The following is a 144,179-nucleotide window of genomic DNA, read 5'->3' as shown; positions in this document are numbered from 1 at the left end:
ATACAAATTTCTCAAGAGACAGATCAGGTGGTCTGGTATTCCCATCTCTTTCAGAATTTTCCACAGTTTATTGTGATCCACACAGTCAAAGGCTTTGGCATAGTCAATAATGCAGAAATAGATGTTTTTCTGGAACTCTCTTGCTTTTTCTATGATCCAGTGGATGTTGGCAATTTGATCTCTGGTTCCTCTGCCTTTTTTAAAACCAGTTTGAACATCAGGAAGTTCATGGTTCACATATTGCTGAAGCCTGGCTTGGAGAATTTTGAGCATTACTTTACTAGCGTGTGAGATGAGTGCAATTGTGCGGTAGTTTGAGCATTCTTCGGCATTGCTTTTCTTTGGGATTGGAATGAAAACTGACTTTTCCAGTCCTTTGGCCACTGCTGAGTTTTCCAAATTTGCTGGCATATTGAGTGTAGCACTTTCACAGCATCATCTTTCAGGATTTGGAATAGCTCAACTGGAATTCCATCACCTCCACTAGCTTTGTTCGTAGTGATGCTTTCTAAGGCCCACTTGACTTCACATTCCAGGATGTCTGGCTCTAGGTCAGTGATCACACCATCGTGATTATCTGGGTCATGAAGATCTTTTTTGTACAGTTTTTCTGTGTATTCTTGCCATCTCTTCTTAATATCTTCTGCTTCTGTTAGGTCCATATCATTTCTGTCCTTTATCGAGCTCATCTTTGCATGAAATGTTCCTTTGGTATCTCTGATTTTCTTGAAGAGATCCCTAGTCTTTCCCATTTTGTTGTTTTCCTCTATTTCTTTGCATTGATCGCTGAAGAAGGCTTTCTTATCTCTTTTTGCTATTCTTTGGAACTCTGCATCAGATGTTTATATCTTTCCTTTTCTCCTTTGCTTTTCGCTTCTCTTCTTTTCACAGCTATTTGTAAGGCCTCCCCAGACAGCCATTTAGTCAGCCTTTTACCAATATTACAGTTCTGGTAACATTTCTATCTTGCTAAAACATCTTCAACTAGGTGCTTTCAAGTCCTGATCCTGACTTTCATAGCCCTCTTCAAAATGATGGTGTTTATTTCTTTCATGTATCATCAATGCCCTATTAAGCTTCCCAGAAAAACGTTCATTGAATTCAGCCAGTATGACTTGAGAGTAAGATGGACATTTGAATGGACTTTCACCAAATGCAAATTTTTTTCCAAAAAATAGGCGGAGTAGACTATTAGCCTTTTAGGTTTTCTGTAGTAATGTTCCCATCTGCTTACAATGTTTAATTCACTAACTCGAGGGGAATCAGAACTGTTTTTTTTTAACCTGCTCCTGACCTATTGTACTCTCATGGGGAAGTCTGCCTTTTGTTGTTTGCTTGCCTATAAAATAGTAATCAAAATGTTTAATCCCTGAATATCAACAGATGAATTATATTCATTGTAGATAACCTGACTTCAAGTCCTCTTTGGCTTAATTACACACAGTAGTAGAAGCTGTCATTAGCTGGAACTAAATACTGACTCCTCTCTGCTTTTACTCTTTCTCCAAGCAATTTGCTGCCCTGCAAGAGCACTTTTAGGTAAAAAACACAATATTTTCACATTCCTGGAAATTTCTGGACAATTATTTCTTAGCTACTTCTGAGCTGATAAAATTTTATTAATCTGAGGAGGCAATGCTAGTTGTCTGTAGCTTGGAGTAAAGAACAAAAATGACAGGAATAGAGAAGGAAACATTGACCTTTTCTCATCTTCTGTATCAATCTTTAAAAAAAAATAGAAATGTCTTGCTATTTAATGATGTGACTGTCAAATAGCAGGTATTTAACTGAATTTAGCTTGAATTGGTATTATGCCTCCTATGTATCTGTGACCTTTGGGTATATTACTTATTCTCTCTTAGCTTCTGTCAAGTGTAAAATGGGCATTAAATATGATGCACATAGAACATGCATCAAACATATGGATAAAGACTTGTAATATAAAGAGAGGCAAAACGCTAGCAGTATAAATCACAGTCCCTAACTGTAGCATGTTAGAAATGTCAAATCTTGGGTCCCACTCCACTTGTACTGAATTGGGAACCCTGTGGATAGAGCTCAGATATCTGTGTGTTTTAACTAGACCTTCAGGTAATCCTTAAGCCTGCTGCTTTCAGAGAACCAATTAGGCAAAGTATGAATCAATGAAAAACCGTAGGCTACAATTATGTGAAGCAGCAGAGAATGATTATATCTTCTATGGTTGTGGAAAATTTGAGATAACCAGTACTTTTGAGCTGGTAATTTATCGTGAATATGAGAAGCAATTCAAAATAGATAGGTAAGCTTAGTTTGGAAAAATTAGGAGATTTGCCCTGGAGAACAAGTTGAGAATGGGACTTATGTCACCATGTCATACTTAGGGAACTAGAAGTTGTTTAGGACAGGAGAGACAGGGAATTTATTCAGTTAAAAAATTTCTGTGTTTCCAAACTGCAACATAAAATTATTTAAAATATCAAGTCAGATTTTTGTTTCACCATAAAATTTCTAGCAGCTGATGGCTTAGTACTGGAACCACATCATCAAGAGAGAATTGTCAAATTGGTTTATTTCTCTCCTCCAGTTCTTGTTTCATTGTAAGAAAGATTTGGAATGACAGACTAATTATAACTCAGGTAGGATTTCTTGGCTCTCCTCTTGTGGTAGCAAGGATTTGAAACAACAGACTGGTTACAGATCAGTTACAATTCAAGCAGACAGATTTTTCTTTAAACAGACTGCAGATAGTACACTTTTGAGACATGGGAGCAGACCAACTCCAAAGAAGGGGCCATTATTCCTCCCTTTTTATACTTCCCATTTCCTCCTCTTGGTTCTGCTCTGTGCAAAATAGGGCTTATACCCCCAATCAGGAAATGGAATGCAATCAGGGAAGGGGGCATGTCTGGGCACATACAAAATAGGGTTGTTACATATTCATCTAGGCAGGCATGGACTGAGTTTTGATTGATGGCTGTAAATTATATAACAGACTCTATTGCACATGTCTTTCCCATAATTCAGTCTGCTATAACAAGCTGTGTGTATGTATAGAGTATTTATGAACCCTTAACAGCCTCCTGGCTGCCTAAGGTTACTTGAGGACACAGCTGTGCATAAGGGTGCATGTGCAGGAGTTGGAGAAGCCCTTATGGTTTGTTTGTATCCACTGTGTGCAGACGGCACATGTGCAGGAGTTGGAAAAGCCTCTGTGATTATTGTGGCATATCTGTGGGCTCTCTTGGGTGTCTCTGGGGTGAGATTTTGAGGTCAACTTGCATCATTTTCAGCAAGGCCATCCCTCCTTGCTCATGCCTAACTTCCTACCTAATAGAATAATAGAAACCTTGGGGTGAGGTGAGGGAATCTCTGTTCTCAAGGTTTTAGGATTCTTAAATCCCTAAATGAAGTGAGATCAAGGAAAAGATGAAGTTGAATGTCCATCACTTACAACAGGTGTAAATTCTTTAAAACGTAATCTAGTTCTCTCAGTCACTTAAACATTTGTAAATGTTAAATATTTATAAGTGTTCCAAACTGTGTGGATTGGAGCTGACCTACTTTTGAGGTATTCCTTTCTTGAATGAATTATTGGAAGGTCAGAAGAAGAAAAAAAGAAACCACAAACAAGCACCACGGGCAAATGAAAGAATGTTTTTCAGTGGAGTGCTCCGCTTGACTTCACCCAGCAAATTCATGATTGCCTCGAGGCAAAGAACTGCCTCTGCACTCCTGACCCTCAGCTCTGTGCTCTGCCTTGCCATTCCCCCACCCCCTTGGCTAGGCAAATGCGATCCTATTAACATTTGCATGTTTTATTCTGACTTTGAGGCATGAATTTTGTTGGTTGAATTGTCAACTTGTATGGCATGTTAGGACAGAACGGTTCCGGAACTGTTCTAAATTGTTCAGCAGCCTTCTGGGCTGTTATGTTAACAACATCACTGTCTAAGGTAAGGAATCCTGTGTGTTTGTGTGTGTGTTTAATATGTTTCTCTTCTTCCTTTTGCCTTTAGTAAGTATCTATTACTAAGTTTAACATCATGGGTAGGGGAGTCACTAAGCTTTGGACTTAATGTCTCAAAGGTCAACATCAAAATACAGTTCTTGAACTGTACCAAGGAATTTATTTTTTCTGCCACATCATTCATTTGCTAAAAAATCCCATTTATCTGTTAATTTTTATTGCTCTATTATTATAACTGTTCTTAATCCTACTTAAGAGGACTATATTACATGTATTATATATATATTGTGTGAGTCTTCCAGATTTTCCTCATTTTACATGCCAGAAACCTGATTTTGTTCTCTTTCTTTCTTTCTTTTTTTTAAGCAAACTTCCCTACATCCTCAGGTACTTTACACCTCCACGCGTTAAGCACAGCTCCTCTTGCTCTTGATCACACCAGCTCCACAGACTCACAGCTTGTGGAGAACAATCTGCCCACATCCTATGTGCCACCGAGTCTCAAAGCAAACGTGGCATATCCTAAATCCCTAAGATGATTTCCAATCCACTACTTGATTTCTTTAAAAACTTTTTTTTACATTTAATTCATATCTTTATTGAAGTGATACGTGGATATATACTAAAAATGTAAAAATTTCTGCATAGCTTACTAGAGAAATCTAGTCTCCAAAGTGCCAAGCCTCATCTCCTGCCCTAGAGGCAACACTTTCAGTTCTTAGCTATTTCTTTTAGAATTTGCTCCCAGATTTTTAAATAACTTGTGTGTATATATACATATGTATATGTACATAGATGTATTACTTCCATCATAGTTTGGCCCCAGGTAAATAGCAGGGAGGGAACACAGCTCCAACCATAAACAGAAAATTGGATTAAAGATTTACTGAGCATGGCCCCACCCATCAGAACAAGACCCAGTTTCCCCCTCAGTCAGTCTCTCCCGTCAGGAAGCTTCCATAAGCCTCTTATCCTTCTCCATCAAAGGGCAGACAGACTGAAAACCACAATCACAGAAAACTAACCAATCTGATCACATGGACCACAGCCTTGTCTAACTCAATGAAACTATGAGCCATGCTGTGTAGGGCCACCAAGATGGACAGGTCATGGTGGAGAGTTCTGACAAAATGTAGTTCACAGGAGAAGGGAATGGCAAACCGCTTCAGTATTCTTGCCTTGAGAACCTCATGAACAGTAGGAAAGGCAAAAAGATAGGACACTGAAAGATGAACTCCCCAGGTCGGTAGGTGCCCAATATGCTGCTGGAGATCAGTGAAGAACAATTTCAGAAAGAATGAAGAGACAGAGCCAAAGCAAAAACAACACCCAGTTGTGGATGTGACTGGTGATAGATGCAAATTACAATGCTGTAAAGAGCAGTATTGCATAGGCACCTGGAATGTTAGGTCCATGAATGAAGGCAAATTGCTGCTGCTGCTGCTGGTGCTAAGTCACTTCAGTCATGTCCGACTCTGTGCGACCCCATAGAGGGCAGCCCACCAGGGTCCCCCGTCCCTGGGATTCTCCAGGCAAGAACACTGGAGTGGGTTGCCATTTCCTTCTCCAATGCATGAAAGTGAAAAGTGAAAGTGAAGTCGCTCAGTCGTGTCCGACTCTTAGCGACCCCATGGACTGCAGCCTACCAGGCTCCTCCATTCATGGGATTTTCCAGGCAAGAGTACTGGAGTGGGGTGCCATTTTGGAAGTGATCAAATAGGAGATGGCAAGGGTGAACATTGACATTTTAGAAATCAGAGAACTAAAATGGACTGGAATGTGTGAATTTAACTCAGATGACCATTATATCTACCATCGTGGGCAAGAATCCCTTAGAAGACTTGGAGTAGCCATCATAGTCAACAAAAGAGTCCTAAATGCAGTACTTTGATTCAGTCTCAAAAATTACAGAATGATCTCTGTTTGGTTCCAAGACAAACCATTCAGTACCACAATAATCCAAGTCTATGCCCTGACCAGTAATGCTGAAGAAGCTGAAGTTGAATGGTTCTATGAAGACCTACAAGACCTTGTAGAATGAAGACCCAAAAAAGATGTCCTTTTCATTATAGGGAACTGGAATGCAAAAGTAGGAAGGCAAGAAATACCTGGAGTGACAGGCAAACTTGGCCTTGGAGTACAGAATGAAACAGGGCAAACACTAATGGAGTTTTGCCAAAGGAACTCACTGGTCATAGCAAACACCCTCTTCCAACAACACAAGAGAAGGCTCTAGACACGGACATCACCAGATGGTCAATACCAAAATCAGATTGATTATATTCTTTGAAACCAAAGATAGAGAAGCTCTATACAGTCAGGAAAAAAGAAGACCAGGAGCTGACTGTGGCTCAGATCATGAACTCCTTATTGCCAAATTCAGACATAAATTGAAGAAAGTATGGAAAATACTAGACCATTCAGGTATGACCTAAATCGAATCCCTTATGATTATATAGCAGAAGTGAGAAATAGATTCAAGGGATTAGATCTGATAGACACAATGCCTGACAACTATGAACGGAGGTTCATGACATTGTACAGGAGATAGGGATCAAGATGATCCCCAAGAAAGAGAAATGCAAAAAAGAAAAATGGCTGTCTGAGGAGGCCTATACAAATAGCTGTGAAAAGAAGAGAAGTGAAAAGCAAAGGAGAAAAGGAAAGATATACCCATTTGAATGCAGAGTTCCAAAGAATGAGAGATAAGAAAGCCTTCCTCAGTGATCAGTGCAAAGAAATAGAGGAAAACAATAGAATGGGAAAGACTAGAGATCTCGTCAAGAAAATGAGAGATACTAAGGGACCATTTCATGCAAGGATGGGCTCAACAAAGGACAGAAATATTATCGACCTAACAGATGTAGAAGATATTTAGAAGAGGCGGCAAGAATACACAGAAGAACTATACGAAAAAGATCTTCATGACCCAGATAATCACAATGGTGTGATCACTCACCTAGAGCCAGACATCCTGGAATGCGAAGTCACATGGGCCTTGGGAAGCATCACTATGAGCAAAGCTAGTGGAGGTGATGGAATTCCAGTTGAGCTACTTCAAGTTGTATAAGATGATGCTGTAAAAGTGCTGCACTTAATATGCCAGCAAATCTGGAAAACTCAGCAGTGGCCAAAGGACTGGAAAGGGTCAGTTCTCATTCCAATCCCAAAGAAAGGCAATGCCAAAGAATCTTCAAACTACTGCACAATTGCACTCATCTCACATGCTAGCAAAGTAAATCTCAAAATTCTCCAAGTCAGGCTTCAACAGTGCCTGAACCATGAAATTTCAGGTGTTCAAACTGGATTTGGAAAAAAGCAGAGGAACCAGAGGTCAAATTGCCAACATCTGTTGGATTATCAAAAAAGCAAAAAGAGTTGCAGAAAATCAACTACTTCTGCTTTACTGACTATGCCAAAGCCTTTGACTGTGTGATCACAATAAACTGTGGAAAATTCTGAAAGAGATGGGTATACCACACCACCTTTTCTGCCTCTTGAGAAATCTGTATGCAGGTCAGGAAGCAACAGTTAGAACTGGACATGGAACAACAGACTGGTTTTAAATAGGAAAAGGAGTATGTCAAGGCTGTATATTGTCACCCTGCTTATTATACTTATATGCAGAGTACATCATGAGAAATGCTTGGCTGGATGAAGGACAAGCTCAAATCAAGATTTCCAGGAGAAATATCAGTAACTTCAGATATGCAGATGACACCATTCTTATGGCTGAAGGCAAAGAATAACTGAAGAGCCTCTCAATGAAAGTGAAAGAGGAGAGTGAAAAAGTTGGCTTAAATCTCAACATTCAGAAAACTAAGATCATGGCATCTGGTCCCATCACTTCATGGCAAATAGATGGGGAAACAGTAGAAACAGTGACAGACTTTATTTTGGGGGGCTCCAAAATCACTGCAGATGGTGATTGCAGCCATGAAATTAAAAGACACTTGCTCCCTGGAAGAAAAATTATGACCAACCTAGACAGCATATTAAAAAGCAAAGACATATTTCCAACAAAGGTCTATCTAGTCAAGGCTATAGTTTTTGCAGTAGTCATGTATGGATGTGAGAGTTGGACTATACAGAAAGCTGTGAGCCAAAGAATTGGTGCTTTTGAACTGTGGTGTTGGAGAAGACTTCTGAGAGTTCCTTGGTCTCCTAGGAGATTCAACCAGTCCATCCTAAAGGAGATCAGTCTTGGGTGTTCATTGGAAGGACTGATGCTGAAGCTGAAACTCCAGTACTTTCACTACCTGATGTTAAGAGCTGACTCATTTGAAAAGACCCTGATGCTGGGAAAGATTGAAGATGGGAGAAGAAGGGAACGACAGAGGATGAGATGGTTGGATTGCATCACTGATTCAATGGACATGAATTTCAGTAAACTCTGGGATTTGGTGATGGACAGTGAGACGTGGCATGCTGCAATCCTTGGGGTTGCAAAGAGTCAGAAAAGACTGGGTGACTGAACTGAGCTGAGGTACTTGCTATTAACTTCTTCCCAGGAAGAATCTTTATTACTCACATATGCCCATCTCCCTACTTATACTGTCTCCCTTCAAGATTTAGTATTTATATTACTGATTATTACTCACAGCTGAGTATGTGATATACTACACTTGTGTGTGTGTGTGTGTGTGTGTTTATGATACCTCTTCACTGGAAAATTAAATATTAGTTAATGATTCATTTTCTCTCTCACCTCACCCTCTTAGTTTTCTCTGTAACCATCACTACTTAATCCCTAAACTCCCTGTCAGAAGTGGACATATTTTACTTGTTTCTGGTCAATGCACTTTTTTTATTCTCTGTAGCTGTTGTTAAAAATTCTCGCTGTTGTCTAAAATTGTCTCCCTGCATGTTTTATAGAAGCTTCCCAGGTAAAGAATCTGCTTGCCAATTCCGGAGACTTAAGAGGTGCCAATTTGATCCCTGCATCAGGAAGTTATCATGGAATAGGAAATGGCAGCCCACTCCAGTATTCTTGTCTGGGAAATTCCATTGACAAAGGAGCCTGGTGGGCTACTGTCCATGGGGGTGCTGCAAAGAGTTGGACGCGACTGAATGTGGACACTGGAGAAGGAAATGGCAACCCACTCCAGTGTTCTTGCCTGGAGAATCCCAGGGACGGGGGAGCCTGGTGGGCTGCCGTCTATGGGGTTGCACAGAGTCGGACACGACTGAAGCGACTTAGCAGTAGCAGAATGTGGACACACGGTACTTATGGTTATAACCTTCTCTCTCTAGAGATGACTCTCACATTACCATATACAGAAAATCAAGGTGATCAGCAAAGGAACTAATATAGTCTGTTATCATCCTCACCACATTCTCTCTAGTCCAAGTAGGCAAGCTTGTTCATATCTGGTTCATTATAATTTTACCTCATGTGCACCAGATTGCGTTCTTCAGCACATTAGTAAACTGCATATCCAAATAACTTCACACTCATTTTTATTTCATTTTATTTGAAACTCTTTATTTCATTTGCAGCTGTCCTCATCATTCTGTGCTTCACTATTACAGTAGTCTCCTATGTGGTCTGTTTATCTCTGGCCTTATGTCGCTCCAGTCATCCTCACTCTGCCACCATGATGATTTCCTAGAACATTTTTGGTCATGTGATTTCCTTATTTAAAATCCTTTGGAAGTTCCCCAATGTGCATACTCCAATGCATTCCCCTTAGGATGTTCTGCAGAACCAACTATGCTAAGGCCTCTTCCTGACCCTCCAAACTCCTCTTTTTAAAATTAGCAACCAATTTTTTTAAAACTTGAAATATTTATATATAGTGAAATGCACAGTCATTAAGTACCATTCAATGTATTTTGATTAAATATGTATGCCCATGGTACACAGTTTTTAAACTTAAACTCCTAAAATAGTGAACTGCTTATATGTGCAGCTCTTCAGTACTTCTGCACATGTGTATGCTTTTTCTCCTTTGTGTTAAAACACTTCTCTTGTCACCTGTCAGAAGACACTTGGACAAAGAACCTGATGGGAAATGTATCTGGTATTTTTTATTGTTGTTCTTATACGTTATACAAAACTGTCATGACACACATAAAGCCTTATTGCCTTACTAATCACATCTCTCAGTTCCCTACCAGACTGTATGCCTTACAAGATGGAGTCCATGTTAAATCTTTTCTATGAATATTCAATCCTTGGTATCAAAAAGGCATTTAATAAATATTTGAATAAAGTTTCAAATAAACACCTGATTTTTAATAGTGTAGTTCAGGTGAATGGAGCAATGGTTAAGGGCAGAAAGTGGAGAATAAATGACCCTAGGTATAAGTAGAGACTAGACTACATATTACTTTTGGGATTTGGGGCTTCCCTGGTTGCTCAGTGGTAAAGAATCTGCTTGACAATGCAGGAGATATGAGTTCAATTCCTGGTCCAGGAAGACCCCCCTGGAGAAGGAAATGTCAACCCACTCCAGTATTCTTGCCTGGAGAATCCTGCAGACAGAGGATCCTGGTGGGCTACAGTCCACAGGGTCACAAAGAGTTGGACATGACTTAGTGACTGAATAAAAACTACAAATAATGTATTTTAAATATGCCTCAGCATCTTAAAATTAGGGTCATTTCATTGTGTTTATTTCATGGGTTGTTATAAAGTTAAATTTTTGAATCCTTTAAAATGCTTGGAAAACTTTCTAGTACCCAGTCAACACTTCACATCATTGCTACTGTTAATTTATGTTAATATAATGTTACACTGAAGATATTTAGAATTCTAGCTAATCTAAGGAAGTCAAGTTATCAGAGCTCATAGCAGCCATTTAATTTGATCAGCTCAGTATCTCTTTCATTGTTTCTCTTATAGAAGATAATAGAAATATTGAAATATTAAAACTTATACCACTGGAATGAGAACTCTGGACTCTTAGAATCAAAGTTTATATATGGTATAGCAACATTTCCTCTTTATTATTGTTTTTAAGGGTTTTTTTGTTGTTGTTTAGTTGTTAGGTCTTGTCTGACTTTCTGTGACCCTGTGGACTGTACCCTGCTAGGCTCCTCTGTCCACGGGATTTCCCAGGCAAGAATACTGGAGTGGGTTGCCATTTCCTTCTCCATTTATGGTTATTACAACTATCTAATACATAAAAATTAGTACAACAAATCAAAAAACCCATACTGTCAGTACTGGAAATCACAAGAAAACATGCTATCATGTATGGCAGAATGATTAAGCAAATCCAGCCATCTAGAGCATTGCAGATACATAGACAACTGATCCATTTTGGAAAAATGAGAAGGCTAGGTGGTTGAAAAAGTGAAACAAGGAGAGTCCATGGTTCAAAACAGGTCGGATTGATTTAGAATGACTTCCAAAAGGAGATGCTGATTGAATGGGCAACTCTTTTATCATCCAGGGTTGATTGTATTTTGTCTTTAAAAATGGTTCTTTTAAAAGCCTCCACAATCTAAATGAAAAAAATCTAATGAGTTGGCAACCCATTTAAATGGAAAGTTGTTAATCAAAATTTTTTTCTGCTTCACACATGGAATTTTGCACCAAAGTGTCTTATGTCTGTTCAACTGAAAAAAACTAAGATGGATATTGCTGTTATATTTTTCTGAATCTTCAGATTCTAAAGTTCTGTAGCTTTATTTCTGCCATCTGGTGGTTGAAAGTGTTGACGTTCTTGCAGTCTATGTAACTATTAATTCTTTATATATACATATGAATATACATTGCCTCCCACAGAGTAACGTGTCATAACTGAAACTGGCATACATTTCAGTGTACTGAACGTGGAAAGAATGGAATATATTTTCCTTTTCTGAATTCTTCAAAATTTATGACATACTTGTAAAATTATTTACACACAAATGTTTTACTCTGTTGAATCCTATAAGTGGCATTGTTTTGGGATGAAGAGCATTCTTTTAGCATGCTCTAAAGTATTTTTCATATCTTTGTTCCATCAGTACATTTTTAGAATGTCCAGGGATTTTTGGTGGCTATAGAATATATTATTAATTTGGTAAATGTCTGCAATAATGAGCAAGTAAAACTGAATGCAAATTGTAAAAGCAAAGTGTAGTTATCAGTGGAGTTGAAGACAAATAGCCATTAGATTGCAGAAATGAAGGAACAAATGCTCACAAATGAAAGTCTAATTTATAGTATGCCTTCCTAATCATGGGGCTTCCCAAATGGAGCTAGTGGTAAAGAACCTGCCTGCCAATGCAGGAGACAAAAAAGACATGGGTTTGATCCCTGGGTTGGGAAGATCCCCTGGAGGAGGACATGGCAACCCGCTTCAGTATTCTTGCCTGGAGAATCCCATGAACAGAGGAGCTTGGTGGGCTATAGTCCGTAGGGTTGCACACAGTCAGACGTGACTGAAGCGATTTAGCACACCTAATCATGCAAAGAATGTAATGTAGCAGGAATTGAGTGTAGCGAAGAAGTGGGGGTGGGAAAGATACAACATTGCTGTTGTTTCAGAGAAAATGAATATGAGATATCCCAGGCTATGTAGTTAAATAGACCCTTCTCCCTAGACTCAGGGTTACACTTAGTTTACATCCTTAAAGACCTTGACTCTGGGTTCGGGACTATTCTTAAAACATGACTAATTATCTTACCATTACTGTCCTGTGCCTATGAAAGAGGACCTTCAACACTGTGGGAAGCTCTTCCTCTTTGAATGGAGTTCATCCTATGTGGCTTCTCTGTTTAAGTCTTTACAGCTGTGTGGTTAAGAGGACTGGTTCAGCATAGATAAGAATGTTTCAGTATTAACTGATTTTATTTGCTGTCCTTTTTGAAGTCTGAGTTTGTTTGTTTTTTTGATGGACTAAGGATGTAGAATTACAAACTGTTGGATTCCATGGCTGCTGCTGCTGCTGCTGCTAAGTCGATTCAGTTGTGTCCGACTCTGTGCGACCCCACAGACGGCAGCCCACCAGGCTCCCCCATCCCTGGGATTCTCCAGGCAAGAACACTGGAGTGGGTTGCCATTTCCTTCTCCAGTGCATGAAAGTGAAAACTGAAAGTGAAGTCACTCAGTCGTGTCCGACTCTTAGCGACCTCATGGACTGTAGCCTACCAGGCTCCTCCATCCATGGGATTTTCCAGGCAAGAGTACTGGAGTGGGGTGCCATTGCCTTCTCCAAACTATTGGATTCCATGTCTAGTTTTGTTAGTTGATTTCACTGAAAGATTTTAGTGATTCATTAGATTCACCTGAAAATTAGGATGATGACAATGTATACCTTACTTACACCAAAACTTTTTTTGGTGATCAATACTGTCCATGAGAGAATTCATAAAAATATACCACTATAAAACTGTAGCATTATTATGTTACATTTCTCCCATTCGATTTGCTTCCTTCTATCCATGGTTCTAGCCAGCTCAAAAAAAAAAAAGAGAGAGAAGGAAATAATATCTAACAGAAAGAAAATATTGCTTGAGAGAGAGCAAGTTTTTTTGGTTTTGTTTTGTTTACAGAGATTCAGTTTATGGCGTAGCATAAATATATTAGCAGCAGAATGTGATTTCAGTTATGAATGAGGTCCTCCTAAAAAGCTATCACCATGTACTACTGCCAGAATTAACTTGACAATTTTCAATTAAAGATGCATTTCTTTTAGATCTTGATGACACCTCTTCCACAAGTCCCTACCAAAAAGAAAACACTTGACAGGGCTCCATCATTATCAGTCATCAAACGAATCTTGCCTGAAACAGAGCAGAAGTTCACTGGCAAGAGGCCAAGCCGTGTGTGCGGGGAGAATGAGGAGGGACACCCGCTCCTCCACATTCACCTTTAGCTTCCTATGAACTTTTGTGTGATTAAAAAAAAAAAAAATGTGGCTTCACTAAACCACAATTAAAATAAACATTCACCAAGGATATAAATATTCAAGTTTGTTTTCCTTCAGTGTTTTTAGGTTTCCTCTAGGCCTGCGTTTAATTTTGAAACATCTTCTTGAATTTGTACTGTGTGTAGTTATTGCTGTGGTAACTTTACAAATACAAATATCTCTAGCACATGCGATGCATTTAAGAACATTTCTGTGGCTCACCTTGATGTGGTGGTGATAGCTCAGGGAATTTTCCATTCCCATTTAAGAAATCAGGGTGGTTTTGTTCTTTCTAAAATTAATCCCCACCAGATATATTTTCTTCAAAACCGCAAAAATGATGTTTAGAATGGTGACAGGTTGTGATCACAATTTTCTCTGTGCCAGGGATGAATTTATAAAAATTCCATTCTTGCAAGATGGCCAATCATCATTTTATATTCCTTTCTCAATATATTTTTGAGAACTATGTCTATAAAATAAAAAAGAATAAAACAACTACTTTTAAACAATACTCTCTGTAGTAACATTTTCCTTTAGAGCTTGAAATTAAAATGGTATGAGACATTTTAATAATGCTCCTTAATTAAATGCCTACAGAACATCTATTCTTCTGTTCATTCATTGTTAGCACCCAGCACAAGCACTGGCTTAATGCTAAGTATACAAAGATGATAAAGTGCTAAGTCCTTGGATGATTCACTCAAAATGAATCCTGCCTTTAAGGACCTCAAATATTGCAGAGGAGTATGAAAGAAGAGAGTTTATGTGGCATGAAAAGAACAATATGACAGATATTTGAAATGCAAGGTGCAATCAGGGAGAACGACAAACTCTTCTTGATAATAAGAATGAAGAAAGGCTGTACAGAATAGGTCCAAAAAAGGAGCTGAATCTTCAGTGATGACAGTAGACCTTTTATTAAATACTATGATTGGAGAAGGCAATGGCACCCCACTCCCGTACTCTTGCCTGGAAAATCCCATGGACGGAGGAGCCTGGTAGGCTGTAGTCCATGGGGTCGCTAAGAGTCGGACACGACTGAGCGACTTCAGTTTCACTTTTCTCTTTCATGCATTGGAGAAGGAAATGGCAACCCACTCCAGTATTCTTGCCTGGAGAATCCCAGGGACGGCGGAGCCTGGTGGGCTGCCGTCTATGGGGTCGCACGGTCAGACACGACTGAAGCAACTTAGCATAGCATAGCATAGCATGATGAGATGTGACTAAGAAATAGCATTCTGGATAAAGGGGCTGATATACGTAAGAACTATATATGACATAAACTAATATTTAAATGATAGATTACAAAAGAATAAAAATTGACTAACATGACATTGTATGTCTAATGGCCCACTTAGATTTCTTTCTTCCCTCACTGGAATAATAGCTAAGAAAATCATCAAACATTTTGACTATGTAGTTGGAATCAATATTTTAAAACATCAGTAAATTATAACTGGGACATGCATATGCAAGAATGTGATTGAATGCTATGGAAACATGGGGAACTGAGAATCTTCTCTCATCAAGCTATATCACTATAAAATTTGATTTTTCTTGTATGAGAACATGTGAATGCTTTAGTGTTTCAAAATGTTTAGGAGTATTTTTTTAGAATTTTATTTAGATGAATATGGAGAATATGATCAATAAAGATTTTCCAAGTTGTACTATCAAATAGTTATACACCTTATTTCGTAAAGAAGAATGAACAATGTGTGTACTTGGACTGAAGTCAGTGAATTTTATTAAAAAAAGAATTAGTTATCATACTAAAATACTAAGTGCAGTGCTCATCTGCTCAGTCATGTCGAACTCTTTGCAACTGCATGGAAGGTAGCCTGCCAAGCTCCTTTGTCCATGGATTTTCTAGGCAGCAACACTGGAATGGGTTGCCATTTCCTACTCCAGGGGATCTTCCAGACCCAGGGATCAAACCTATGTCTCTTGTGCTTCCTGCATTGGCAGGGGGATCCTTTACCACTGAGGCACCTAGGAAGCTCCAAGTACTAAAGCCAAGCTAAATACTCAATAGTGGAATTGCTAAATCAATTAAGGTAAGTTCATTAGTTGCAGTATATTAATATTTAAACCTTTCAATTGAGACAATGCTGAGAACATGTTTCATAATATATAAAAATAAACAAATTTATCATTATTATGTAGAATAGTCATTTATGGTTTTTGAAAAAAGACATTTTTCTTAAAGATTCTGTAATACCTTTATAATCTGTCCTAGTTTTAAAATATTATTAAATGACTGACTTTAATAGTTTTGGGGAAAATTCTCAGCATTAAAGAGGAAGTATAATAATGATATCATTCTGAAACTTGTAAAATATATGTATAAATATATAAATAATATCTATTACAGACACTACATCACAAAAGAAAGAGCCTGAAATAGCATTTTTGTAAAGCTGGGATTTAGCAGACAACCTGGCTTTAGGGATACTCTTAGCTACTAGCCAGGCTTCCCAGATAGTGCTAATGGTAAAGAACCCACATGCCAGTGCAGGAGACATGAGAGATGTGGGTTTGATCCCTGGATTGGGAAGATCCCCTGGAAGAGGGCATGGCAACCCATGCCAGTAATCTTGCCTGGAGAATCCCATGGGCAGAGGAGCCTGGAGGGCTACAGTCCATAGTTCGCAAAGAGCTGGATGCGACTGTAGTGACTTAGCACACACCCACTACCAACACTACCTTCCTGGCAAGTCAAGCTCAGTTGGTAAAGAATCTGCCTGCAGTGCAGGAGACCCAGGGTCAATCTCTGGGTTGGGAAGATTGCCTGGAGAAGGAAATGGTAAACCACTCCCGTATTCTTGCCTGGAAAATCCCATGGACAGAGAGCGGGTGGCCTACAGGCCATGGTATAGCAAGATGGCACCCCACTCCAGTACTTCTGCCTGGAAAATCCAATGGACGGAGGAGCCTGGTAGGCTGCAGTCCATGGGGTCGCTCAGAGTCGGACAGGACTGAGTGGCTTCACTTTCACTTTCCTGCATTGGAAAAGGAAATGGCAACCACTCCAGTGTTCTTGCCTGGAGAATCCCAGGGACAGTCGAGCCTGGTGGGCTGCCATTTATGGGGTCGCACAGAGTCGGACACGACTGAAGCGACTTAGCAGCAGCAGCAGACACAACTGAGTGACTAAACCACCACCAATCTCTTGATATGCAGTTAAGATCTTAGCTTTTCTTCCTGCTTCATATATTGGCTGAAAAATTTTTATAATTTATGTGTACTATCATAATATAATTTTTGATTAAAAATATGGCAAGTTGGTACTGAATTTATCAAATGGAAAAATATGACAGTTTCTCTCTATCTTTTATCAGTTACTCTTGAAATAAGCATGAGCATTGATTACTAGTCAAGTTAACAGAGAAAGGAAGAAAAGAGACATCTCATTCATTCTGATGGCTCAAAAATGTAGCCATTTTATTTCCCTTAGTTGCCTAGTGAATCACACAGTTTGTACTTTCAGTATACATTTTCTATATAAGACATGCCCATTGCTCTTGTTAGCACTGTCAAGACTGGCATCATTTTCTAATAAAGAGGGCTTAGTGACAAAAGCAATTAAATTTGGATTTGGCTGCAAAGTTAGATGAAGTATAATCAAGCAATGATTGAGAATGATAAAACTAGGACATAAATTACCTTCTAAAGTCTTCTTTCAGTTCAGTCGCTCAGTTGCGTCCAACTCTTTGTGACCCCAAAACTACAGTGCACCAGGCCTCCCTGTCCATAACGAACTCCTGGAGTTCACCCAAACCCATGTCCATTCAGTCAGTGATGCCATCCAGCCATCTCATCCTCTGTGGTCCCCTTCTCCTCCTGCCCTCAATCTTTCCCAGCATCAGGGTCTTTTCCAATGAGTCAGCTCTTTGCATCAGGTGGCCAGAGTATTGGAGTTTCACCTTCAACATCAATCCTTCCAAAGAACACCCAGGACTGATCTCCTTTAGGATGGACTGGTTGGATGTCCTTGCAGTCCAAGGGACTCTCAAGAGTCTTCTCCAGCACCACAGTTCAAAGCCATCAATTCTTCGGTGCTCAGCTTTCTTTATAGTCCAAATCTCATATCCATACATGACCAATGCAAAAACCATAGCCTTGACTAGATGGACCTTTGTTGGCAAAGTAATGTCTCTGCTTTTTAATATGCTGTCTTCTGCTGCTAAGTCCTTTCAGTCGTGTCCGACTCTGTGGGACCCCACAGATGGCAGCCCACCAGGCTCCCCGGTCCCTGGGATTCTCCAGGCAAGAACACTGGAGTGGGTTGCCATGTCCTTCTCCAATGCATGAAAGTGAAAAGTGAAAGTGAAGTCGCTCAGTCATGTCTGACTCTTATCGACCCCATGGACTGCAGCTTACCAGGCTCCTCCGTCCATGGGATTTTCCAGGCAAGAGTACTGGAGTGGGGTGACATTGTCTTCTCCAAATACGCTGTCTAGGTTGGTCATAACTTTTCTTCCAAGGAGTAAGCGTCTTTTTTACAGATAAGTAAATGAAAACTAAGGCTTATATGAAACAACTTTTCCAGCTGATCAGTAGCAAAATTAAGACTAGATTCCATTCATATTTAATAACTTCCATGTCAATATTCTTTATACTCTCTAACACTGCCTCTGATCAGTCTACGTTTTTCATATTTGCTTGAAAATATTTTATTAATAATTTATTTTAAGTCTTCTAATGAAGACATTACAAATGTAAATGCAAATGCACTCATTGCATTAAAAAGGAGTCCTAATGAACCTGTTCTAGTTTGGATCACTTTGATGGAGTATAATGTTTTAACAATCTCTACTGTAAACTGATATGCCAAGTGAATTACAAATTTCCTCTGATATAAACATATGTGATTTAACAAGCTCAGATGATAGAATATTTAAAACTATATTCATGGATCTTTAGACATTAATTTATGTATATTAACCAGAGACATTGAATGGAGATATGTTTAATGGGATTTTAAATTAAAAATATGGACTAGACATTTGTAGTTTTTTAAAAAATCATATATTTCTCGGTAACTTGAGTAATCTATGATGCTTTTGTAATTTGTCCCAATCTGTTTGTAAATTTTTAAATTATATTCAATCAAAAATCAATATGTAATCAATAAAAATTATTGAGGCATTTATACTTCTTTCCTTTTATTGAATACATTTGGTATATAATGTATAAATTTAAAGTGTATGATGTATACCCTGTCACCTTATTTGACTTGAAATATGTTTTGTCTGATCTAAGCGTGGCTCTGCCTGCTTTCTTTTGGTTTCTATTTGCTTGGAATATTGTCTTCCATCCTTTTACATGAGCCTGTATGTTTCTTTAGAGATGAGATGAGTTTCTGGTAGGTAGCAAGTGGTTTATTCTTTTTTTATTCATCCAGCCACTCTGTAACTTTTGATTAATGAGTTCAATCCATTTTCACTTAGGGTGATTATTGATATATAGGGATTTACTACTGCTATTTTATCTTCTGCCTTCTGGTTATTTTTTTCTCCCCATTGTTTTTTTTTCCTCCTCTTTCTGTCTACCTTTATAAGTTGGTGGTTTTCCATGGTGATTTGCTCAGCTTCCCTTTCTTTATACTTGTTGTCTCTATTCTAAATTTTTTTGCTTTGTGGTTACAATGAGTTTTACATAAAACATTTCATAGGTAAAACAGTCCTGTTTGTGCTGATAGCAATTCATTTTCACTCACCTATAAAAAGCAAAAGTTTTATCCTTTTGCTCTTCTCCTTTTGTATTAAGGTCATCAATTATCTTTCTATGCTGTGATTTCATTACTAAGTTGTAGTGAAAAGCGAAAGTTAGTCACTCAGTCAAGTCTGACGCTTTGTGATCCCATGAACTGCAGCCTGCCAGGCTTCTCAGTCCATGGAATTCTCCAGGCAAGGGTATTGAAGTGGGTTGCCAATTCCTTCTTCAGGGGATCTTCCCGACCCAGGGGTTGAACTCAGGTCTTCTGTATTGCAGGCAGATTTTTTACCGTTTGAGCCACCAGGTATAACTATGGTTAATTTTAGTGCTCTTCTCCTTTAATCTTTATGCTATAATTAAGTGTTTAATATACTATTGTAAAAAGAGTCAGTTTTCTAATTCTATTTATCACCTTAAAAATTTATGTACTTTTGTCTTTTCATTTCAGCCTGAAGAGTTCCTTTCAATATTTCTTGGGAGGCAGGTCTAGAGGTGGTGAACTCTCTCAGCTTTTGTTTCTTTAGAAAAGCCTTTATTTCTTTTTTATATCAGAAGGATAACTTTGATGAGTAGAGTCTTCTTGGCTTTCAATATTTTGAATGTCCTTCTACTCTCTTGACCTATAAAGTTTCTGCTGAAAAATCCTTACCTGATGGGGGTTCCTTTGTAGGATTTTGTCTTTTTTCTCTGGTTGCCTTTATATTTCTTTATCTTTGACTTCTGACGCATTTAATATAATGTGTCTTGGAGAAGTTCTTTTTCTGTTCAGATAATGAGGTGCTCTATTAGCTTCATGGACTTATATATCTAGTTCTTCAGCAGGTTTGGGAAGTTCTCAGCTATATTTCTTTAAATACGCTTTCTCCTCGCTTCCCCTTCTGTTACACTGATTAATCTTGCCTTTCCTCTTGTAGGGTTTCTTCACTTTTAAAATATCTTAGTTCTTAGTTCTCTCTACTCTTGAGTCATCTCTCTCCACTTGAGTCATCTCTATATTCCTATCCTCAAGCTCACTTATTCTCACTTCCATCTGATCTTGCTCTGCATGTTTTTGAAAGCATTCTTCATCTCCTTTATTGAGTTCTCCAGCTCCAGAATTTACCTGGTTCTGTTTTAAAATTTCAATGTCTGAGGTAGAGCACTCCTTCTGCTTGTTAATTTTATTCCTGAAATTATGATATTGCCTTTCTGGGTTTTCTTGTAACACATTAAATTTCTTTATAGTTATTTTGAATTCTTTATCAGGTAGATTGCACTATTCCATGTCTTTGGGTTCTGCTGCTGAAAAACGGTCATTTTCTTTTTGTGATACTGTATTATGGTGATTTTTCATAGTGTTTGATGCAAAACTGTGTTGCCACGTTTGAAGTAGTGAACATCGTATTTAGGTAAGTCTTTGATTCCAATAATCCAACAGATTAGTGATTAGGAGCCTTCCTTTTTTGTCCCAGAAGGTGGCACCATAGCACAAGATTTTTGTTTCTCTTCTCAACAGGGACAGGCTGCTAAGCTGGGGAGCTAGTGCATGTAAACAAACAAACAAACAAAAACTTGGCAGAGGGGAAAAAAAGAAGAAAAGGCTGGCAATAGAGCGGTGAAGGAGATGTGTGGTTAGTATTTGAGGCTCTGGGTGTGCCATGGCCTGGTAGAGGAATCCTTGAATTGGGGGGCAACAGAGGTTTGTGGGTGGTTCTTTTAACAGAATCCAGGGACAGTCAGCAGGAAATGCCTTCCTTAGATCTTTGTCTGTCATCTTCCCTTCCCTTTCCTTTCCAAGTCGCTGAGTCACTGCCATTCTCTCCACACCCACAAAGCCTTTCCAGCTGTAGCATTAGGTCAGCACCCACTCACCTCCTTCACTCATGCCAGAAGTCTTGTACAGGATCCCTGCTGGACCCACCATGACTCCCCTCATTCACAGTGACCCCAGATGTCCAATTCATCCACATTCAATGCACATGGATGTATTGCTCAGTTGCTCCCCTGCCCCTCCACCCCCCTTATGGATAGCTGGTTAGTTATAAATCAAAGAAGTGAGAAAAAAAGAACAACTCACACCACCACGCTGCTGACATCACTCTGTCCCAATACTTAAAACCATTTACTTCTCATCCTCAATATCGTTTTAAGTATACACAGTGATAAGAATCTTGGAGCTGTTCTTACACTCTCAATACAGATGAACTAATTATGTCAAAGACAGTTCCCTAAAAGTAACTTTGGAAAGAGGGTCAATAAAGCAATTCAGGAATCTATCAGAATCCTTAATGGTCTGACATAATCCGAGGACACATTTTTGAGCATCTATAGGAATACCACATATCCACTGGGGATACTCTTTAAATACTGTTTTGCTCAACTGAGCAAATATTTAATATTGAAAATGTATTAAATAGTGGTATATTTTATTTTTTCTCTCCAACTAGTACTTAGGGTGCAGCTGTTTTCTCTAGTTGCCAGGTAAGAGCAGCCATAGGTTGCTGCAAAAAATTTTGAAGAATTGACTTCTTAGGGAAATTAAATCTCTAACAAGGGTGAATTTCTACACAAAAGTTACTCCATCTCTACTAAAATGTGAGCCAAGTAGAGGAGAGAGGTGGAGATAAAGAATTGATGGCTATTGATTTGTAGGTACTATTAGAGCTGAATTTGATACAATTATTCAAAGAAAACATGGAATGGACCCAAAATGTAACAGGTGAAGGGTACTTAGAAGAGGCCAGAAGTCATTTGGCAACATGAATACCAGAAGGAAATCATTCCTTGGTAGCCATGAGTGAAAAGTATTTCAAGGATGGATTGGCCTAAAAAAAAAAAAAAAAAAAAAAACAGAGGATTAAACAGAAGGTTAGCTATTATCATGATATTGTTATTATCATGAGACACACTGGGCTGGAAGAAGCACAAGCTGGAATCAAGATTGCTGGGAGAAATATCAATAACCTCAGATATGCAGATGACACCACCCTTATGGCAGAAAGTGAAGAGGAACTAAAAAGCCTCTTGATGAAAGAGGAGAGTGAAAAAGTCGGCTTAAAGCTCAACATTCAGAAAACTAAGATCATGGCATCTGGTCCCATCACTTCATGGGGAAACAGTGCCAGACTTTACTTTTTTGGGCTCTAAAATCACTGTATATGGTGATTGCAGCCATGAAATTCAAAGACGCTTACTCCTTGGAAGGAAAGTTATGACCAACCTAGATAGCATATTGAAAAGCAGAGACATTACTTTGCCAATAAAGGTCCATCTAGTCAAGGCTATGGTTTCTCCAGTGGTCATGTATGGATGTGAGAGTTGGACCGTGAAGAAGGCTGAGCGCCGAAGAATTGATGCTTTTGAACTGTGGTGTTGGAGAAGACTCTTGAGAGTCCCTTGGACTGCAAGGAGATCCAACCAGTCCATTCTAAAGGAGATCAGTCCTGGGTGTTCTTTGAAAGGACTGATGCTAAAGCTGGAACTCCAATACTTTGGCCACCTCATGCGAAGAGTTGACTCATTGGAAAAGACTCTGACGCTGGGAGGGATTGGGGGCAAGAGGAGAAGGGGACGACAGAGGATGAGATGGCTGGATGGCATCACCGACTCGATGGATGTGAGTTTGAGTGAACTCACGGAGTTGGTGATGGACAGGGAGGCCTGGCGTGCTGCAATCCATGGGGTCTCAAAGAGTCGGACACAACTTAGCGACTGAACTGAACCGAACTAGCTATTATTTAGGCAATTGGGATGCTGTTATTAATCTTGTCTTTGGCAGACAAGGACAGATTGCCATGCATTTAATACTATATGGGAAATTTCCTAGTCTTCAAAGAAGTTCAAGAGAAAGATAGGAAATTGTTTGATGGAGACTTAGGACCTAAGAGCAGAAAATACTTTTTGTCTTAAAAAGTGAGTTGTATTCAGGTATCTTCTCCAAAAGGCAGAGAAGATACTTAGAACAAGCCCTGGGGAAGTGGAATAGGATCAATCAAGATCACAAATGAAAGAGCTAACCTTGGAAGATAGAAGGCACTTCTCCCATTAAAGTTTGAAGGGGGGAGGGGAAGGGATGGCTAGATATAAAAAGTATGAGAGCAGAGGGAAAGTTTTTTTTGAAGGATTATCTTGTCAAATTAACTATTAGATGAAGGTATTTGGAGTAAGGATTAAAGATTTGCAGATAGTACTCAAAACGGTGAATAAATGCTTTCACAAAAAAAAGGGGGGGAGGAGTTGGGGTAAGTTAGAGTTAAAAAATAGGATTCTGGACAGATTGTGGCTTCATTCAAAAGAAAAGTATTTGTTTTTAATAATGCCTAGCTGCATCTGATTCTCCCTAGGCAGCCTAAGATTTGGACTGGAGAAAAGAGATGGTTAGATTGCTCCAGAGATGGGATAATCAGGATATTGTGAAAAGACAGAAAGACTGAGGAATTATTATTAAACTAGAGAAAGAAGTCTTTGGGACAATTTGAATGAAACTGCAAGTACTGGGATCTCAAAGTAAAGATTAAGTCAGGATGTTTTCTGGTGTAGGTTTACCTCTGTCAAAATTTACATCAGTTCTTAGTCAAATGATTTGATCTCAAAAACTTCAACTCTAAATATTTGTTTTCTGTTCATAGACCAAAGAGAATGGAAAAATACCAAGTTCAAAATGACATCAATAGTTCAAAACTTTTGCTAGTCTATATAAATGGTTGATGTAGAGTAATGATTACAAAGGAATTCCATTACATAGATATTCACAACAGGGATGCAAAGCTTGATGAAATTAAAGTGAAACTTTATTAAAAAGTACAGAGTCTAAATCCTACTTCCCCCTACCCCAAATACAAAAGCTAAAGTTAGTCTTGGTTCAAAATACAAAATGGTACTTGAATTTTATTTTTCCATAGTAGATAATTCTTTGGGAGAGGAAGAGAAATGTAAGATAAAATTATCTTTAAAATATTCAACTTTCTTCAGTCTTGAATGTAGCCAAAATCCAGCTGGAAATATTACTTTCTAGTCTCAGCCATTCATTTATGCTCACAGTTCAATGCTATTTATAAATTAATTGCACCAAGTAGGTTCGTTATTATCTATCTTTTGTTGAGTGAGGAAAAAAATCCCTTACTTCTTAATTATTTCACATTCTCATGAAATGTCTTATGCCATCATCATAAATTACAAATAGAAAAATAGTATCCATTTTTCTTTTTTCTCCTTCAAAAACTAACATTTCAGGGTTTTGATTTGTGACCTATGTTACTGTTGTGAGGACTAATGTTCATTCTTGAGTAAAGGCAGAATAAATGTTGGGTTTTAAAATATGCATCTGTATTAATTTAATCCTAAATATGCACATGAAGTCTTCTAAATCAAAGATAAAGGTTATCATTATTCGCATAAAAATAATGATGTCTATGGCCATACCACCCTGAACATGCCTGATCTCATCTGATTTCTGAAGCTAAGCAGGGTTGGGCCTGTTTACTATGTGGATGGAAACATAATGATTGTGTGATCCTCCACACTCTAATTTTTTTTCATGGACAATGAGAGAAAAGTTAGATATAATGTCTTATAAATGCAGATTATAAAATTTGAGTCATAGAGAAACAGAGAAAAATGTATTTTCTCTGTTTATATATAGGACAAAGGGGCAACTGCCTCCTCCTACCCTCTCAAAAGGGGAAAAAATTTTTTTTGCTTCTTGGAGATGGATGAAAAGGATTCTGTATTCTCACTGTAGTCTTTTGGAATGTAAATACATCTCTCCAAAGGCCAGATAAGATCCAGTGTCCCTGGATTTTATGACTAAAGATGTCTCCAAGGTTCTAGGACTCATTTTCCCTTGAAATGTAAATATGTACCCCGAGAATTAGATCAGTATCTCTGGCGTTCTCTCAGTTTCTGTAGTTTTCAACCAACTTCCCAAGTCTTACTTTTAGTTAGCTATCCCGTTTTAGCAAAATTCACTCAAAAGGCCCCAGCTCTTTAGAAACTCAAACATATTTTCTTTTTCCACACACTAGATAAACTGTTTCTTGGAAAAAGTCACAAAAAGATATTGGGAATCATCAGTGGAGCAAGGGGGGAAATTCACTAATGGGCAGTGTACAGACTGAATACAGATGTCAGTATTCAGTTAGTGGGGATGGAGGGCCACATAACTACCTGATGTGTGATAAGCTTGGATTCTCACCTCAGCAGAGTTGGGGACAGACCATAGCCCAAAGTCCCGACATGAAAGTGGTCAGAATCTGTCATAATCTCATAAGCTGATTCATAGTACAGAAGCAGATTTTAAGAAAATGTACAAAGTTGAAATATTACCAAAAAACAAAGAAGAGAGATGGTACAAGAAGTTGGTTCATTCTGTTACAAAATGTCTAACATACTTAGACGTGGGTCATTATTGAGTCACTCAGCCCTTGTGGACCTTTTCATATTGAAGACGCATGACTCTCTTCAGTACTATAGCAGAAATTTTTCTTGAATTATTTCTTTGGAAATTTCTTTCCTTCCGTATTTGCCATTCCCACTTTTTAAAATTTTCACTAATTTGTTACTAGTCTTGTTGCATTTGTCTTTTGCTGCTGCTTGTATTTCATCTATTCTTTTTGCTTTCTTATTCTATGTGATGAAAGATTTTCTTTACAATTTCTCCTGTCTTTAAAAAAAGCTTACAAATATATATGTAAGGTACAAAAGCTCATATTATTCTATTTGTCATAGATTTTTATTTGAATTTTATGAATGTAATGTATTCACACATATATGAGGATATTATGGAATACTTAAACTTCTTATTATTTTTAAATAATGTTTAAGTTTCCTCCAAAATAAATATTTCTCCTTTTCCTCTCTGCCTTTTCTTTGATAACAAAGTATATATATTTTTAAATGTCATATGACCCTTGGTCGTTTGCCGTATTTGACAAAGAGAAGTGTGATTGGGAGCTCTGGAAAGTCGTTGAGGATTACTAACAACTTGTTTGGAGTGAATGGTACAGAGCCAGGAGTTCTGATGGTGTATCTGCTGCTGCTGCTAAGTCGCTTCAGTCGTGTCCGACTCTGTGTGACCCCATAGACGGCAGCCCACCAGGCTCCTCTGTCCGTGGGATTCTCCAGGCAAGAACACTGGAATGGGTTGCCATTTCCTCCTCCAATGCATGAAAGTGAAAAGTCAGAGTGAAGTCGCTCAGTCATGTCCAACTCCTAGCGACCCCATGGACTGCAACCCACCAGGCTCCTCCGTTCATGGGATTTTCCAGGCAAGAATACTGAAGGGGTAGGCATTCTCTTCTCCAGGGGATCTTCCCGACCCAGGGATTGAACTCAGGTCTCCTGCATTGCAGGCAGGTTTTTTACTGTCTGAGCCACTAGGGAAGCCCCATTACTGGAGGATAGGGGCTTCCTCACAGACTCCAGTTAAATTTGTGATGCTCTAGCCCTCACTCTTTGTTTGTTTGTTTGTTTTCATTTTCTGCTCTTTGGGATCCAAATTTCACTCTCCAATTGCAGCTCCCACATAGAGTGTTTTAGGTGGAGGTTCCCTCCTCTGCTTCAACGGCTAACACCTTTTCCTGTTTTCTCTCCTCTCTGTCTTTGTAAGCTCATCTGCTGAATCCACCTTTCCTGTCATTAATAGTGCTATGTTTGTGTACCATGTTTATTCCTTTTCTATTATACTGTGTATTGTTTACAAGTTCTGGATGGAAATACATGCACTTTGTCTCACATTAGGTACTAGAGTCAATGTCTAGTCTCTGTAGCTAAACAGATGGATTCTATGAGGTTCTTTGTGAGAGAGTTCAGTGAGGAGGGAGCGGAAATAAGAAAAAGGGAAAATGCATGTCATCGTAGCCTGAAAACAAATTTTGTCTGTTTCTGAAGAAACAAGCAGCGATAACAATGACAAAACCAAACAAGCAGTAAATGGGATGGAACCAAATATAAAATTACTGATTTTAGTTAACAGTATAATCTTACCGATCATGTCTGTCCCTTGGAAAGCAGTTTCTTTGGGTTTCACAGTTGGGTTTCTGTGATTAGCTGATTTACTTGCTTGTTTGGTATACCAACAATTCTTTGGATATATAAGCCACAAGTGTTTTTCTTGATAATTTTATTAGATCAGGAAGAATGAAGCACAGTAAGCAGAACTAGGTTTATTCAACATTTTAAAGGACCTACTTTTAAGTGCCTTGAAGAAATAATTGGATTAGGATGGTGCTCATATATGGCCTCAGGAAAAAATCTGATCATTACTGGCTTAAAGGCACAGTAGATGGTATATTGAGGCATTCTGAGTGCCAACAGCAAATGATTTAATCCATGGTAAATGAGTACATACTTGAATTTATGATTGGAATTACAAAATAACAAAATTTGAAGTAGAAAGTACTTCACAACTATATTTCAAACTCATTGAAATGATATAATTAAAACAAAGTAGAAATAATTATCTAATTGCTCATATTAAATAGAATGATGTACTTTGGAAACTAATATTTTGGACTCCATATAAAAGGTTTATATATAAAAATCATATAGTTTTAAAATCATAATAATTGTTATGAAAAACAATTATGAGAAAGTTCAGTGAATGTTAAAATAACAAGTATGCATGTAATTTTAAAATTCATAGTTCTCAAAAACTTACCATGAATAATAGCCCTGCCATGGTCCCCACCATTCAGTATCATTTTCCTGGGGCAACTAATGAGATGATACAGGTGAAGCTAAAATAAAAAATTTAATCTTAAAACACATACACATATTCTTAAAATATAATTCACATACCACAGAGTTCACTAATTTAAACTGTATAATTTAGGAGTTGTAGTTTATTCTCAAATCTATCACAAAATGAAACCATCACAATTATCTAATTCTGGGACATTTTCATCACCCACCCCACTGAATCCCAAACCCATTAAGCAGTTACCTCCCTCTCCCACCAGCCCCTGGCAGCTGCTACTATACTTTCAATTTACCTGTTCTAGACCTTTCAGATACACAGAAGCATGCAATATGTAACCTTTTGTGTCTGGCTTCTTTAGCTTAGAATGTTTTCAAGGTTCATCCATGTTGTGACCTGTATCAGTACTTCATTCTCTTTTAGAGCCACATAACATTCCACAGTATGACTATACCATACTTTGTTTACTTGTTCAACAGTTGATGGAATTCAGGTTGTTTCTACTTTTTGGCTATTATGAATAATGCTGCTATGAATAGTTATGTTCAAGTTTCTGTGTGGGAAAATATTTTCAGTTCTCTTGGGAATGGAATAACTGGGTCATAGGGAAATCCATGTTTAACTTTTTAAAGAATCACCAAAGTCCTTTTCACAATGACTGTACCATATTGCATTCCTGTCAGCAGTGTACGTGAGTCGTTATTTCTCCACATCATTGCTAATGCGTGGCATTTTCTGTTTTGATTTTAGTCATATTGGTGGGTTTAAAGTGGAATTTTATAATTTTGCTTTGTGTATCTATAATGACAATATTTTTTTTGTACATGCTTATTGGCTATTTCTAGATCTTCTTTAAAGCAATAGATATTCAATTAATTTGCTTATTTAGAAAATTATTTGTCCTGTTGTTGGGTTATAAGAAATTTATGTATACTATATACTAGGCCCACATTGTATATATGATATATAGGTATTTTCTTTCATTTTGTGGCTTTTGGTTTTACTTAATAGTTTCTTTTGATTCATAAAAGTTTTGAAATTCATTTTATTTTATTTTTTGGTCATTTGTGCTGTAGGTGTCATTTTAAGAAACTATTGCCTAAGCTAAATTCACAAAGATTTCATATCTATGTTTTCTTCTAAGAGTTTAGAATGTGTAAGAAGCATTCTTGTATTTAGATTGTTGATCCTTTTTGAGTTAATATTTTACATGTGATGTGTCAGAGGTATATCACTTTATTCTTTTGGCTATATCATTGTCCTCACACCATTTGTTAAAAAGATTATTTTTTCTCATTTAATTTTTTTGTCCTCATTGTCAGAAATTGAGTCTATAATAATTTTGGAGTCATTGATAAAAGGTTCTAGACTCTAGTGTAAAGCTTCAGAAATCCCACATCACTTTTATATTCTTTAATATTTAGTTATCTTTCACCTTCCAGAAACTTCTAAAATCTATATTAACATTAAATGTTTAGAAATTTTACCATCAATGCTTTGGTGCAAGAAATTTTATACTCCTTATGGTAGGCCTTTATTCTGACATTCAAGCATGTGGTAGTTTTATCTGCAAATCTTTGACTCTCATCTAAGAGAGAGGTGGGGTCTGTGTCTCCTCTAGTTGAATCTGGACTCGATTTAGTCACTTGTTTATAACCAATGGATGGATTGGAAATGATGCTGTGTGACCTTCCAAGAATGTGTTGCAAAAGGTGATGCGTCTTCTGTACTGCATGCTGAAGCACTCAGACTGGCCAGCTTGAGCCGCTCCATAGGAAATCCAAGTACCATGTAACTTCTGTTCTGTGTGGGAGGCAGACCACATGGAGAGGCCAGACATAGTTCATATGGACTCAGCTGAAGTCCCAGCTGAGGTCTCGGCTGTAAGCCACACTAGTCACCGGATATATCCATGAAAATGGCTCCAAATGATTTCAGGACCCCCTCATTCAATCACCACAAGCTGTCAAATGTTCCCCAGGTGAGGGTCTAGAAACTGTGGAACAGAGAGAAGACATTCTCACAGCTTCCTGTCCAAATTTATAATCTTTAAAGCCATAAACATGATTAAATGATAATTTAAAGTAGTTAAATTCTAGGGTATCTTGTTGGCAATAGTAACCAAAACACAAGCCTTTCACTTCTGGAGAATAAAAGTTTCTTGCCTTTCTTCTCTCCTTCTGAAACTAATTTTGGTTGGATGTTGCCCCACCTAAAATGACGATCTAATTTTCTTACCATTCCCCCCGCCCATAATACGTTGCTTTGTCTTTTCTTTTTGGTGGCGTCTATTCTTTCCTCTGTGTGTGTGTGTGTGTGTAGGGGGAATATTTTCCTTACACTTTCCAAACTTTTGTTGAATTTTAAAAGTATCTGCTATTCTGTCATTAATTTGCAAAAACCTTTTATTCCTGTTCTCTGCTGCCTATTTACTATATCCTGTGTTTTTCTTTTTTTTTTTTTTTGCATTCATATACTATTTTACATTCCTACTTTGAGAATACTAATTATGGAGCTTTATTTTTATTTTATTTATTTTTTTTAATTTAAATTTATTTATTTTAATTAGAGGCTAATTACTTTACAATATTGTATTGGTTTTGCCACACATCAACATGAATCCACCATGGGTGTACACGTGTTCCCAATCCTGAACCCCCTCCCCACTTCCCTCCCCATACTATCCCTCTGGATCATCCCAGTGCACCAGCCCCAAGCATCCTGTATCCTGCATCAAACCTGGACTGGTGATTCGTTTCTTATATGATATTATACATGTTTCAATGCCATTCTCCCAAATCATCCCCTCCCCCACTCTCTCACAGAGTCCAAAAGACTGTTCTATACATCTGTGTTTCTTTTGCTATCTCGCATACAGGGTTATCATTACCATTTTTCTAAATTCCATATATATGTGTTAGTATACTGTATTGGTGTTTTTCTTTCTGGCTTACTTCACTCTGTATAATAGGCTCCAGTTTCATCCACCCCATTAGAACTAATTCAAATATATTCTTTTTAATGGCTGCATAATACTCCATTGTGTATATGTACCACAGCTTTCTTATCCATTCATCTGCTGATGGACATCTAGGTTGCTTCCATGTCCTGGCTATTATAAACAGTGCTGTGATGAATATTGGGGTACACGTGTCTCTTTCAATTCTGGTTTCCTCGGTGTGTATGCCCAGCAGTGGGATTGCTGGGTCGTATGGCAGTTCTATTTCCAGTTTTTTAAGGAATCTCCACATTGTTCTCCATAGTGGCTGTACTAGTTTGCATTCCCACCAACAGTGTAGTACAGGTTAGTAGAAGGAAAGAAATCTTAAAAATTAGGGCATAAATAAATGCAAAAGAAACAAAGGAGACCATAGCAAAAATCAACAAAGCCCAAAGCTGGTTCTTTAAAAGGATAAATAAAATTGACAAACCATTAGCCAGACTCATCAAGAAACAAAGGGAGAAAAATCAAATCAATAAAATTAGAAATGAACATGGAGAGATCATAACAGACAACACACAAAGGATCATAAGAGACTACTATCAGCAACTGTATGCCAATAAAATGGACAATGTGGAAGAAATGGACAAATTCTTAGAAAAGTACAACTTTCCAAAACTGAACCAGGAAGAAATAGAAAATCTTAACAGACCCATCACAAGCACGGAAATTGAAACTATAATCAGAAATCTTCCAGCAAACAAAAGCCCAGGTCCAGATGGCTTCACAGCTGAATTCTACCAAAAATTTAGAGAAGAGCTAACACCTATCCTACTCAAACTCTTCCAGAAAATTGCAGAGGAAGGTAAACTTCCAAACTCATTCTATGAGGCCACCATCACCCTAATACCAAAACCTGACAAAGATGCCACAAAAAAAAGAAAACTACAGGCCAATATCACTGATGAACATAGATGCAAAAATCCTTAACAAAATTCTAGCAATCAGAATCCAGCAACACATTAAAAAGATCATACACCACGACGAAGTGGGCTTTATCCCAGGGATGCAAGCATTCTTCAACATCTGCAAATCAATCTATGTAATATACCACTTTAACAAATTAAAAAATAAAAGCCATATGATTATCTCAATAGATGCAGAAAAAGCCTTTGACAAAATTCAACATCCATTTATGATAAAAACTCTCCAGAAAGCAGGAATAGAAGGAACATACCTCAACATAATAAAAGCTATATATGACAAACCCACAGCAAACATTATCCTCAATGGTAAAAAATAGAAAGCACTTCCCCTAAAGTCAGGAACAAGACAAGGGTGCCCACTTCCACCACTACTATTCAACATAGTTTTGGAAGTTTTGGAGCTTTAAAATTCTCTCTGGGTTCTTCAGTTCCTTTTCTTCACTTGTTTCAGTTCAGTTCAGTTCAGTCGCTCAGTCATGTCCGACTCTTTGCAACCCCATGAATCACAGCACGCCAGGCCTCCCTGTCCATCACCAACTCCTGGAGTTCACTCAAACTCATGTCTGTCGAGTCGGTGATGCCATCCAGCCATCTCATCCTCTGTCCTCCCCTTCTCCTCCTGCCCCCAATCCCTCCCCGCATCAGAGTCTTTTCCAATGAGTCAACTCTTCTCATGAGGTGGCCAAAGTATTGGAGTTTCAGCTTTAGCATCAGTTTGATCCTTTTTTTCATGTGTGTTGAAAGTAGTCTTCAAATTCCTGGTGATCCTTAGCCATCTATTTATATTTAGTGAATCTGAAGCTACATTTGCGTTATTAATGTTTGCTGACTTCTGGACTTATTAGATAATGTTGCTATTCAGGTACTATCTAATCCTAATATTCATATATTATGTTTTTCTGGGGCCATCTCATTTTCCTAGAGAAGAAGCTATGATCCCCTGCCTGTAGAAGAGGTTCAGGAAGTATCTACTTTGCTGGAGCCCTAAGAGTTTCACCATTCAATTAGTTCTCCTAATTTTAAGCTCTTACCTCCTGCTACTCCCCTATTTCTCCTACATTAGTATAGAAAATGTCTGATTCACTTTCTCTGAACAATGAAACTTTAAACTCGTTTAGGGTCATTGAAGGCAGGTAGTCATTTGAGGACCAGATTTGGAGGCTAACTACATTAATATGAACTTTCAATAAATCCCTTTGTATCTATCCATATTTTTCACATTACCTTTTTTCAATATTTTACACTCCTAAGCTCTGTGAAAAAATTATACTTTTCACCAGGACATTTCTCTAAAAGTGCCTGGTTTTATCTTTCTCTACTCTAAAATGTCAGTTTCTGACTCAAGTGCATGCTTTCAGTCTTCCAAAATGGGTTGAATTTCTCTCTGCTTCCTTTTCTTTCCTCTTTGTGATTGTTGTGTTTATAAACACACACACACAAATATTTTATGTTTTTACACTTATTTTACTAGAGTTTGGGAATAAATTGTTTTAGCCATGTTTTGTTGCTGTTGTTCAGTCGCTAAGTTATGTCCAACTCTGCGACCACATAGACTGCAGCATGCAGGCTTCCCTGTCCTTCAGTGTACTTCACTATCTCCCTGAGTTTGCTTAAACTTGGATTCATTGAGTCAGTGATGCAATCTAACCATCTCATCCTCCTCTTCTCTTGCCTTCAATCTTTCCCAGTATCAGGATATTTTCTAATGAGTCAGCTCTTTGCGTCAGGTGGCCAAGGTATTGGAGCTTCAGCATCAGTCCTTCCAATGAACATTCAGGGTTGATTTCCTTTAGGATTGACTGGTCTGATCTCCTTGCTATCCAAGGGACTCTCAAGAGTCTTCTCCAGCACCACAATTCAAAAGCATAAGTTCTTTGACACTCAGCCTTTCTTTCTGTGATTGCTGTGTTTATACATACATACACACACACACACACACACACACACACACACACACACAACTCTCACATCCGTGCATGACTACTGGAAAAACATAGCTTTGACTAGAAGGACCTTTGTCGACAAAGTGATGTCTCTGCTTTTATAATACACTGTGTAGGTTTGTCATAGCTTTCCTTCCAAGAAGCAAGAGTCTTCTAATTTCATGGCTGCAGTCACCATCAGCAGTGATTTTGGAGCCCCCAAAAATAAAATATGTCACTGCTCCTATTTTTCCTCTCCTATTTGCCATTAAGTGATGAGACCAGATGCTATGATCTTAGTTTTTTGAATGTTGATTTTAAGCCAGGTTTTTCACTCTCCTCTTTTACCTGCATCAAGAGGTTCTTTAGTTTCTTTTTGCTTTCTGCCATTAGGGTGGTGTCACCTGCATATCTGAGGTTATTGATATTTCTTCTGGCAATCTTGATTCCAGCCTGTGTTTCATCCAGCCCAGCATTTCGCATGATGTACTCCGCATGTAAGTTAAATCAACTGGATGACAGTGTACAGCCTTGTCTTACTCCTTTCCCAATTTTGAACTAGTTAGTTGTTCCATGTAATGTTCTGTTGCTTCTTGACTTGCATACAGATTTCTCAGGAGACAGGCAAGGTGGTCTGGTATTCCTATCTCTTTCAGAATTTTCCACAGTTTATTGTGATCCAGACAGTCAAAGGCTTTAGTGTAGTCAATGAAGCAGATGTTTTTCTGGAATTCCCTGGCTTTCTCTATGATCCAATGGATGTTGGCAACTTGATCTCTGGTTCCTTTGCCTTTTCTAAACCCAGTTTATAGATCTGGAAGTTCTCGATTCACATACTGTTGAATCCTAGCTTAAAGAATTTTGAGCATAACCTTACTAGCATGCAAAATGAGCAGAGCTGTACAGTAGTTTGTACATTTTTTGGCATTCCCTTCTTTGGGATTGAAATGAAAACTGAACTTTTCCATTCCCATCCATTTTCGTTCACTGATTCCTAAGATGTCAGTGTTCACTCTTGTCATCTCCTGCTTGACCACGTTCAATTTACCTTAATTTATGGACCTAACATTCCAGGCTTCTATGCAATATCATTCTTTACAGCATTGGACTTTACAGCACTGGTCTTTACACCATTGGACTCTACAGCATTGGACTTTAACCACCAGACACATCCACAACTAAGTGTCATTTCTGCTTTGGCCCAGCTGCTTCATTCTTTCTGGAGCTATTAGTAATTGCCCCTCTCTCTTTCCCAGTAGCATATTGGACATTTTCAGGCCTGAGGGGCTCATCTCCCAGCATCATATCTTTCTGCCTTTTTATATTGTTCATGGGGTTCTTGCAGCAAGAATGCTGAAGTGCTTTTCCATTCCCTCCTCCAGTGGACCACATTTTGCCAGAACTCTTCACTATGACCCGTCCATCTTGGATGGCCCTGCACAGCATGGCTCATAGCTTCATTGAGTTACACAAGTTCCTTTGCCAGGACAAGGCTGTGACCCATAAAGGGGTTATGTTTAAAACCATAAAATTTAAAGAAAATAAATTATTTTTAGAACATATGTAACAGTAATAATGATTGTTTATTTTTCTGGGCTACAAAATCACTGCAGATGGTGATTGCAGCCATGAAATTAAAAGACGCTTACTCCTTGGAAGGAAAGTTATGATCTACCTAGACAGCATATTGAAAACCAGAGACATTACTTTGTCAACAAAGGTCTGTCTAGTCAAGGCTATGGTTTTTCCAGTGGTCATGTATGGATATGAGAGTTGGACTATAAAGAAAGCTGAGCGCCAAAGAATTGATGCTTTTGAACTGTGTTGTTGAAGACTCTTGAGAGTCCCTTGGACTGCAAGGAGATCCAACCAGTCCATCCTAAAGGAGATCAGTCCTGGGTGTTCATTGGAAGGACTGATGTTGAAGCTGAAATTCCAATATTTTGGCCACCTGATGTGAAGAGCTGATTCATTTGGAAAGACCCTGATGCTGGGAAAGATTGAGGGCAGGAGAAGGGGATGACAGAGGATGAGATGGTTGGATGGCGTCACCAACTTGATGGACATGAGTTTGAACTCCAGGAGTTGGTGATGGACAGGGAGGCCTGACGTGCTGCAGTTCATGGGGTTGGGAAGAGTCGGACACGACTGAGTGAGTGAACTGAACTGATAGTAATATAAATATGCTATACTTGATATAATGGAACTTCTGTGATATCCAGAACTGTCCTGTACTATATATGAGTGCTTTTATTTTTCTTTGCACCATATTCTTTGGAAAAGTAGAGACATATGTACATTATATCACATTTCATGTTTCAAATCACATTGTATTTCAGAATATGTGGAAGTAGGTTTTAATTTTTTTTTTTTTTCTTTTTAGAGAGGTTGGAATCTAGGAGTTGGTAAAGGAAGAACTGGGTAATCCTTTCAGTCACAATGCTTTGGGCCTGACTAGTAAATTAATTACAATATTTTCTGTCTGTAGCACACTTGGGTAATTTATTTAAATCTACTCTCAGAGCTGACTTCCCAAGAGGATGCAAGTCAATTATGGTTCCAGCTCTTCCTGTCTCATTAGCTATTTGAATAATAATGCATTTGAATGACGGCCCAGGAGAATAGAAATAGGAACTGCTTGTCTTAGTCCCAAATGAGCTGCTTAGTCAGATAATCCTAAGTGTCCATTATTAGTTCAAGCTGTGCCTTATGACTGATTCTGGAATGTTCTACTCACTTCCAGAAAAACTTGTGGGATGTATAGTTTTATTCACTTTTTAATATAGAAAGATTCAATTGTGCTAGACATCTGTAACTAGGCAAATTATTTTTCGCATCTCTAAAATTGCTTCTAAATCAAGAGATCCAAGTTTTGGCATCAGATTTGCTTATTTTTCACTTATAAAAAATGTTTAGCATTGTGTTCTGAAAGAGTTGAGTTGTTAAGATTTTTTAAATGACTGTTTCATTGTAACCAAAAATGACACCCAGTGCAAAGTTACTATTTTACCTTCATGGTCAGTCATCCTTTACATAGAATGGAGGCAAGATGCAGACCAATCTATAAAATTCCACAAATCATTATAACTTTGGTCATTAGTTAAATAAGTTGTTTAAGAGCAATTCTTTTATGAATTATTTTCCAAATTCTTAAAAAAATAAGGGCAAAGTATTATACAGTATGATTGAATTAAGAATATGTAAAGGAAAAACATAAGTCATGCAATATAACAATGAGCAGCAGTCCCAGAAAAAAAAAGATTGTTGTTTTATAAGCTTTATTTTTAAATGTCTGTTATATGTGACACTAATAAAATCAATTAGCCTTTAAGTTAATGTTTAATAACACCCTAGAGACACTCAGATAAAAGGTCAAAACCCAGCACTGTTTCTCAGACTTGAAGGAAAATGTATTTGCTACGTGATTAGTGCTTCATTTCGATATACATTACACTGATCTGGAGTGTCATTCCTTACTTGCAGTAACAGCACATCTCTCATCCAGTAAAATACTGATCCTCACTATTTGGAACATTAACCTTTTTCTTAAAAACAGAATTTACAGGTAACGTGATCAGGATAGCTCGCTAATTCTATCTAAATTTTGTATTATTATTAAATCCTTCCTAATGTATACTAATACAAAATCTTCCCTTACATAGAAAATAATATTAGAAAGGCCTGGATTTCCCAAAAGGATTTCTGCTTGCTTTTTGTCCACAGAGTTCATGCATGTTTTATATATGTTATGTACATTTTCTTACACAGTATCTCATATTGACTATGTATTAGATTTTATGACTTGATAAATTACTCCATGAGTGTGAAATGACTACATTACAGATGAAGCAACTGTTTATATTGGCTTCTGTGTTGATATGAGAGGAATACTGTATAAGTAATTACCTGTAATGATCAACATTGATCAGCAAAGGAATAAGGAATTTAACATGGGTTTTCACATATTCAGTGACCAAATGAGAACTTAACTTCAATTAACACATCTCATCTTAGACATAAAGATCCCAGGTAAAATGGAGATAAGGTTACTTTATAAAAGGATTAGCATCATCCTTCTATGATGAAATACATTTTACTCACCTTCCTGGTTGCCTGTCCTTGGGAATAGTGTTGGGTTTGCCAAACAGTTCATTTAGGTTTTACTGTGACATCTTATGGAAAAACCCAAATGAATGTTTTGGCCAACCCACTATTTATAAGCAGATTGTACTTACTACAATTACTAAAAATGAAGAAACTTTCCTTATAAATCTTTTAAGTAGATCCCCAATAGTAAACATCCCAGCATAACAGATAGCCCTCCTCCTCCAATCTGTTCCTTTCATAGTTTGAAAACAAAGATCTTTGTCTATGAAATTGGATGTTTTCTCATGTTAATTTAAGGATATAACTATTTTCATAAATAAAGTTTCCATATGTATTATTCCTAGACTTCTGCTCACTTGAGCACTCTGAAAGTGTGATGTATAGTCTTCCAAATATGATGACAAATCTTCTCAATTGGACTGGACAGTTGCTATGAACTATACCTGAAAAATTCTTATGCTAAAGCCCTAACACTGAGTATGACTATATTAAAGACTCAGTCTTTAGGACATAATTAAGGTTAAATGAGCTCATAAGAGGAACTTCTCCAGTGGCTCAGCAGTAAAGGATCCACCTGCAATGTTGGAGACTGAGGTTTGATCCCTGGGTGGGGAAGATCCCCTGGAGGAGGGCATGGTAACCCACTCCAGTATTCTTGCCTGGAAAATCCCAGAGACAGAGGAGCCTGGCAGGCTACAGTCCATAAGGTTGCAACGAGTCAGACATGACTGAAGCAACTGAGCACTCACGCTGAGGTCATAAGAGTGGGGCCCTTATCCAATAGGACAGTGGCCTTAGAAGGTGGCTCTCTGCAAACCAGAAAGACCTCTCTCATCAGAAGCTGAACACCTTGATCTTGGCTTTCCAGCCTCTCTGTGAGAAAGTAAGTGTCTGTTTTAACTACACAATCCGTATTTTGTTTAGGTAGCCTAAGCTGACTAATACAACAGTTTACAATTAATGAGCTGATAGGAGGTCTGCTGGCATGTTGAACAAACTGCACCACACATTTTAAAAGAAACTGATTACTTATGGATTTAATTGGACAATAGTCTCAGACAAAAATCAAAACTTTTTCTTGGAATTATAGAACCAAAAAATCTTCTATAATGTCATGGCTATATTTAATAAAGGCTGTAAAATACTACACTTACTATATGTTTGTCTACAGGAATCTTGTAGTACTTGTAACAGTGGTTACAAATCCTTAAGTTTGACTATATATAATAATACTAAAGAGATCTTCTGTTTATTGAGCATTTATTATGTTACAAGAGATGTAGTTATATTACATCATTTAAACTTCACAGTATAGGGTAGATACTGTTACTTTTCCCATTTCACAGATGATGAAATTGACCACAGGCATGTAAATAATGAGAACACAGGGGTTTCATTGGATGGTGTTAATGCTTCATTAAACCATGGTACCCAGTGCTGCACTTTCACCACACACACACACACACTTGCCATATGGGATATGTGTCTATGGGACAAGGCACCCCTGAAAAATGCTGGCTGTATCATGCCACTTTTCTTTCTCTTTTTGTAGATGTTTTTTAGAAAAATTTTCTTTCATCAACACACTTCTTCAGAGAAAAAAAGAGTTTACCAAGATAAGAGCTTTTCCATTTATAATCACTTTTCAGTCTTGTATCCTTGAGCTTACTCAGAATTAGTTTGATTGAGCTCTTGTCATCTCTTGGAAAAGGCTAAACATTTTTTACATGTTGAATCCATCTAATGTATTCCTGACAGTATCCATAATTTCAGTTTTGAAAGTACCTTATTCTTATCTTTGCTGCTGCTGCTGCTAAGTCTCTTCAGTCATGTCCAACTCTGTGCGACCCCATAGATGGCAGCCCACTAGGCTCCTCTGTCCCTGGGATTATCCAGGCAATAATACTGGAGTGGGTTGCCATTTCCTTCTCCAATGCATGAAAATGAAAAGTGAAAGTGAAATCGCTCAGTTGTGCCCGACTCTTAGCGACCCCATGGACTGTAGCCTACCAGGCTCCTCCGTCCATGGGATTTTCCAAGCAAGAGTACTGGAGTGGGTTGCCATTGACCTTCTCCGATTCTTATCCCTACATATAAAGAAAAAAAAAAAAAAAATGTGCCCGCCCTATCTCAAAAACAACAAAAAAACAGGGAGAGATCCATCTGCCTCTCCCTACTTCAAGAAATATACAGAATGAATCATATATTTTTTAACCTCAGCTTCTCTTTCTCCATTGATCCAGGCCCAAAGAAAGTTTCTGAAAACTGATGGAAGCCACCAAAAGGCACACCAATGATGTATACAAATGTTTATTGGGATAATTTCCTATCTATCCAGCTTTCCCTAGACCATCAAAATGAAGGGATGGAAATGGCTCATGTGCTTAGAAAATTTCCCCATGGACCTGACAAAAAGGAAGGAGGGTCAACTTGTTAATAATATAGTAGCAAGAAGCCAAGGCTGAAATGGTAGCACCTTCCTGTGCTTCTTGCCATAAATGTCTAATGTCTACTGGGAGGACCAATACCACCGAGTCCTTTTGTAGCCAGATATCAGTTTCTTCAGCAAAACAGGCTGTTACATTTCTCAAAGTTTAATATTTAGGTGTGTCACAAAACTGGCATTAAACAAATAAAAGCTTGTCATGTAACAAAACAGATGTATGACGTCTGATAATAAAACATCTACATCAAGGGAATGACTTTTCCTGTGAGAAATAACCTGTGATAGTTAAGGCTGGTTATGATAAGGACTTGGGGAAAGCATTCCTTGAGAGGATAGGAAATCCATTTAGAGACTTAGAGCAGTAGCTGTGTGGACAGGTGAGTCAGAGGAGGCTCCCAATTTCCTTACTTGCAGTGTGTATTTTATCCATTTACCTAACCCGTGGCCATAATCATTGTCACTATCAGAAAAAAATTTATTCAAAAAAACTTGAAGAAAAATTAAATATGGAAAATCAAACTAAATTAACAAATGGAAAGCAGATAGTACCAAGTGACTAAAACTGAAATAGGTACAAATAATAAAAGTACTTAAAGAAGCAATAGGGCTTCCCTGATGGTTCAGATAGAAAAGACTCTGCCTGCAGTGTGGGAGACCTGGGTTTGATCCCTGGGTTGGAAAGATCTCCTGAAAAGGGAATGGCAATCCACTCCAGTATTCTTGCCTGGAGAATTCCATGGACAGAGGAGTCTGGCAGGATACAGCCCATGGGGTCACAAAGAATCAGACATGACTGAGCAGCTAACACACAAAGAAATAATATGTGCTTTAAAAATAAAAGAAATGAAATCAGAAAAATTAATTTGTAAAGATAGAGATACATTAATGCAGTATAAATAATGTTGGAAGATAAACATTTATCCCGTATAAAAACGTACATGAAACATCACATAAAATGTTATAAACATACAAATATTTTGGATTGTAGAGTGAGAGTAAAAAGACCTAAAGATATTGAGTGTAGTTTACAATACAGAAATTAGGACAATGAAGACAGTCAAGAAAAACATGGACTATAAGTCCATGGAATTCTCCAGGCCAGAATACTGGAGTGGGTAGCCCTTCCCTTCTCTAGGGGATCTTCCCAACCCAGGGATTGAACACAGGTCTCCTGCATTGCAGGCAGATTCTTTACCAGCTGAGCCACAAGGGAAGCCCAAGAATACTAGAATAGGTAGCCTATCCTTTCTCCAGGGGATTTTTGCGACCCAGGGATCAAACCAGGGGATCCTGCATTGCAGGCAGATTCTTTATCAACTGAGCTACAAGAGAAGCCCTAACAATGATTAGACAATGAGATAATAAAATTTAAAAGTTGTACAAAAACATCATAAATCAAGACAATGACTAAAAAGATATCAAGATATTGACCTAATTCCAGCAAAGCATGAAGCTTTGCCAATGTTCTGATATGAATGGCATGAGTTTAATATGGCAGTCAAAAGTTATTCATAGCAGAAATTAATAAGCCTATGTTAAAAGAAACTAGCCTACACCTATCACAATACATTTACAAGTCTGTATTTTAGAGATGAGCATTTTGGACTACACAGAAGACACTTTATGAACTTTTCTGCTAGGTGAAAGGAAAACATTTCCATTTTATTATAAAAACTGAAGTACATATGTATGATTATTCATGTCAAGATAGGCTGTTAGGTTGGGCATGTTTCTTTGTGAATCTGCTTTGGAATCCAAGGATAATATTTAAGAAACAAAATAATGAACTCTGAGTCAGACAGATGAGTGATTTTAAGAGATGGCCTTTTAAAGTCTGTTTGGTATTGATACTGATGTGATACTCTTCTTCATGAAGAATAAATAGACTTGCTTGGTAATTTTTGAATCCCGTATTTAGCCTTCCTTTTGTTTGTAGTTCACTAGTAAAGGATGATGTGGAAAAGTATCCTGAGGCGGTGTGTAATCAGGCTGTGAGTCCTAGTGTTGGAGAAGACTCTTGAGAGTCCCTTGGACTGCAAGGAGATCCAACCAGTCCATTCTAAAGGAGATCAGCCCTGGGTGTTCTTTGGAAAGAATGATGCTAAAGCTGAAACTCCAGTACTTTGGCCACCTCATGCGAAGAGTTGACTCATTGGAAAAGACTCTGATGCTGGGAGGGATTGGGGGCAGGAAGAAAAGGGGACGACAGAGGATGAGATGGCTGGATGGCATCACCGACTCGATGGACGTGAGTCTGAGTAAACTCCGGGAGATGGTGATGGACAGGGAGGCCTGGCGTGCTGTGGTTCATGGGGTCGCAAAGAGTCGGACACGACTGAGCGACTGAACTGAACTGAACTTAGTCCTAGTGATGCCTACATGAGATTGTCCATACAAAATAGAGTTGAAACCAGAGGAGAGACAGGAAAGGGAATAGTGGGTTGAGGCACATGGGAAGCAGCTCTGGGCTCTTATGAAGGGCAACGGATGAGAAGATGCCTGAAAGATGAGATACGTAGATCTGGGTAGTGTCATTGGGAAACTTTAATATTGTCCTAAGAAGTAAAAAGATTGTGGATTAAGATACGTATTTTACACCTTACGTGTCCCCTCAAAGACAAGCCCCTTAGACATCCGTGAGGACAGAGTTTGGCTTTGGGTTCCTCCCTGTCTGTTCTCCCTTGTCTCAGGCTAGCTGGGGGCATACTCTCCCTGCTCTTGGCTCAGCATCTTTGTACTATCCAACACCTCCTGAGCACCAAGAACCCATGTACAACCACCTTCTTAGCTCCCTTTAAAGTACTCTGTACTGAACCTTTTAGCTGCATTCAGATTGGCAATCTTATGTTGAATCTGATGGCAGCTGAATCTGAAAAGAAAGCAATTAGATTATACTAATTGTTACCCAAAGTATGAATAGCTGATAACCCCACACCCACTTCTAAATCCTTTGAGAAGAATTTACATTTTAAAATAAGACACTTTAACCCTAATAAATATTCAGTTGATGATAATTCAGTCACCATGAGAAAGTGAAAAAGGAAGGAAATGGGACTGTGAGAAGCTTTGGGCAGGAGGAGCATATTTAATGACTTCTATAAGTCTCACGATATAATTTGGAATTTGGGCATAAAGTGCATGACCATTGTGAAACACTGGTATTTGCTAATTAGTGCCTGATCACGTTTTCTGTCATTGTTTTCACTTTTGCATATATTAATTCATATAGTGTTTTAGGCACAAGATTTATCTTGGTTATTTCCTTGATGAAATTTCTGGTGTTTGTTGGCAGCACACATTTATAAGCATAATCCTTGTCATGCTCCAGTTTCTTTCCAGGCCATGATAATTGAATTTCTGTTCATTAGAGTAGTGAATTTTTATTTTTGGTAGAACACGTTCTGTTTTGTTGAAAAGATACTATAAACAGAGGCAAAGTGACCTCTGTAGATAAAGCAATGACAAAAAATTAACAGAGCTGTCAGTGTAGTCAGAAAGAGGTTTGCTTATATATCTTCACTTAACTAAAGGTTAGACATACAGGTATCTAATACACATATTTATCCATCGACTTTTCCGTAAACTTGAACATCTCCCACTAAGCTATGAAGAAACTGTGTAGGTAGCACCACTGTGATACGGAGCTTTGGATATTTTTCACTGATATTTCTCATTCTCCAAGTTTCTCTTGTGTCTCTAAAGCACAATCTAGAGTGTCAAGTGCAAGGAAAGGGAAAAAAATTGGAAAGTTGCCATTTTCTGAGTTTGAAATGCATCTAGGAAAAAGAATCCTCTAGAGGAAAAGTGAGAGTGGGCAAAGATGATGGAAGCAGTCTGAGGAGAATCCCAGCAGCAGAGAGCTCTAGGCCTGAGGTAAATAGTACACTTTTCCCACATGGGCCCTTCTTGTTCCTGTGAATGCATCCAAGAAATCACTGAAGACTAACTACCGACTCCTACAAACCTGGGCCTGGATTCTAATTCTGGTCCTTGGTCAAATGTGAATTTGGATGAGTAATTTCTAACTCTCTGTGCCTTGATTTCCAAGTGTATAAAAATAGAATTAAATATGTCTACTCTGTTGATTTTACATGGTCTTTGAAAAAATCAAGTGGCACAGTAGATATTAAGTTTCTTTATGCTATTAACTTGTTTCAGGCCAACATTGTCATTTCTTAATAGAATGTCTTTCATGAGACAAATATTAATAGCAATAATACTGGAACTGATAAATGTTCATACTTGACATATGGTTTTCTATAGCAATAGCAACTGCCAACTCAAGCACAAATGATATATATAAGAATATTCATTTTAGTAATAAATTTAGTAATAATTCAATAAGTCATTGACTCAATGACTTACTGAATCTATTTCATAGATTAATATAGAGCTATTCTGTTAATGTAATAGTGTGCTTATACTAACAAGGAGTATTTTACAAATATAGTTTGTGAAAATAGTTTGCATAAAAGTATATGTTGTTGTTATGGACTGAATGTGTCTCCCCAAAATTCATATGTTGAAGACCTAACCCCCAACATGGTCTTGAAGATGGGGCCTTTGCGAGGTAATCAGGGTTGCTGCTGCTGCTGCTGCTAAGTTGCTTCAGTCGTGTCCGACTCTGTGCAACCCCAGAGACGGCAGCCCACCAGACTCCCTCATCCCTGGGATTCTCCAGGCAAGAACACTGGAGTGGGTTGCCATTTCCTTCTCCAATGCATGAAAGTGAAAAGTGAAATTGAAGTCGCTCAGTCATGTCCGACTCCTAGCGAGCCCATGGACTGCAGCCTAACAGGCTCCTCCATCCATGGAATTTTCCAGGCAAGAGTACTGGAGCGGGGTGCCATTGCCTTCTCTGAATCAGCGTTAGAGAAGTTTGTGAAGGTGGGGTCCTTATGGTGGAATTAGTGCCCTAATAAGAGGAGACATGAGAGAGCTTGCTCTCTCCCCCCATGGGTGTTGGAAGAAGAGGTTATGAAGAGCTCATAGGGAGATGGTGGCTGCCTATAAATCAAGACAGGAGACCTCAGAACAAACCTGACTTGCAAGCATCTTAATCTTAGACTCTCCATCCACCAAACATGTGAGAAATAAATTTATATTGTTTAAGCCACCTAGTCAATGGTATTTTGTTATGGCATCCTGAGCTAAAATAGTTATATAAACCTACTTTGTTAAAAATCCTAATATGTTTAAAAGGGAAGAAAATGGAAGAAGAGGCAGCAAATACTTAACAGTAGCTAGCACTGAAATTTAAAATTCAGGGCTTCCCACTTTTCACTATATAAATATGTACATTATATAACTATTTTCTAATAGTTTTTGTGTTATCATTCTGATGTGAAAAAATAAAAAGATACTCTTATTTAAAAAGTAAATTGGAATTAAAATTTTAGGATGAATGCTGTAGTTTAGGATCAAAAGGATTGATACTTTTCCTGATTATGTTAGTTTTTAAGCACATACCTTAGGCAAGCATTCTGCTTACTCAAACTTCCTAAACTTCAATCCCTTCATTTGTAAATTATGTATAGCAATATTTGCCTATGGAAATATTGGTAGTGTGTAAACAGATAAAACATAGGAAAACTTTCAGAAACCATAAAGACACTTTTCATATATACAGTATATCATAACTAACTTTGTCATTAAATACGTTAAGAAAACATATTTCTGGATAAGAAAAAAGAAAAATGTCTAGACATAGAACTTTGAGAATTAGTAATATACAAAGATGCTTTTTTTTTTTTTTTAAGTTATTCAGTCATTTGAAAAGGAGTGAAAATTGAAACCGTTCCCATCAACAACCATATTTGGGAACAAAGAGCACTTTACTGTTCTGAGATGTCACATGTCTCCAGTGATATGGTTCTTATCTTTATTTATGGCAGTATTCAGTTATTCTCTGTCTGCTAAGCTTATCTTTCTCCTTTCGAATTTCTCTGCTTTTAAGTTTTTCAGTGTATATTTCAGAAAATAGAGCTAACATTGTTAGATCTGAACAAATGAGATTAATCAAGATCAGTGGCTCTTCATCAGGTTCAGTAGGACCTATTGACAGAAAACAATACTCTGGATTTGCCAATGAAAAATAATATGCACGTTAAAAAAGCCCAAAATCCCCAAGCCTGTTCTGTATATCTTGAATGATGCTGAATTAATTTTAGCAGTGGTTATAGTAAGATATTAAGAACAAATTAAGTTTGATGTTGAGCAGCTTCACTGTGTTTGACAGATAATTCACTCTGAAAAAAGGGGTCCCATTTTCCTGTCACTTACCTTCATTTTTTTGCAGGAGTTAGAAGGTTGGTGAAACAAAGGTCATATATGGCATAAAATTGGAAAAAAACCCACAAACACACAAACCTGACATTGCTTCCCTAGAGGACAAGTTTTCTGCAGAATAATTGGCATCCACAGCTAAAAATAAATCAACCCTTGATATCATCATTTCCTCAACTACTAGATACATCACCTTGCTGGAAGACATATGGATACTCTGTCATAAGTATATAGTCATAGACATCCAAAACTATGGACTCATTAGCAGTTAATCAACTCTCTAATTCTCCAGCTCTGATCAACAGTTAATCTGCATTCTGTCTCCATAGATTTTCTAAGTCTAAATCTGTCATATATAAGGAATCATATAACATGTGGTTTTTGTGACTGGCTTCTTGCATTTAGCATAATGTTTTCAATGTTTGTCTATGTTGTTGCATGTATCAATAACTTCAGTTCTTTCTATGGTAAAGTAATACTTCATTGTATGAATGTACCGTATTTTATTTATCAATTCATCAGTTGTTGGATATTTGGGTTGCTTATACTTTTTGGCTATTATGAATAATGCTGCTGTGACCATTTATGTTCCAATTTTTGTGTGGAAGCATGTTTTCTCTTGGGTATACAAATAAGGGTGGAATCGTAGAGTTATATGGTACATGTGATGAAGGAAAGAGACAAAATGTGAATTTCAGGGGATGGCCACGTTTAAGCAGTTGATGGGAAGGTTAAATTGAAGGGAGTAAAAGAGAGCTGTGTTCTGGAACTGAAGAAGAAACTATGTCAATGCTATAAATAGTTCATGCAGAGCAAGAATAGGGACATGGATACTTGGATACTAAATGTGGAGAAAAGCAGATCAAACATTGGTGACCTTGCAGAAAAGAGTTTTGGTAGACTGAGAAGAGTGGTACTATACAAAAAGGTTTAAGGAGTAAGAGACAGGGAGGTAGCCAGTGTAAAACAATGTTTAGCAATTTTGATTTTGAAAGGGAAGACTGTGGTAAGGCTATAGGTCAAAGTAGGAAAGTGTGTTTATAATTGGAGGAAAAAAGTCAGTACAAAGAAAAGAAACCCTAAGTGTGAGGGAATGGTTAATGGAGAAAAGTAGCAAGTGAGGTGATAGAGCGTAAGACACAGAATACAAGCATAGGCTGGAACCTCTGTGAGAAGGAAACACTTCTCTAAAAGAATTTGAGGTAGGGAAGGAAGCTGCTTTAGGATAAATATTTATTTTAATTGCAAAAAAATGCATAGCTCATTAAATGATTATCATTTTTAACATTTATTGAGCATGTATTTTTTTTTTCAGAAACTTTGTTAGGTGCTTTGTGTATGGAATTTAATTCTCACAGTGATTTTATGGGGTAACATTATTATTATTTTTTAAAGTCCTTACACTACAGTATATTTGATATATTACAATGTTCTTAAAGGAATATTTTACTACAATGAATTTCTATGACAATTAGACATTAAGTATTTAAATTCACAATTATTTTAATGATAATTAGACCTGTAGATCAGAAACTTAGGGTCATCTGTGCCAAGTAGCTAATAGATATTCAGATACAAGGGCAAAATTTCAAGGAATTGTTGGGGTAACATTATTAATCACAATTAACAGATGACAAAACTAAGGCTTAACATGTAGGATCAGGCAGAACAATGAAGGTATGATTTAGACCCAGGCTTGTATAACTTTGCTTTTAACAAGTATCAGTTTTTCTATTATGTTAACCATAATCATTTCCATAAATTAGAAGAGGCTGTCAATTGTTGATGTTTGGAGTGTGATCTATGTTTGACTAGATGTGTGACCTGTTTTGGAGAAGGAAGTGGCAACCCACTCCATTGTTCTTGCCAGGAGAATTCAGTGGATTGAGGAGCCTGGTAGGCTACAGTCCACGGGGTCGCAAAGAGTCGGACACGACTGAGCGACTTTAAATTTTTTAATGACTAGAATGTAAATCTAGAGGGGACATAAAATATGAAAGCCTAAGTTAAGCATTTAATTCCTAAATGTCTATTTTTATTGAACCCAGGATTGACTATTGTTCACAAGCCACTAATTGGAGAGGCAAATGTCAGTAGGAAAAAAAGGTGCTTTGATCAGGAAAATTGGTAACCTGGGATTAGGTAAACTCATGTCCAAGGACCAACTCCAAAGATTCTTCTCAACTACGACAATTTTTAAAGGGAAAAAAAGAGTGCAGAGATGCAAGTGAATCATCAAGGCAGGAAGTTGGGGTCTGTCTGCATCGTTCTCTACTGAGTACAGACAAGCTGACTCTGTCTTTAGACATTAAATTGACTATGTGATCTGCCTGTAGGGTTGCTAAGGGGGCTGTTGGTAGTAGAGAGATGCACGTCTTTTAATTGATAATTATTCATTCTTCTTTTTACCCAGGAAAAGAAGCAACACAACAGGCAAAGTGTGTGCTTTCAAGGGAACATAAGTCAAGAGTTAGTTTCAATTACTTAGTGACCTCATTCCTACAATTAGGTTCTTTTACGGTTAGAGGGGAATAGAAATGACCAAAAAGGAAAGGGGCAAAAAATCTGCTTTCATTATCTTTATCAGAGCTCAGGAAAAAAATGATATGTAGGCTTCTTGAGGCAGTGCCCCACTCCTGAATATATTTACTGTTGTTCAGTTGCTAAATTGTGTCCAACTCTTTGCGACCCCATGGACTGCAGCACCCCAGGCTTCCCTGTCCTTCTCTGTCTCCCGGAGTTTGCTCAAATTGATGTCTGTTCAGTCGGTGAAGCTATCCAACCATCTCATCCTCTGTCACCCCCGCCCCCTCTTGCCCTCAATCTTTCCCAGCATCAGGGTATTTTCCAGTCAGTAGGCTCTTCACATCACTAGCCAAAGTATTGGAGTTTCAGCTTCAGTATCAGTCCTTCCAATGAATATTCAGGGTTGGTTTCCTTTAGGATTGACTGGTTTGATCTCCTTGCTGTCTAGGGACTCACAAGAGTCTTCTCCAGTACCACAGTTTGAAAGCATCAGTTCTTTGAAGCTCTGCCTTCTCTATGGCCCAGCTCTCACACCGTTCAAGGGTAAAGCTTGAATACATAGCTTTACGCTCGTCCAGTAGGGAGCAGCACACACCAGTGCACACTGCCACTCACTGTCCCTGAAAACAGTGCAAGAAAGAATTCTGGAGAGTCCATTGCATAAAGGCAGTGAAAAGCTGGACCTACTCCAATAGGGTCCTACCTTCAGAAAGCAGTTTGGGAAGTACATAGATTACAGTTTTGCTACTTATTATAGTATATATTCATTAGTTAAAAGAGCTGTATTGTCAATTCTGTTTGAGAGTCATGAGGAAGCTTCTTAGAAACTGAACAGATTATAAATTAATCTCTAGACCAAATAAAGTTTAATATCAAACATAAATGAATCCTTAAAACTCAGAATCATAGGAATTTTTACAAAATCAATGCTTAGAAATTGATGAATTTTAGGTTTTCCAGTACCTAAAATTTTGGGGTATGAGTAAGAAAGTAATATCAGTTATTACTTACATAAAAGTGAGCATGATGCTACTATAAGATGAAATTAATTTCTATATTTAAAAGGCCACTTAAATAGTTGGGTTTCTGTCTATGACATATCCTTTGTTTGCTATTAATTGGGTTCAAATCACTGCTATTTCATGAGATGCTTTGTTTTAAAAAGTTGTTTTATGAGTTTAGTATAATTATTAAATGTAAAGAAGAAAAATCATTGTTTGTTAAGGACACAGACAGGAATTTTAGAAATAGAAGCTTAATTCAAACCGCCTAGTAACTAAGCTTTATGGTTAAAGAAAAAAGAAATATTATGTTTCAAGGCAATCTTTTATAGTTACCTTAATAAACACAAACATAAAAATCTAGAACACATTAATTCTAGCTTTTGAGTGTTCAGAGCTACTAATAGGAAATAAGCTAAATTTCTCTACTTAGTCTAGCAGAAACTTTGTGTTTATTATATCATTTAATTAGTATGATTTTACAGTTGAAGGAAAAAGAGTCTTTAATAGATTATGCACTTTATCAAGTGTCACATAACTGGTAAAGCTAGACTTCAAACACAGGCCTATGTAGGCCTAACCCTAGATCTCATGATCTTTCCCCAAACTACAACACCCCATTCCTCTGATTCCACAAATAAAAGTATTTGAATCGACCATAAAGAATGATTTCTCATGAGTTAGGAATCATAAAAAGAATTGATACCAAGATGGCTCAGAACAAGTGGTAACAAAGTAGATTGCCTTCCCAGCTTCCTTTTCTACTCTTGTATGACTCTACTTCAGAAATATAAGTGGTGTGGATGCTAAATCATGTCTATTCTTTGTGACCCCATGGAGTAAATCTTTGTGGCTCCAGCAAGAATACTGGAGTGGGTTGCTATGCCCTCCTCCAGGGGATCAAATCCACATCTGCTGCCCACATTCTTCACCACTGAGCCACCTAGGAAGCCCTTACTGTAGAAGACATTCCTCAAATCTACACACAAGGCTAGAGTAGGAGGAGCTCTACATACAGACAGTATCTATCATTCAGAAAGATGTTACACTGGCCCTGTCCTGAAGGAACAGCCTCCTCTTTTAATTCCTGTGTCTCTCCTCTTCCTGCTGCTGCTGCTGCTGTGGGCCGTTTCCTTCCATTCTCTTCTTCTGGATCACACTGCCTTTGACGGGCTGGGCTCGGCTTCCTTTTCTTTCCCATGGTCCATTCCTAACCTTTTAGACCAACTACATACCATCAAAATACAAGGTTCTGCAAGGCAGGCTAAGAATCAATCTGGGAAGTATATTTAATAATGGCTATACTTTGTAAAGGAGAAGGCAATGGCACCCCACTCTGGTACTCTTGCCTGGAAAATCCCACGGATGGAGGAGCCTGGTGGACTGCAGTCCATGGGGTCGCTAAGAGTAAGACACGACTGAGCGATTTCACTTTTACTTTTCACTTTCATGCACTGGAGAAGGAAATGGCAACCCACTCCAGTGTTCTTGCCTGGAGAATCTCAGGGACGAGGGAGCCTGGTGGGCTGCCGTCTATGGGGTCGCACAGAGTTGGTCACAACTGAAGCAACTTAGCAGCAGCATACTTTGTAATCGAGTTTTTGCATTTCTTTTTTTTTTTTTAACAACTTAATTGAAGCTTAATTGCATACAGTCAGCTGTACATATTTAACGTATACAGTTTGGTTAGCTTTGACATTTATGTATACCTCTAACACCATCACTTTAATGGGCATAAGAAGTGAACTCACTGTCGTGTCTGACTCTTTGCAACCCCGTGGACTGAAGCCCACCAGGCTCCTCTGTCCATGGGATTCTCCAGGCAAGAATACTGGAGTGGGTTGCCATTTCCTTCTCCAGGAGATCTTCCCAACCCAGGGATCGAACCCGAGTCTCCCACATGGCAGGCAGATGCTTTATCCTCTGAGCCACCAAGAAACACATAACAAATACTTCCATAAATCCAAAATGTTTCCTTATGCCGCTTTGTGATATTGTGATTTATAGTAAGTAATAAATACTTGGCTTTCGTCCTATTTCTGTTACAGAGCTCCTAAAATCCTTGTTGTTCAGTTGCTAAATTGTGTCCAACTATTTGCCACCCTAAGGACTGCAGCAAGCCAGGCTTCCCTGTCCTCCATTATCTCCTGCAGCTTGCTCAAGTTCCTGTCCAGTGATTCAGTGGTGCTATCTAAACATGTTATCCTCTGCTGCCCTCTTCTCCTTTTGCCTTCAATCTTTCCAAGCATCAGGGTCTTTTCCAATGGATTGGTCCTTCCCATCAGATGGCCAAAATATTGGAGCTTCAGCTTCAACATCAGTCCTTCCAATCAATATTCCAGGTTGGTTTCCTTCAGGATTGACTGGTTTGATCTCCTTGCAGCCCAAGGGACTCTCAAGAGTCTTCTCCAACACCACCGTTCAAAAGCATCAATTCTTTGGTGCTCAGCTTTCCTTATGGTCCTTACTCTCACATCTGTACATGACTACTGGTAAAACCATAGCTTTGACTGTACTGACCTTTCTCAGCAAAGTGATGTCTCTGCTTTTTTAATATGCTGCCTAGGTTTGTCATAGCTTCCCTTCCAAGGAGCAAGTGTCTTCTAATTTCATGGCTGCATTCACCATCAGCAGTGATTTTGGAGCCCCAGAAAATAAAATCTGTCACTGTTACCACATTTTCCCTATCTATTTGCCATGAAATGAAGGGACTGGATGCCATGATCTTAGTTTTTTGAATGTTGAGTTTTAAGCCAACTTTTTCCCTCTCCTCTTTCATCAAGAGGCTCTTTAGTTCTTCTTCACTTTCTGCCATTAGAGTGGTATCATCTGCATATCTAAGGTTGTTGATATTTCTCCCAGCAATCTTGATTCCAGCTTGTGTTTCATCCAGTCCGGCATTTCACATGATGTACTCTGCATATAAGTTAAATAAGCAGGGTGACAATGTACAGTCTTGTTGTACTCCTTTCCCAATTTTGAACCAGTCATTTGTTTCAATTTTGATTCCATTTGGAACCAGTCAACAGTTTCTAACTGTTACTTCTTGATCCACATACAGGTTTCTCTGGAGGCAGGTAATGTGGTTTGGTATTTCTGTCTCTTTAAGAATTTTCCAGTTTGTTGTGAGCCACACAATCAAAGGCTTTCTCGTAGTCAATGAAGCAGAAGTAGATGTTCCTCTGGAATTTCCTTGCTTTGGCTATGATCTGATGAATGTTGACAATTTTCTCCTCTGCCTTTTCTAAACCCAGTTTGTACATCTGGAAGTTCTTGGTTCATGTACTGCTGAAGCCTAGCTTGAAGGATCTTGAGCATAACCTTACTAGCATGGAAAATGAGCACATTTGTCTGTAGCTTGAATATTCTTTGGCATTCCTTTCTTTGCAATTAGTATGAAAACTGTCCTTTTCCAGTCCTGCGGCCACTGAGTTTTCCAAATTTGCTGACATTGTGAGTGCACACTTTAGTAGCATCATCTTTTAGGATTTGAAATAGCTCAGCTGAAATTCCATCACCTCCACTATCTTTGTTCATAGTAATGCTTCCTAAGGCCCACTTGACTTCACACTCCAGGATGTCTGGCTGTAGGTGAGAAACCACACCATTATGATTATCCAGGTCTTTAAGAGTTTATAGTATAATTCTTCTGTGTATTCTTGCCACCTCTTCTTAATCTCTTCTGCCATTTCTGTCCTTTATCAAGCCCATCCTTTCATGAAATGTTCCCTTGATATCTCCAATTTTCTTGAAGACATCTCTAGCTTTCCCCACTCTATTGTTTCCTCTATTTCTTTGCATTGTTCATTGAAGAAGGCCTTCTTATCTCTCCTTGCTCGTCTCTGAAACTCTGCATTCAGTTGGGTATATCTTTCCTTTTCTAAAATCCTTGGAATTTACTAAATAATAAGAGTGATAAAGATGTCTTTTGTTGTTTCATAAAAAGCCATTCCAGTCACTTGAATTTGTCACTGAGTGATTTTTCTCAAAAGCCTCTAGATGGGGCTTCCCTGATGGCTCAGTGGTAAAGAGTCTGCCTGCCAATGCAGGAGACAAGGGGTCGATATGTGCTCTGAGAAGGTTCCACACGCCGAGGAACAACTGAGCCCATGCTCCATAACTATTAAACCTGTGCTCTAGAGCCTGGGAGCCACGACGACTGAAGCCCACACATCCTAGAGCCCGTGCTCCACAATAAGAGAAGCCACCAGAGATGCCTGTGCACCACAGTTAGAGAGTAGCCCCTGTTCTCCGCCACTAGAGAAAAGCCCACACAGCTGCAAAGACTCAGCACAGACAAAAATAAATAAATAAAATGATTTTTTTATAAAGCCTCTAGATAACTACAGGATAGAAGCTGGTTATCAAGGGAACCAACCATGTAATTAGAGGGTTGAAACTTTCAGCCCTGTCCCTACCTTCAGATTGAGGAGAGGGACTAGAGGTTGAATGAATCACCAATGATCAATGATTCAGTCAATTATTCCTATGTAATAAAGCCTTTATAAAAAGCCAAAAGGATGAGAGCAAGAGAGATTCTGGGGTTGTGAACATGTATGGGGAGAGGTATGGGGGCCGTAGTGTGTCTGGAGACTGCACGCCTTCCCACACCTCTCACCCTAGGCATCTCTTCCATATGACTATTCTTGAGTTGTATTCTTTTGTGATAACCTGATAATCCAATAAGTGTTTTCCTGAACTATGTGAGGCATTCTAACAATTGATGGAACTGGAGAAAGAGGATCAGGAATCTCTGATTTATGCTGGGTTGGTCAGAAGCCCAGGTCACAGCCTGAGTTTCAGTTGGCATCTGAAGCAAGCGCAGTCTTAAGGGACTGAGCCCTTGCTAAGTTGCTTCAGTCGTGTCCGACTCTGTGCGACCCCAGAGATGGCAGCCCACCAGGCTCCCCCATCCCTGGGATTCTCCAGGCAAGAACACTGGAGTGGGTTGCCATTTCCTTCTCCAATGCATGAAAGTGAAAAGGGAAAGTGAAGTTGCTCAGTCGTGTCTGACTCTTAGCGACCCTATGGACTGAAGCCTACCAGGCTCCTCCATCCATGGGATTTTCCAGGCAAGAGTACTAGGGTGGGGTGCCATTGCCTTCTCCGACTGAGCCCTTAACCTGTGGCATCTCTCTGATGCTTTTTCTAGGTAAGTATTGTCAGAATTGAATTAAGTTATATGACACTCAGTTGGTATCCAGCGAACCAGAGAATTGCTTGATGTGGCAAAAACATATCTGGTGTCAGAAGTGACATATTAAGAATAGTAATAGTGGTAGACAGAAAACAGGAGTTGATTTTTATTCCCTTGCAATACATCTGTTACTCCATTCCTGTCCCCCAGCAACCATTAATCTACTTTTGGTTAATAGATATTTGTTTATGAAATCTTAAATTTATATGAATGGAATCATGCTGTTGTAGATACTATATGAATGATTAGTAAAAGTATGATAAAAGTAAATGAAAACTTCACTGAGGTATTGATACATATTTATTTAGCTCATGAAGAAAACTGACTTATTTGAGTAAGAAACTACAACTATTTACTCTGGCCCAGGGATGTAAAATGGTACAACTACATTGGAAAAGCAGCTTGGCAGTTTTTTAGAGTTTGAACTATATGATCCAGCCATTCTACCTCTATGTATCTACCCAGGAGAACTGATACCAGGATTTGTACATAGACGCTCAGATCAGTTTTATTTGTAACAACCTCAAACTTGAAAAACCACTCCAATAGCCCTCACTATGTGAGTAGAAAAACAAAATATGGAATATCACTCAGCCAAAAAGAGTGAACTATTGATACATGAAACAACATGGCATTTACATGGGATCACATGTTTAGAGCCACTGTCTGCCTTTGAGGGATTCTCAGTAAAAGAGAAGAAGAGAGAAGAGAGATCTGGCTTTAATTTAATCATTTGAAGACTTTCCCCACCCCAAAATGTCTTCCTGAGATAGCTCCCCTAATTTAGATTGTTTGCAACCCCTTTCCCTGTGTCCCTTCTTTTGGGGAATTTCAAACATGATAGTATTGAACTTGCTTGTGGTACAATTGGTAAAGAACTCTCCTGCTAATGCAGGAGACATAAGAGAGGTGGCTTTGATCCATGGGTTGGGAGATCCCTTGGAGGAGGGCATGGCAACCCACCCCAGTATTCTTGCTTGGAGAATCCCATGGACAGAGGAGCCTGGCAGGCTACAATCCATAGGGTCCCAAATAGTCAGATATGACTGAAAAGACTTAACATGCATGCAACATGACATATTTTTAGTCAGACTACATAGCCTCAGATTTTCTCAGGCAGAGTTAGCTCCAGATATTAACAGTGTGAAAATATTTTAAAGTCCTCCCCCAACAACCTATGAAAAGACATAGGTTTGTGAGAAATGAGAGACATGTAAGCAAAGTCTCTGTAGCATTTAGATCTACTTGAATTTTCAAGGCTCGGGTGAAGACCCAGCAAAACCCTGAGCAAGGGTACATTTTATTTAAGTAGTATTACTTCAGATTTAGTCCACTCTTTATGTAAGAGATTAACTAAACCACTCTATCCCTTTTAAGATTTTACTTCCTCATCAACGGGCTTCCCAGGTGGAGCCAGTGGTAAAGAATCTGCTGACCAATGCAGGAGACACAGGAGACCCGGTTCAATCCCTGGGTTGGATGACTCCCAGAGGATGAAATGGCAACCCACTCCAGTATTCTTGCCGGGAAAAGTCCATGGGCAGAGGAGCCTGGTGGGCTACAGTCCATGGGGCCATAAAAGATTAGCAAAACCACTGTACTCCTTTTAAGACTCTTACTTCCCCATAGCCTAATTTACTTTATAGTTTGTTGTCCCTTCATAAAGTTCTTCTCGTTTGATAACCTCAGACATTGTGTTCAGCCATAAATTCTCTTTATATTATTCATACTGAATCAAGTGGCTGCTTTCCATGTTATTATAAAAAAAATTCTTATTCTTAATGTGGATTTTGGTATGGTCTGGTTGTCTAGAGGCTTCCAATTGGCTCATGTGCAATGGACATTTATTTGTTCTTCTTAAGATCAATCCTCTGCTCCTCTCTCAGGTTTTTAGTTAGAGCCATTGCAAAAAGCTTAGTTTTTTCTTTACCCTTTCACTTCCTTTTCTGTTAAATTTCTTCTTGCTTTGTTCTAATAGACAAAGCATATGCTTCTCTCTCAAGCTGATAGAGTGGTGCATATTCGATGAATCCCATATCTCTAGACATGACCCTGGCCAGGATCACTTTCCTTCATATTGATTTGTTACATTTGCATGCAGCCTACATGCCAGTATCTACATTTTTCTTTTCTCCAGTTTTGTAATTGTTTTCACTCTCTTCTCTTGCAAAGGAAGACCCCATCATATTAATTGAAAGGCATCTTCTACTAGGATCAGCTATACCAACATGTGGTAGGGGAAAGACTCCTAGATAAGAGGATCAGAATCTTCATCCAGACTTAGAGAAGACAAATGATTCATAAAGACTTGATCAGCCTTTACCTGTCACAAACTGAAATATGTTAGTACCTGTGAAATTTTTACTAAAAGTAGAAGGAAAATAGCACCACAAACTTTCCAGTTGATAGGAATTTAATTATATCCTGAATTCTTTTTAATATTATAAACACTTTTCATCTGATTTATACTTATTTACTTTTGTTCAAACATACCCTCTCACAAAATTGTGACTTAGAATTCAAAACATAATTAAGTTTTAAAATATCTGTGATCAAATCAGATGTACTGCAGACTAAACACTTTACATCTGTTTCATCTATCCAGAGAGGACAAAATCAGAAAGCATTATCGATAAGCTTCTGATCTCCTTTGATACTTGGCTCTATGGGTGTGTTAACTACCCCTACTTACTGGTTGCACTTGTCTGAATGCCCAGTGGGTTTCTGAGGGTTTCCCTTCACCATAGGATTGGAGGAGCCTCCGCTCAGGGAAAGGATGCTGCATGAACCAGACAAGGCTCTGCAGAAATTTACTTGTGTGGTGATGTTGAAACACTGGCTGAAGTAAGAGAGGAGGCCAAGAGATGTGCAGGGAGGTGATATGCAGCCACTGATGTCAATGTCAGTGTTAGCAGTGTTAGCAGATAGTGGGATTTAACAGCTGTTCACCTAAAATGTAAATGCTCAAAGGTAGAATTGCTGGTAAGTGATTATACTATTAAGCTAGTTTGTAGGAACTTTGTACATTTAATTAGTCAAATCTCAACACAAGGCCACCAGATTCAGTCTGCCATTTTCCTGCTTTTTCCCAAAATGTGAATCAAATGTCAGATGGTTCCAAAAATACTGATTCCTTAACATTTTATTTATTAAATAACTAATACTATAATGACATTAGTGAGATTTCATCTGGTGTAGAAATTGAAGCACCTTACCAGATCTCCTAAATGCGTAAATACAGCCTTCCAGCCTTTATACTAGCACATTTTACTATGCTCATATTAAGCATGAGAAGTTATTTCTAATTGTTGTTGAATTAACAGCTGATAAGAATTCTTAACTTATTTTTGGTTTTTTAATTAATTTTTATTGGAGTATAGTTGACTTACTGTGTTGCGTAGTTTCTGCAGTACAGCAAAGTGAATTATATATATATTCACTCGTTTTTAGGTTCTTTCCCCATATGGGTCATTGCGGAGCACTGAGCAGTGTTCCCTGTGCTGAAGGGTAGACCCTTATTATCTACTCTACATATAGTAGTGTGTGTATGCCAGTCCTGATCTCCCAATTTATCCCTTCCCTCTCCTGTCCCCCTTGGTAACAAAAAGTTTGTTTGCTAACCCTGTGACTACTTATGTTTTGTAAATCAGTTCATTTGTACAATTTTTTTAGAATCCACATATAAGTGATATTATTATATGATATTTGTCTGTCTCTGTCTGACTTCGCTCAGTATGGCAATCTCTGTGTCCATTCGTGTCGCTGAAAATGGCATTATTTTATTCTTTTTTATGGCTAAGATCCCATTGCATAAGTTGTACCACATCTTTTTTTATCCATTCACCCATCTTGACATATTATACCTTATGTATTTACACTTCACATCTTTGAATATTACAGAGTTTTTTTATTTTACTTTTCTCATTGTATAAGTTCTTTATTCCTATGAATAACAACAGACTTAGTGACTTGAAACAATACAAATTTATTATCTTATATTTTCTCTGGATCAGGAGTCCAATTTCCTGTAAGGCTAATGGTTGTGTGACTGAGACCCCTGATTTCTTGCTGGCTGTCAGCTCCTAGAGACCATAGGTCTCCAACCCACACATAGGTCCTCTCACAACACAGGAGAGCATCTCTCTGCCAATCATCTTTTAAAGGGCTCACCTGACTAGGACAGGCCCACACAGGATCTGCCTCTTTTGATTAACTCTGTCTAATCACAGGAGTTATATCCCATCATATTCATAGCCCTGCCCACACTCAAATGCCCACATTTTATAAGATGTGTACACCAGAGAGAGAAATCTTGGGGTCATCTTATATTTCTACCTACTACACTGAGCTAACTTAGAGACATAAAATAATGTATTCTATAGGTACAATACTTGGGTCAGTAGATCAATGTTTAAAATGAAGTAGAGGACAAACAATTTAAAAATAAGCACGTAAGCATTTCAACCAGTTACATGAATGTTAAGGATAATTGCCTTATTTTTCACATGAATTTGAAATGTCTTAAGATGTTGAATAAAAATTGCCAAAGAACTACCTATTTTCATTCACTGAAAATCATATTGATTATAGACATGCTAATCCAGATAATTACTTTAAAGTACAACTTAAACTATAAGAGCAATAGCAACACTGTAAAATCTTTAGCAAAATGAGGAAAAAGAATTCCTCATAACGTCAACCCCAGGCCTCTCCACCTTGCCTCCCTGACTTCCCTGACTCTTGCCCAGATGACTTGCTCATGATATTCATCTTCTCACCTACTATCCCCACGACTCCCCACCACTGTCCTTTGTTACACCCCAACTGGCACATTCTTTCGCTTTTTCTCTAGTAGCATCCCATTGACTCCAGCTTATTACCCATATCAGTTCCTGTCATTTCTCATTTTGCTGCATGTATACTGAATCCCTTCTGGCTTCCTGTGCTATTTCAGAGACTGATCAATGCAGTTTTATGTATAAATCCTCTAGGCCATGTCCATTGTGCTTGTGTATTGATATATGATAAAATTTTATATTTTCTTTGTGAATTAGCTGAAGTGGATACAGGTCCTCGTAGCCTCTGATAAAACTTAGATATTGTATTTTAACAAAGTGAAATTTATATCTTGTCACTTCTGTATTTCTTAGAAGGCTACAATCACAATAGTAACAGCTAGCCTTTATCTGTTTAATACTCCGCATACACTATGCTGTGTGCTTTATGTACATTACTTACTTCTTACATTAACTCATTGAATTAGGAAACCATTATCATCACCACTGTTACAGACTGAATGCTTGTGCCCCCGTAAATCCACATGTTGAAATCTTAACCCTCAGTGTGATGGTATTAGGTGGTGAAGTGTTTGGTAGGTGATTATATGAGGGTGGAGCACTGAAGAATCAGATTAGTGCCCTTCCTTCCTTTTACTGTGTGAGAACTTGTGAGGAGACAAGCTTCTATGAACTAGGAATTTGTTCTCATGAGACATCAGATTTGCTGGCACCTTGATCCTGGATGTCCTAGCCTCCACAACCATGAGAAATAAAATTCTGTTTCTTATAAGCCACTTGATCTGTGGTATTCTCTTATAGCAACCTGAATAGACATTAAGGACAGAGAATCTGAAGACCATAGTTGAACTCACATAGCAAAGCTGGGGTTTGAACTCAGAGTCTGAATCTTACATTTGAACTTGAGTTCTTACTGTTCTAAGCATTAGACTACAGTCACATGGCATCATTCCCTTGAAAGGCTGCGGCCTGAGAGAGTAAGGAGGAATGATATGAATGTTCTTGCTCATGACTTGAACTAACCTACCTTCACTTTATAGTTTTTTTAAATACTTGGATCCAAGTAGACTGAGCGACTTCACTTTGACTTTTCACTTTCATGCACTGGAGAAGGAAATGGCAACCCACTCCAGTATTCTTGCCTGGAGAATCCCAAGGACAGGCGAGCCTGGTGGGCTGCCGTCTAGGGGGTCGCACAGAGTTGGACACAACTGAAGTGACTTAGCAGCTGCAGCAGCAGCAGCATAGCACATTAAGAAACTATTTTAAAGTAATGTGATAATAATAAACTTTAGAGGAGTGTGTCTTCATGAGTCAACCTAATCTGAATTGCTATTTAAATGTTAATTTTCTCAACAACATTTTATATGATTCTTGTTCATTTTTACATGTAGTTACTGGAAACTCGTGTGAAAACTCGTGTGAAACACGAGTGAAAATCATGTTACAAACAAAATTCAACTGAGTAAATTTTAAAGATCTTATTGGCTTTATTCAATGATTCATGAATCAGGCGGTATTCATTCTAGCAGAGAGAAGGGGGCCCTGAGGAGCTTTGAAGGACCTTTACAGGAAGAAAGGAGCAGGAACAAGTAAGTTGTACTAGGCAAAAAAGCAGGTTGCCTATAGCAAGGTTTCTTTCCTTTAGAGGATGCTGAGGGTCTATCAGACAAATGACCTCACCAGTGCTTACCAGGTGATTACTGTTTGACTGGTTTCAGTTTCCATTTCTGAGAAAGCCAAAACTGTAACTAAGTCAAGTCTCAGTTTGGTGAAATGGGACTTTAACATAAGTGACTCCATTTTAAGCTTGTTCTCTTCTTTTTAGTACTGAATAAAAGACATCATGCACAGATGAATCAAATTCAAATTCAACTGGTAATCACTGAGATCTACAGAGACCGGAAAATGTAATAAGCAATTTGGACTCACTATCTCATTCTACTTTCATGGACACCATGATATGCAGATGATTCTGCCCTTTTAGTCAAGCAAACTAAGTTCTAAAAATGTTATATCATTTACTGAAGCTTAGGTTAGCTAAATAATAGAACTAGGGTGGATCTGCTCATGAAATTAAGCCACATGTTCATTCGAGTAGAGGGAAAAGAGTTCAGGGTACTAGAGGTCTTTTAAACTTACAGAAGAATGAGACATGACCACTGAAGGCTTGTTAGATGGTGTGTGTTAGAACAGACTTACATGCTTCAGTGGCATATTTCATAGAAGAGAAATATGAAAGGATATTAAAAGGGTGAGTAATAAAATAAAGATGATGTTTTTATTAGGAAAAACTGAAATCAATGCTACCTTACCTGTCCTCTTTATGGTCAGACTTCTAAAAAAAAAAAAAAAAAAAAACAATTCATTACTTACTGTCACCATTATCCTTTCATTCCTTGAGTCATGACTATCTGACTTTGTCAAATGTCACTTTGCCAAAATGTTGTCAGTGACACCAGTGTCCCTAAATCCAATGGATATATACATAAAACTAATTTTTAAAATAATTTAGATTTACCCATGTTTATCATTTATTTAATCATTCTTCATGTTTCAGACATTCCTTCCCAGATTACTTTTTTTTGGTATACATTAAAACTGAGACTTCCCTAGTGACTCAGTGGTAAAGAACCCACCTGCCAAAGAAGGAAATACAGGTTTGATCCCTGGGTTGGGAAGAACCCCCCAGAGGAAGGCATGGCAACCTGGTCCAGTATTCTTGCCTGGAAAATCCCATGGACAGAGGAGTCTAGTCTCCTCCATGAGGTCACAAAAGGGTTGGATGTGACTTAGTGACTAAACAACAACATGTAAAAGTATTGATACTTTTTCTCCATTTTTGAAAACTTCTCCCACGTTATCTTGCTCTTGCACACTCCCTGGTCTGAATCCTACTTCTTTTATTTTCCTTTCCTTTTCAGTGTACTTTGCAATCTTCTCTTCCTGGCCAAAAAAAAAAAAAAAAAAACAACTTCTACAGTTCTTATAGGCTGTATCCCAAGCTCTTTTTTCTTTCTACTGTATGTCCTTAATCTTGCTTGAACCTATATTTTCTATTTTTCCTGATGCTTCACAAATGTCTGTCTGCAGTTGATACTTCTCTAACCTCTGGGTAAGAATTTCTAATTACCTACTCAGTTCAAAGGGGATATATACAAAACATCTCAAATTCATTTTATTTTAAAATCATTTTCATCTATTCCCTCTTCCTGCCTCAGATCTGTTCTTCTTCTACCATCTCCTACCTCAGTATGTCTCCACCACCCCTGAAATTTCCTCCCCCTGACTGCCCACTAGGCCCTACCGTTATCTGCCAGCAGTGACTTCATCACCAAGTTCTTTGGTTTGGCCTCCGGACTACATTAGAAGTCTGTCTGCCCTTTTATTCTCCATTTCCATTGTCCTAGTTTAGGTTGTTGTTAATCTCCTTTTGGAATATTTTGAGTAGCTGCCCACCTATTGTACTAACCTAGCCTTCCTTCCTCTAGTCATTTTTCCATACCACACCCAAGGTCATCTTTTCAAATTGCAAATCTTATACCATTCTATTTTTGAACACTTGTTTTTAAAATATAGACAGAAATCTTAAAAGACCCTATGCGATCTGATCTTTTTAGCCTTTCCCCCTCTTCCTCTTAGAGCTCTAGCCACCAGAGCCTTTTACATGCACAGAATTTCTTTTACCTCAGGGCCTTGGTTCATGCACTTACTGTGGCCTGGAAGCATTCCTTTCCTCCCTTCATCTTGTTACTGATTCCTCATCCTCAGTTCAAGTTTATTTACTAAGAAAAAACTTCTTAGCCCCTCTGACTAGATCACTATTGGCATGCTATTGGCTAATTGTGTCTTATTCACTGTTTTCATAACATATGCTGCATTTTATACTTGCAATGTTATTAATTTGTGTAGCGAATTTCCCCCTCCTAAACTAGAAGTTCCAAGAAGACAGGACTTGTGCTTGTTTTTGCTCATCATTGGAGCTCTCTAATTTGATAGAATGCCATTCGTTAATAGGTGGATGATATATATACGTTTACTAAGTAAATTAATTAGTGAATGGTTTAATAAATTTAAGATTGGAAATCCTACCTTTGTTATATAATTCTTCTGGATATACACAGCTTATCTACCTTACTAGAATAGTCTGTTTTGAACATGGACACTAATCTTATCCACTCACAATTTTCTCAACTGTCTAAGTTGGAATATAATAACTAATATATAGTAAGTAAGCTTCATTAACATTGAAACTGAAAAAAATACAAGTGAAAATAAAACTTAATTCAAATCAGTGTTTAGTTTTGGTGTTTTAAGCCATGTTTCTCCTACTGCCTACTCATAGATATCAGAAATTCTTTGGTGTTCTTCAAACCAACAGAATTGGAATAGGAATCCGTTAATCTATGTTTTTAAACAATTGCCATTGGTGTTAGCAAGAAAAGTTTATGAAACATCAATTTAATGCAGTTCAGTTCAGTTCAGTCACTCAGTTGTGTCTGACTCTTTGTGACCCCATGAATTGCAGCACGCCAGGCATCACCAACTCCTGGAGTTCATCCAAACTCATGTGCATTGAGTCGGTAATACCATCAAGCCATCTCATCCTCTGTCGTCCCCTTCTCCTCCTGCCCCCAATCCCTCCCAGCATCAGAGTCTTTTCCAGTGAGTCAACTCTTAGCATGAGGTGGCCAAAGTATTGGAGTTTCAGCCTCAGCATCAATCCTTCCAATAAACACCCAGGACTGATCTCCTTTAGAATGGATTGGTTGGATCTCCTTGCAGTCCAAGGGACTCTCAAGAGTCTTCTCCAACACCACAGTTCAAAAGCATCAATTCTTCGGCGCTCAGCTTTCTTCACAGTCCAACTCTCACATCCATACATGACGACTGGAAAAACCATAGCCTTGACTAGACGGACCTTTGTTGGCAAAGTAATATCTGCTTTTTAATATGCTATCTAGAAAAAAAAATGCTATCTAGGTTGGTCATAACTTTCCTTCCAAGGAGTAAGCGTCTTTTAATTTCATGGTTGCAATCACCATCTGCAGTGATATGTCTATATTTACAATAGATATAGTGATAAGGAAAAACCAATGACATCATGCACACATGTCTAAGGAAAAAATAAATCTTTCTTACAGTCTTCTTACTTTCCTTCTTTCTTCATCCATGTGTTAATATTGATATAGCCCAAAATCAGAGTCAAGTTTATTTACAGTAGACTTACAAATCTTGCCTTTCTCGTCCCCTGATTCATAAGTACACTTTGGATTTCATCTGACCAATTTTTGCTAAGGGCAGAAACACCTTTGTACTGTGTGATAAAGAAATTGTTACTTGTGACTTGAGGTCAGTGATTCACTAGTTAAAATTAGATGCTGAATGTGTGTTTGTACCTAATGATGTGTATTATATCCTAATGATGTCTCATACATTTTATTGCCTGTTTTTTGGGAAGTCTCAACCTGAGCAATAACATTTTTCTAGGTTCAACTCTGAAGGTTAAATCATCTGGAAAATAGCTAGGCTGAGAAAGCCACATTGAGATTATTTCAACAGCGTTTTCATGAAAAATTAGTTTCAAGGAAGATTTGTATGCAGATGAGTGACCTCATATTGATTTTATGCAAAGGAACAAATGATTTCTTAGAGAAACAGAGAATCTTGTGTTTGGTTCAGCATTTTACAATGATGAGAAATCAGATAAATGACATTCTGATGGTTCCAGTTTTGGAACAATTAAGATTTCTGTCAGGGTAGGATTTGTGTTTCGGCATTACAATTTCATAACTTAAAAATGGTGTTCAATTCACTTCAGATACTCAGGATGAAAGCCAGATATCTGGAGAACTCCCAGGACTTCTCTTTATTCAGGCCCTTTTTAAAAAAAAATAAAAATAAAAAGCAAACTACTGTACCAAATACTCTCATTCAGAAAAAAAGCAGCAGCACTGGCTCCTGGCATAAAACCATCATCCACAATATGGCCTCACCAGGCTCGGTTCATTGCTCTCTCTCCTGCAATCTTCACACTGTCAGTTATTAAAACTGCCCTTTATGGTGCTGGAGTCTGTTCCCTGTGTCCATGATCTAAAGGAATACAAACAGCACCCTTATTTCATTGAAACTGTGTGAACACAGCATGATATGCTGAACAGAATTGAAAACTAGAAAGTAAGTAGAGAAGACTTTTGTCCCAAGGACCTATCACAAAGTCTTTGCGATAAAGCTATTGCTATATTTATTACCTAATATTTCCCAAGGGGCTTCTCTGGTAGTTCAGACGGTAAATCATCCATCTGCAATGCAGGAGACCCAGGTTCGATCCCTGGGTCCGGAAGATTCCCTGGAGAAGGAGATGGCAACCCACTCTAGTATTCTTGCCTGGAGAATTCCATGAACAGAGGAGCCTGGTGGACTGCAATCCATGGGGTCATAAAGAATTGGACACGACTGAATGATTAACACACACACAGTATTTCCCAAAATATTAGCTGTAAAAATAATGGTTCCAAAAAAGAGTTCTTACACTGTGTCTCCTTCTCAAAGATACACAGTGTTAAAGAAACTTTTAACTTTATTTAACTTGTCAACTGAAAGGAAAATACACAATGTCAGAGTCGTGTTTTGAGTTTCAGTTTTATTCAGGGATCTTACTAAGGACCATAGCTGGGAAAACAGCCTCTCAGACAGCTCTGAGGAACTGCTCTGAAGAGATAAGAGAGGAACCAATACCTAGTTAAATTTTTGACTAGGAAATACATGTAGTCAAGCATACATCTTGGTTAAATATATTACTGCCAAGCACAAAGACCAGAGATCTCAACTTAATGATTTTAGTGTTTTTCTGTGATGTATGGGAAGATGCATGAATCTGGGTTCATTGAAATAGTTCTGGAGACATGCATCTTAGCTATCTGGAGGGCCCTTTAATCCTGGTTTTCTTTTTTAAAATTGGAGTTTAGTTGCTTTACAATGTTGTTAATTTAGGCTGTGCTTAGTCACTCAGTTGTACCGGATGCTTTGCAACCACATGGACTGTAGCCCACCAGGCTCCTCTGTCCAAGGGGATTCTCCAGCCAAGAATACTAGAGTGGGTTGCCATACTGTCTTCCAGGGGATCTTCCCTATCCAGGGATCGAACCCAGGTCTCCCACATTGCAGGTGGATTCTTTATCATCTAAGCCATTGGGGAAGCCCAAGAATACTGGAGTGGGTAGCCTATCTCTTCTCCAGGGGAACTTTCCAACCCAGGAATCAAACTGGGTCTCCTGCATTGCAGGTGGATTCTTTACCAGCTGAGCTAGTTTCTGCTATACAATAAAGTGAATCAGTTATACGTGTATATAAAACCCCTCATTTTTACCACAGACATTGAGTAGTTTTCTGTGCTAAACAGTAGGTTATGAACTGGGATATTGGGATTAACATATATACACTACTATATATAAAAAAGATAACTGGAGGATCTCAGTTTTCTTCATCCTTAGTCCTTCTCAGGGTGGGCAGCTGCAGTGGTTACCACTTAACCCTTGTGTAACTGGATGGTGAGTGACACTGTTCTTTTTGTTAACACAAAAGTGTGTTTGACAAAGCTAATCCCTCAACACTTATTTTTGAAGCTGTTTAATGTAGGAAATTCTGTTCTGTTAATTTGAAAGTGTCTTGATGACAGAGACCTCAAATTGAACTTTAAGGATTTCACAGTAACTTTCAAAGTACCTTTTCATGATGGTTCCTTGTTGAAAAACTGAATGCATAGTTTAGTGTAGGGATGGATGTATAGATGGAAGAATGAACAAGCAAAGAAGTAACAATAATTCTTAGGTCTAACACAATGGATATAATTATTATAGTTAAATTTAAGATGACATGTCAGGTGATATCAGTCAGATGAACCAATACTTGCAAAGAGAGAGTGAGAGTGAAGCCACTCAGTCGTGTCCGACTCTTTGTGGCCCCATGGACTATCACCTAACCAGGCTCCTCCATCCATGGAATTTTCCAAGCAAGAGTACTGGAGTGGATTGCCATTTCCTTCTCCAGAGAATCTTCCCAACCCAGTGTTCAAACCCGGGTCTCCCACATTGCAGGCAGATGCTTTACCTCTGAGCCACCAGGGAAGTTACTATCTTTGCAAAAGATAAAGAAAATATTTGCAAAAGATAAAGAAAACATTTGCAAAAGATAAAGAAAACATTTGCAAAAGATAAAGAAAAAATCCTAATATCATCCTTTTAATCCTGTCGACTAAAAAATAGAGTCACAACCTGAAAATAGAGAGTTATTTTATTGGGTGGTGTCAACTAAAAAAAGATATACAACTTGACAGTTGTGAGTTAAATTTTATTTGGGGCAAAATGAGGACTGCAGCCCAGGAGGCAGCACCCCAGAGAGCTCTGAGACACTGCTCCAGACAGGAAGCAGGGGAAGGTCAATATACAAGATTTTGGTGAAAGGAGGAAGTTCAATACCATTAAGCATTCATTTTACAAAAGGTTTTCTGCTAGTTCTGAGGATCTGATGTCACCATGAAGGGATTTAGTGCTTTTCTAGATATGAGGAGATACAGGGGGTTGAGATCATAAAATCAGTTCCTAAAAACATCTAACTATCTAAAGAACTGTCTCACCAGATTGCCTGGAGCACAGAGTGCCTCGCTCCACCCTGAACTCCCTCAAGGGGTGTTGAATGTCAGCAGCTGCAACAGCACAGGGTTCAATCTCCTCAGAGGCAGATGGCAAATGTCCTTTTCGTTCAGTCTTTGGCAGTGCTCTTGGCAAGTGCCAGTTCGTAGTTGACAGAATATTTAGGACTCAGGGCCCAGGGGACAGTATCTCTGTAGCTCTGAGAAAACGGCTCCAGGGAAGCAGGAGGGGTAGTCAGGCTATATACAAGTTTGCAGCAAAGGGAGCAGGAAGTCTGAACATCAAAGATCAGGTTTCAAATTAAGGAATTTAGCATTGTATATATAGGAAGGTGCAAGCCTCTGGCCTCACTGAATTCATTCCTTTCATATGCATCTCAGCTATCTGAGCTATCTCCCTCATAGCTCAGTTGGTAAAGAATGCATCTGCAATGCAGGAGACCCTGGGGTGATTCCTGGGTTAGGAAGATTCCCTGGAGAAGGAATAGGCTACCCACTCCATTATTCTTGGGCTTCCCTTGTGGCTCAGGTGGTAAAGAATCAGCCTGCAATGTCAGAGACTTGAGTTCAATTCCTGGGTTAGGAAGATCCCTTGGAGAAGGAAAAGGTTACCCATTCCAGTATTCTGGCCTGGAGAATTCCACGGACTGTATAATCCATGGGGTTGCAAAGAGTCAGACAGGACTGAGTGACTTTCCCTTCGCTCAGCTATCTGGGGCCAAATCCTGTTTCCTTGTTGACCTTAAGGAGTGGCAGATGGTTGCTACTCACATTCCCCTAGCTTTTCAGCAGTCACCTCGTGGAGGTGCTACAGTTTCCGGAGCCCTTGTTCACATTTGAGGGGCAGAAACTGCTGATGACTATGACATTTCTTGCTTATCGATATGGCAGGAGATATTTTCATTTCACAGGATATACTTCTAAATATTTTCTAAACTTCCACCTCCCTCAAATCCCTTCCTCCCTCTCAGCCAAGGGCTCTGTTATGCCATGAGTCATCTTTATAGATCACTATGTAACTTCACAACTCCATGTTAAGCTTTCTACCCCTTCTACTAATAAACAATCATCTCTTCTAAGCACTTCACAGGTATTATCTCATTTATTCCTGGGCTCTGACCTATAACTGTTATTATTTTCCTCATTGTGTGAATGTGGATACTGAGTAGTTAAGAACCTTATTCCAGACTATGCAAGTCATCAGGGACAAAACGAAGTTATCAGCCCAGATGACAAAGAACCCTCAGGCACTATTATTGTCTATTATATTCTGTCCACACTAGAGAGCAGGTTTCACTTGGGTGTTTGCCTTTAAAAGCAAGCGCCTTTTCTCTTGGTGACTCATAGCATCTTCTCACACATATGAGTCCCTGTGACAATGAATAAAAAGAAATCCACATGCTGAAATTGTAACTCTGAGTATTATTGCAGTACAATATAGTAATTATGTATCATATTAATTATGGAACTTTAAGGAAAGGGTAAAATATATTGAATATATTCAATCTCAGAAGACAGAATAATTTATAATATAGTTGAATTATTCATTATGGTTTAAGATACCAGAATTTGAAAGGAGCAAATCCTCTAATGATCTGAAAATATCATGTTTAGTAGGAAGTTTCCTGTACAGACAGGTGATCAAAATTAAACACTGTTTGAACTTTAGATTGGCAGTTTTTCATACCCTGCTTATACAACTTACACATCTAAACATAAGATTCTCTTTCAAAATTTGTGCTCAGCTATACTATTCCTGCTTCTTGCCACTCCTTGTTGGTATGGAAATAAGATATGGCACCACATGGGTTACTCGGTGAAGTGATTTAAAACTGCAGCATGTTTTTATTACAGCTCTAATATCCTTAGTCAGCTGATGGCTAGAGATTAATGTCACAATTAGTATGTGGATGTTTGATATGCCTGCCTCCTGGGTTTAGAACACTTGTAAAATGCTGTGGGCTCAGCTGGGCTTTTTGTGGCCCGAGCTCACAAATGTAATATAAATAATCTGATGGGCCTCTGCTGAGATGGGGTTTGAAGATAGGCCTCTCATGGAGGCCTTGATTTAACTTACGGGGGAAAAAAAAGACTTTCAAAGTGAAAATATTACTTTCAGAAGGTAAATATTACAACACATTTTTTACACTGCTACCTGATCATCAGAAAGTCAAATTGCCTGCACTCACCATCCACATTGTGTGAGTTTAATAGATGGCAAGCTGCTTGTCATTTTGTCTGATCATGCATGAAGGAGAATTTGCTTTTTCAAATCTCTTTAAATTTCAAAGGTTACATTTTTAGAATTGAAATACAACTGAGAGATAGCACAGTCCATAGACAGTAGAAATTTATCGATTCTTTAAGCTTTTTTTCTATGTAATCATTTAAAAAGTCTCATGAATTATATCTGAAAAATTTAAAATTCCCAACTGGTTGGCTTAAATTGTGAGTTCAAGAAGGACAGGTAGGTTTCAATAGTTTAAAACACATTTTAAAAACAATGTTTAGCAAAGGTATGTTAGGTCTTCGTGAAGCATGAGGTGATGAAGGCAATTGTATTTAGCAACTTGGCTCTATTAATTTACAGCAAAAAAAATTAAGATTTACTAGATTTGATAGATTTAAAAATTTAAGAAAGGACATTAGAAGAAATCTAAAAAGTAATATTTTCACTTTGAAAGTCTTTTTTTCCCCCCGTAAGTTAAATCAATTATTACTCCATGAGAGGCCTATGGTCTTTCTTCCTGTTAAACATACACACATACACACTCATATGATTAATGGAAATTACCAAACACCTAAACCTAAAGCTCACAGTTACTAACCTCATCAAGATTAAGTTTTTATTGACTTCCCACTGAAATCTATCACCAACATTCTTATGCATCTCAGTGAAGGAAGTATCTTTTATGTAATATTTTTAAATGTGAGAAATTTTAAGGAAAATAATAGATTCAAGTTATGGAAAACACACTAATAAGAGTTCCACTATTATCTACTTATTGGTTTCCCTGGTGGCTCAGTTGGTAAAGAATCAAAGCAGGAGACCCAGGTTCAATCCCTGGGTCAGGAAGATCCCTGGAAGAAGGGAATGGCAATCCACTCCAGTATTCTTGCCTGGAGAATTCCATGGACAGAGGAGCCTGGTAGGCTACATTCCAAGGTGTTGCAAAGAGTTGGACACGACTGATGACTAACAGAGATTATCCACTTATATTTATAGATATTAAAGGGTCATTGATCTGTTTATAAATTTTCCAAGTTACATTGCAAGTTTTGAAGTGTAAGCATTTTCTGAAAAGCTGTAATAGAACTTTGATCAAGTATGTTTGATAATCTTCTGGAATGTTCCAGGTAAGGGTTATTTATAGTATAGAGAGAACTAACTTTAAAAGGAACTGATAATACAATGTGTTTGTAAGGTGGTTGTGTACAGAGCAAGTTCAGTCCTGCTAAGGAGATAAAAGTTGCTTTTGAAAGACTTAAGGAGACTTAACAACAAAAACAAAAAGAATAGAAAAATATTAGCAGTAAATTTAAATCTTCTAATTATATAAAAAATATCATAAAAAGTTATGAAACAAATGTTTAAAAATTCTAAACATTAATTCTTTTATTGTTGGGTTTTGCTATTTTTAGACTTCCCTGGTGACTCAGTCGGTAAAGAATCTGCCTGCAATGCAGGAGACCCAGGTTCAATCCCTGGGTTGGGAAGATCCCTTGGAGAAGGGAATGGCAACCCACTCCAGTATGCTTGCCTGGAGAATCCCATGGACAGAGGAACCTAGTGGGCTACAGTCCAAGGGGTCGAAAGAGTTGGACATGACTGAACAACTAATACAGACTTTGCTGTTCTAAGATTGTGCTTTATGTGATGTAATTCTCCCTTTGTGAACAATTAAGGCAATGCTCACACTTTAAAGCTTATTTTTTTATATAAATGGACTAATTATTAAGGATTTTGTAATGTTCAGCTATTCATTACCCAAAACTTCAAAAAGAAAAAAAATCTATATGTCTTATATGGCTTCTCTGGATCAAAAATCTCATTTCAAATCTCTGGGACGTTTAGATGTATCTCTGTTTATAGAGGTGTCAGACTGGCAGGAAAAAGCAAGACTGGTGTTGTTTTCTTTCAGTTGTCTTTAGTATAGGATTAGCTAAAACTTCTCTCAACAGTAATGTGTTTGACTTCTCTATAAACTTGTCTCTTCCTACTGCTACCAATAGGATGTGGTAAATGGCTTTGGGAAACAGATTACTGACATATTTATGTAAACTTGTTTAGAATATTAAATTGGTATATTGATTTACCAATTGGAAATTTTGCCAAATGCATTCAAGACTTTTTGTAAGTCTGAATTGAGGAGAAACAAATGATGTTCTTTTACTATGATACATCATTTTCTTTAGACATTTTTATTTCTTTCTGCCCCACCAGGAACATTAAGATAGAGTTAAAAACTGTAAAATACACACACAGAGTAATAGAGCATGAATTTACTTGCCTTCCTTATCACGATAAGGCTCACAGAGAAGGAGATACAGGGTGAACAAGCACATAAAACGGTAGTTAGCCAAGACCTGGCAGGTGAGGAGAGAACTGAAAAAAGTCAAAACCTACAGGTTGCGTTAATTAATCAATGGATGAGAAGGACAGTGTTTTAGGAGGGAACACATTTGCAAGTGGATTTAGACTGAAGAATGGCAAAAGATAGGCTAGAGAGGAAAAAAGGTACCAGGTCAGGGAGACTATCTAGATGTTATGGCAGCTGGACTTTATGACAATGGAGAGCCATGGAAGCATCTGAAGCCCTGTAATGTAATTGTTCTGCACTTCAGAAAGTCCATCCTGTCAGCTGGGTGGAGAATAGACAGGGAGTGGCAAGAATGGATGTTGGGCAGAGAGTTTAAGGAACTGTGCCAGGAATCTCTGCAAGAGAGAGACTTGAACTAGACAGGGGTGGTGATGATAGAAAAAAAGCAAATAAAGAGATATTTAAGGTGTAGAGCAATAATAGAACTTGTTGAATAATTTAAGATAGGTAACAGATGAGAGAAAGTAGGGTAGAACCTGAGGTCTGGAATAATCAACTGAGAGATCACAGGAGGAGGGATAGATTTTTGAGATTAATTAAACTTACTAAATCCTGAGTTTAATTTTTTAAGTGTTGCATTTTACTTGTCTGATCATGTCCCCAAAGGCAGTTAAAATATACATCCAAGGATCAGGAAACTGATCTTAGTTAAAGAAAAATAAAGGTGTAAAAGTACTTCTGATTTCTAGATAAGAATAGCTCTTGTTATTTTATTGTCAGGACTGCCTGCTCCCACTCCAGGCCTTATGGGCTCCTGCTTATTCTTCAGATTTTAAATCAGTGTTGACATCTCGAGACAGGGGTTCCCAGATCTTACAGATACAAGTTCACCTGCTTCATACTTTTATAGCTTTTTATAATAAATTTGTCTGTCTTCATGGACAGAGGAGACCGGCAGGCTACAATCCACGGGGTCGCGCAGAGTTGGACACGACTGAACAGCTACCATTTGCATCAAACACAACTGCGGAAAACCCAGTCTAGGTAAGTATTTTCAGTAATAGTAACATTTACAGGATAGTCAGGAGTTTGAGAAAGAAGCAGAGAGACAGGAGAAAATTCAGGAAAGTGTGGCATTCTGGAAGCTAAATGAAAAGCAGCTTTCAAGGAGAACTGGTGAACAATCATTGGTTTTTGGTTGAGTAATTCACAAATATTCTTTAAGACAGTGGCTCAGATGGTAAAGACTCTGCCTGCAATGCAGGATACCCGGGTTTGATCTGTGCCTTGGGAAGACCCTCTGGAGGAGGAAATGGCAACCCACTCCAGCATTCTTGCCTGGAAAATTTCATGGACAGAGGAGACCGGCAGGCTACAATCCATGGGGTCCCGCAGAATTGGACACGACTGAACAACTACTGCTTGCCTCAAACGCAACTGCGGAAAACCCACATATTGGCTCCACCCTCAGGAAACTAACAGTAAAGTGGAGAAACAAATACGCATCGGTATCTGTGTACAAATATCAAACCTACACATAAATATTTCATTGTAAATGTTAGCAAGGTATAAAGAGTAAATTTGTTATAAAAAGCTATAAAAGTATGAAGCAGGTGAACTTGTATCTGTGAGGTCTGGGAACCGCCGTCTCAATATGTCAACACTGATTTAAAATCTGAAGAATAAGCAGGAGCCCATAAGGCCTGGAGTGGGAGCGGGCAGTCCTGACAATAAAACAGCAAGAGCTAAGGACCTCCTGTGTGAAGGACCAGGGCCTGTGCCCTGACTACTAGATTTAACCTGAAACTATATTTTAGCATGAGAGTGATCTAAGCTTTCAGGAATTTTAAAAAAGTAGAACTGATTTATTACTCTTGGGCAACCCAGTTTGTGGGGAGGGCAGACCTATATCCTAGGGTAGACAGAGATATTGGAGTTTAGTACTCATCTGTTTCAGTTAGAGAGGTCATTATGGGGGATATGACCTTATTGTTTATTAATTTGTTAAAAACGTATTAATGCCATTACATATATGAAATACTATGGGGGAGAACGGGTGCCATATTATTCTTTTTAAGTTATCATTATTATTGTTTTGAGGTATAACTTATATGTTCATTCATTTTAAGCATATAATTGAGTGTTTGGCAACATAAGTTGTTACACTGGTCTTTAACATTTTTTTTTTAAACATGAATCAGTGCAGTTTTACTTCTTTGGATGGTAATGGATGCTCTATTATACCTGGCTGAACTATGAGTTGTCCTCCTGGTGAAGTCTTAACTAGGGGCAATGCCAGGTGCTAGACTATTCTTTCCAGGAAGAAATAACACGTCTAGTGCTCAATTGAGCAGTGAAAAAAGGAGAAAGTCACATATTTTATTAAGTCACATTTTAAGTGCTAATTAAAGACTCTTTACATATCATTCCTTTTCCTGCTGTTGTTTTCTTTCAATACACAATTAAGACAGTCTTACTCTGGTATCAGTGTTCAAAGATGTTGCTGATTCAGGAGCTCAGAGTGTATTGGTTTGTGGTGATTGTTTAATGTATTCTGTTCATCTGTAGATAAGAAAAGCAGCCACGTGGAAAAAGACTGTGTTCAATGTCTCACAGGGGCATGATTGGTGACAAAACTGAGATTTAAATGCCAATTCTCAAGCACAGCCAAGAGTTTCCTACCGTGACCATATCACCTGTCCTTGAGGGAAAAATGTAGTTCAAGAGGACTTCTTGCCTCAGATTCAGGATAAAATGCCTGATGAGTAACTTGCTCATGAAATCTGAGTTTAATGAGCCTTCATGTGTGGTGGTCTAGAATATAACTGCCCAGATACTTCCTCTCCTGCTTTCGAGCAAAACAGTGTGGCTGCTACTTTAGATGATGAAGCAATGCTTCTTTTTATATTTACCAAAAAAACAGAATTATCAAAATGAACATGCACTTTTGTCTGTTTTAGATGTAATCCGTGTGGTTTGTATGTTTTTTATAAAATTTTCTACCTTTTGGTTCAAAAGGTACAGATGATTATGGAGGTATTATAGGGGAGCACATGGTATGTGTGAGTAACAACACGAAGTTACTCTTTGTTGTTCTTTCTCAGATATGCTAGAAAGTAAACACTAGTGGGCTCACTGTGATGAATGACTTGACTTTAACTCCAAGGGAAATCAAAGCACTTCATTTGTTGGTGAATTGTCTTCCCTAATTTGTGCTGTATATAAATGTACACTTGAAAGAAACTGAAAGTCGCTCATTTGTGTCAGACTCTTTGTGACCCCATGGACCATACAGTCCATGGAATTCTCCAGGCCAGAATACTGGAGTGGGTGCCTTTCCCTTCTCCAGGGGATCTTCCCAACCCAGAGATTGAACCCACGTCTCCTACACTGCAGGCAGATTCTTTACCAGCTGAGCTACCAGGGAAGCCCCAAATGTACACTTGTCCATCAGTATTTCAAAAATGTCATTAAATATTCAGATTTTAACTGAGTAAGATCATTACAGCATAGATCATCTTTTTCTTTGGTGTTTTACATGGGGTGCTTTTCGTGTTGAACTTTCATGTGCTAACTATATGTACAGTCATCCAGAATTTTCTCCAGTGTAAGACTTTTAATATGTTAAAAGACAGTTTGCATTGGTTTTGATATTATACTGGCATTTCATATTTGACCACTTTTGTTTTTCAGAAAACTCACAGCAATATGCATTGAAAAAAAGATTTTCCATTCCATATGTGTGCTGTTTGTTTTAATCTGACCAATTTAGAAAATGTGAATGTCTTTCAAACAATCACTATATTTGTGTGTCACATATTATTCTTTACCTGAAAGGTATAATAATTAGAGGATTATTACTGTCCTTGTGAAGTAAATTAGGGTCTTTTTCTTCCTTTTTTCTTTCTTGTGACTCTATTTATTTCTTAATTAGTGTGACAAATGTGGTTTAAAATAACAATTGTACTATTACTAGTGAAAAATGTGCTGTTAGTGGCAGTGTTGTTGATAGAAAAATGTCACAGAGCACTCATTTTCCTCTTGATTTAGTGCAGTGGTGGTTACAGAAAAAGTTGTAATAAAAAGAATAATGGAATGGCTAATATTATTAGAAGAGTGGAATTTTACTTTGATTTATTGAAAAGATAACACACTAATAAGCATCTAATTAATAACTATTCACAAAACATAATTGTTAGGCTTCAAATTATTCTTTCACTATAAGCTAATCAAGATTTTAGAAACAATTCAAATTAATGGAAAAATACACTTTGCAAAATTAATGGTTACTTAGATTTAATAATAGTTTGAAAATTGCAGAAAATAAAAGCATGCAAAGAAACTAAATATCTGTATAATATCAAACAAATTTCAAGCTGTTTTAATAGCCATTACTCAAAAATTTGATTAAGATCGTGCATATTATGATTATCAGAAAATTATGATGTACTACTGAGCTGGAAACACAAAATGATCCGTGATTCCTAATAGGATTTTATTATCTGTGTCATTAACGTTACCAATAATCCAAATTCATTATGTTTGCAACATTTGAGTAGAAAAACACATAATATAAGTGTGCCCCCAAGTGGCTATAGGCTAGTTTGTAAAAATATAGAAAAATACCTAAATGTTTTGAATGAGGGCCTTAGCTGGTTATATTCTCCAGTAAATCCTGGCTCCACCTTAGGCAGAGGAGTGATGGTTATAACCCTCCGCTTAGGCAGATTGTTATCTCTCCTATTTGTAAAGTTATTCCAAGTTAGAGAATGTATAATTCTCCTATAGTTTTTACAACTATTTTGTTTTTAGTAGATACACATTAATCACCTTTCTACATGTGGTGTAGCACTGTGAAAACATATTAAGACAACAGAAAATTTTTTTTCCCTCGTATACATAGTGTTTGATTATTTTAAGTCTGAGTAATTCTCTGTCAAGTATTTAAAAATATCTTTTGTGTTTAAAATAGGATATTGGATTGAGTAAGAAAATGTGTATTAGGACAGGCTCACGGCCTATAAAAGTAGTGAGCCTATTTTTGTGATATACATGAAAATTGTTAATTATTTATAAATGTTGTTAATCAGTAGGATATTGGATATCTATAAGTTATGTTGTAGATTCAACAGAATTTGAAACCCCCTTTCCATAGACCTTCTTCATAAAGTTGTCAACTTTTGCATTTTGACACAAAGATATTACCCAATTAATACTCTTCTTCATTTAACTCTCCAGTCACTAGTTCCAAGAGGCAAAACTTATTTGTTGCTCAGCTCATGCTTCTGAAAGAACTCTGCAAGAACTGGTTATTAGTGACCCTGTTAGATGTAAGCCCACACCAGATTTCTGAGGCAGCACAGTGTGTCTACAATTGGACATATGTTAGACAGTTATGAGTTGGGGATATTAAAAATCTAAGACAAGAGGGTTATAAAACATTCTGAGTCAGGAAGAAAAGCCTCAAATAACAGAAAAGGAAAATATCATTATAATCACTTTTGAATTTTTGAATGACAAATATTACTAAAAGATTGAATTTTCAGTTGAAATAGAAGTTTTGAGTCTTATCAGTTGTAACATTTCTAGTCTCAAGGTGAGTTTCTTCTAGCTGAAGTATAACTTCCTATGTTTCCCATTCTGTTACTTTGTTTAATCTCAAATTCTTTGTATCCACTCCAACCTTTTTTTTAATTGAAAAATTTAAAAAGTAAAATCATAAATTCAGTTTTAATGTGTACAATCATTGAAGAAATAATACAAACATTTATATTTCCCTACTAAAAATTTCTCTTAATTAAAATTGTTTAGCATAGTAATTGTTCTTGATTGTGAAGAAAAGTTTTTTTAAAATTTAATTACAGAATTGGAAGGAATCGAACAGTTTTTAAAAAGATAATCCCAACTGACCTTTAATTTTAGTTTGGTAGTTTAACATATATTTTTAAAGTTCTCAGAACAAGATTTCATAAATAAATGATGTCTATTAATTTTTTGCTAAGATCAAAATGAGTTATATATTTTTAAAAGACCATTTCTGACCTTACCCTTTCTACCTATGTTATCTAAAATAGGAACTCTAAGCATAAATCAGAGTCAAAATATAAATTATAATAGTAATACTATTTCAAAAAATTACTTTCTGGAACATTCTCTTCACACTGATAGAGAAAAATAGATTAAAGTAGAATAGGAGAACAAAAAGACAAAGTAATGGATAAAATGATAGTATTTGTAATCTTAATTTAAAATCTCAAAGCATTATATAGCTCCTAGTAAAATGTGGACTTGTTTAATAGATAATGGTTTTCAGCCAGAAAAATGTATTGAGCGCCTGAACTGAATGATTTCTTGTGCATCGTTTGTCTTTGTTATCTTAGGCTCCTTAATAACTTGTATTTTGCAAAGAAATTTCAAATTAATTGCTCTTAATATAACATTTTTATTCGATCGTATTTATTGACAACTCCTTGTGTTTTTGAAAATAAAGCCAGAAATGCTCTTGTCAAGGTTACTCACTGAATGGGGATCATTCTTACGTGCTTAGGCTGGAAATGTATTACAGAACAGTGAAGCCGTGACACTGAGACAGGGCTACCTAAATCCACCAGAGCTACCGATTGGCAAATTGCTTAATTTATATTCCTTTCATCTCATCTAATTATCTAATCTAATTAGCTCTCTTTTCAGAGTAATTATAGATCTTATGCACTGATCTTCTATTCTGACCTATATATCACCTTCGACAAGTGGATAAGTTAAATGATATCAGACATGTTTTAAAAATATATGTTGTAAGTGATGCACACTTTAAAAAAGGAAAAAAAGTCATCTTTTCTGTTCATAAATAATGATTGTGTTGGTAATGCACCAAATAATCTTTTAAAGAGTAGGCTTTGACCATTAGCATACCATATAACATTAGAAAGGAGCATATGCTACAAACAAGAAGCTCAATGTTTCTCTTCTAAAAAAATCTCATAATTATTTACTCTTACTTCCTACTTCTTATTCACAAAGCTAAAACACACTAGTGCTAAGATATTTAATTATTTTTTTTCTCTTGCGGTCACGATGTATTGTCCTCAAACCATTAATTGTAATAATGTTCCACGCTGCTCCGAAATAAAATGGGGGAAAGGAGTACTCCATTGAGCATTAATACTTTTTTCTTCCTATGGAAAAGTAGCAGATAAAATTGTATGCATTTCTTTGGCATGTGTAATTTCCATCAACAGGCACATGTATAGTGAACATTTCATTTGCACTGGCTGAAAAGGAGTAATTGACCAATAAAATGCCACATGTATCATCTTTGAATGTTTCTATGGTATAAGCACAGATATATTATCAGCAAAAATGAATGCCTCTCAAATTCTGGCCAATGGAAATAATATAGAATACATTGTTTTTTTCCCCATTGTTCTATGATTTTAAAATAGGCCACAATGCAGAATTTACTTCCAAGAAAATTCAGTGTCACTGATATGTACAGTAAGAGCACTACCAAAATGTATCAGTTTTCAGAACTGAAGACATAAGACACCCCAATCCTTGCTAATTCAAATAAATCAAAGCTTACCAAAGAAAGGTGATAATACATTAAAATGTTTGTGTGAAAAATTTTGCCTTACAACACTAGTTATACAAGTTAGTATCTATTAAAACTGAATACATCACACAGGACCTTTTATATCTTGAAAAGTATACATGAGCAAGAGTGGAAGAAAAAAAGCATCAATTAGAAAAGCCCACAGTCTTTCAGATTCTCTTTGATTATTATATCTGTAACTGCATCAAACACGAACTTGACATTTTGAGTATCTGTGGCACAGGTCATGTGGGAATAAATTTCCTTATCTTCTTTTTTTAAATTCAGGTCTAGAAACTGGTTCTTGATGTAATTCCCTGCATCTTCAAATGTATTTGGACCTTGTTAAAAAAAAAAAGTTAAAGAAGTAAACCGTAATTGCATTTAAAAAGCATACAATTATAAATAATCTTTAGAATTTTACTTTGTGTGCTGTTTGATGTGCTCAGGATTAAAAAATCAAAATGGCAATAGTTAATTATCAGGGATTTATATAACATCTATTTTGTGTTGGAAACTATGCTTACCCTACTGGGGATTTCAAGTGGTTAAAATGTAATCTCTGCATGAAAACATCAAAATATAGTAGAACTACTAACATATTTGGGGCTCCCCTGATGGCTCAGTGAAAAAGAACCCACCCACCAATACAGAAGACATGGCTTTGATCCCTGAGTCGAGAAGATCCTCTAGAGAAGGAAATGGCAACCCACTCCAGAATTCTTGCCTGGGAATTCCCAAGGACAGAGGAGATCGGCAAGCTATAGTTCCTGTGGTTGCAAAAGTGTCAGACATAACATAGTGACTAAACAACAGCAACAACTAATGTATTTATACAACAGAGTGAGTAAGAAAGCCTGGATGTATGTCAAAGACTATGCTTGTAAATATGTGCATGCTTGTGTGCATGTGTGTTAACATGAACTAAAAGAAAAGAATGGAAATTGAAGATGAGTGGAATACATAATGAGGTAGTGTTTGAGCTGGACTTTGAGGGTAGGTAGGAGAGAGAAAAAAATCTGTGTGAAGGAAAGCTAAAAAGTGATAGGCATGTACTGTAAGATTCCAGCTATATGACATTCTGGGGAGGGCAAAAGTGTAGTAATAGTAAAAAGAACAGTGGTTGTAAGGGTTGGAGGTGAGGCAAAAGACATGAATAGGTAGATCACAGGGAGTTTTAGTGTAGTGACACTATTCTGTGTAACACTAGAAAGCTGGGTACCTGACGTGCGTTTGGTATTACCCATCAGACTGTGTAACACAGAGTTTATTCTGATGTAAAATATCATCATGGACTTTGGTTAATAATGTATCAATATCTGCTCATCAGTTGTAACAAAATAAATGAATGACACCAAGTCAAGATGTTAATAATAGGGCAAACGGTGGGAACTGACCAGAGAGGAAATATATGAAAACTCTCTATTTTCTGTTCACTTTTTATACCAACTAAAAATTGCTTTAAGAAATAAAGATTATAACCTATTGGAACACATAAGGTGCTTAATTATGATTCTATATTTAATTTGTAACATTCAATACAACATTCATGTAACTATACTTAATTACATGACAAATGTATAAGCATATAATTAATATTTATAAATAAAAAAGCTATAAGCAGTCATTATAGATTAGCCTAAGTAGCTATTTTGACAAAGTGCCACAACCCTAGCACATTTGGGCTACCCACATATCTAAGTGGTAAACTAGGTTTATATTTATGCTTGAGCTAAGTTGCTCAGTTGTGTCCAATTCTTTGCAACCCCATGGACTGTAACCCATCAGGTTCCTCTGTCCTTGGGGATTCTCCGGGCAAGAATACTGAATGGGTTGCCATGTCTTCCTCCAAGGGATCTTCCCAACCCAGGGATCAAACTCAGGTCTCCTGCATTGCAGGCAGATTCTTTACCAACTGAGCCACCAGGGAAGTCCATATTTATGTTTAAACCATAAATATCTCCATCTAACACAGTTTCATTAACAACAGAGCATGTAACTATTTACAAAAAACAACAGTCTCCAAAAGAAATACAACTCTTCTAGAGAACCTGACATTTATAGTCAATAGCAAACAGCGTCAATACTAAAACTCTGCTGCTGCTGCTACTAAGTCACTTTAGTTGTGTCTGACTCTGTGCGACCCCATAGACGGCAGCCCACCAGGCTCCCCCGTCCCTGGGACTTTCCAGGCAAGAACATTGGAGTGGGTTGCCATTGCCTTCTCCAATGCATGAAAGTGAAAAGTGAAAGTGAAGTCACTCAGTCCTGTCCAACTCTTAGCGACACCATGGAATGCAGCCTACCAGGCTCCACAGTCCATGGGATTTTCCAGGCAAGAGTACTTGAGTGGGTTGCCATTGCCTTCTCCTACTAAAACTCTAGGAGGTAGGAAAACTGGAAAAAAGCTGACACTATTCTCAAATTGATTAAAGATCTTCCTCTGAAAAGTTAATTCTGACTTTGAAGAGTCATTAAGATCTAGTACAGCGTTACAAGGTTTCATTGGGAAATATCTAAAAAATGCCAATTTGAAATAAAATGTATACTTATCATAATTTTTAAGATAATATAGTTTGCAATGCCATTTGATACATTATATGGAGTCTCAGCCCTGTTTGGTCTAACCACATCCCCTTTATTCATTAGAGCTTTGCTTTATTGCAGGCAGTGTAGAGAGGGTTTCCTCTTTAATTTGTAAAATTCTTTCCAATGTGAACCATACACATGACTCAAAAAGTATCATAGCCTCAAACCTCCTAAATATTATACATCAAGGTCCAGATAGAAAAGTGTATCTCTATACAAGAATTTACTACTTTGGAATTAAAGGAAAAGAATCTTACCAGTATACTCTGGAAAGCAGATACTAAGATGCACTTTGGTAACTTTTTCTTGAAAGAGATCTTTTTTATTGAGAAACAGGACAATGGAGGTGGTTGCAAAGTACTTGTGATTACAGATACTGTTGAACAGGTGAAGGCTTTCATGCATTCTGTTCTGTTAGATATAAAAGATGAAAATGTGTAGGATTGTTATTTGCAAGATATTAATGGTGGGGACTATGAACAAGGATCTAGAAATAGCATCTGTCTTTGGAAGTTCTTAATTGAGTTGGGGAATGGGGTAGTCATATTGGAAATCACAAAAGCTTATTTTTTACCTCTATCTTGTCTTCCTTTTAGACTTACCACTTCTTCATCTTCCACCAGAACCATGTCATAGGCACTGAGTGCAGCACAAAATATAATGCATGTAACTCCTTCAAAGCAGTGAATCCATTTCTTTCTTTCAGATCTCTGTCCACCTACATCAAACATCCTTTAAAAAAGTAAAGATAACAGAAAAATGAGTCTTACAAATATCCACCAAAATTTACATTAAGACGAACATTTGGAATTATAAATGAATGCTTGTTTAAAGGTAGTCTTTTAATTTTTACTGATTATGAAGTAAGACTTATTTGGGCAACTTGCAGCTCAAGGACAAGAAAAAGAGAACTTTTATTTATTTTTTGGTTTTCATGCAGGTGTCCCAGGTGGCGCTAGTGGTAAAGAACCCACCTGACAATGCTGGAGATGTAAGAGGCGTGGGTTTGACCCCCGGGTTGGAAAAATCCCCTGGAGGAGGGAATGACAACCCATTCCAGCATTCTTGCCTGGAGAATCCCCTTGGACAGAGGAGCCTCTACAGTCCATAGGGTCACAGAGAGTCAGACTGAGGCAACTTAGCATGTATTTACACGGGGTAGAGTAAAATAATTCACATACTGACTTTGAGCAACTGGGAAATTTACAGTAGTTTGAAGTGTTAGTAAGATACCTGTTGGCCTTAGAGATTTTGATCAAAGACTATCTGTATTCTTAAATTACGAGAGCCCAGAGAAGATTGAAAGTTGTCATAATTCTGATGCTACAAGTCTTGCTTGTTCACTGAGCTCCTCCTACATTCATTCATTCATTCATTTGAACAATTATCATCTGCCTACTATGTACTCGACACTGTGCTAAACCTACTGACACAAAGATAAAAAGATATAGTCACTGTCTTCAATGAGCTTGCTGTCTTGTAAAGAGAAAAATAAATTATTATAATATTTTGTAATAAATATTCTAATTTGTTGTTGTTATCCAGTCTCTAAGTCACGTCTGACTCTTTGTGACCCCGCAGACTGCAGCATGCCAGGCTCCCCAGTCCTTCACTGTCTCGGAGTTTGCTCAGATTCATGTCTATATATATTCTAACATAGAAGGTAAAATATGAGCCCAGAGGGAGATTTAAGAAATCACCCTGAGTGATCATGAAACTTAAATGAGATGTTTGAAAATTTGGCCCTCCCTCTGGTTTTGTATTTTGGTAAAAAGCACCAATGTAGACAGAGAAACTCAATAAAGAAGCTAGGAATCCTTTGTAATCCCCCTCTTTCCCTTATCTTACATATAGTGCACATGTGAAATGCAGTTTCTAATTCATCCACTCCTTTGAAATTCCTCTCTTGTACAAGCCACTACAGTTTCTCACCAGGGACACTATAGAAATGTTCTAATTGGTCTCCCTGTTTCTAAAAGCTCTAAAAACAAATTCTCACAGCACTCAGAATTGTATCCTAATGTAAATCTTATTATACCACTTTCCTGCTTACAATTTTTCAAAGGCTTCTTTTCCCCTTAATGTATGCTCAGTCACTTCAGTCATGTCTGACTCTTTGTGATCCTATGGACTGTAACTCACCAGACTCTTCTGTCTTTAGGATTTTCTTGACAAGAATACTAAAGTGGGTTGCCATGCCCTCTACCAGAGAATCTTCTGACCCAGGGATTGAATCCAAGTCTCCTGGATTTCCTGCATTACAGGCAAATTCTTTACTACTGAGCCACCAGGGAAGCCCTTAGCATCAAACACAAACTTATTTTTTTTTGATGACCTCTAAGGTTCTAGTTGTTTTTGTTCATTCCTACCTTTGCAAGCTTCAGTTCAGTTCAGTTCAGTCACTCAGTCGTGTCCGACTCTTTGCGACCCCATGAATTGCAGCACGCCAGGCCTCCCTGTCCATCACCAACTCCCGCAGTTCACCCAAATTCACGTCCATCGAGTCGATGATGCCATCCAGCCATCTCATCCTCTGTCGTCCCCTTCTCCTCCTGCCCCCAACCCCTCCCAACATCAGAGTCTTTTCCAGTGAGTCAACTCTTCGCATGAGGTGGCCAAAGTACTGGAGTTTCAGCTTTAGCATCATTCCTTCCAAAGAAATCCCAGGGCTGATCTCCTTCTGAATGGACTGGTTGGATCTCCTTGCAGTCCAAGGGACTCTCAAGAGTCTTCTCCAACACCACAGTTCAAAAGCATCAATTCTTTGGCACTCAGCCTTCTTCACAGTCCAACTCCCACATCCATTCATGACCACTGGAAAAACCATAGCCTTGACTAGACGGACCTTTATTGGCAAAGTAATGTCTTTGCTCTTGAATATGCTTGAATAGGTGGTCATAACTTTCCTTTCAAGGAATAAGCGTCTTTTAATTTTATGGCTGCAGTCACTACCTGCAGTGATTTTGGAGCCCAGAAAAATAAAGTCTGACACTGTTTCCACTGTTTCCCCATCTATTTCCCATGAAATGATGGGACCAGATGCCATTTTCCTACCATTCTTCTTTTCAATGCAATCCAATCACAATGCTATTCATTCAGTTCCTTTAATATAAATCTAACTTTCTGCTATCTTAGGACTTTTGCACAGTGCATCTCCCTTCCAGGCAACATGGTTCAGTTCTTCCTTCCATAAGACTGTTTTTTCCCTCAATGTTCAGGTTTTAATATCAATATCGAGACTTTGCAGATAGCCACCTAGAGCATCCTTTGTAAATTGTTAACTCTTTCCACTGCCCATTTACTTTCTGTTGTATCACTCCATTTCTTTTATAGTAATTGTCACAATCAATAACTGTGATTTATTTTTTCATATGTTTAGTAGTTATCATCTCCCTAATAGAATAGTGGTCTCATAAGGGCAGGGACCTTATCTACACTGGAGATGGTTATATTCCCCGTGCCAGGCACTGTGCCTATAACATAATAAACATGCAGTAAATACTTGCAAATAAATGAATAGTTTCCATGTTAATGAAATGGAGGGAGGATTTTTACCCAAAGTCATCAAGGAATGAGAGAACACGGCATGCTTGGGACAAATAGTTATATTTTGGAGAATGTAAAGATTACGGTAAAATATTGAAATTTATGGCCTGAGTCAGCAAATATTTATTGAGCATTTATTACATTCTAAGTGTCAGAGTTTCAGTCTTGAGAATCTTCTGATCTGGTTGTAGTGGTGGTAGTTGTGTGTGTGGTCTGTGTGTGTATCAGAAACTGCAGAGAAGACAGTGTGTAAAAAGAATGTTCCAGATAGAGGCAATAAGAGCAAAAGCAAGAGCAAAGGATTTGAGCACCCAAGAGTAAGCCTGAGGTGTTAGACCAGAAATAGATTTTCTGTCTTTTCTATTACATGAGAAGACCAGTTTTTATATCGTGGTCAATGGCAATCCATAGGTGATTTTGAACTGGGGTATTAACATTTGCTTGTGTGCTTATTGTTAGGTCACTTTGATCTGAGTTCAAATCTGAAGACAGATTTGATGAGGAAGAGATTAGAGGCAAAGGAAAAATTACAGAGCTTTCATAATAGCTTGATCCCAAAATATTAAATATTCAATACCAAGGAACACCCAACCTGTACAGATATTTCAAAGGTAATAACAATATTGGAGTATTAAATATCAGTCAGCAGACTTATTGAAGATAATCAGAAGTACCACACATTGTACTTCTCTAGTGCTTAATATTTCACATATTAATCCAGTAAAGAACAGACGTATAGAACTAAAATTCCTCAAATATGTGTACCAATGCAAAATCACTCCATTTAGTAGTATATTGAAAGAGAAGTTGCTCATATTATTGAAGACGATGTTTAGGAGTTCGATAGTTGCGTGGTTTAGAAATTTAAATTTGGTGTCAATAAAGACTATTATGGGGTTCCCTGGTAGCTCAGTTGGTAAAGAATCCACCTGCAATGCAGGAGACCCTGATTCAATTCCTGCGTTGGGAAGATCCCCTGGAGAAGGGAACAGCTACCCACTCTAGTATTCTGGCCTGGAGAATTCCATGGACTATACAGTCCATGGGGTCGCAAAGAGTTGGACATGACTGAGGGACTTTCAGTTTCACTTTCAAAGACTATTGTAAGTGCTGCTAATTACCAAACCCTCTACAGTTTCAGACTTGCAATATAAATGGAGGAAGAGGACAGTTTTGACTTAAAGGTTATAATATGTAAAAATTAGCCAACAAATTTAATTTTTATAATTTAGTAAACATCCTTATGGAAGCAAGGATGATAAATATGCATTCAGACTTTAAAACTTTTAGTCAACAGTTATTTAAACTCCACCATAAAGTTATAAGATAGATACAATTATCTCTCTAAACAAGGCTCATTAATCCAGTTGATACTTGAGGCTGCTGTGTAGCAGGTGCCATGTTAGGTTCTTTATGTATGACAGCTATGTTGTGAATGTTAAGCTTTGTTGCAAAGTTCATTAGGTCTGCTTCCTTAGACTACAGGTCCTAACAAGTACATCTATCTACTGTTAGTTGTCAAATCCTCACCAAGTAGAGTAGAAGCATATTTGTTGTGGAGCCTTCATTCCCCAGGTCAGAAAATAGCTTTTTGTGTTGTCAAACAGATAACTGTGTAAAACTTTAAAACTTTCCCCTTCCCAAGGGTTGTGTTGCATTCTTTTAATGGGCCATGTGGTTATCTCCTGACTTTGATCACTTATCTTCTCTGAACTCTGCTATTGATATTAACACATATGTGTGAAGAGTAACTATTCTCCTTTTTAGTCAAATATTTAGTTGATAAGACGTTCAGTTCAGTTCAGTCGCTCAGTCGTGTCCGACTCTTTGTGACCCCATGAATCACAGCATGCCAGGCCTCCCTGTCCATCACCAACTCTCGGAGTTTACTCATATGTCCATCGAGTCAGTGATGTCATCCAGCCATCTCGTCCTCTGTTGTCTCCTTCTCCTCCTGCCCCCAATCCCTCCCAGAATCAGTCTTTTCCATGAGTCAACTCTTCGCATGAGGTGGCCAAAGTACTGGAGTTTCAGCTTTAGCATCAGTCCTTCCAAAGAAATCCCAGGGCTGATCTCCTTCAGAATGGACTGGTTGGATCTCCTTGCAGTCCAAGGGACTCTCAAGAGTCTTCTCCAACACCACAGTTCAAAAGCATCAATTCTTCGGTGCTCAGCTTTCTTCACAGTCCAACTCTCACATCAATACATGACCATTGGGAAAACCACAGCCTTGACTAGACGAAACTTTGTTGGCAAAGTAAAGTCTCTGCTCTTGAATACACTATCTAGGTTGGTCATAACTTTCCTTCTAAGGAGTAAGCGTTTTTTAATTTCATGGCTGCAGTCACCATCTGCAGTGATTTTGGAGCCCAAAAAGATAAAGTCTGACACTGTTTCCCCATCTATTTCCCATGAAGTGATGGGACCAGATGCCATGATCTTCGTTTTCTTAATGTTGAGCTTTAAGCCAACTTTTTCACTCTCCTCTTTTACTCTCATCAATCAAGAGGCTTTTGAGTTCCTCTTCACTTTCTGCCATAAGGGTGGTGTCATCTGCATATCTGAGGTTATTGATATTTCTCCTGGCACTCTTGATTCCAGCTTGTGCTTCTTCCAGCCCAGCGTTTTTTATGATGTATACTCTGCCTATAAGTTAAATAAGCAGGGTGACAAGATACAGCCTTGACATACTCCTTTTCCTATTTGGAACCAGTCTGTTATTCCATGTCCAGTTCTAACTGTTGCTTCCTGACCTGCATACAGATTTCTCAAGAGACAGGTCAGGTGGTCTGCTATTCCCATCTCTTGAAGAATTTTCCACAGTTTATTGCGATCCACACAGTCAAAGGCTTTGGCATAGTCAATAAAGCAGAAATATATGTTTTTCTGGAACTCTCTTGCTTTTTCCATGATCCAGCGGATGTTGGCAATTTGATCTCTGGTTCCGCTGCCTTTTCTAAACCCAGCTGGAACATCTGGAAGTACATGGTTCACGTATTGCTGAAAGCCTGGCTTGGAGAATTTTGAACATTACTTTACTAGCGTGTGAGATGAGTGCAATTGTGCAGTAGTTTGAGCATTCTTTGGCATTGCCTTTCTTTGGGATTGGAATGAAAACTGACCTTTTCCAGTCCTGTGGCCACTGCTGAGTTTTCCAAATTTGCTGGCATACTGAGTGCAGCACTTTCACAGCATCTTTCAGGATTTGAAATAGCTCAACTGGAATTCCATCACCTCCACTAGCTTTGTTCGTATGATGCTTTCTAAGGCTCACTTGACTTCACATTCCAGAATGTCTGGCTCTAGGTTTGTGATCACACCATCATGATTATCTTAGTCGTGAAGATCTTTTTTGTGTTTTGTGTATTCCTGCCACCTCTTCTTAATATCTACTGCTTCTCTTAGGTCCATACCATTTCTGTCCTTCATTGAGCCCATCTTTGCATGAAATGTTACCTTGGTATCTCTAATTTTCTTGAAGAGATCTCTAGTCTTTCCCATTCTGTTGTTTTCCTCTATTTCTTTGCGCTGATCATTGAAAAAGGCCTTCATATCTCTTCTTGCTATTCTTTGGAACTCTGCATTCAGATGTTTATATCTTTCCTTTTCTGATAAGAGGTATAAGTTATGTAAGTGATCCTTAGCCCACTGTTCTCTCTCTCACAATATCTTACAGCCTCCCAGGGAAGGGAGGACAAAGATTACTTAGTCTTAAGGTTTTATTCATGTTGATAAAATAGCTTCTGAAAAATCTTAGATTGCATGCTAATAATCCTCTCATTTTATGACTCACTTGATAAACAGTTTTTTTTTTTTTTTTCCCCTATGCGGAGTGATGTTCAAGACACAGGTCCGGGGAGCATTGACCTTTTTTCTAATGCCATCAGCTATTACTGAACTGAAATGCTCATTGGCAAAGCAGATCAGTGGCTGCAGTTTTGCTTTTATATTGATTCTCTTGGATATTACATTTTATTTTGCTGCTGTTGTAGTAATTTATTTTTTACATGTCTTTTCATGTTTATCTCCTCTAAATTTTAATTGGGGCTTACTTTAGAGAAGGGAATGGCTACCCATTCCAGTGTTCTTGGCCTGGAGAATTTCATGGACAGAGGAGCCTGGTGGGCTATACTACATGGGGCTGCAAAGAGTCAAACATGACTGAGCAGATAACACTAAAGCATTATAATCATTGAAAAAATGTGGAGATTCCCAAAGTGGAACATGTAAGAAATACACATACACACTTCATCATCACTTTTCTGAGAAAAACAATAATAGAAATCAGAGGACAACCTGTTTTTTGCTGACTGAATATCTGGATTGGTTAAATATACTGAGACAATTAATGAGGTGAATTGATATGCGATGTGGCTTGAATATCCTTAATTGCCTGAATAGTTAAGATAATTAGAGCTTTAATGACATTAGATGGAACTTTCAGTTCTCATTTTGAAAAGTTTTTTTTTTCTTTTTTCTTTTTTGATTGCTTGATTGACTTAATGCATGTTTCCTTAACAGTGGTATTTAAGAAAGGATTCTTAAATGTTAAAATGTGTTTAAATGCCTGACAGGTATGATGTAACTAAAAAGTCACAGGTCAGGCTTTTAAGCAACAATTGAACATCAATTATTTGTTAAACTGCCCATGGTATTAATATAGGGCAAGCCATCAAAGTTTTATGGCTTTATGTTAAACAGTTGACTAAGCAGTTGAGTTTTATAGTCCATTTTAAACAGTTGGAAAAGGTATTAAATTTTACTAATTTATGTTAAACAATTGGCTAAATATGGAGGAGGGCATGGCAACCCACTCCAGTGTTCTTGCGTGGAGAATCCCATGGATAGAGGTGGGCTACAGTCCATAGGATTGCGAAGAGTTGGACGTGACTGAAGGGACTTGAACACACAAATATTTAACCACATAAGATTATTCATACTTCATATCAGAATAGGTTATTATGAAATAATAGGCCCTTTATATACTTTCAAAGTTGTTGCATAGTCTAGGATAGCTAAAAATAGTGCTATTGCAGCTAATTTTTTGTAAGATGTCTTTGCTCATCCTATAAGCATGTGACTGTCTTGGAAAAATAACAATTTCTGACATCCTTTATGTATTTGACCACAGAAAAATAAGATCTAATCTGAGTAGAAATTTATTTTAAGCTCTTGTGTTGAATGGGATGTATTCAACATATTTGACTATATCAGAATTGGTATAACTTTTTAAAATTTTATCTTTTTATTGACATATAGTTGACATACAAAATTATATTATTGCAATTTACCACCTAGTGATTTGACATTTATATATGTTGTAAATTGATCCCCACAAAAAAAGCTAGGTATAAGGTCCTAAGGTGGCTGCCTGTGTCAGGGCCAACGTGTGTATCTGTGTTACCACTGCACAGTCTTAGCAAAGTAGCTTCACTAAGTCTTTCCCTGTGCCCAGTTCTGAAAATAAATTAGGGCAGATGCTGCAGATAGAAAGAATATGCACCGAGGTCATTCTAAATCCCTTGACTGTTTGTTATTAAAAAACAGAATCAAAAGGATTAACCATCATAAGGTAGCCTGGGGTTGCTAAACTCCTGTAATTGTTAATATCATTATATATTTTCTACTAAATTTGTGTGTAACTTAAAATGCCTACAGAAGAGTTCTTTGATTATTGAATAATATAATGCTTAAAGTCATTAAAGTAAATTCTATCATGAGAATAAATTAGATATCATGTTATGCTGCTGCTGCTGCTAAGTTGCTTCAGTCGTGTCTGACTCTGTGCGACCCCATAGACGGCAGTCCACCAGGCTCCCCTGTCCCTGGGATTCTCAAGGCAAGAACACTGGAGTGGGTTGCCATTTCCTTCTCCAATGCATAAGAGTGAAAAGTGAAAGGAAGTCACTCAGTCATGTCCAACTCTCAGCGACCCCATGGACTGTATAGCCCAGATATCATGTTATATAACTTATAATTTTGAAAACATTAACCATGAACATACCTGTAACAAAAGTATAGTTATACATGATTTATTGCTCTGTGAGATCTAATAGAGAATAAGAACCAGACACTCCTAAGCTGTCTCATGTTCCAACAGAAATGAACATAGTGGGCATGATTTAACTTCAAATTCAAAACAATTATAATTTATTTTGTATCATAGATTGGGTAAATCTATGATACTGTTGAAAATAGTTACATTACAATTACAAAAGCTAAAGCTCTACATTGTAATAGTTGCTGACCTCTTTTCCCTAGCTTCCATATAGTTTTATCTCCTTTCAATTATTTTAATCATAGAGCTCTAGGAAGAAAGGACTTCTCTATAACTGATAACTCTTATGATCTGTAAGTTGTTTGCCCTGAGGAATTATTTTATAATAATAAAAGGGTTAACATTTGCATTGCATTTTCTATTTACATAGTAACTTCTGTAAAGAGAAATAATTTTACCAGTTTGACAGTTGAAGGTTCTGGTATGATAAAGAAACTCCAAGGTAATTTGCATTAAAGTCGGACACGACTGAAGGGACTTAGCAGCAGCAGCAGCAGGTGATACATGAAGATGATTCAGTGCATCGACAGAATTTTTTCATTTTGATGTTCCTGTTTAAAATTCTACAGTCTTGAATTTAATATGTAAATTGACTTTATCTTTAAAAGTTTTAGGATGATTTATGCTATGTGAATACAAATCAGTACTAATGTAAGTACCTCGGCACTTACTGAAATGAAGTTGGAAGGTACCTTATTTTTATACTTCCTATTTTAAATACTATGAAATTTTACACTGTGAATGCCAGTGTACTTTTGGATAATCCTATTTAGTACTTCAAAAAAAAGTGATTTAGCTGTGAGAATTTATTAAGGGATTAATTATCTCAATTGCTGTGACTATTTAAATGATTTGAAATTTTTTTTTAATGATTTGAAATAGTTCCTTACAAGCATGTATAACTGTGTTTTTTACACTTTATAGTAAAAATTGAGTATTTTCAAAATTTCATTGCTTAAATATTGTTTCTAGAGGAATTTCCTACATGCTCTTCCTCATAAATGATGTTCTTAATCACACACCCTCTTGAGCCAGAGAGAAAGCAAAAGCTAGTTTTTTAAAGTTAAGAAAACAAAAGAGCTCGAAACCTAGTTTTAGTGGGTGGGAAAGAGGTAGTGGTTACATACTATAGAAAATGTTATGTCAAAATGAGTCTTAACTGAGCTTCAGTCCAATTCATAATTATCTTACATTTTAGCATTGCTACTGTATAAAGAATTAGCAAGACCTTTCTCATTCCTTCATATGAGCCAACAATATAAGAAAGTATATTTTCATATATGTACATATGTATATATACACGAAAGATTACTTATACAACTTAAAATGCTTTACAGAACTAACCACAGAATTAGAAAAGGAAAGGAAAATGACGATGCACCAATGAGTCTAGTGTCCTAGTGCAAATGCTGTATTCTACTTGGTTTTTTAAAATGTATGGATAATGATATTACAAAATTATGGATAATGATATCAAGTTCACTACTGAGTGAACTTGATGTTTCAGGAAATGATGATGATTTCCTGAGCTTTTGTGTGTTTGTTGGCAGTTTTACACATACCCTCCTTTTAGGAGCACAGACTTGTGAGGTGCCAAAGAGCCCTAACATCAGGACTTTATCTCCCCAGTAGGCTGTCTTTTTATCCCTCTTCCCTCTTCTCTCTGAAGGGAATTATGGATGACCAACAACATTGGAAGAAGCACTTACTCTACAGGACAAGAGTGGTTTCCAGCCCAATTTACCTTATGGCCCATCAGGGTTGAGCAGTGTAAGAAGTGTGGTTTTCGAAGTTAGAAAGATAGCCATTTTAATCACATTTCTAGCATTTCTGTGTGTGATCTTGCAGAAAGCTTCTACCTGTTTTCAGCCTTCACTTTTGACTCTTTGTCTTACGTAAGGATAGCAACACCCATTCATCATATCACAGTAAGGGTGTAAAGACCGTGTTCCTAGCTGCTTGGCACAGTACATTCACTCCTCCAGGCAGGATTAAGGCTGACTGAGTGCCTGCTCGGAGTTAGTCACTGTGGTGATCACAGGAGATAGAGCTGTAAGCAAACGTGGCCCCTGGCCTTCTGGACCTCAGATCACATGAAACAAAAGGAGCAAACTGATAAAGAAACAAGGCAGTTTCGTGTAGTGGTAATTTCAAAAAGAGAAAAATGCTGTAACATCAATTGTGTAATGATACTGGCTCGTGTTGGTGTGGCTGGAAAGAACTGTTTGTATATCTTCCCAGTTCTACATTTAGTGTCATCATGTTTGTAAGTTGAAAATGGCTATTGTTAGGGTATTGACACTCAAGAAATCCTCAAGGGCCAAAAATCAGTCTGACCCCCCTCCATCCCTGGGGGCTTGTTGTTACATATTTACCCACACTCTGCAGGATATAGTTATAGCAGGGACATTTAGGGATGGTTAATAGGTAAGGTGGTCAAGACTCTATGAGGGGACAGTGTTTGATTGGGAAACTTAATAAGAAGGGGCCAGTTCTTGCAGAGATCTAGTGTCAGAGCATTTTAGTTAAGAAGAACAGTAAGTGCAAAGACTCAGATTTAGACGTTCAAGGAACAGAGATATAAAAAAGATAATTTATGCTAGTGAGCGTTTCTGACAAGATACTTGATTGTTTGATGTGGTAAAGAAAGACCAGGCTTGGAAGTTTCTAGATGTTCAAGATGTGACATTAATTTTTAAAACTGGCTTATCAGCCAGTTTTAATAATAAGACAGTCTAGGATCCAGAAAATTCCATTAGCTTTATGTAAGATAAGCTAACACCAAGTTATAATTCTCTGCTGGGACTTCAACTAATTTTTTACAACAGCCACATTAGACATGCAAAGAAGAGATAATTTTATTTCTCAACAATTACTGCTAATTAATGGAGACTCTGATTGGAACCTTGGTAGGATTAGCCCCAAGGCCTGTAGTCAGCTTCTAGCCTGTTTCAGGGAGAAATTTGGAGAGGACAAAGAGTCAAAGAAATGTGAGTGTGCCAAAATTGCTTTGAGAGGCTTAGGAGGGGTAGAACAGAGGAGCAATTGGATTTGGGTTCTCAAAGTACAACCCTGAAAACTGGATCAATGATCAGGAGTCTGGAGAAAGTAGTTGCCAAAGAGGAACTGTACCACAGTGATGACAGGCCTGAAGACAAGCTGCTTATGTTTGCCAAGAGATGTTGATCCCAACCTTTGCAGTTCCTTATCCTGTTTGGGCTTTCATTCATCTTTCAGAAAATTAATTATTTGTGTGCTTGACATTAATGGGTAGTTTTCAGGGCTTTCTTCCATATTAATTGAAAGTATCTTGGCCATCTGTGTAATAATATTCTAATTAAATACTATATGTCAGTAATTACAATAGTTTTAAAGCAATTAAACTTTGATCCCACTGAAACAATCTTTCCTCAATGGATACAAACAATTCATGTCACCTTTTCCCATTTTTTTCTACTTTTAAAAGATTCCCATTATTGAATGCATGAATGATTTAATTATGTTTTTATTAATTAAATAATTATGTTTATGTTATATACCCTTAATTATGCTTTAAGGGTACATCTAGAACATGGTTTTAATGTCTAATATTCTATCTCAGGGAGAAGGCAATGGCGGCCCACTCCAGTACTCTTGCCTGGAAAATCCCAAGGGTGGAGGAGCCTGGTAGGCTGCAGTTCACGGGGTCGCAAAGAGTCGTACATGACTGAGTGACTTCACTTTCACTTTTCAGTTTCATGCATTGGAGAAGGAAATGGCAACCCACTCCAGTATTGTTGCCTGGAGAATCCCAGGGACGGGGGAGTCTGGTGTGCTGCCGTCTATGGGGTTGCACAGAGTTGGACACGACTGACATGACTTAGCAGCAGCAGCAGCAGCATTCTATCTCATCCACAATCATAGGGAGAGGTACTTAAGTGTCAAGGGACATTTTCTAACACTATAGTATGGATTTCTATTTCTTGGTATAGTAAATGGGTAATTTTACAACAGAATTGCTAGGAGGGTCTTGATAATGCAACAGCAATGAAAATAATCGACTCATACCCAAATCATGCTTATGAAATAGGTCTTGTTATTCCAGTAGATAGCATCACATTCAAATAATTCTCTTCTAAATTATTTGCATTTTTAAATTAAGGAAACAAAATAACATTTCAAGCAAATGGGAGAGTAGGAAGGTACAGAAATAAGATCCTTGGCACCTGTTGCTTCAGTGTTATTTAAATGTATTTCCTTTTGTTTTTTTCAAAGTAGGATATCAGTTTCAAGTATGAGGAAACTGAAATCTAGCTCCCACCTGCTCAAGAAGAGGTATTTTTTTCTTGAAGAGAAGGATGAGGCTCAGGATCAGGATTGGCATGGAGAGCTAAAGGAAGGCAGTGAAAGATCATGGAACTGAAGTAAATGAGGCCTCATGAACATGCCCAAGGACTCACTGTACTTGATCATGGGTTAGAGCTCTTCTCCATAAAGAATATATGCTTGATGCATATTTCTGTTGAGAGTTTAAAAAGACATTTGCTCATACCTGAAATGCAAGTCTTTAAAGGAGAATTGAGTTTCAATGATTCCAGTTGTTTTCACTCGAGAATGTAGAACATCTTGTTCATTCGGGACATAGCCAGGCGCTGCTATTCTGTCCAAATCATTAAGGTAGCTAATAATAATAATAAAAAAAAGAATATATAGTTTTAATTTTGTGTTAGAAGATACCAGGATTCAGTACAAATGAATTTTTCGTTTAGAGTCCATTAAACTGATTAACCTCCAGACTGATGCTTTTCAAACTCTGCTTCTCAAAATTATAAGAGCTCAGTGGCTAGGATGTGGCAGAGTGCTGGGTGTGATGCACAACTGACCTGCGGGTCCTTTTGTAAAGGCAGCTGGGTGAATACTGCCTTAGCTTTATTTTACAAGGCTGATATGATGGATTCACTGGTGTCTGAATAGGCACTTGAGAGGAAAGCTCTCCTTACAGGACTTAGATCATCCCTCCGCCAAAAATGCTTTCTTGTAATGATGGTCACTAGACTAGTCTCAAAATGCTGTAGTTTGTATTTAGACAGTTGGAATTTTAAGAGAGTGACTTGTTTTAGTATTGTGGTCTGTCGGTTTTGTGTTGCTTCTCCTGGATCATCTAGTTTAGGAATTGGAATTGTCTTTATTAACTGCCATGATTTTATCCAGTTAGGTCAGTAATAGAAGAAGCTTTTCACTTTCTTTCTGGCTCATGCTGGAACTACTTAGTTATGTTGCTGACCCACTCCTGAGTCAGTGCTCCTGAGGACAGAAAGCTGAATTTATACACTGTATACTTTCCTGCCTGCTATTCTCTTCCAAGAGTGCCTCAGCATGTCCTCTGCTCTTCTCCAGAGGCCACGTTTAAAAAGCCTACTATCATCAGCCAGAGTACTGTCCTCTTTCTGCCCACAGGATCTAGGGGTGGTGGGAGGCTGGAATGAGCATGATTAAGCTGTGTGCTCTGGAAGAGTCTATTAGATTAGAGGAAATAAACCGCTTTTAGCTTCATCCTTCAAGCCAGATCATGTCGCTGGAGTAAAACAAAGTGCTTTATTGCTTTAAAAACAGTTGAAAATCACCTGTTCTATACTTTTGATACTAAGGTTTTAGGAGCTTAGCAATATGGCTATTTCTATAAAAATATTAAATAGAGATACCAATAGCCTAGTAAAGTTTTTATGCTCAAATTGGCCTTTATATTGAACCAAGTTTACACTTACAACCTAAATAAAAAGATTATAATGGACATGCATTCATCTAGACAGAATTTGAGAGGTAGAATATAACTGAGTATTAGTTATTGTTCAACAGTTCAATTTTTCAGAGACTAAGTTGAAGAGCTGTTATACCTCAAAGTCTAGCACAATGCTTTAAAAGTTAATGCTGTTTGTTTTTGAAAATAAATTCAGTAGCAATGTAGATAATTATTCTTGAAGGGTATTTCTGATTTTAAGCTGAAATAAACTAAGAATGGTCAAGTGTCCCAAAGGGATTTTGGTCAAGGACAAATAGATAGTCAGTCTTCAGAAAAACATATGTGTATAATGTGAAAATTGATCACCATGTTTTTTATAATAGTTTAATTTTATGATAAAAAGACAAATCAGGGTATAAATACATCAGAAGAAAATGTTAGAAGATATTTTGTTTTATCTATTTTCTATTTCTGAAGCAAGGTCTTTGGTGAATTTCTTAACTCAGGCTGCATATGTGGTAGTATACTGTTGGTCAGTTGGTTCATGCAGGAGCAAATCCAAAAGCAATCCAAACAGAAACATACCTGCTGTGACAGAGATTAAATCCATTTTCGTTATGGGTAAATGAATGCTTTGGTAAAGACACGCTTTAATGTACTTTTTATTTGCATAAATAAATGATGTCAAACAAAGCAGAAGCATTGGCAGAGTGACAAATTTGCATCTAAAATACTCATTTTAATAAACAAATATAGAATTTTGGTGCTCAAGCCTGTGGTCTAAAACTTAAAACAAGCCAGAGGCCTAAAATACCTATAGTTCAAATCACTTAAAAAATATTATTCTTTTTCTAATTATGTAAAAATAGTATCTTTTTCAGTGAAGTCCATGTTGAATCTTAAAGTATGTGGAGTTTGTTGCAAACTAGACAGCCCCAATCAGCAAACTGCAAAATATTGATAAAAATCTTGCCTGCTCTCGTGATGCTTTCCTGTAAGTTTGCTAGTACTGATTGTGGAGGGTGAGGTCCCAACATTCCCTGATTAGGACTCATCTCTTTATTGACCTCAACTTAAAGAGTCTTTAGGTTTGAGAGAAAATCAAATATCTCATTTCCAGAAAAATTGGATGAATAGATTAATAGACAGGTACATGAAGGGATAGATGGAATGAAGGAAGGAAAGGAAGAGAGGGGGAAGAAAGAGAAAGAGAGAAGAATGAAAAGAAATACCATTGCACTGCTGCTGCTGCTGCTGCTGCTAAGTCGCTTCAGTCGTGTCCGACTCTGTGCGACCCCATAGACGGCAGCCCACCAGGCTCTGCCGTCCCTGGGATTCTCCAGGCAAGAACACTGGAGTGGGTTGCCATTTCCTTCTCCAGTGCATGAAAGTGAAAAGTGAAAATGAAGTCGTTCAGTTGTGCCTGACTCTTAGCGACCCCATGGACTGCAGCCTACCAGGCTCCTCTGTCCATGGGATTTTCCAGGCAAGAGTACTGGAGTTGGGTGCCATTGCCTTCTCCACCATTGCATTACAGAATGTATATGAAGTAAACTGGATGTGGTATCAATCTGACATTAATTTTAGTTTAAAATGTTAATGTAATTATTTTTTTTTAAAAAAAAACTGTTAAATTTTGGAAGAAAGCAATGGAGGTTCAGCTAATTTAGTAAGGTGTCACTTAATTTTCACTTTAAGAATCCATAATGGCAAAAAAGTTAACATTTACATTGTTTTTAAAAAATGTTGTAAGAAAACTTTCTTAGACACAAAGGGAGGAAGTCAACTTTCTTCTTATTTTCTACTGCTCTTTGCAAATTGATCTGGGTAGTTAAAAATCACTGCATTACTGGCAACATTCACAAAATTGGTGCAGAGATTTATAGATTTGTTTAACTTGAAGAATGGACAAATATATTTAATATGAATCTGAAATGTGATAGTCTCACTATAAAATATATTTTGTCAAAACAAAGAAAAAAAACTAGAAGGGAAGTCTAAGAAAAACAGTAAAATGTCATTTTTTTGCCCATTTGTGGTATGCAGTACATAATTATTTTTGATATCAAAGAGCAAAGAATTTGGTAAACATAATATAATATAATTGCAAACATATTTCTTACATTATTTTAAGGGAAATGTCTAACCAATAATGTGTATCTAAAATGAAATATATTGAAATTACAAGTATCGACATATCTTTCTCTTCCTCCTTCTCCAGAACTTTGCTAAGCAACATTTTATAGGAATATCCCACAATTCAGTTTCTGATTAATTGTGACTGCCTTTTTCAATGATTCATATCAAAAGCAATGTTTTCTATACCATAAAGTAATATTAAACCATTGTTTATGTAATCAAAGGGTGATACCCATTCTCTACATCATCAGAGAGATAAGAACAGGACTTTCCTCCAAGGGCAATATGTCCATTGGATTTTGGAATTTTAAATTGACATGAAAGAGCAATCACAGAGGACTTTTGTTTCTGTTATGTTTTCCTAGAATTTATATGGTTTGTTTTCTCTCCATAATCCTTCTTCTTATTATGCTTAAAATCTGAAGTATCATGCAAGTTTTTTTTTAATTCTGTCCTGAAATAATTTTTCATTTGTTTAATGTTTACTGTTTTATTTTTTAAGTACATCTAGTAGGTTCTGTTGGGAGTCCATCAGAAGAACTGCATATATACCCATTCACACAGTCATTTGCAGGGACAGAAATATAGAATAAGTACTTACATTATATTTGTATGCGTGTGCACACATGCTTACGGACATGTGACTGTGGGACAGGTCAGGAACCATTTACTAAAATGGATATTTCAAATCATTTTAATAATGAAGTTATAAATACTGTTACAACCTCCTATTGCTTATGGCTAAAAATTTCTAACTGGTTGATATTATTGTGAAAATTAGATAATCTTGCTTGAGATTCCAAAAGAATCCCACTATATATAAACATTCCTCAAATCAATACATTACTTTCTTCTGAAATTCTATATCATGCCTATCAAACCAGGGGAGCCAAAGCACATGTCATTAATAAGATTATTTTAGAAGATGATTTTGGTAACTTGATTAGAAATGAAGTGAATAGTCCACACCTCAACATGCATGTCACCAGTTTGTGTTCATCTAGAGCCTGGTGGCAAGAATACTCAAAAGAACTATACAAAAAAGATCTTCATGACCCAGATAATCACAATGGTGTGATCACTCACCTAGAGCCAGACATCCTGGAATGTGAAGTCAAGTGGGCCTTAGGAAGCATCACTACGAACAAAGCTAGTGGAGGTGATGGAATTCCAGTTGAGCTATTTCAAATCCTAAAAGATGACGCTGTGAAAGTGCTGCACTCAGTATGCCAGCAAATTTGGAAAACTCAGCAGTAGCCACAGGACTGGAAAAGGTCAGTTTTCATTCCAATCCCAAAGAAAGGCAATGCCAAAGAATGCTCAAACTACCACACAATTGCATTCATCTCACATGCTAGTAAAGTAATGCTCCAAATTTTCCAAGCCAGACTTCAACAATATGTGAACCATGAACTTCCAGATGTTCAAGCTGGTTTTAGAAAAGGCAGAGGAACCAGAGATCAAATTGCCAACATTTATTGGATAATCAAAAAAGTAAGAGAGTTCCAGAAAAACATATATTTCTGCTTTATTGACTATGCCAAAGCCTTTTGGGAATACCAGACCACCTGACCTGCCTCTTGAGAAATATGTATGCAGGTCAGGAAGCAACAGTTAGAACTGGACATGGAACAACAGACTGGTTCCAAATAGGAAAAGGAGTACGTCAAGGCTGTATATTGTCACCATGCTTATTTAACTTCTATGCAGAATACATCATGAAAAACGCTGGGCTGGATAAAACACAAGCTGGAATCAAGATTGCCGGGAGAAATATCAATAACCTCAGATATGCAGATGACACCACCCTTATGGCAGAAAGTGAAGAAGAACTAAAGAGCCTCTTAATGAAAGAGGAGAGTGAAGAAGTTGGCTTAAAACTCAATATTCAAAAAACTAAGATCATGGCATCTGGTCCCATCACTTCATGGCAAATAGATGGGGAAAAAGTGGTAGACTTTATTTTTGGGGGCTCCAAAATCACCGCAGATGGTGATTGCAGCCATGAAATTAAAAGACGCTTGCTCCTTGGAAGAAAAATTATGACCAACCTAGATAGCATATTAAAAAGCAGAGACATTACTTTGTCAACAAAGGTCTGTCTAGTCAAGGCTATGGTTTTTCCAGTAGTCATGTATGGATTTGAGAGTTGGAATATAAAGGAAGCTGAGTGCTGAAGAATTGATGCTTTTGAGCTGTGGTGTTGGAGAAGACTCTTGAGAGTCCCTTGGACTGCAAGGAGATCCAACCAGTCCATCCTAAAGTAAATCAGTCCTGAATATTCATCGGAAGGACTGATGCTGAAACTGAAACTCCAATACTTTGGCTACCTGATGCAAAGAGCTGACTTATTTGAAAAACCCTGATGCTGGGAAAGATTGAAGGTGAGAGAAGGGAACGACAGAGCATGAGGTAGTATGATGGCATCACCGACTCAATGGACATGAGTTTGAGTAAACTCTAGGAGTTGTTGATGGACAGGGAGGCCTGGCGTGCTTGCAGTTCATGGGGTTGCAAAGAGCCAGACACAACTGAGTGACTGGACTGAACTGAACTGAACTGAGCTTGGTGCATAATGATTATGTGTGTGTTTGTGCATGGGTGCACATGTATGCTCAGTTACTAAGTCATGTCTGACCCTTTGCAACCTCATGGACTTTAGCCAGGCTCCTCTCCATAGGATTTTCCAGGCAAGAATCCTGGAGGGGGTTGCCATTTCCTCCTCCAGGGGACATTCCTGACCCAGATATCAAACCCGCATTTCCTGCTTAGCAGGCAGATTCTTTATCACTGAGCCACCTGAGAAGCCCATATAATGATTAAATCTTTTTAATTGGGAGAAAATATTTACAACATATATATCTTTTCAGACATATATTAATAGTTTCAAAATTAGTTATTTATAATGCTTCCATGGTTATGTCTTTTACATCTTATTTATATAATCTTGCTCTTTTTTCTTTCCTTTCATTTACTTGTTATTTAGCATGATAAAAATGTAAACCTATTTACTTTTCATTTGTGATTACAAATGCAGAGTATACAGAGTTGCAGTTTTTAAATGTAAATGTTTCAACTACAGTTCCTTTTAAAATGCATTTACTTACTATGCAGCTGAGTCGTTGAGCTGATATTCAGATGCCCTTTCAAAGCAGGCCTGAACTCCTGGATCTCTCCACAGTCGTTTTATTATCTCAGCCAATTCCGGTGTCATGCTGCCATCTTCCAGGGTATTTGCCATCGCACAAAGCTGTTGTTGGTCTTCCTGTGGCATTGTTTTTGTCAGGATAAAAATGTATTGTTACTTAAACTCACATATTCTTCTGTTTTCCAAAAGATCACTTCAATTTGATGATTTTTACTTTAGTAACAATTTCATTGAAAATCTATTCACTATGAAGTGAAGTGAAAGTAGCTCAGTCATGTTGGATTCTTTGCGACCCCGTGGACTAGTACAGTCCATGGAATTCTCCAGGACGGAATACTGTAGTGGATAGCCCTTTCCTTCTCCAGGGGATTCTCCCAACCCAGGGATCAAACCCAGGTCTCCAGCATTGCAGGCAGATTCTTTACCAGCTGAGCCACAAGGGAAGCCCACTGTATCTTTAGGTTAATAGAACACAAGTATCTTATAATGCAACTTCTGGCTTATGTCCACAAAAGTCCTTCATTGCAAAAACTGTGAAATATTACATGAAGAAATTAAGGTATTTGGTATTTATCACTGACTTCTAAATATGATGGAAAAAGGGATAACAGTATTTTGGTGTAAGGCCACTGAGCTTCTAGAGGACCAGAACGCTAGTATCAAAGAGCAACAAATCTAATCTAATCGAGCACATTGTATGCCTTTGATCATGGCCATATATTTTCCAGGAAATAAAAATACCAAGTAAGAATTAGAGTACAAATGGAAATTAAAATTCAATACTCTAAAATTATAGTTTAGAAATATATTGTCATTATTTACCATCACATACCTCTTTGTAATCATAAAAATTACCAATGGTAATCATTTTGATCCACATAAAGTTTTTGAACATCACTGTAGGTGTTGTCATGAGCATTATTTTAGGGCAAATTAATAGGGCAGAGGTGAGATTTCATTAGGAAAAGAAGGGAAGAAAGTAAAGGAAAGAAAAAAAAGAGGAAAAGGAGAAAAGAAAACCAAGTATTGTGTTATTCCTGATGGAATATTTGGAGGTGACAAGGGCAAAAGGAAGTTTGAATAAATAACATAGTCCACAGTTTACTTAAACTAATGATCCAAACTGGTTTATGACTAAAAAAATTTCATTAAGAATGTGGGTTTCAGAATAATTCAATTATTGGCCATGATGCTAGAGCAGGCAAATGGAGAAATCTAGGCTCAAATCTTAGTTGTCAGATTCCAAAGCCCATATTCTTTTTGCTGACTATTTTTCATAACAACTCACATGACATTTAGCCCATGTGATATCTCACACAGTCCTTACAAGACACTATATTTTCTCTATCTTACAAATGAGGAAACTAAAACTTGGAGGTAAATTTGCCAAATCAATAAAGATGTAAGTATCAGAAAAAGAATCAAGCCTAAACACATTTTCTGCAAAATTAGGTGGCTACCAGTGAAGTATGTCCAACAAGATCCTGATGCCTTTCGGATACAACTCAATTTATTACTTGAAATTGATGATAGGCTTGTGCCACTGTTTTCTAAAAATCTGCTCTTTGTATAAAAAATGAAGGGTGTCTGTGACACTGTTAAAGAAAGGCTCTGTTAAGACTAAAAAGTCCATTTTATCTTTCTTCACAATCCAATTTTACTGCTAAGCCAAACTGATTAGATGACTGTTAGGCCACAAATTTTAACTGGCCCAAATCAAAGGCTTTGACCTGTCATTTTATTGTGTCAACACAAGATGAACTTTAAAATCCTTCCTCCAGAATAGTTGGATATGACAGGAAACTGTCATATCCTAGATAAATTTAAGGGATGTTTAATCATTTTCCAAATATTAATTCACTGCAGGTTTGAGTGGCATCCTAAATAAATTTTATTTCCCTATCATATATTTGGAAAAGTTTGGGAATTATGGTGGTTCTAGAATAACTCATTTTCTTTACGTTGGTTAGCTCTAGAACTATGTGGCATATGTTTCCTCAATAAGTTTTCCAGACTTTCTTCATCAATATTAGGAACCTCAGAAGAACCTAGAACCTTGTGTAACTCATTCTGAACCCTAGAATCATATTTTGAAAGATTATGGAAAAAAATACATCAAGGAAGGAAAAGATATCATAGCCTAATAATTTGCAGAAATGTCAGGTTTGAAATGCCAAGTTTTAATTACAGGATTTTCAGAAGCTTTGCTTATAAATATTGTTTATGAATTTCCTAAAAATTGTTACAGTGCATATGTATCCCAAACTTATTTGATTATAGAACTTTTGTCATAGAACATCTTGAGTAATCAGTGTTCTTTACTTCAAATTATAGGATTCACTTCATAGGGTGCTTTGTCAAAGATGGTCGCAACACCTACAATGTGTGTTGCACTTTTCAGCATTCTTTTAGTCAGTCTAATGACTGTTTTAGATTTCTAAAATAGAATATAGTAATATTGAGAGAGAATTAGTAAATGCCTTTATTATTTCCCTGTTTTGTTTCTTCAACTTTACCGTCTTTAAAAGCTTTTGAAATAGCTGATGCTTTATAACTACTTGGTCAACACCATTTTTCTTCTCTAGAGGGCAAATACTATTTCTATCTCATTTATGGCTGATTCTTCAGTGTATTCCTAGTATCCAGTTAGTTGTCTAGGGAAGCCCCTAAAGTCACTCAGTCATGTCCGACTCTTTGCGACCCCATGGACTATACAGTCCCTGGAATTCTCCAAGCCAGAATACTGGAGTGGGTAGCCTTTCCCTTCTCCAGGGGATCTTCCCAACCCAGGGATCGAACCCAGGTCTCCCATGTTGCAGGTGGATTCTTTACCAGCTGAGCCACAAGGGAAGCACAAATAAATAATAGTTTAGTTTAGAATAACAACTTTTCAAATGATATTGGATGTATACTTCAATACATAAATGTTAACGAGCCTATATTCACTGAGATTATTAGAAAGTAATAATATCTAATACTGGGAGCTTATATTTTTTCATAATTAGTGTTTGTATGAATTTATTATTCTTGCTTCCTCTTGTAATAATCATTGTAATTTAATGATGAAAGCTAACACTTTGTGGATGAAAAACCTGAAACTTAAGTATCTTGTCCAAACTTGCAGAACCAGTGACGAGTAAAGCTCATGTATATTTTCTGTTAGAAATCTTTTTCTTTTTGAATGGCAATCTGTGTGGTGAGGTATAAATGGTTATGTAAAAATATATATACTGTGTATCTAAGTTATTGAGAGTCACAGGACACCAGAACTGTGAAAGCCACACTTAAGTGCTTAACAATTAATCTGTCAAACAAATAGCCTGAGTCAGGTAAGGAGTATATTAATCTCAAAATCAAATACTAAAGAAGAATGTGATTGAAATTGCTATAATCTACATTAATTGAAATAAAAGTATGAGCCATGTAGTACCTGACAACTGTGATGCTTGATACTTGAGGACATAGGTCCTCCTAAGAAGTTATGTCAGTTGTTTAGTGGTGCTTAAGTTAGTCTATTTACCCCATTTAATGTACGGTTTGAATAAATGACCTTTCTTTTTATTTTGTAGTTAGCATAATGGCAGCAATATACAGAGTCTGTTTTCACTCCACCTTCATGCTAGATCATTACGAGTTTTAACCAACACATTCCAGGTCTTTAGTGATGACTGCTATCTGATTTGCAAACATTGGGCTTCATGAAGCAAAAAATATATTTAACTAAGTATCAGTAGGCAAGGTTGTGACACAAATATATGGAATATTACACATGCAAACTTGCTAAATCGTTCTCAGAGGAATGTTGAAGGAACACCTGTTCTAAGAACTGTTATTGTTTAAAAGAAATAAAAGAAAAGAAATAGTCCTAATTCTTAAAAATATTTTTACAAAACTCCTTGCATAGGGAAAAGCTCTATAACAGAAGCCAGGAGAATTGAGTTTTGCCCTAAACTCTAGTTATTTAATTCAGGCCAAATTGCTAATCCTCTTTGCCCCTTGTTATTATTATTTTTTAAAATAAGGGATTATTTCAAGTTGTCTCTTAATGGTCAGTTTAAAATCCTAGGTTCTTAGAAAAGCCAGGGTCTGAACTATAAATGAACACTAAATCATAGAATAATAAAGACCAAAAGGATATTAGCATTCAGCTCCTTCAAGTTCGCCCTTCACATGTGAGGGAAACGGTAACCTAGAGAAATATTATCTTTAACTTAGTTGGAGCCAAGTTGTGGGGAAGCTAAAAATGGAAGGCACACCCAGCAGAAATCCTGACTCTGCTTTACAGTCTGCCCCAAGGACACGCGGAGCATTTCTGTGCTGTCTGCTGGAAAGTGGCAGAACCAAAGGGGATTTAGGGACATGAAAGGTATTTTTCTCTTCATCCTAATGAGTGCCAAGAGTCATTTACATGGTTTAACCTTTAACTTCTCAAGAGGAGGAGAGAGCACAAGTATCATTGTCTTCTCTATACCTACTATATCATTCCTCTCTATATTCATTGTTAGTATGTGAAAGTGAAATTCGTTCAGTTGTATCTGACTCTTTGTGACCCCATGGACTATACAGTCCATGGAATTTTCCAGGCCAGAATACTGGGCTGAGTAGCCTTTCCCTTCTCCAGGGGATGTTCCCAACCCAGGGATCGAACCCGGGTCTCCCACATTACAGGCGGATTCTTTACTAGCTGATCCACTTTTTAGTATAACAAGGTACCTAAAAATTACACTGGGAGCAGTTTAGTTGACATTATCCAGAGGCAATCAGATGCTCCCAGAGAGAATAAAGGGAAATGGGTGAGTTCTTCCTATAGATTGTATACAATCTGTTTCAAGCTATGATTAACTATACCACTCTTTGCATAATACTATAGGTTTAATTTGCTAACTAAAATAGTTTTATATGTTGGCACATAAATTGTTTTCAAGTAGGTAAAATTTTTATACATTTTAACATAAAATCTTATATATTATATAAAAAAAGACGAAACTATCTGCTACCTTGTAAACAAATAATGACTGAGTATATTTATTATGCAAACATTTTCTCATACAATTTTGAATTTTTTTTAAAAAATTAACTTTATAAAATAATCACTTCCTTGTGCCACATATTTTTTGTAATTATCATTGAACATTATTGATAGTTGTAGTATTGTTCTTAAAAATAAACTCTCCATGAAATGGCTCATAATTAAACTTAATATAGAGATATTACAGTTTGATTTTATGGACTAGACTCTTGTATTTAGCAAATATAAGTATTTATATTTGATATAGTGTATTATTTGATACTGGGCTTCCCTGGTGGCCGATTGAGTCCTAGGAAAACAGTTATTGTTGAGTAAGATGAGAGCGCACAGTCAAAAGGAAAGTTCCATTTAAAGGAAAATAGGAAATCTTACAGTAAACAGAATTCATACTTTCAAATTCATGTTTTATATTCTTATATTTTGGTGTAGATTAATACTACAGATCTATTAGGTCCCACTGTTTATGGTTCAGACTCCAATACAGCTGTCATTATTTGCATACTTACTGCACTTCTAGGATTTACATAATCAATCTCCAGGGTTGCCATGGCTTTCACAATAGCTAGGATGGATTGCAATGTATTACTGTAAATTACTGCTTTGAACTCCATGCATTCTTGCTCACTGTAACCGTTCTTATGGATGATCCTATAATTTAAACATGAAAAGCTTTTGTCAGTTGAATAGTTGATTTTTTCTACTATTAAACACATCAATGATAATTTGCATAAAATTATAGTATACATTTTTGTTAAAAACAGAAGACCATTTTATGGGTTTGAATTTTTATTTTCATTGGGATTTAATGTAGTATTTTCTTTCTGAGCTCCTAAGCTAAATACAAAGAGGACTTAATGATTTGCTCTAGATAAACTACAATTTAAAATGGGTAAATCATGAGCTTTTTACTGAGCAAGATTATTTCTTTCTGAGAGAAAGATTGTCCAGATTCCCAGGACAAAGATATACACAGAGTTCTGAAACGTTTTTTAGTGTTTGTAACATGATGTCTAGAGGAAATGAAGTAATTTACTATAGCATCCACATCTTTTCCTATCACTTAAGACACACAGGAAAAATAGGAGTGCCTGCTTTCTATTTATAACAGTAACAAAGGCATCCTTTTAAATGGTGGTAACCACCTTCTGTTAAATCCCTTGTCACTGTTCCGTGTGTGTACGTGCCACTGAGTTCTCAAAGCTGAAATGCCTAGACATTTAACTTGGCTGAACTCTTCTTTCCCTTCCACTCATTCAATCAGAACTCAATTTTATTACTAGTTTTGGAATACACACCTATTAAAAGGTTCTTTGTGTATGCTAATCACTTTATTACATTTCTATTGCATAATATATTCTTGTTTTTTTTTTTAAATTGCTGTTAAAATGAACTGTGTGTTCATTAGGCATCATTTAGATGAGAGATTACTAGGGATTTGTGTTGCATCCATACACACAGAGGCTTTAGTATAGGGAGTAAAAAGAACACAAATGCCTCCAAAGACATTAAAACCTCCAAATGCAAATACTCTTAGTGAAAAGAGTAAAGGCAGTACCTATGTCTATTATTTATTGTTTTTAATATTGGATTGCCAATACTGGCTGTATTTATATTCAAAACTTCAAATGGCCATATTTGTCCTACTGTATTAAACAATTAACTAGATGAATAAGATAGTCAATTAAAGACTATAGTGAAAAAACAGTAAAATGTTTTTATGGATACATTAAGAATAAGTTCAGGAAAGAAATCCCAGTTCTCTGTCAAAAATTAAAATTAGAATATTACTTTAATTATTAAATTTAAATGGCAATTATAAATAAACCTGGGGGCATTTAGGTTTTCTTCCTGGAACAAGTTCTTATCTCTGTCCTTTTTCCATGGAATGAGAACTACCTGTCACCAAGTAAATTAACAGCAAAGTTAACAAAATCGGCTGTAGTGGGATGTGAGCAACACTGCTTTTCTAGGGGCTGCGATTACTGCAATTACTGTGAGATAGAACTCTCCGTCTGCAAGTTCATTCCTAGATCTGCTCAAATTAATAAGCGTTTACTAGGCATTTTCGGCAACGTATTTCAAACACTGAAGAGAATGAATAAAGTATAAATGTCCTTCTTCCCTAAAAACATAGACCAGTGCTCTATTGTCCCATACAGTAGTCACATGACATGTTAATTAAAATTAAATAAAATTTAAAAGTTAGCTCCTCAATCACATTAGCCACATATGGAGAGTACAGATGTAATAATATTCCTGTCATCACAGAATGTGCTATTGGAGAGTACTAGATTACAGGAAGGTAGGGCATGAAATGCTATTTTTGTACAGTATGATAATGTATAGCAAAAATACTAGCAGGTGGAATGAACTAGAAAAAGTGATCAACCCAACCGGGAGAGGTGGTAAGGGATCAGGGAGGATCATCAGCAGTGATGATCAGTTAATTTTTCAGGGATAAATGGTTATTTCCAGAGAGTCAAAAGGAAAAAGAACACTTTGAGCAGGAGAATCAGTGTGACCAAATAGATGCTTACAATTATCAAGCTTTCAGTATGTGCCAAACGTTGTTTTAAGTGCTTATGTGTCATCTTGTTTCTTGCAATAAGTCCTGACTTAAAAGTAGGTAGCTATAAAAGTTATCACCTACATTTAAAGGTAGAAACAAAGGCATTAATACATAAAGACGCTGTCCCTGACTTATTCCATTAATGGATGGTACAGCTGGTCAACACACACAGCCTGATTTCAGAGCCTGTGATCTTAGCCACTAGGCTATATTGCCACCCATGGTATGCTAGTCCATAGCACTGTGTAAGTTCAGCATTTCTGAGGAGAAAGGAGGAGGGGGAGGGACTACGGGGTATTAGGATGAAGAGATAGGCAAGAGTTGAATTCTGAAGTGTTTAAGAGTTCTAGGAGTTTGATCTTGTTAATACAGGTGAAGAGTTCAATTCATGAAAGAGATAAAATAGTTTCTGCAGAGATAGCTGGTGACAGTGTGGCTAACAGTGGAAAGAAGAGGAGAAGGAGAAACGACATAGCATGATATCACTGTAATCCAGGTTAGCAATGCCAAGGTTCTGAACTGAGGCAGTGACAGTAGAGTTAGGTGACGTGTTTGGAGACATAACTTGTGTAGATGTTGCATAACATGGTTGAGACAGTGAGGGGTCACTGTAACTACACATAGATTTATTTCTGTAGAGGCTGCTGTTGCTATAACTCATTGCAGGGGACAAAAGGGCACATGGGAAGATAAGTTTAGTGTTGTTTATTCTGATTTAGACCTATCCGTAGAATATAGAGGCAGATATTATATGCTTCCCTAGCTCAAAGTGTGGGCTTCCCTGGTGGCTCAGAGGTAAAGAATCCACCTGCCAATGCGGGGAACCCAGGTTTGATCCCTGGGTTGGGAATATCCCCTGGAGAAGGGCATGGCAACCCACTCCAGTATTCTTGCCTGGAAAATCCCATGGACAGAGGAGCCTGGTGGGCTACAGTCCATGGGGTCACGAGAGTTGGATATAGTGACCAAACAACATCAGACTACAAATAGATAATTTCACCATTAGTTGGGATCATTCCATCACCAGGATACATTCCAAAGAAAAAGATCCTCAAGCATAGTAAAAAATAAGTTCAAAAAAATGATTATCTTCTTCTCCTATAGTAATGATGGTCCTTTAAAATTCCCCAGCAGTGACATAGTCATGAGATTTCATGTTTTCATCTCCCCTTAGTATTTAATTTACTCATTTAGATATTGCATTTTTAAATTATAGCATTTTTGTGCTCATAATATCCTTATTCAGAATTCAGGTCTATTTATTTTATTGTAAAGAGAAAAAACATAGAGAAAAAATACAAAAATAAATTGAAATCCATGATGATAAAAACCTTAAATATGCATTTCATTCCCATGCATGAGGAATGCCAATTAAGTTAAAAATTTTATTCCCTCCTAATTTCAAATGGATCACTGACATATTTTGAAATGTTTATGGCTTATGCTCATGACATTAAGACCCTGAATCATACCTATATTAATATATTTAAAACATAATTGCTTTTAGTAGTCATCTTGTTGAGAGGCAAAATTTGAAAGAAAAATGGAAATTATAATATTACTCATCTGTTATGCTTACAGATAAGGGATTGGAGGAATATTTGCACAGGAAATGTGACAGCTCTGCCACTATCTGTGGTTTAGAGACTATCAATTAGTTTTTCCAAAAGTACTTATTTAAGTCATAGTCAAATACATGGTCTCTCGCGTTACAGGTGGATTCTTTACCAGCTGAGCCACAGGGGAAGCCCACATGGAGACATCAAACAGTAAATGTTTAAAATAGTGGGCACCTACTTCATTTGTTTCACAATGGTACTTTTTCCAGATTCTCCTGCTCCTGCAATAGAAATATGGGAGTGTTATCAACTGATATACCAAGTTCTCATAGACATTAAAACCTGTGACTCTCTTTCTTGTGAGTTAATCTTTTACAGACCACCTCTTATGTAAAGAAGGAGAGTAATCAATCAGGACTTGAAAGGTATTATTGGCTGTCTACTTTCTAAGATAGTAGCAACCCCTCTATTTTGATACTAGAGTCAGATATAGTTCTGGCTCCAAGGTAGAATGTGTTTTGTAAACCATGAAGTGTATACCATCAGGAAAACATCAGTTCAGTTCAGTCACTCAGTCATGTCCAGCTCTTTGCAACCCCATGGACTGCAGCACACTAGGCTTACCTGTCCATCGCCAGCTCCCGGAGTTTACGCAAACTCATGTCCATTGAGTTGGTGATGACATATCTATATATTATTGCATTTAAACATGACTTTACAAAAGCTTTTCTCTCCTAAGTTTTCAACTCTCCCCTCAAAGGGTTCCAACTTTATAGTTTCTCTGTGTGTGTTAGTTGTTCAGTCATGTCCAACTCTTTGTGACCCCATGGACTGTACAGCCCGCCAGGCTCTTCTGTCCATGGGATTTTCCAGGCAAGGACACTGGAGTGGGTTGCCATTTCCTTCTCCAGGGGATCTTCCCAACCCAGGGATCGAACTCGGGTCTCTGGCATTGCAGCAGGATGCTTTACTGTCTGAGCTACTAGTCTCTAGATCACTCCAGAATGTGTCTTCCTATATCCTATGTGATTAAATAGCAAGGAAAAAAAGACAATAATTTATTTCCAGAACTATTCAAAGCCTATTCTGATTGAAGGATGAGCTTTTGTTTTCATCATCATGTTTATCTTGTTACATAGAAATTTTATGTTTAAAATAGAAAGCTGCCTATAATACTAAGCAAACCTAAAGAGCCGTCGGGATAACAATAACAAAGGAATGAATGTCTCACAATGGATTACACATTCCGGAGAGAGGGGAAAGGGGTGGCAGTAATACCATAGAGAACCAATTGCATTTATCTGGGGGCATCTATTTAGTTGATGATATACAATATACAACTGTATTTTGGTATTGTTGGCAAACATGTAAAAAGCTACAAAATTCACATGATTTAAAAATTTTAAAACATAAACTTTTAAAGAAAAAAATATAATTTTCTGTGCTATACAGAAGAACTTTGTTGTTTACCCTTCTATATATACCAGTTTATATCTGCTTATCCAAAACTCCTAATTCACCCTTCTCCTGCCCCTCCCTCCCCTGGCAACCACCAATCTATTTTCTATGTCCCTGATCTCTTTCTATTTCATAGATAGGTTCGTTTGTGTCATATTTTAGATTCCACATATAAGTGATATCATATGGCGTTTGTCCTTCTCTTTCTGACTAACTTCATTTATGATAATCTCTGGTTGCTTTTCTGTTGCTGCAAATGACATTATTTCATTTTTAATGGCTGAGTAGTATTCCATTGTGTATATGCACCACACCTTCTTTATCCTTTCATCTGTTGGTGGACACTTAGGTTGTTTCTATGTCTTGGTTATTGTGAGTAGTGCTGCTATGGACATTAGGGTGCGTGTATCTTTTCAAATTATAGTTTTGTCTGGATATATGCCCAAGAGTGGGATTGCTAGATCGTATGGCAGTTCCATTTTTAGCTTTCTGAGGAACTTCTGTACTCTTTTCCATAGTGCTTGCACCAACTTATGTCACCACCAACACTGCAGGAGGGTTCCCTCTTCTCCACATATCCTCTCCAGCATTTGTAACTTGCAGACATTTTAGTGATATCAGGCAACTTCTTGAAATTTGGTAATTCTGGGTTTATACATGGGAGAAAAGCAGGGGGTCATCAAGAGTTGATAAAACCTGAATAATACAAATCTGTTCATAAAGTTTTTATATAGAATCACTAAACTTTAATAAATTGAGGAAAACTCAATGTTCCTCAGGTTATAATTAACATTTATCAATAAAAATGTGACATTGAAATATAATATTGATGAAGGGCCTATAAAAAAAGATCAATGAGTGAATATTTAACCTTACACTAATTTCTATATCCTTAAGAGAAGCAAAGGCTTTGATATGTTATTATGAAATTGAGTCATAGGACATCTTTAAAGTCTGTGTGCTTGTTAACTCTGGACAAATTTCAAAGCAGCACTACTAAGACAATTTAAATATCCAGGAAAAACCCAAAGTTAGGAAACTTGATTAATAGATGTAAACATATCCCTTACCAGCATGGTAATCAACTGCCTTGTTTTACCTAAACTAGTATAATTTTATGGAACAAAAGTCATGACTTCTGGCAACCCTGAATCTAAGAATTTTATTCAAATTATATGAAAATCTATATTGAATCAGAAGATCTTGACTACACTATCTAAATTTCTAAACCCACTGTTGCCCACTATTGTCCTTTCCTTGCCTCACTTTTTTCCCTAGCACTTACCTCATTCTAGAAAGTAACACATTATTCACATATAGTTTTTAAATTTTCCTGTCTGTCTGCAAGCACTACAGAGTAAATTCCACAAGGGCAAGGGAATTAGTCTGTTTTGTTCACTTACATATTTAAAGCACATAGAAGAGTGCTTAATAGTAGAATCTCAATGAAACAAATGCATTATTTAAACTCAGACAGTACTTCAAAAGTAGCATTTTGTCCTTGTGTTTTATATGCTTCTTCACATTGAATTTCTCCCTGACTCAATGTTTTCTTAAACTCTGATGAGCAAATACAACTACACCTCAGTTTAATTCTACTTCACAGAAAATTGGTTTTTTCTTACTCAGAGGAAATTTTCTTGTTTTTCTAAGAAAATTACGTATCTGTAGCCATCTGAAAGAACTGCCCACCTTACAGGATACTGAGGAATCAAAGTAGTAATGCTATGGTAAATAATTTTATTGCTGGTGATGATTTATAGATTATTCCTCTTGGATAAACCTCCAGCATACTTTGCTTTATGGTTTAATGCTAGTCTTTTCCACACCACTCATTGTGAAATTATACAACGAAGTTGATAAATACAAAATCAGCCTCAGCAAATTTGCTAATCTTTTTTCATAGATTTTAAATCTAATCAAACAAAATTCACAGATGGGGCACAATCATTTAACAGAGGCTTCCATGTGTAAGAATGAGAAATTTGAGATAGTGAAAATCACAATAAAATATCACCTCACTTGTTTTTAGAAGACAACTGGCTATATTATTTTCTATGGCTAAGTGTTATGTTTGTGAGGATGGCAGGAGTAAATCAATGAGCTTTGCACAGTATCTTGGTTTACTGGCTTTATGTAATTTGCTATTTTGCTCCAGACTGCATCACTTTGAAAGAAAAGTTATTCAATAAGATTATAAAACTGTTCTTGGTAGTTTTTGAAAAAACTCCAACAGTAGACGTAGATATTAGAAATCGCAGCATCATCCTACACAACTAAAAGATTTGTAGTATATCTTACTTATCTAAATATGTTTTCAGTTTTGCTAGATGGAAAATTGCAGGGTTCTGGGGATATGGGAGGAAAACCAATTGGCCCCATAGAAACCCCAGGACTTATCCATTCAGAAATAGTTTATGTTGCATTTTCTTCAACTAGAGTGGAAGCACTGAATGAAAAAATTTTCGAGAAAATTTGAGAGATTGAGAATGTCTCATTTTTAACTATCAGTTACATAATGGTATAATATCTATAATTTCTACAATGAAGTGAAAATAATTTAGATAATTTTCATTTAATTTCAGTTATCTATCTTGAGAATAATAATCTGTGTAAGGACTTTTCCAGAATTGTATCAGCATATGTATCATGGACAGATATACATTTGAACCACTGTTGAACACATAAAAATTTTTTAAATAATCACAACTATATTTCATTAAGATCTGGCAAGTTTCCAGAACTATTTTTGATGCCAAAGGGTATGTTATTATACAAGGATTGTTGATAACCGATCATTCAGATGTGTGTCAGATAGGCAGAATAATCACTTTTGAAAAAACAGCATTACTCTTTAATGAAATTCTGTATGAAAACTATTTTCCTTTGAAAGATTTTAAAATAGCTACCTGAATAATTTCCTACTCCATGTGGTGACTTCAGGCTTCTATATGAAGGCCCAGTATAGGCAACTATAGGAATAAGATGAAAATTCCTGAAGAAAAGCCCATCTATCTAAAATCTAATTTATTATTTGCCCTGTTGCAAAGTTTTTTTAGGAATAAATTATTGAGTCCCATGCTCACAATGTTTCTAGGTCTTAGTTCACAATAATCATTCCATTCCTGTAAGATTAGATCATGCTACACGGCCAAATATAGACATCAAAATAGTGTGTTTACACAACCCAAGGGCATCCTGGAATAATCTGTTCCTTCCTAATTGTGATGGTGACTAATATTATTATCTGGGTCAAAGTGTAATGAGGGAATTTTAACAAGCTATTTATTTCTTCGAAGAAGAAAATGTTTCAAATAATTAAATATTTAAGTTTATACTTAATTCATACTTTAATACTCATAAATTGTTTTATTCTTAATAAGTATAAATTAGAGGTTTTATTCCACATTTTTCTTTGCAAATATATTCAAAAATTTTTAAGGCTACACGATGTCTATGAAGTCTATGAAGTGTGAAGTGAAAAGTGTTAGTGACACAGACGTGTCCTACTCTTTGAGACCCCATGAGTCACCAGGACCCCATAACTCACCAGGCTCCTGTCCATGGAATTCTCCAGGCAAGAATACTGGAGTGTGTTGCCATTCCCTTCTCCAGGGTATCTTCCACACCCAGGGATCGAACCCAGGTCTCCTGCTTTGCAGGTGAGTTCTTTACTGTCTGAGCCACCAGAGAAGCCATTATAGATCTATACCAGTAACTAAATTTCACCTAAACACTTTCAAATCCTGCTCACTCATTTCATAACTTGTTAAAATAGGCAAAATGAAAATAAACCCTGATTTATAATCCTGCAGAAGCTCTTTTGTAGGTACTCTTAAAATCACATAACTGTGCAGAACACTGAAACCTTAGAAGCCAACCAGCTGTGCATGCATCTTCTTTCTATACATGAGAATACTGAATCTAGTAGAAATTATGATACTCATCTAAAGTCCTAGACCTAACTTAAAACAATGAAATTAAGCTCCTGCTGCTACTGCTGCTGCTAAGTCTCTTCAGTCATGTCTGACTCTGTGCGACCCCATAGACAGCAGCCCTCCAGGCTCCCCCGTCCCTGGGATTCTCCAGGCAAGAACACTGGAGTGGGTTGCCATTTCACTCCCACACTAATACTATCAGTTCAGTTTAGTTTAGTCACTCAGTTGTGTCTAACGGTTTGTGACCCCATGGACTGCAGCACACCAGGCCTCCCTGTCCAACAACAACTCCCAGAGCTTGCTCAAACTCATGTCCATTGAGTTGGAGATGCCATCAAACCATCTCATCTTCTGTTGCCCCCTTCTCCTCCTGCCTTCAATCTTTCTCAGCATAAGGGTCTTTTCCAATAAATCAGTTTTTTTGCATCAGGTGCCCAAAGTATTGGAGTTTCAGCCTCAGCATCAGTCCTTCCAGTGAACATCCAGGGCTGATCTCCTTCAGAATGGACTGGTTGGATCTCCTTGCAGTCCAAGGGACTCTCAAGAGTCTTCTCCAACACCACAGTTCAAAAGCATCAATTCCTCAGCATTCAACCTTCTTTATAGTCCAACTCTCACATCCATACATGACTACTGGAAAAATCATAGCTTTGCCTAGATGGACCTTGCTTGGCAAAATAATGTCTCTGTTTTTAATATGTTGTCTAGGTTGATCATAGCTTTTCTTCCAAGGAGCCAGTGTTTTTAATTTCATGGCTGCAGTCACCATCTGCAGTGATTTTGGAGCCCCAAAAAATCAACTCTGTCACTGCATTGTTTCCCCATCTATTTGCCATGAAGTGATGGGACTGGATGCCATGATCTTAGTTTTTTGAATCTTGAGTTTTAAGCCAGCTTTTTCATTCTCCTCTTTTACTTTCATCAAGAGGCTCTTTAGTTCTTCTTCACTTTCTGCCATAAGGGTAGTGGTATTTGTATATCTGAGGTTATTGATATTTTCCCCAGCACTCTTGATTCCAGCTTATGCTTCATCCAGCCCAACATTTCACAAGATATAAGTTAAATAAGCAGGGTGACAATATACAGCCTAATACTAATCTTATAATGATGCCTTATTTTAAATTATTAACTGGTAATGTCAATACCAATATGATGTCAAGACATAAATTTAAAATCACTTTTTTAAAATCAATATGGAAGATGTGAACTTTTATAGACATATGGGTATGCAGTTTATGAGTTTATGGTTGTAATCTTTTGGTAGACTATTGACATAAAAGATTTTTAGCTTCGTTTCTTGTTTAGAAGCAATTCTATTTCATTCACTATTCTTCTTTCTCATTGAGCAACAACCAACTTCTCTGTCTCTTCCATGTTACAACCCATCATATAGCCTAGATAGTGGGTAGTGAAATGTAATAAGCAAACTCATGTTTTGGAATAAATGTAAGGTTGTACTCATTGCTGAATGTGGGTGTCTTGATGGAAGTTAATCTCTGAGAGTTTCCTCCTTTATAAAATTGACTTACTGATATCTATCTCCTAGGGTTTGGGTAGATTGAAATAGTTGGTACAGAGTCTAACTTACAATGAGTTCTCAACATTCTGTATTATTTGAAACATTCTCCACCTCTTTTCCAAGAGATATTTCAATTATAATATGTTTGACTCCTTTCATCCTTTCTTCTGGAACATGATTTTTAGATTCCTTACCCGCTGAATCACACTCCATGCGAGAGCCAATGTCCTTCTGAAACACTGTCTGACTTAAAATTTTGCCATAGATATAGGTGATTTTATTAAGGGTACTGATTTTCTGATTTAGTAAGATAGGGGTACAAAATAGATCTGCCTCAATCCTAGTACTTATTTCTAAATAGAACACTTTTCTTAATAGACATTATGATTAGTTTACCTCTTCTTCTATTTTTTTTTTTTTGGTAGCTGTATTTTTTTAACCTATATTGAACTTTTACCAGTTAATTTGTTTCTACTTTTTTACATCATCACTTAGCAAACTGATTTTCCCACATACTATATGGGTATACTACATGTGTATAGCTGATTTTGAACTTCAATTAAAGATATCTGCTAAATTCTGTTCATTTGGGCCAAGCATTTCTGCTAGTTTAGATCACTTGGAATACTGACTTTACCTTAAACTGTATTCTTCCAAATTCTGAATCTTACTCAAGTGGGAAATTTTGCCTTATCCACTTTCACTCAAATCCCTGATGAGAACACTGAAAAGGAGAAGGTCAAAGACAGGAAACTGTCAGTCCATTCATCATTGTAAGTCCTTGTTCACAACCTGTAGTTAATGATGCTAAATATTCCCCATTAAGTATGACCATTACTACAGGTTTTTGTACCTACTCTTTATTTCTAGTGTGATAAAAGTTTTTATCAAGAATGTGTAAAAGTTTGTTTAGTGTGTATGTGTGTGTTCATGCACATGTGTGTGCATCTCCTGTCATAATCATGATGTTCTTTCTCCTCTGATAATGTGAATAATATTAATGTTCCAATAGTATTTCAACAGGTCATTCTTGAGTTCTCTCTTACCTCTGGCTTTTTTCTTTTAATATACATTTTTACATTGTTGGAATCAGTTTGGTGATATTTTGGTTTGGTGTTTGGATCTGCATTCATGAAGGAGTTGGCCTGTTTTTGTCAAATTTTATTGTTAAGTTTATCAAATAATCTATTGAGAAGGATTTCCTTTAAAAGTTTTTATGATTTTAAAGTGATCTGCTCATGAAGTATTTCAAAGAATCCATTTGCAAAATAATATGGATGAATTTGCAAATATATTCGCCTATTTTCTTTTATCAGAAAAATAATATCCCAATTTACACTTATTTTCCTCAAACTTTTAATTTTAATAATCTCATAAACTATGGAATTTTGAGAAAATAGTACATTAGATACCTATATTTTATTCCTTCACCTTACCAATTATTAGCACTTTGTCCTTTGCATTTTTTCATATATATAAATTCATATACACACATATATATACATACATATATACATGTATATCTGTCTTTATATTTATGCTTTGTTTTGCTGAACCTCTTGAAAGCAATCACACACTTCACCCATATATAATTCAGAATGCATCTTCTAAGATGCATTCTAAGAATAGGTCATTGTTCCAGAAAATCATAACACTATTTTCATGCTTAAGAATATCTATACAAATTCAAAATGTTATATAAAATATACTCCATATTCATATTTATTTGATTATTCCAAATTGTTTTTCAGACCTTTTCTATTTCTTGGACCCAGGATCCAATCAAGTCTTACACATTTCCTTTGTATGTTATGCTATTTAAACTCTTAATTTAGACTGTTTCCCATGTTATACTGCTGTTGTTATTATGTTTTCATAACTGGCATTTTTCCAAAGTCTAGGACAGTTTATTATACAATGTCCAATATTCTGTATTTGTGTGGTGATTAGATCCAGTGTGGTGTAAATATCTTAGCATAAATATAAGTAATTTTGTGGGGCTTTTTGTAGTGAATCACATTAGTAGTCATATGGTGTCAGATATATTTAAATTACTAGTGTAACATCAAGTACCTATTTCTATGATGTAGTAATGATGAGCATTCTGAAACTGTAAAAAGTCATCAGCCAAACAAGCATATTTCATTTGTGAGAATATTGTGGCTATGTACTCTTTCCTTCCTAATGAAAATTTATTTAAATACTTCCAGTTTTATACTTAATTTAAAATAGTTGATAATATTTAAAACATCATATATATATATATATATATATATATATGCCTTCTAGGATTTTGAAGTATTTTAACTTCAAAATCCTTTTGGTGGCTCAGATGGTGTCCTTCTGGTGGCTCAGACAGTAAAACGTCTGCCTACAATGCGGGAAACCGGGGTTCAATCCCTAAGTAGGGAAGATCTCCTGGAGAAGGAAATGGCACCGACTCCAGTATTCTTGCCTGGAAAATCCCATGGACGGAGGAAACTGGTAGGCCACAGTCCATGGGGTCGCAAAGAGTCGGACATGACTGAGCGACTTCACTTTCTTTCTTTCTTTTCTTATCTTTTTAATGTACTCCTTAGGCTAAAAAGTGGGTAGACCAATGAAATATATAATTATGTGCTATTTCCCACACAAGCTTGCTTTAGATAGAAATGTAGATGATAGAAGGATGGATTGATAGAATTTATCTAAGTGTTCCTTAGTTAGGGAACAGTTATGCATTTTGTATGAATTCTTCAAACTAAGACCTTGGTTAATTATACAGTCGGCCTTTATATACTGTATATCTGGGGAAAAGAGAACAGGAATTAAATACATCAAATTAACAGCTCTCACTTGAGTTACCCCTCCTGATTTCCAGACCCATATGTTTATCTGTTCAATAGATATCTCCACTTGGTTGTTCTCCAAACAACACAAATTTGAATGTCTCAAACGACTACTCTTTTTGTTTTTTCCCCAACCTAAACTTTGTCCTGTATTTCACATACTGATGAATAAAATAATCACTATTCCTTATTCTGCCCTTAATCATTCCTCTGACTTAACAGCCACAGGCAGTCAAGTCACCAAGTTCTATTATTTTGTCTCATAAGATCCCTCAAATCTCACTTTCAAACTTGTAATTTCTGCCTTAATTTACAATCTCATCAAGTGTTTGCAGAGTAGTAACAATTTCCTAGTTGGCCTACCTACCTCAAGCACCTGCATAAAGTCTTTATCTTATAGCATAGCTTGGATAGTCTTAGACAAAAAAATCCAAGTATTATTCTTCTCATTTACATTTCTAAAAATCTATCAAAATCTTCATTGACTTAAAAAAAAATACCTTATTATATGACATACATGTTTTTTTTTTCCCCAGTTCTTTGCAAGTGCCAAATGTATATCTATGCTTTAGTCACCGTAACCAGCCTACAGAAATGTTTTATGTTCCCAGCTCCATCATTCTTCCATGCATTATGCAGGCATGCTTTTCTGTGCTAGGATATCAGTGAAGACAAAAGCAGACATATCCACTGTTTTTATAGAACTTAGAATGTGGATACTAAGTTAAAAATGACAGAAATAAACATTAAAGCCTTTGTTCTCCTGTAAACTAAAGTGTGATCTTAAAAATTGAATTACCTCAGTAAATTCTCATTTTCTTCTCTATATAATGAAAATACTATTTCATAGCATTTCCTTGTAGATTGAAAACCATAACAGAGTAGTGGAATAAAAGAGAAACATGAGACCCATTCTAGCAGAGATAAGGCTAGAACTAAGCTTTGTAACAAAGATCAATCTTTGGACAATGAATAGAGAATGATTACAAAGAAAGGAATTAAAGAAGATTGAAATACTAGAGTGAATATAATGGAAAAGAATATAATGAAGGGCCTCATTAAAAAGATGAAGTTTGAGGATGAATGGACAGCAAGATAAACTTGGAGGATGATTGCTAGGTGCCCCAAAGTATAATCAGATTATTGATAAATAACAATTGTTGACTTAAAAAAAAACATACGATGAGAGTTTGAGTTAAGTGTTATTTGGGGGCAAAATGAAGACTATAACCCAGAAGATAACATTTCAAATAGCATTGAGAAACTGCTCCAAAGAGGTAGGGGAGGATCATTATATATGTAATTTTGGAGAAGGGGGAGTACATGCAATCAAGCACATATTTTTTGTAAAAAGTTTCTTCTAGTGTTACAAAGGTTACACCTAGTCATAAGGAGTAGATGTTAGTGATTTTAGTGCTTTTCTAGATATAAGGAAATACAAGAATTGAACTTATAAAATTGGCTCCCCAAAACATCTATCTGAAGACCTGTTCTGTCAGTTTTTCCTAAAGGACAGAGTGCCTCATTTCTGTTTTCTACCTTGAACTTCTTTAAGGGGATGTTGAAGATCAGCAGCTATAGCAGCACATGATTTAATCCTTGCAGTGATAGATGGCAAGTAACCACGGCAACTGCTAATTTGTAGTTGACACAAATATGGATCCAGAAATCGGGCAAAAGAAAGGATGTTAGAGTCATTCTTCTACAAGTGATAGCTACGTCCTGATATGAGGTCCCTGATACAGTACAGACTGAAAAACACAAAGGCTCAAGGACAAATTTTGGTGAATGAAACTACTTATAAATGGAAAAAAAAGAAGCAAGCTTGAATGAAGTGAGGAGTAGAGGGATATAAAAAATTAGAAAGTATTGCGGTGTAACAGGAGTTAAGAAAAATTCAGTTATTGAGGTCTCAGCTTTGTGAATTGCAGATTATCAGGGATCTGTGAGAGATCATTTTTGGTAAAGAGAATGAATATACAAATGAGATCTCAATTAACTGAAGAGAATGGAAACAGTATAGCAATAGAAGAAGTGACCATAGACTAGTTGGAGAAGTATTTTAGTATAAACACATTTTAAAAGATAACTATATACGGTGAATCAAATGAGCTTTATGGAATCAAAGAAAAATCTCTAGGTGACTGGGAAGAAATACCATTATCTGCCAAGAGGAAGGAGCTAGCAGAGAAGAAGTTTGAAAGTGACAAATGGGATAATTCATAAAGCAAAATTCTTAAAATATAGAAGGGGATACAATTTATAGCACAAAGGCTGAAGTTACCCTTAAATGAGAATGGAATACCACAAACTCCTTAAAACTAGTTAAAGTGGAAGAGAATGAAGGAAAGCTTAGTGAAGAGATGCTTTGGAGAAAGCTTTGGAGATGATGTTTGATGACGGTCTTATGAGCAGTGGTCATCTAGGGTGAGGTGGAAGGAGAGGAGACTGTAGTTGAAAGTGATGTTGGAAATGTAGAAATAGCTGCCTTTTGGAATATTTTAGTAATAAACTACAAATAAGTAAAATAATTATTAGCCTGGATAAGGTTAAAAACTCCCATTTGAATGCAGAGTTCAAAGAATTGCAAGGAGAGATAAGACAGCCTTCCTCAGTGATCCGTGCAAAGAAATACAGGAAAACAATAGAATGAGAAACGCTAGAGATTTCTTCAAGAAAATTAGAGACACCAAGGGAACATTTCATGCGAATATGGGCACAATAAAGGACAGAAATGATATGGACCAAACAGAAGCAGAAGATAGTAAGAAGAGGTGACAAGAACACAGTGTGGTGTGATCTCTCACCTAGAGCCAGACATCTGAGGTCAAGTGGGCCTTAGGAAGCAACACTATGAACGAAGCTAGTGGAGGTGATGGAATTCCAGTTGAGCTCTTTCAAGTCGTAAAAGATGATGCTGTGAGAGTGCTGCACTCAATATGCCAGCTAATTTGGAAAATTCAGCAGTGCCCACAGGACTGGAAGAGGTCAGTTTTCATTCCAATCCCAAAGAAAGGTAATGCCAAAGAATGCTCGAGCTACCAAACAATTGCACTCATCTCACAGGCTAGCAAAGAAGGCTCAAACTTCTCTAAGCCAGGCTTCAACAGTCTGTGAACTGTGAAATTCCAGATGTTTAAACTGGATTTAGAAAAGGCAGAAGAACCAGAGATCAAATTGCCAACATCTGTTGGATCATCGAAAAAGCAAATGAGTTCTAGAAAATCATCTACTTCTGCTCTATTGACTATGCCAAAGCCTTTGACTGCGTCTATCACAAATGTGGAAAATACTTCAACAGATGGAAATACCAGAGTACCTGACCTGCCTCCTGAGACTCTGTAGGCAGGTCAAGAAGCAACAGTCAGAACTGGACCTGGAACAACAGACTGGTTCCAAATCAGGAAAGGAGTACATCAAGGCTGTATATTGTCACCCTGCTTATTTAACTTATATGCAGAGTACATCCGGAGAAGGCAATGGCACCCCACTCCAGTACTCTTGCCTGGAAAATTCCATGGATGGAGGAGCCTGGTAGGCTGCAGTCCATGGGGTCGCTAGGAGTCGGGTACGACTGAGCAACTTCACTTTATTTTTTCACTTTCATGCATTGGAGAAAGAAATGGCAACCCACTCCAGTGTTCTTGCTTAGAGAATCCCAGGGACAGGGGAGCCTGGTGGGCTGCCTTCTATGGGGTCGCACAGAGTTGGACACGACTGGAGCGACTTAGCAGCAGCAGCAGAGTACATCATGCAAACTGCCAGGCAGGATGAAGCACAAGCTGGAATCAAGATTGCTGGAAGAAATATCAATAACATCAGATATGCAGATGACAATACCCTTATGGCAGAAAGTGAAGAACTAAAGAGCCTCTTGATAAAAGTGAAAGAGGAGAGTGAAAATGTTGGCTTAAAGTTCAACATGCAAAAAAATAAGATCATGGTGTCTGGTCCCATCACTTCATGGCAAATAGATGGGGAAACAGTGGAAACAGTGACAGACTTTATTTTGGGGGGTTCCAAAATCACTGAAGATGGTGAGTGCAGCCATGAAATTAAAAGACATTTGCTCCTTGGAAGAAAAATTATGACCAACCTAGACAGCATATTAAAAAGCAGAGACATTACTTTGCCAACAATGGTCCATCTAGTCAAAGCTATGGTTTTTCCAGTAATCATGTATGGATGTAAAATTTGGACTATAAAGAAAACTTAGCACTGAAGAATTTATGCTTTTGAACTGTGGTTTTGGAGAAGACTCTTGAGAGTCCCTTGGACTGCAAGGAGATCCAACCAGTCCATCCTAAAGGAAATCAGTCCTGAATATTCACTGGAAGGACTGATGCTGAAGCTGAAACTCCAATACTTTGGCCACCTGATGAGAAAACTGACTCATTTGAAAAGACCCTGATGCTGGCAAAGATTGAAGGCAGGAGAAGGGGACGACAGAGGATGAGGTGGTTGGATGTCATCACCGACTCAATAGACATGAGTTTGAGTAAACTCCAAGAGTTGTTGATGGACAGGGACGCCTGGCGTGCTGCAGTCCATGGGGTCACAAAGAGTCAGACACGACTGATTGAAAGTTAAAAACAGGAAATTGTCAACCAGGAAACAGAATGATACATCATTTTATTCTACAGCACCTGGGAACGAAGGAAATTAGGTATTTACATGGGACCAGGATCAGCACTAAAGGTTGAAAAGATGTTAAATAATGTTACTTTGGAATAAATCAGTTGGGAGTAGTGTTATTAGAACAATAATAAGTGGAAACTTTGAGGAGTTTTCCAGGTTTGAAGTTGTGAATGTCAACTAAGATAGAGGATTAGGGTAAAGAATATTTTAGACTTTAAGAGGGACACAGGTAAAATGGTCAATGTTGAAAGGAAGCAATATGAAATCAAAGATAGAATCCAGTAAGTATGAACAAGTATGAGATGGTAAAGAATCATATGCTGGTCAGGGAGTGACATTTCTAGATATCTTAAAAGAAAACAATTTTTTTAAGTAGCAAATTATATTTGAATATAAAATATTGAGGCAGGAATTAAACCTTTGAGTTCTAGTTTATTGACCATCTGGTGATGTCCATGTGTAGATTCTTCTCTCTTGTTGTTGGAAGAGTGTGTTTGCTATGACCAGTGTGTTCTTTTGGCAAAACTGTTGGCCTTTGCCTGCTTCATTTTGGCCTTCATTTCCAAGGCCAAATTAGCCTGTTACTCCAGGTATCTCTTGACTTCCTACTTTTGCATTCCAGTCCTCTAAAATGATAAGGACATCTCTTTGGAGTGTTAGTTCTAGAAAGTCTTGTGGGGCTTCATAAAACCATTCAACCAGCTTCTTCAGCATTACTGGTTGGGGCAAAGACTTGGATTACTGTGATATTGAATGGTTTGCCTTGGAAACGAACAGAGATCATTCTGTCGTTTTTGAGATTGCATCCAAGTACTGAACTTTGGACTTTGTGTTGACTGTGAGGGCTACTCCATTTCTTCTAAGGGATTCTTGCCCACAGTAGTAGATATAATGGTCATGTGTGTTAAATTCACCCATTCCAGTCCATTTCAGTTCGCTGATTCCTAGAATGTCGACATTCACTCTTGCCATCTCCTGTTTGACCACTTCCAATTTGCCTTGATTCATGGACCTAACATTCCAGGTTTCTATGCAACATAACTCTTTACACCATCAGACTTTACTTCCATCAACAGTCACATCCACATCTGGGTGTTGTTTTTGCTTTGGCTCCATCTCTTCATTCTTTCTGGAATTATTTCTCCACTGTTCTCTAGTAGCATACTGGGCACCTACTAACCTGGGGAGTTCATCTTTCAGTGTTGTATAATTTTGCCTTTTTATACTGTTCATGGGGTTTTTAAGGCAAGAATCCTGAAGTGGTTTGCCATTTCCTTCTTCAGTGGAATACATTTTGTCAGAACTCTCCACCATGACCCATCCGTCTTGGGTGGTACTACATGGAATGGCTCATAGATTATATTCTTTGCAGCCAAAGATGGAGAAGCTCTATACAGTCAGCAAACACAAGACCAGGAGCTGACTGTGGCTCAGATCATGAACTCCTTATTGCCAAATTCAGGCTTAACTTGAAGAAATTAGGGAAAACCACTAGATCATTCAGGTGTGACCTAAATCAAACCCCTTATGATTATACTGAGGAAATGACAAATATATTTAAGAGATTAGATCTGATAGGCATAAAGAACTACTGACATAAAGAACAGTGCATAAAGAACTACTGACAAAGGCTTGTGATTGTACAGGAGGCAGTGATCAGGACCATTCCCAAGAAAAAGAAATGCAAAAAAGGCAAAATAGTTGTCTGAGGAGCCCTTTCAAATAGCTGTGAAAAGAAGAGACGCTAAAGACAAAGGAGAAAAGGAAAGATACACCCATCTGAATGGAGAGTTCCAAAGAATAGCAAGGAGAGATAAGAAAGCCTTCTTCAGTGATCAGTGCAAAGAAATAGAGGAAAACAATAGAATAGGAAAGACTAGAGATCTCCTCAAGAAAATCTCTATACCAAGGGAACATTTTATGCAAAGATGGGCACAATAAAGGACAGAAATGGTAGGGACCTAACAGAAGCAGAAGATATTAAGAAGTGGTGGCAAGAACACACAGAAGAACTATACAAAAAAGATCTTCATGACCCAGATAACCATGATGGTGTGATCAGTCACCTAGAGCCTGACATTCCAGAATGCGAAATCAAGTGAGCCTTAAGAAGCCTCACTACGAGCAAAGCTAGTGGAGGTGATGGAATTCCAGTTGAGATATTTCAAATCCTAAAAGATGATGCTGTGGAAGTGCTGCACTCAATATGCCTGCAAATTTGGAAAACTCAGCAGTGGCCACAGGACTGCAAAAGGTCAGTTTTCATTCCAATCCCAAAGAAAGGCAGTGTCAAAGAATGTTCAAACTACTGAACAATTGCACTCATCTCACACACTTAGCAAAGCAAGGCTCAAAATTCCCCATGCCAGGCTTCTACAGTATGTGAACTGTGAAATATTCCAGATGTTCAAGCTGAATTTAGAAAAGGTAGAGGAACCAGAGATCAAATTGCCAACATCATTGAGAACGCAAGAGAGTTCCAGAAAAACATCTACTTCTGCTCTATTGTCTATGCCAAAGACTTTGACTGAGTGGGTCACATCAAACGGTTGACAAGTCTTAAAGAGATGGGAATAACAGAGCACCTGACCTGCCTCCTGAGAAATCTGTATGCAAGTCAAGAAGCAACAATTAGAATTGGACATGGAACAACAGACTGGTTCCAAGTTGGGAAAAGAGTAGGTCAAGACTGTATATTGTCACCCTGTTTAATTAGCTTATGTGCAGAGTATGTCATGCGAAATGCCAGGCTGGATGAAGCACAAGCTGGAATCAAGATTTCTGGGAAAAATATCAATAACATCAGATATGCAAGATGACACCACCCTTATGGCAGAAAGCAAAGAAGAACTAAAGAGCCTCTTAATGAAAGTGAAAGAAGAGAGTGAAAAATCTGGCTTAGAACTCAACATTCAAAAAAATAAGATCATGGCATCTGGTCCCATCACTTCAAGGCACACAGAGGGGGCAATAATGGACACAGTAATAGACTTTCTTTTCTTGAGCTCCAAAATCACTGCAGATGGTGACTGCAGCCATGAAATTAAAAGACGCTTGCTCCTTGGAAGAAAAGCTATGACCAACCTAGATAGTATACTAAAAAGTAGAGATGTTACTTTGCAAACAAAGGTCTGTCTAGTCAGGCTGTGGTTTTTCCAGTAGTCATGTATGGATGTGAGAGTTGGACTACAAAAAAAATCTGAGTGCCAAAGAATTGGGTTTTTTTGAACTGTGGTGTTGGAGAAGACTCTTGAGAGTCCCTTGGATTGCCAGGAGATCTAACCAGTCCATCCTAAAGGAAATCAGTCCTAAATATTCACTGGAAGGACTGATGCTGAAGCTGAAACTCCAATACTTTGGCCACCTGATGTGAAAAATGACTTATTGGAAAAGACCCTGATGCTGGGAAAGATTGAAGTCAGGAGGAGAACAGGACAACAGAGGATGAGATGGTTGGATGGCATATCTGACTCGATAGACATGAGTTTGAGTAAGCTCCACAAGTCAGTAATGCACAGGGAAGCCTGGCGTGCTGTAGTCCATGGGGTCTCAAACAGTCAGACATGACTAAGTCACTGAACTGACTCTAGTTTATTAGGATTGGAGTCTAATACACAAAATCAATATTTTTATATCTTGATGAGTATTACCTTCAATTTCAGCTTGAATCCCACTTCATTAGAGGCAAATTCTACATTGATATATTTGTAGGAAAGTTAAATAAGGAGATGGATTCTGAATTTGAGTGTAAATCTTAACTGGAAGTATATTTTATGTAAAATTTATCACAGAGACTTTATACCATCATATGTTTCACTACCCTCTTTCCTTTTTAATTAATGGAGGGGTAAATAAATTGTGTTTATGTAAAATTTATGTAAAATTTATCACAGAGACTTTACACCATCAAATGTTTCACTACCCTCTTTCCTTTTTAATTAATGGAGGGGTAAATAAATTGTGTTAACTCATGTTGCTTATCTGAATATTTTTAAAAGTACAGCATTGCTCTTAAATCAATAATTAAGGTTTGAATATAGAAAATGAATATAAAAATGCTCTGTGATATAACATGAGATGTTCTGTTATATTACAGTTAATGAGAGTTATTTTCAGCAAGACAGGATATTTAATCTCATTAACAAATACCATAAGTTGGCTAAATATGGAATGCCTTAATGAATGGTTTATATATTTCATGTGAGGGACTTATGAGTCTGTTAATGTGTCCTGATTATTAGATATATATTAATCTAAAACAAACAAATCAGTGCAAAATGTTTGTCTAAGTGCTTTTTGCCGGTTAGAGAAAAGGGACACTGTAGAGAGCTATTTGATGCTGCCAAATGCCATTAGTTATAAAAAATATAACTGTAAATATTTGACTTTTCCTCTGAAGGCTTCAGATTGCTATGGTGCAAACAGTTGCTTTGGAGACAATTTGAAACTCTCCAAGTAGACTGTTTCTTTCCACTTTACTGAAAAACAATTTTAAACATTTGTACAAATAGTACAAATAGTAAAAATATTGTACAAATAGTAAAAATATTGTACACCCAAAAGATTGATATCTTTATAAAAATAAAATATTGTAAAATATTTTTAAACAAAATATATTAATATAACAAAGAATGATTTTAATTTAAAAAAATTGGAAACATTACTCAGGAATTGCTTCTACATGTTGTTCACAAGATTCATATCACTGGTTATCCGAAAGAAGTTTTTTTTTTTCTAATTATGCTTTGCAAGTTTTAATTGTAACATAATTATTCCAGGGGACCTGTGTAAGTGATCACATCCACAGACAAGCATTGACTATACTGGTGTATTAGAAACATAAAATAGAGCTTCTACACTTGATGAATTTATACTCTAGCCAGTGACTGAGGAACACCTCCAGTTTTCTGCATCCTTTCCCACTCATATATAGAAATGCTTTTAAAAATAAAAAGACCTATTTAAACAGAATACAAGTAAGAACTTTGACATAGCATGAGTCTTATGTCCTCTTTCCTCTTGATATACATAAAAGGATATACATATGTGTATGTACATTGCATTACTCGATAATTACATAAAATTAATGTATATACACATATACATTAAAAATGATACTGTGATGTTTACAAGATAGCACATAGAAAAATAAAGAATAAATGGTTTAGAATTAAAGGAGTAGAGCACCAGTATTGAGTAGTCCATGACAGTGCTGGAAATCACTGGCTAAAAGCTCATTACAATATCATAACTGAACATTATAGAATGAATGAGGCAAGGTTTCAGATATGATGAAAAAATAAAGCTATTTTTTCCCCTATACTTTGGAGCTCTGAATCTATCTAGCTCATGTGATGAAAATTTGTACAAGTAAAAAAAAGAAGTAATGTGTTAAATAAATAAATTTGAACTAAAATTTGAAATAATAAATATAAAGAAAGGAGATATAGGAAAAACAGAAACATCAACCACAATGATCTCACAATGAAAAGACAGGTATTTCTTTTGAATGGAATTGAAGTGTAATCAAACATCTATAAATTAAGATTTTTTTTTCTAATTTAAATAAAATTAAAAAATAAAGTAACATAGGAAATCTACAAAAAAGAACAGCTTATACATTAGCATTTGTTTTTTCTTACTAAAATGCACTCTTTCTGGGGCACCTTTACAGGCTAATTATAAAAACAATACATTCCATGGCATTATTGTCTTGATAGCAGTTTTATCAAATAAGCCGGAAATGTATGTCATCTCCAGTGTTTATTAGAAGGCTGCTTTTTGTTATAGAAGCAGATTTGGCATCTCTTGTATAATTTTACTGAATGTCTGAAAGGTAGAATAAAAGGGAGTCTGTCTTCAAGGTGATCCTTTAGTTGTAAAGTGCACTGTGATATAGATAGCTCTTCAAATTCAGTGAAATCTTACGTCCAGTGATACGGAATAGTACATCTACTCCACAGCACATGTTAACTTGGAAAGTTGTGCTGTGTTTAAAAAATTCACTGAATAACAAGAGGATCAACATAAATAATGAATTCTGTTGAAAAAAATTTTTTTTTCAGATTTCTATAAATTTAAGATTTCTGTTTTTATAAAAGTAGAGCCAGACTCAAGTTCTGATTTCTACCAAGGCTCTCCTGGTTGGTCCCACAGGACATACACTCATTGCTTAAAAACAGTTGTTCAGACAAGACTGATGAATGAGAATCATTGTTTCAATGATGGGAGAAATTGGATCTCATTAGTGAGGAGATTTGAGGGTGGGAAGGTTTACTTTGGTTCTACTGAATGCTTTTATATATTAATGAGGCCAAATTGAATATAAAGATAATAGGTTAGATAATTTCAGTTCAAAACATGAGAATTGAAGCAGAGTTATTACAAGATTTTATTGTTTTGAACTTTGACAACTTCATCATTAGATATAAAACTCATATGACTTTCTTGTTAGCTCAGTGAGCTCCTGCAGTGCAGGAGACCCAGGTTCAATCCCTGTTTCTGCAAGATTCCACTCCAGTATTATTGCCTGGAAAATCCGATGGACAGAGGAACTTGGTGGGCTATAGTCCATGGGGTCACAAGAGTCAGACACAGCTTAGTGACTAAACTACCAGATAGAACTTATATAGAGTCCAGAGGGGGAAACTGAGTCAAGGGTTTGAAATATCACTGAACAGGGAAAGCTACAGAGAATTTTATTCATCTGTGTAAATAAGATGTGATAGAGAAGTTCAGTGACATATTGTTGGAACCAAATGAATCCAAATGTATGATAACACTGGAGATGAGTTTATGCAATTGTGATTGTCTTAGGATATTAAAAGCTGTAGTAGTACCACTAAAGTTCTTTGTATATCTTCTATGACGTTACCCTTTCCTCTTTATGTAGCCAGTCACTTTAATCTAAAAATAATTTGTATATTGAAAATATCTATTCTTTTGAAATTTTATTCAAACACAGGGATTCTCTGTGTATTGTGTTACTAGTCCTGTGCCATGGTTCTTAGTACAACAGGGACACAGAACGTACTTGCTGGAATGTTTGGTGTTCCCTCTCATCTTTTATTTGTTTTCTCTATGTCCACTTATTACTTTCCCTCTTGATCAAAGTCTCAGAAAACTCTGGAGCATTAGGGAAGTTGCATTTGGTGGTTTCATAAGAGCTGACCCCTACATCTTTCTAACTTACCAACCTCTCTTGGTAGTTACTTGTAAGTGCTGTGGGTGTGAGACCTCAGGAATTGGGCATAAAGAGAGAAAACATTTCCTTCCTTGGAAGAGCAAGTGGTGGGAATCTTCTAGCTGGCTTCTGAGATACTCCTGCCACTGGGAGCAAATCAGACATGGTAAAAGCACACATAGACACGAATGAGAATATTTTGTTGTGTGAAAGAGTCACAATTCTGAAATAAAATGGACTGCTTTTGTATATAATGAAGAGCAGGAGGAACATATAACTACGATTAAATTGAAGTTCTTGTTTTATATTCTTTTCATAGGTCTTTATTTTGTTTCAAAATCATATTTATCTTCTAGGCACTGTGACATGTTTAGAAAAATGCATGATGTATGAATTATATTCATTCTTTCAGTTCATTGAACATTTATTAAATTCATAGCTGTGGTTAAATAGTGTGCTGAATTTTGAGGGAATAAAAAATAGAAGAGATGTAATTCCTGACCTCAATGAATATTTAAATATCCTAAAAGGATTTAAATGGAGTATTTTTCAATTATATAGACAGTATTCAGAAGCCTGAGTAATATCAGTATCTTTTAAAGTACTTTATCATTACTCTCTAAATAACTTGACTAATTGGTTTTAACACTATAAGTAATTAAATAACATATTAGTGTTGATACCAAACAAAATATTTCCAAACAAAATGACATAAATCTTTGTAACATGTAATTAAAGGATTTCTTCCATATTAAAAAGTTGATATTCAGAAAATGACGATTACAATAAAATAATAAATGTCCATGAGTTTTTTTAATAATAAAAGATTACTGACATAGAGAAATTGAGTCATCTAGTAAATATTTGTCTCTCTGGTTAATAAAAGACATGCAATAAAATCCTAAGCAAAAAAGTAAATATTTACAGAGTACACATACAATCAATTTTGAAACACATTTTCGTAATAAATCTCCCATATGGTAATACCCTTGAAATTAAAGTTTGAGAAAAGTAAATACATCACAGTTGAAAAAATAGCAGGGTTTTAAAGGCAAAAGGAAAAAAGGATATTACCTAACAACAGCAACTTGACAGTTCTTGCATCTCGCTCAGCATCTTCCTGAAGCTTTTTCTCCAATTCTTTTGATCTTTTGGCTGACTCCTTGCTCTCTGAACTAATTCCAATTCCCATCTTGTAGTGTTAGATGCTTGTCAGTTTATTTGCTCAAACTTTTTGGAATGTAGAGCGCAGCTGGTGCTCTGGTTTGGACATAGGATGTAAGAGCAATGCTCTGCTGAAGTACCCAACAGCCCATTCCCTCATTTTCGAAGACTCTGCTTTGACTAAAGAGATGCTGTCACCTGACAAAGGGTAAAACCACACAGTTCTATGGCAGCTAAAGAGAAAATTCATTATACTTTCAAATTAAGTGGTTACTTCTGGCACTCCTTCAAACCTGTTCATCTTCCTTAAAGAATAGCATACAGTAATGTAGAAAGTTATGAAAATCTGTACACTAAAGATCTGAAATGGGCAATTCAAATAGTGTTTATTACTAATAGGCAATCTTTATTGCAAGATTTAAAGTTATAATTATTAACAAACAAACGTGTGTCTTATCTTTAGGTACCTGAGTCTTCAGATTCTTCATAATCACTGTGATATCACTATCAGAATATTTATATTGAATCACCCAGATTTATAGTTCTGCTATGATTAGATTATGACTCAAAATGATTGAGACACTCTTAGTATCTGTCAGCTAACTAGAAAACCTTTTCATTAAAAAAAATATATACATAGTTCTTTAATCTATACACATTGCTATGCTGCCAAACATAGAATTCAACACAGAGTGCTCTTAAATTATTTATTTTTGTCTCATAGGATCAATTTCTATAAATTGAGCTTTTACTGCTTGTGAGAAAGTTAATCCATCACCATTAATTGAGGGTCTGCTTGGTGGAGACACTGGAATGTGTTTGATTCAGGCAGGGCATTAACTCTTTGGGGCCATTAAGGAACAGCTGTTGTGCTGGAAGGACTTTTATTGATTTGGTACTGAGGGAATAAAAAGCAATATTCTTTGTAACAGTAGGTCATTTGGTTTTTCCTGCAAGGTAAGAATAGTAAATATACCTAAATATGTTCCATGCCTTTCAACTACCCCAACAGCCATCATGTCCTTCTCGATAATCTGCAAGTTTGGGGACAGAGATTTTGTTATACAATTTTTTCGCTTGTTTGTTTATATGAAGCATAAAGCACTTAGATAGTCAAGTGATGTTTTCCTTTTAAGCAGAGTTGGCTACCTGTGGCAGCAGGGAAATCTCTCAGTACACATTTTGGGATTTGTGGACATGCCTAACAGGGAAATAATAGAATACAGTCAGTCCATCAGCATGTTAGTGCTGTTCTTGTGGGATCGTGGACAGACTCTGAACAGGTGTATTTTTGCATATTCATGGAACAAGGAAATAGGCTGCCAAATTCAATACATAGTCCTGCTGTGTTTACTTTTTCACATAGAATATTAGACTGTCAATACATAAGCATAGTCAAAACTTTCTGGATTTCATCTGCCCAAGCCATGTTATGATAGTATAAAGATGTGGAAAGGTAAGTATGCAAAGCATGTGATGTTGCTTTTAAAATGCAAAGGGTCTGCCCCAAAGGAACAAGATTTGCACCAGCTGGTTTATTTATACTCACTCATGAACACAGAGTCCATCCACACTAACAGCAATGCAAAAGAACACAAACATTAAAATCTTTTCCTTTTTGTTTTTACATTTTGTTTTATATTCAATTTTACAATTGAATATAGAGTACCTTGAATATAGAAGACTCTTATGTGTTCCATAGCAATTATGAATAGATAAGGTACTTCCTATAACAGCATTCAAGTAAATATACTCCCTATTTTTTTTGTTGGGGACATTCCGTGGCTTTGAAAGGGTATGCAATTTACTAAGACTTCTAAGTGGGCTACTGATGAAAAGCTCTTCCAGGAAGTAATTGTATATTTTCTGCACTGTATACAATTACAAAATTCTACTTTGCTGCGTGACTCAGCAGCAACTTCAACTTTATGAGATTGTTATGTGATTTTTTCATTAGTCGCTAAAATAATCTTGACATTAAATTCAAGGTATATCTATATTTAGGGGAGGGAAGCTGGGGATAGCCAGAGAGAAGAGAAAGGCTTCTCATTCCTTTCCCTTGGGTGCCTGAAACTCAGCTTCACTAATGAGCTGTGGTTGTTAATATAGCTATTAATCCATGTTGCTTCACTTATCACTCACTATGCTTTTCTGGACCTAAGAAAATTATGGAAATAAAATAGTAAATTTTGTTAGAGTGAATACAGTATTTTATTAGCTTAGGTATCCTCCATTTTATTTGACATAGTGCTAACTATTAGAAATATTCAAAAATTATTTTTTGTTAGTGCATTGATAGAGACCTGGGACCTTTTTTGTGTGTGCTCTGTTGAGGTGACAGCATGGTTGAATATTTCCAAGGTTCAGTGTCATGATGGATCTGTCTCAACATCCTTGAAATTTTAAAGTGACTCAAAAAATCAACAAAAAGACCAATTTTAGTCTGTGTATGTGTACTATGTCGTGTCAGCCATGTCCGACTCTGTGCAACCCTATGGACTGCAGCCTGTCAGGCTCCTCTGTCCCTGGGATTCTCCAGGCAAGAACACTGGAGTGGGTCACCATGCCCTCCTCCAGGGGATCATCCCAACCCCAGGATGGAACCCATGTCTCTTACGTCTATCTGCATTGGCAGGCGGGTTCTTTACCACTAGTGCCACCTGTGAAGCCCAGTTTTAGTCTAAAATAGTGTTCATTTCTATGATTACAACTGTTAGCCCCATAAGTACATCTTTTTTTTTTTTTTTTAAATCAGCCTTAAAAATAACACCAGCATACTCCCTTTCTACAGAGCTTTGCTCTGTAGTGAGGGAAAATTGATAAAAGATGACAACAGGAAAAGGTAACTAAATTAGATGTTTTTGTTTAAGGAACTATGTGGCCATAAATTTTGTTTCTTCTTTAAAAGAAGAAACATAAAGCTGTCCAGTTCAGTTCAGTTCAGTCGCTCAGTCGTGTCTGACTCTTTGCGATCCCATGAACTGCAGCATGCCAGCACCAGGGTCTTTGCAAATGAGTCAGCTCTTAGCATCAGGTGGCCAAAGTATCCTATCATATTAGAGTTTTATATAGTGACCAACTAAAAAAGGTAGATTGCTGTACATATACATATACACACACACAGATATACATACATTGTGTGCACAACCCACACACAGAAAGAAAGAGACATTGTATTGGAGAATCGTGGTCTTTTCAAATAATCATTGCAAAATAACTTCTAAGGACATTGTTGCCTTTTTAAAAAAAATCACAGTATCAACCTGATCAGGAATATCTTCTGTGGGAACAGGCTGTGCAATAAAGAAAACTGAGGAGGTGTAAAATACAGAGAATGAGTCCTCAGCTTTAAAAGTCATTGACAGACCACAAGCTTGAGTGATGTGGTGATTTTTCTTCTTGCTTTTTGGTCAAGTTCTCTGTTGAATCTTCAGACTGGCATATTAGATTTACATTGCTGTTTTAAATTTATGTTTAACATGTAGCTTGAGATATCCTGGGATTATTTCCCATTTGCTTTTAATATTGAGATTCCAACCTACATTTCTGGAGAGGTCTCTTTTGCCAGTATTACTGAGTCTTATACAGTTGGGTTTTTACAGGTGGTGCTAGAGGTAAAGAACTTTCCTGCCAATGCAGGGGACATAAAAGATAGGTGTTCAAACCCTGGGTTGGGACGATCCCCTGGAAGGGGAAATGGCAACCCATTCCAGTATTCTTGCCTGGAGAATCCCATGGACAGAGGAGCCTGGTGGGCTACAGTTCATGGGGTGATAAAGTGTCAGATACGACTGAAGCAGCTTAGCATGCAGCACACGTAGAGTCATCAAGCTGGATATCCCCTGACACTGTGACCCATGGCTGACTTCCATAAGTGGCTTCAGTGGCTCAGCCCCTTCTGGAAATTGTCAAAACAGCTGCCATCTGTATTATTCTTTAATTTGTTTCCATATCTTATAGGAGGTGTTGACTTTAGGCTTTGGATCCCTGAGTGTTTTGAGTCTTAGCTCCCTTAGCAATGACCTTTATCTTTGTATATTCCCATGAGATTTGAGACAAACTATCCCTTCTTTACTAATGGTACTCAAATGTGTACTTCTGGGAGCCCTGTGCATGGTATTGCCTTTTGAGAGTTCATGTCTTTGGGGACTCCTTGAGCAGTCTTTCCATCTTGAGGGAGTAGGGCAAAAGTTGCTGTTTCAAGTTAGCACATTCAGATGGTGCAATAAGTTTACACTACCAGCATTAGGCAGCTCTTATGTCTTTAGAGGTAATGCAAACATTGAAGTTAATGTCTATCTTTATTTTTCTAATTTCTATCTTTTACTTTTCTATGGATTAGGATATAATTATATGTGATGATTATTGGAAACAAAAATATTACAAGCCTAAATGACAAAGGAGATAATTATTTCCTAAGGGGCCTCTTCCTGTCCCAAAGTCTGTCTTTAAAAAAACAAATGTATCTATAGGATTATTAAAGTACAGATTTTGTTCAACTTTCACAAAATTTTATGCTAGTATCCCAACTTAGCTTTCACTCAGGCTTTTTTCCCTCACTAGGATTTTCTTGCTCTTCCATAGCTAACTTTTCCTCATAGTTCTCATCCTTTAAGAGTGAACCTCATCTGTACATTCTCCGTTATGATTCATATCTACTACCTCCTGTTAGATGCTTAATTACTTTTGAAATTCCTAAGAGGAATCTGCAGCCAATCAATTGGTCCATCCTCTTTAACTAGGTGGGGATATTTTGCAGTGACCATGCCCTCCGGTTCTTCTCTTCTGTTTGCAGGCTCTCAACAGAGTACATAGAAAAAAACCTTGTTTATTGAAAACACTAGAGAATAGTGAGTGATCAGTAGATATACAGTGTTTGAAGGGTCCTGTTCCATCATGAACATGCATGATTCTCCTTTTCCCAAGTGATTGCAAATGTGAAATATTACCTCTAGAATTGCAGGAATTCATTTATTCAGCAATTGATATAATTAACAATTGTTACGTGTGTACCAGGCATGAGCGATTCAGCAGTAAATCAAATTAGATGCCTTTCTCACAGAGCTTAAATTCTAGTGTCTGAGGGTGTAGAGGGATTCACACAGACAATAAACACACTAAATATTTTGAGTATACAGAATTATAGATGGTGACAAGTGTTAAAAAAAAAAAAGGACTTTGCTGGTGGTATAGTGGATAGGGATCCACCTAGCAATACAGAGGACATGCATTCTATCCCTGGTTCCACGTGATGCAAAGCAACTGAGACTGTATGCCACAACTTGGAGCCTGTGCGCCACAACTTGGAGCCTGTGCTTTACAACCCACAAGGAGCCACAACTACTGAGCCTGTGCTCCCTACAGCCCATGCTCCGCAATGAGAAAAGCTCCCTCAATGAGACTCCTGCACACTACAACTAAAAAGTAGCCCCTGCTCTCCACAACTAGAGAAAAGCCCAAGCAACTAGAATCTGCTTAGTGACTCTTCATTCTACATACTTGTCATGATGTTGCAGACTTCTCCTTCATGAGGATCTCTAAGTAATTAGAATCAGGCTCTGAGAAATAGCTCAGTTCTAGAAATAGGATAAGGGATCATGACATTATCCTTCTAATGATTATCCTTGACTCTTTGGGTTGTTTAAATTCAGCAGTACTCAGAAGGCCTGTTCATTTACTTTGGTTTTAAGGATGGTCTGATCTATTAATTATTTCCATAGGTCTATACATATCTGGCTCCCCCAGCTGCTACTCTGACCTTTACTCTCTTTATAATATTACAGCTGTGTTGACTTTCATAATTAAATGCTCGCACCTGGTCTCTTTATTTTGGGGTCTTATAATTTCCATTGCTTTGAGGAAGCCCAGGTCTACAATTGTATTTTCTGTCATCAACCCCTGCCTATAAAGAACTGTCTCAATAATGCTGAAATCGTTCCCTCCACTAGTGCATTCCTTACTATTTCAATACATGGAAATCTATTTGATCATTTCCTAAAGTCTGATTATTTTTCCCATATAGGTTGCAAAATTCTCTGAGCCTTTTGTTGCCTTCCTCTACCATTTGCCATGGGACAGAACTTTATCCAGGCTTCCAAGAGCCATCCTGTGAAACATATTAATACTGTCTCCTAGGGTATTGGCATCCTGTATCATAGGAGAGGGCTTCTGTATGATACCTCTCCTTTATCCAGTTTTATGTTCCACTTTCCTTTGATCTAGCACCCTTAAAATCTAAATATATTTGTGTGTGTACACACACACACTTATAGCTCCTGCAAGTACATGTTGGTTAGCTTCTGGAGCTCTTTTGTTATGTGGGCTCTTTCTTCTGCTTACAGGTCCAGAACTTCCTTGGTCAGGTTATGTCATAAGTCGACTATAGTTACTGTGTTTCCTGAAGCAGTAGGTATAGATTCGCATTAGACTGAAAGCTATCTTACAAGACAAAGGATTCTGCATTGTCTTCATGTAAGAGGGGGTGCTACTTTTTAAAAAGGAAGAATGTAACACTTTTGCCAGCCCAGAGGACCCAAGTAGAGTCTAAGGATTCAAGATTTTTTGATGCATCAACCCAGGCATTACTATTTTAATTCTCTAGGTCCCATTTCTTTCCATGAAGACCTTGACTTTGGTGTAACAGTCTTGTCATGGTTGAATATTCAATCTTCTGTTGAACTCTTGTACCTTATAACTAAGTCCTCTGCCTGATCATCACTTTCTTCACCTTCATCTATATAGGCTATCCTTTGAATTTTGTGCTTTGCATTAAATTTGTAATTAATCACCCTTGGCCTTCCATTGTCTTTTCTTCAGTGAATTGATAACTCCCAGCAACAGCCATATTGCTGTAGTCCTTATAATTTTTCCTTGCTAAATTTAACTCTTCTGAATACTGAGATTTTTCTTACATGTATATTATATTTCACTGATATCCAATTTCAGATTACTACCAGTGAAAATTTTAAAAACGTACCTGCTTTTGCAAGCCGAATGCAATGGGTCATAAAACTAACAGCAATAATTGGGCCCTATTTGCTTAGCTGGCTGAAGGTTGAAGGTTGGGGATTGGTAATCTAGTCCCAATATCCCATTTAGAGTCTGCTTCTTGGGACCACTCTTGATATCAACTCGCTCAGATTGTTTCCCTGGAAACAGAATCTGAGGCAGATCTGCTTAAAAAGGAGCGAGGAACACCTTTGGCAGATAAATCTAGATGGAAGGAGGGAGGCAGAACTTGGCCATAGGCAAGGGTGAGCCACAATGCTGTTGTAATAGGGGTCACAGATGATCCTTTGGAGGTCTGTAACTGGACTGATTCTTCAAAGTTGTCTTGAGAAGGGAGATTAACCTTTATACTCCCAAGTTGCCCAGTCATTGCATGAGGGCTGCCTTCAGGGGGGAGTTACAACCTTGGACAAGGCAGGTCCTTTTGGTCAAGGACCCTGCCCTGCAGAGGCACTCATCTGCCAACACAGCCAAGAGCTGAAAGAATGAGTGAATCAGGCATGAAAGGAGATCTTAATGGTACAGCAGAATGTTCACTTCAGTAACATTTGGGCAAAGACATCAAAGAAATGAGGAAAGAAAAACACAGACATCTAGAGAAAGATAAATCTGAGCAAAGGGAATAGTAATTGTGAAGGTTTTGAGGCAGGCACTTGCCTAGTGTGATTGAAGAATCACAGGGAACCAGCGTGGCTGGAGTCGAGTGAGTGCAGGGAAAGGAGTAGTAGAGGGCAGAATGGGTGAGCATGGGGGTGCTCCTTCAGCTGAATGAGGGACTCCTGAATCAGCTCAGGACTCAGGCCTGTGAGAGACTGGACGACAATACAGGGATTTAAGCAGTGAAATAAATTGATGGAACCAACATGTTAACTGAGAATTCTGGATAACATTTTCAAGAAATGAGG

At 37.2% G+C, this 144,179-nt stretch overlaps 1 protein-coding gene across 1 annotated transcript; it reads right to left on the bottom strand.

Annotated features, from left to right (window-relative positions):
* Positions 1–79,700: 79,700 nt before the first annotated feature.
* On the bottom strand, positions 79,701–136,315 carry GNAT3 (G protein subunit alpha transducin 3). The gene is made up of 8 exons (XM_019959559.2): positions 136,177–136,315; positions 113,777–113,819; positions 109,917–110,058; positions 104,341–104,498; positions 97,907–98,035; positions 84,374–84,503; positions 84,029–84,182; positions 79,701–81,523 (listed from the first exon to the last, which is right to left on the bottom strand). Exons 1-8 carry the CDS (start codon positions 136,292–136,294, stop codon positions 81,333–81,335), a joined length of 1,065 nt encoding a protein of 354 aa, XP_019815118.2. The 5' UTR covers positions 136,295–136,315; the 3' UTR covers positions 79,701–81,332.
* Positions 136,316–144,179: the final 7,864 nt, after the last annotated feature.

This window comes from Bos indicus, chromosome 4 (genome assembly GCF_029378745.1).
Source record: "Bos indicus isolate NIAB-ARS_2022 breed Sahiwal x Tharparkar chromosome 4, NIAB-ARS_B.indTharparkar_mat_pri_1.0, whole genome shotgun sequence".
NCBI lineage: Eukaryota > Metazoa > Chordata > Mammalia > Artiodactyla > Bovidae > Bos > Bos indicus.
Note: the sequence above shows the minus strand (reverse complement) of the source record. Positions and strands in the feature narration are given on the sequence as shown.

Bases quoted from the DNA above. Each gene is read 5' to 3' on its own strand.
- GNAT3 (XM_019959559.2), bottom strand. From the start codon at position 136,294: ATGGGAATTGGAATTAGTTCAGAGAGCAAGGAGTCAGCCAAAAGATCA. The intron at 113,820-136,176 runs GTAATATCCTTT...TTTCTATTGCAG, and splicing joins TGTCAAGTTGCTGTTGTTAG to GAGCAGGAGAATCTGGAAAA. The intron at 84,504-97,906 runs GTATGAGCAAAT...ACTTTTTTAAAG, and splicing joins TTTAAAGACTTGCATTTCAG to GATGTTTGATGTAGGTGGAC.